This window comes from Octopus bimaculoides, chromosome 10 (assembly GCF_046866305.1).
Source record: "Octopus bimaculoides isolate indiv1 chromosome 10, ASM4686630v1, whole genome shotgun sequence".
Lineage (NCBI taxonomy): Eukaryota > Metazoa > Mollusca > Cephalopoda > Octopoda > Octopodidae > Octopus > Octopus bimaculoides.
The window spans coordinates 85,934,905-86,079,083 of record NC_142937.1 but is presented as its reverse complement, the minus strand read 5'-3'; the positions used below and the strand labels follow the sequence as shown (position 1 = coordinate 86,079,083).

Here is a 144,179-nt window from a genome sequence, read left to right as displayed (position 1 = left end):
CACACACACACACACACACACACACACACACACACACACACACACACACACACACACACACACACACACACACACACACACACACACACACACACACACACACACACACACACACACACACACACACACACACACACACACACACACACACACACACACACACACACACACACACACTTCCCTTTTACATACATACACATATACTCACACAGAATTAAAACGCTCCCACTACCACTTTGCCATCACCCTGTGGGTGGGAGCATATTTTTGGTCTAAATTATCTCCTACATTTCAACTACTTTTAGAATTCTGTTTTCACTTCTACCAAATTGAAAGAAACATTTACACCACAAAAGTTTCTACTTTTACTCATATACTTTGGACAATAACTCTGTAGAAATGTGTCACAATGCTTTTTAATATTGTGAACAAGGCAACACATGTCCAAGTGTAATGGATGAGTCTCTTTATGATAGACATCAGCTGATAAGATTTTTTTGTATGCATATATATTTATATATGTGGTGTGGGTGCAGGTGTGGCTGTGTGGTTAGAAGTTTGTTTCACAATTACATGATTCCAGGTTCAGTTCTACTACGTGGCACCTTGAGCAAGTGTCTTCCATTATAGCCCCAGGCCAATCAATGCCTTGTGAGTGAATTTGGTACACAGAAGCTGCAAGAAGCCTGTCATATGTGTGTGTGTGTGTGTGTGTGTGTATATCACCATCATCATCATCATTATATATATATATATATATATATATGGCCCTCGTGCCGGTGGCACGTAAAAGCACCCACTATACTCTCAGAGTGGTTAGCGTTAGGAAGGACATCCAGCTATAGAAACTCTGCTGGATCAGATTGGAGCCTGGTGCAGCCTTCTGGCTTGCCAGTCCTCAGTCAAATCGCCCAACCCATACCAGCATGGAAAGCGGACGTTAAACGACGATAATGATGATGATATATATATAAGGCAAATAAAAAAATGGAGAGGATATAAAATTGATAAACATCAACCCGTAAACATAAATAGATATAATGGAATGTTTAGGGGCTGATGTTTGTCGATTTTATATCATCTCCATTTTCTTATTTGCCTTTATAAATCCGGGGTCAATTTCCAATTTACCCCCACCCATACCTGCTCTGTTTTATTTGATAGCTTGGCTTATCTGTGTCTTTGGCTACAGCTATAGACACAGCTATGAGTACAGCCACCTTGTACAACCCTAGGTACTGCCTTATCCACTGCCAGGCTATCGGTGCTAGTGCTTTCTCTAGGCCAAACTATTAAAAAAAATACTGTACAAATAGTTATTCTAAAACCAGTATTAAGCATTCATGCCAGAGATTTCATTAAAAGAATATTATAAATATATTTAACATTGCTTCTGGGCAATTTGAAAGCTCATATTTTCATTTTAAAATTGGAGTAAAAAAAAAACTGCAAAACAAAGAAGTCAGAAATACTGATTTAAGTTTAATTATGGACATTTAATTACCAAACTCTGCATAATATTAGTTTTTGATTATTTATTTCGGTTGTAGGTGTTGTTTTTATCAGGAAGTGATAATATTAAATTAAACATGGCCTGAACTTATCTAAGCCCTAAGATCTATCTAATTAGTCGGAACTTATCTAGTCGTTAAGATTTTGTATGTGTATTGTTGGCCTAATGAACTTTCATCTAGAATTTCAAATCCAGTTTTTTATTCTATTTATTAGAACAATATTTGAATTATTTATTTATTTTTTTTTTTTTTGATATGTGAATTTTCAAATTCAAAAAGAAAAATTTTTAATTTCCTCAAAAGATCAAAAGAAACTACCTCAGAGGTTTTATTATTATTATTATTATTATTATTATTATTATTATTATTATTTTATTTTTTTTTTTTTTTTTTTTTTTTTTTTTTTTTCAGTGAAAAATAAAAAATTTGAATTTGATTTCAGAAAGAAGTTTTGATGTTCCACCATCACAACCACATCTGTTTTATAAATTTGAAATTTCATTATCCAGCCCTCCACCAGAAAAAGAAACAAACTTAAATTATAATTCCTTTATATTTCCTCCTTCTATGATATTTATTATATATTTTATATATTCTAATTACTTTTTCTCATTTGTGTGTCTTTGCAGAACATAAAATTGTAGCAAGCAATGAATTTAATAATAAACTGAGTGGCAAAGCTTGGGGTCGAATAAAGGTGAGTTCACATGTAATTTGTTCATATTTGTGGGTGTTTTGGGGGGATAAGTAAGAGAGGTGGTTATCATTGTAGGAAGTTTGGTGCTTTGCTCTCAGGACTCAGACTCTCCATCTTTCTTGTCTACACTAGACCCAAGGAAAGGGTCAGCTTGGTGATATTAAAGAGCCTGATATTCAGTTTGGCTTGTTGAAAATCAGTGTTTAACTGATGGGGACATGACTGAGGAGACAATTTCTAGAGGATGCAGTATTCATCATCATCATCATTTAACGTCTGCTTTCCATGCTAGCATGGGTTGGACGATTTGACTGGGGACTGGCGAACCAGAAGGCTGCACCAGGCTCCAATCTGATCTGGCAGAGTTTCTACAGCCGGATGCCCTTCCTAACGCCAACCACTCCAAGAGTGTAGTGGGTTCTATTCTGGAACTAGATATTTGCCTCAATTTTCTGGGTAAAAAGGATTACCGTACATACTCATGGATAAGTCGCATTTTTCCTTCTGAAAATTCCGATAAAAATCAGGGATGCGACCTATTCACTCAACATCACAGAATGTAGCGGCAGACGAAATACCGCTAAGCACTTCACCCGGCACGCTAACGTTTCTGCCAGCTCACCTCTGGCTATTCTTGATATATGATATCTGTTATTTTTAACTTGTTCAACTATTTTGTTAGTGAAAGGACATAATCTGTTGAATTGAACCAGTATATTACTGGTACCTATTTATATATGATAGATGTAAAGTAAAGTTAGCCCCAAACAAAATTTGATCTTAAAATTCTAATTTTCGTTTTAACTAAGTACAAAAGCCCTATATTTTAAGAGAGGAGGGAAATGGGATGTTGTGATGTTCAGGCCTTATCCATTGAAGATTAACAGCAGTAATTAAGAAAATTAGCTCCAAAATGGAACTGAAAGAGCCTCTTATGCTCATTGTTGTATTCACCACCTCAATGTATTTAAATCATCATTTCATAACTTGTCTTCATATTATTTTCAGAAAATTATTACAATGAAAACTAGATTCCCTTCGAGTATTTACTATATAATTGGAAATGAATGCTGTGAAAGATTCTCGTTTTATGGGATGAAAGGTAGGAAACATTACATATAAAAATGTACAAAGTTTTTATACATTATAAACAGTTTTGTAATTTATCAAAAATTTATTTGTCAACTGTTTTGTGATTTATAAATGGTTTTTGTTGTATATAAACGAATTTTGTAGTTTATAAATTGTTGATAAGCCTTGGCTTTGGAGTTTGCCAACAGTTTTGAGGTTTACCGTGGAGGCGCAATGGCCCAGTGGTTAGGGCAGCGGACTCGCGGTCATAGGATCGCAGTTTCGATTCCCAGACCGGGCGTTGTGAGTGTTTATTGAGCGAAAACACCTAAAAGCTCCACGAGGCTCCGGCAGGGGATGGTGGCGAACCCTGCTGTACTCTTCCACCACAACTTTCTCTCACTCTTACTTCCTGTTTCTGTTGTGCTTGTAATTCAAAGGGTCAGCCTTGTCACACTCTGTGTCACCCTGAATATCCCCGAGAACTACGTTAAGGGTACACGTGTCTGTGGAGTGCTCAGCCACCTGCACGTTAATTTCACAAGCAGGCTGTTCCGTTGATCGGATCAACTGGAACCCTTGTCGTCGTAAGCGACAGAGTGCCAACATGTGGTTTACCAACATTTTTGTGGTATATAAACAGTTTTGCCATTTATCAACTGTTAATAAACTTCACTTGTGGAATTTATCAACAGTCCTGTGGATTATAAACAGTTTATAAGTTATTATAGTGAAGGAGACCTCGTTGGCATTATGTTGTTATATATTTTTTTTCGCTGATTTTGTGTTTAATCTTTGTACTGTTTCCAATGACTTGTGCCCTTGTGACCAATAAAAACCATCAATATTGTTATTGTTGATTTCAGCTATCCTGATATTGTACCTCACAAAATATCTTCTGATGAAACCAAACACAGCTACATCTATTTTTCATGTCTTTAATATGCTCTGTTATTTCACACCGTTGATCGGTGCATTGATAGCTGACAGTTTTCTGGGTAAATACAAGTAAGTATAACAAATGAATACTTTTGTGTGTATATGTATATGTCTTATGTTTCTGTATGTGTGTGTGATTGTGTATAAGTATATCATCAGCTACACTTTTGCCTGTTTTTCCAGGTCTTCAACACAACTTTCAATCACTTGCTATATTTCTGTGTCATATATCTATATATTTATATATTCTGAGGTGGGTTTTCTCAAGAACCATGTATTGCCAGTGATTTCAGGCCTTTGTCACCTCTTCTGTAAGATTCAAGGCCCTGAGATTAGCCTTCTTGCAAGTCAGTCCCCTCCATCAAAGGTACTGAAGTTAACTTAACACTTCTGCTGTGGAGCATAGGTCTTTTCAAGTATAGCAAGGCACCAGGTATCCACACATATTTCTGTGTGTGCAAATGCATAACAAAAGCATGTTGGAATTGTGAAACAAAGCAGGAAAGATTTAAGCTAAAATTGGAAAATGAGCAAAAATTGTTTGAATTCTGTGGTGAGAAAAAAAATCCAAGAAAATTGGTGAAATATTCAAAAGATGGTAAAAAGTGTTCAGAAAAATGACACAGAATCAAAAAAAGGAAATAACTTATATTTAACATAGGTGGAAATTTAGATATTGTTACACACATGGTGCAGAGAAGAAAGAAAATGGTAAATGGCAGCGAGAGAGGAAAAAATGTTTTTTTGCATCCATCCTAAAAGACCCAAAAATGGTTTTTAATATTGAATGCAAGAGGAAGCAAGTAGTTGGAAAAGTAGTGGTCGTGGGTGTTGTCAGACTGAAAAGTGAAAATAGAAGTCAAGCATAACTGACAAGTAGAAGGGAATAAAGAATTGGGTGATTCAAAGATGCCAGCCAGAACAAGAAATGCTGAAGTGTAGAGGAATATAGGAAGGTGTGTGTGTGTGTGTGAAGAGCAGGTGGGTGTCAGTAATTGTGTGTCAAAGAGACATTATGGGATGTGTGTGTAAGTATATGTGTGTATATATATATATATATATATATATATATATATATATATATATATATAGACATGCTAAAATTGGTTTTGTATAACATTTAAAAATTAACATTTTTTTCTTTTTTTTTTTAGAACCATTCTTTATGTTTCTATCCTCTATGCATTGGGAAATATAGTTATGTCTCTTACTGCCATTCCGCCACCAGAAATGTAAGTATTTTTGTTGTTTTCTCATTTGTTTTTTTTTTAAATTTTTTTTTTGTTTTTTTAACATTTGATTATTTTACATGTTTAGGTTGTTTTTTTTTTGTTTTTTTTGGTGTGGGTGGCACATGAAATGCACCATTTTGAGCGTGGCCGTTGCCAGTACTGCCTGACTGACCTTCGTGCGGGTGACACGTAAAAGCACCCACTACACTCTCTGAGTGGTTGGCGTTAGGAAGGGCATCCAGCTGTAGAAACTCTGCCAAATCAGATTGGAGCCTGGTGTAGCCATCTGGTTTCACCAGTCCTCAGTCAAATCGTCCAACCCATGCTAGCATGGAAAGCGGACGTTAAACGACGACGACAACAACGACTGGTTACAGTCATTAGACTGTGAGCATGTTGGGCCATTGCCTTAAAGAATATAAACCAGTATACTGAGAGACCTCCCCAACTCTGTAACTGTAAGCAGGTACTTATTTTAAACACTTGGATTGAGTGGAGAATTAGACAATTTGACCTGGGTAAAATTTTAGTACAGGACTGTAAGCAAATATAAAGGCACATGGCCTAGCAGTTAAAATGTTGCAATTGCAATTGTGAGATCATAGTTTCGATTCCTGGAGTGGGTGATGGGTTCTGTTCTTGAGCAAAACACTTCATTTCATGTTGCTCTGCAATTCCTTTGACACCGACCACTCTACAGAGGATACTGGGTGCATGTTTTCATGACATATAGAAGTTACCTTACCCTCAGTACTTCATTTGAGTTGCCAAACATTTACAGAACAGACTGAGAGGTTTTTTATTATCTTTTTTTTTTTTATTCAAGGCACCAGCACAATATAGAAAAAATATTTTTACTCTCTCAACATTTTGAAGATAAAAATAATGAAAGAATCATTATTTCCAATGAAAAACTGTCATTCCATCTTGTTTAAGATTAATTTTATATACATACTTTTTTTTTCTTTCCAGTGCTGGTCCAATGATAGGATTATTGTTAATATCCACTGGTACTGGTGGTATAAAGCCATGTGTTGCAGCCTTTGGAGGAGACCAATTTAGCAAAGGAGAAGTATGTATTCATTATTATTTGTATTTGCTATCTTTGTTATTTTAAATACGGAATTGATTAGGAATAGAATTAACCCAGATAAGATGTAGTTTCTAAATGAGACAGATGTAGAAATGTTTAGCTAAGAGTAAACCTATATACTTAGCATTCGTCAATTTAGAGAAGGTATTTGACTGAGTTCCATGCTCTGTAATCTACTGGTCACTAAGGTAACTAGGGATATGAGTGGCTTGTGATACTCATTTGCAATGACTCCCTCATCGGCTACTTATATATAAAAGGAGGTAATACTTTGAAAAAAAGCCACTGGGTTTGTATATACATTACAACATTACATAACACTGTATATGAAATAATCTATTGTGTGTGTAAGCAAAATTGATCTGATTGTAAAGAGTGGATTAAAACTTAGCTCAAATTGAACCAGTTATCAAGAACTGAGCTGTTGTAGTTTCAATTCTACTCAGAATATCTTTTGACACTCACAGAAAAAATGGCATAAATGTCACACAATCTCATTTTCTTCTGTAAATGTGTGTGACCTTGTACCTTAGTCAGAAATCAAGATGTATATATGATAGCAATATAATATTTTAAAGTGTTTCTCTTTCAGAGAAAATGTTATTTGACTAACTAGAAGTTCAACTTTCACTTTCCTCCGCTACCCTTTTTTTTCTGTTTTAGGAAAAGTTAGTACAAAGTTTTTTCTCTGTCTTCTATTTTGCTGTCAATGCTGGAAGTCTTCTTTCTACTTTGCTAACTCCAGTCCTTAGAGGTAAGCTATGCTATATCATTTATTCTATTTAATTTCTAAGATTAACTTACCAAAAAAAATCATCTCAAATTGCTGTGCAGTTAACACGTTTGCTTTTCAATCATATGGTTTATTTTCATCTACTTTCAATCCTACCAATGGAATTTGGGGTAAGGGTTTTCTACAGGTGTGCCCATTTGGTTAAGAAACTTGCTTTACAACCATGTGGCCATGGGTTCAGTCCCACTGCATGGCACCTTGGGCGACTGTCTTTTACTATAGGCTTGGGTCATCCAAAACCTTGTGAGTGGATTTGATAGATAGAAACTGAAAGAAGCTCATCTCTCTCTCTCTCTCTCTCTCTCTCTCTCTCTCTCTCTCTCTCACACACACACATGTATATGTATGTATGTTTGTGCTTGTATGTATCTCTGTCTAGATATGACATAATGGTTGTAAATGAGCATCATTGTCATACAAGTGAGGTTGCTTGATTCCTGTCTTCCATGAAAAACATGTCAAGCTATGGGAAAGTATTAGCTTGCCTGGAAACAGGTAAGGGTTGATGACAGGAAAGGCACCCAGTTGTAAGAAAGTCTGCCTCATCAAATTCCGTCTGATCCATACAAGCGTGGAAGAGTGGACATGAAATGTTGATGCTGATAATGTTAGATCAAAAAATCCTTTGTGAGTGAAATTTAAAAAAAGCAATTACTTCATAGCACTTTTGGGACCAACCCTGGAGGAAGAAAATCTAGATTGTAAAACTGAACTCTTGTAGCTTTGATCTATCTGGGTCTCTTTTACATTTTGTCCAGTTTGAAACTACACATTCTCTTTCAGTGAAATTTTGACATAATTGACACTAAATTGACATAACTGACACTAAATTGACATAATTGACACTAAATTGATTTTTGTCTTTTTTTATCCTTTTACAGCTGATGTCAAATGTTTTGGTGGTGATTGTTACATGTTGGCTTTTGGTGTTCCTGCCATCTTAATGATTATAGCTCTGTGTAAGTATTTGTCTTGTCGTTGTTGTTAAGTAGCCTCGGTCAGCCCTCTTTGAACAGATTTATGGCACATTCATAGTTGATGAAACATGTAGGTGCAAATCATTACAAGCCTGCCAAATGTAAGACTCCAACATGCAGAGGTTTATCATGTAAAGTGCAGTGTAGCAGTCTGAAAATATTGATTTCTCTTCTTTCCAATCTATTCTTGTATGCCTGCAGGCCTTGATGGGTTGTTGCAGCCGTTGCTGTTTTTTTAACTCCAGACCAGCCTAGGTTGAGTAAACCTATGATCAGATATAATTATTCCATCTTTGTTTCAGTTGTAAAGTATCTAGGACTACATTATCCAACATGTCTATTTAAAAAAAAGGAAAAGCAACTCTTAAAAAAAGAACAACCTTCATTCTTAAAAGGTTGTTTTTTTTAAGAGTTACTTTTCCTCGCATTCGGTAAAAATGTGTTTATTATGGAAGTCTAGTGTGTGGCATTATTCTGTAGTAATGCCCTTATATAAATATAAATAAATAAATATATTCTTGGGAATAAAAAATGATGGATTTTTTTCCCTTTTGAGTTTTTTCACGCTAGCTTCTTGATAAAATTCTTGTAAAAGATTTTCTCCTATTATTGAATTAATTGAATATATATATATATATATATATATATATATATATATATATATATATATATATATATATATATATATATATATAGAGAGAGAGAGAGAGAGAGAGAGAGAGAGAGAGAGAGAGAGAGAGAGAGACTAAGACATATATACATATGTACTGACCATAGTTTCTTGCCATTTCAGTGTTTTTCATTGCTGGTAACAAGAAATATAAAAAGGTTGCTCCAACTGGACATTTATTGAGTAGAGTATGCAATTGTGTGTTTGTAAGTATAAATAGATATTTATTTATTTATTTATTTATTTATTTATTTATTTCACCGTAGACTTATAGTGCTGTTACACTAACTAAGATTTTTTTTTTTGTATTGGAAACATTGGAAATTAGCATTTTCTTTTAGATATTCCTGAAATGGTTGGTTATGTTAGTTCAGTCAAAAACTAACCTTCTGTTCAGAACATCTGTAATGTCTTTTCTATAATTTTTGCTCAAATTTGGAAGATCAAGAAAACCAGTGTTTACTTCCTTATCCCATAGCACTAAATAATAAAAGAAATTCTTCACTCCTTGGATAAGATGTTAGTTTCGTTATATATATATATATATATATATATATATATATATATATATATATACGACGGGCTTCTTTCAGTTTCCATCTACCAAATCCACTCACAAGGCTTTGGTTGGCCTGAGGCTATAGAAGAGGACACTTGCCCGAGGTGCCAGCGGGTGGGACTGAACCCGGAACCATGTGGTTGGTACGCAAGTTACTTACCACACACCCATTGCTATGCCTGTGTAGGAGTTGCTATGTTCTGAGTTTAAATTCTGAGGTCGACTTTTCATCCTTTTTGGGGGTCGATATAATCAACTCATCCCCTCCCCCAAAATGGCTGCCCTTGTGCCAAAATTTGAAACCATTGTTATTATTATTATTATTATTATCATTATTATTATTATTATTATTATTAATAATAATAATTAATAATAATAATAATCATCATCATTTTAGTTATTAGTGGTAGCTAGTACAACTATTGGAGTATCAGGCAATATTTAATTCAGTGCTTTTATTTTCTACTGAAATTAACTTTGCTTTTCATCTCTCCAGATGAAACTGAAAATCAGTTTAATCCAACTACTTCTGCTTTACATATTTTGGGGTTTTATATCAATGTTTATCAATCATTATTTTTTTGTTTTTGTCTCAGTATTCAATAAGACAATACTGGGTTCTGCGTCGCAGTAACACACCAACTCACCCTCATTGGCTTGATGCAGGTTTGGATAAATATGATGTAAGTATTTCTGCATAAGAATTGTTATCCATTCTTCTCTTAAGCTGTTGATTAGGCACACCAAAATCTCTATATATTCCAACCAAATTACCAACAGGAATGAAGACAAAATTATTTTAAAATATATAAAAATTATAAAATTATAAACAAAATGAAAAAAATCAATACACTTTTAATACATTAAACACAATACACATAACTAAAAGTGAGTTTTTTTTTAAATTGTCCAATTTCACTGAAATAGATAGTTAATTCTGGGACAATCTCTGTGTGTGTGTCTATGTTTAGATTTATTGTATACATTTGTGTTCTTTGAACAATTGTATCTTGAAAATAAAAGTAACTACTTGACCTAATTCGTTCTTGTATGTATATAAAATGATGTGTACATTTATTTTTAACACATTTCTGCACACTTGAACATGAATACAAAGAGAAATTATTCTCAAAGGCAAAATCATACAATGAATGGCCTTCACATTTAAGTTTGCGGGAATGTCTTAAAAATTAATGTACACATCATTTTAATCCTCACTGTTTATATATTCATACTGACTTATATACATGTATATATATATATATATATATATATATATATATATATATGCACACATATCCTTTATATTTCTAGGCTGTCTTTGTGGAAGATATAAAATGCCTTTTGCGTCTTCTCGTCATGTTTTTACCAGTTCCACTATTTTGGGCACTCTTTGATCAACAGGTATGATTCTCCTCTCCAGCTATTAACTTTTTTCCTCCAATAATGCCTATTATTTGAAACAAGTAGAACTGTAAAAATGGTATCACTTTATTAAATTAGTTAGTACTTGACCTTCTTCTTTTAAAGATGGCAAGCTATGATTTGAGCGAGATTTGTCTGCTATTTCTAACGTAGAGATAAACAACAGTACAGAGTTAAAAAATATTGCCTTGGGTAGACATACAGAAAAAGTCATGGGTAATATATGTTGTAGTTTAACCTCAAGTCAACCCTAGTCAAGGAGATAACTGATCAAGGGCATTCCAGCCATGACCATCTCTTCTTTTCAGTGATATGAAGGACATGTTATCTAATGTGTCCTTTCCTTAAGATAGTATGATGTGATTTAAGGGAGGGGTTTGGTTACTATTTCTAGCAGTGTCATAAACTCTACAGATTCTCTTTTGCTTAGTATGTATAATATACAGGGTGTCCACAAAGTCTGGGTACATGGGGATTACCACATACTTTAAGAAATTATTATTTCTTATATTTAATTGTTTATGTTATGATTTTATTTACTCCATGTACCCACATGGGCATTAATACATACTTTAAGAAATTATTTCTTATATTTAATTGTTTATGTTATGATTTTATTTACTCCATGTACCCACATGGGGATTAACATAGTCTTTAAGAAATTATTATTTCTTTTATTTGTTTATGTTATGATTTTATTTACTCCATGTACCCACATGGGGATTAACACATACTTTAAGAAATTGTTATTTCTTATATTTAATTGTTTATGTTATGATTTTATTTACTCCATGTACCCAGACCTTGTGGACACCCTGTAGATATTATATGTAATGTGTTGTTCATAAAATGTTATGAACAAATGTTACATATATTAATTACATTATATTAATTATTATTAACTGCTTGCTATAATGCACTGAGGAAACATTTCATAGAATTGATTTCCTTCTAGCTGATCTAAAAATGGCAAATAAAAAGACACTGAAAAAATTTTCAGTGCACAGATCTATGTGGGTGGATCATCAAATGTGACTCTTGGAATATCAACAAAGTGAAATGTTGCCTTTGAGTAAGTAAATTAACATCCCAGTGCTGCAGCATGTGTTGTGTAGTTATTATCTTTCAAACACTTGAAACAGTCCAATATATGTAAATAAATAACATATGATGGATGATGCAACAGAAGTAATGATACCCAGAACAGACAGTAAAAGAAATAACACATTATATGTTTGCTTAATCACTTGTTGAGCAGAGTGGTGCATTGGAAGCGTGCTGGGCCCATAACCCAGAGCGCCATAGATGGAAATCATGCGCTGCTAGGAAATAGATATTAGTTTTGGTATTTAAACATCATAACTGAATCTTCTACAAATATACCTACAGGAGTAGATACAAATTATATTATGCTATAGAAATTTATACAAGATAAAGGGGTCACCAAGTGATTAGGGTACACCAAAACCCAAGGAGCATAGTAGACAGAGAGGACAACAATAACAGGACTTTTCTCTTAGTATACAGAATATTTGTTTATATTTATTTTAATTATTTTTGTAAAAAACAACCTTTAACTTTTTTTTATTCATTATTTTAATAGGGTTCTAGGTGGACACTACAAGCAGAAATGATGGATGGGAGTTTGGTAAGTATTGTTATCTCACTATATTGTCCCAGGTTCCTGAAAAGCAATAAGGAAGCTGTTCTAGGACTTAATCTTAGATTCTGAGTTGTCAAGGGTCTTAGTCGATTCTTATTCTGGTGTTGACTGCAAAACTACATCAGCTGATCAGTGTACAAACTCTTATTTAACTGTATCATCTTATCTAACTATGAGTACTCTACTCTTTTTAAATTTATGTTCTACCATATTATTAAGCTTTCAACTCACAACTTATACATGATTCTACCACGGGTGGATATTTAAATTAAAAACAAATAGAGGGTTAATACTTATGTGTCACATGTTTCATATTTCATAAACAGAATCAATTACTTGACCCTTCATAATCACAGTTATACTTCATTGGGGAATCTGTCTTTCGGTGTGTCTGAAATTATAAATGTTAAGAATATGTGAAAAAGCTCAACCAGAAATAAAACAAGAATTTGAGAAATAGCTTGTTTGAAGGCTCTCGTCTACAACACTCACCTGTAGCTATTTTATATAATTAAGTCTACTCCATTGTCGTGTATAATGAAGAATATTCTTCCACCTTATATAGCTATGAGTACTTAGCTATCTTAATGAACTGTGAGTACTCCACTATCTTCTATAACTATGTATACCCATATATAACTATGACCAATTCACTATCTTACTTAGTTACGTATATTCTATTTATTTAACTTTGTGTATCCATTGTTATTCAGCTGTGAGTACTTTGTTCTTCTGTATAATTTACCATCTTATTTAGCTATGAGTACTCCACACTTATTTGACTGTCTACTCCACTAAGTTACTTAACTTTAAGTACTCCACTCTTATTTAATTGTATTCTCTACAATCTTGTTAAACTCATTAGCACCCTACCATAATCATGCTATTTCATTTTCATGTTTATTTTATTATTTTCCTCAGTAAATAATGATTCTCTTCTCATCTGTTGCAGGGTCACTTAGGTACACTGAAACCTGATCAAATGCAGGTAATTTCACTTTAGACTTGATATTTTTCATTGTATTTTGAAAGAGTCATCTTTGTTAATACTAAAGACACGTACCGATTGTAATTATTGTTCACAGCAATATTATTATTTTTGTTGTCTAGCTCCAGATTTATCCTGATCTAGAGGTCCTTCGGTCAAACATGTGTCAGGTGTTGGCCATCTCATCTTGATATCAAACATAGTAGATTTTTGAATTGCATTATCCAATATAGCCCTCTTTCTTTAAGATGATAGGGTGTGATTAAGTTCTGGAGTTGTGTGTGTGTGTGTGTACATACACATAATGTCTGCAAAAAATGGATAGGATGTTCATGTTGATGATTTTCATGGCTGTTGTGTTGATGTGAGAAATCACTCTTTCTGAGAATTTGTTCCATTATAAGGTTTATCACTTTTATCTATCTATCTTTCATTATTTCAGGCTATAAATCCTATCCTGATTATTTTATTGATTCCTCTTTTTGAAACCGTAATTTACCCATTGTTGGATCGATGTCATATCCCTAACAGGTAGTTTGTTATTTAATTTTGTTTGTTGTTATTGCTGTCATTTTTGTTGTTGTTTCTTTATTCTTTACACATGCCAGTAAATTGATTAATGAATAAACTATTGAAGTAAAATATTTAATTCAATTCTCTTTCAACAACTCAAATCTTTGGTTTATGTATAGTACACACCTCAATTATGTAGTTCATTGTATGTTCTACACACCTCAGTGCACTGTGTATTCTGCACACTTCAGTACATCATATATTTTACACACTTTGTTATGTATTAAACACACTTCAGTTTATTGTCTATTCTACATATCTAGATTAACCTGTCTACCAGAATCACTTTGAATTGACTAATATTTCATCTCAGTGGGGATATAAATAAATAATAATGTGCTTAGTGTCATGCGCTAAGGAGTCCACAAAGTGCCTGGTAGCAGGGCATAAAGTAACAATCCATGAATTTCTAGTCAAATACCTGATTAAATGCACTTTGGATTGTTACTTGTAATTTAAAAACCCTACCTTGCCACACACTGATTCTCCCTGAAAATTATGTTAAGACTGCATGTGTCTGTGGAATATTCAGACACCATAATTCAAAGAATAGTTAGTTCTGTTCAATGAGCAACTAGAGATCTCACTGTAAAGCCAGGGTGAGATTTATTCACTAAGTTAATTTCACTTCTAATTATTGCTTGATTTTAGAATGATTTCTAGAAACCATAACAGCAACTATAACTGGAAGGTCTTTGAAGTTTTGTAATTACTCACCAAAAGCAGTCTCTCAATATCCTGTTGGTTATGTATTTAGTTGAATGTTGATTTTGAGTTGTACCTAAAGAATATACCTCCGAATAAGTATTTTACTAAAGTGGTTTATGTGATTTTAAGCTGATAAATCTTAATAGAGCTGATCAAACATGTTGCATTCTTATTAACTTTAGATAATCCATTTAGATAATAATATTGGTTTCTTTGGACAAAGTGCAATGCTTTATATTTTAAATCAGGGAAAATAGATAACAATATTCTCCATCATAAATTTAGTAAAGTATTTATTAATCTTATGTTTAGTTTCCTTCTTTGCTTTGTTTTTGTGCTTTAATCTATGAATTTATGGCTTTGGGCGGAAATAAAATAAAAATATTGGAAAAAACAGAGCGCCATGTTAAGTTTTTACTATATTCATCTTTTCAGATTTTAGATTTAAATCACATCAGTCAACTTTGTTTTTCATTCCTCCAGGGTCACTAAAATAGGTATCAGTTATATGTTGGTGTCAATTTGACTAAACATGGTGGTTCTCTATTCAAAATGTTATGTGTACCTAAGTAATAAATAAATAAATAAATAAATACCAACAGTAACATAACTTGGCTTAGTAGAATATTTTTCTGTACACCTGGCACCAATTTCATGATACCAATAGCCATATTTCATACACCCCCATTAGCATTGTATACAATAAATAATAACCTTATTTTTCAACCGAAATAGCTGAGATATAGTTTAACCACATCTAATGGATACACTTACACTGTTAAGAAACAGATGTTACATTCAAATAAGACTAGGTACATGTTTTACTTCTTTTTTTTTTTTCCCCTTCCTGCTATTAATTTTCTTGCTCTTGTATTATTTTCTAGACCTCTACAAAGGATGGTGACTGGAATGACCTTTGCAACCTCAGCTTTCCTAATGGCTGGCTTTGTCCAGCTTCATCTCAATGTAAGTTCACCACAATGACATAGCAATAACACTCTTTTACTCTCTTTTACTTGTTTCAGTCTTTTGACTGTGGCCATGCTGGAGCACCGCCTTTAGTCGAGTGAATCGATCCCAGGACTTATTCTTTGGAAGCCTAGTATTTATTCTATCGGTCTCTTTTGCCGAACCGCTAAGTTACGGGGATGTAAACACATCAGCATCGGTTGTCAAGCGATGTTGGGGGGACAAACACAAACACACAAACATACATATATATATACATATATACGACGGGCTTCTTTCAGTTTCCGTCTACCAAATCCACTCACAAGGCTTTGGTCGGCCCGAGGCTATAGTAGAAGACACTTGCCCAAGATGCCACGCAGTGGGACTGAACTCGGAACCATGTGTTTGGTAAGCAAGCTACTTACCACACAGCCACTCCTACGCCTAATCAGAATAAATTTCTCTTAAAGCATAGTTGTTTTTATGGTGACTTAGGCAAAAGGCTTTTTTCAAATATTCAATTCAGATTTTTTTTTTCTACACTACTAAATGCAAGTGTTCTTTTGTGTGTGTGAAGTAGTGGGCTGAGAGTCCTGTGGGAACAATCACTTAACATTTGTATTGGGAATGGGTTTGAAATGAAGAAATTGAACATGTTTTTAAAATGAAATTGAACATGTGGACAATAAGCCTCTGATTTTTTTTTTAAGATGACAGATGTTTCTACTCTAAATGGATCGATGTGAAGTTGTTAAGGGTTATGACTTTGCATGAAGTGGATATTAAACGGATGGCCTCAATACCAAATGAAAGATGTACCAAAAAATTAAGTGCACATATCAAAAGATAAGCTAAGAAACTTTTAGCAAACATAAAACCAACGCATGAATTTTATAGAAATACTTGTTTTTTTATGCTTTTTGTGTCTAAGCAAACTAAATTAGATCTGCTTGGATAAACCTCTGCTCTAGACACAGTTGATGGAATGAAATTATTGACCAGTGATCCTACTTGTGTGTTTGTGTGTATCTATATATATAAAAATGAGAATGTGTGTCTGTCTGTCTGTCTGTCTGTCTGTCTGTGTGAATCCCTAAAACTCGAGAACTACGCAACCAATTGCATTCAAATTTTATACATGCCTTACTTAGGGTTCCAGTTGTGTTTTAGTCAAAAAAAATTATTAACTTCTTGCAGAGTTCGAGCACACGGCAACATAATATCTCCTCCACTATTTAAGTATTACGTGTCAAAAGTGAAACAAAAACACTCATGTCAAATACTTTCACTTTAAAAATGAAACTATTCCACTAACTGAAACAATCACATTTCGATACTGTAGTGACAGATACTTTCACAGACAGAGAAAGAGAAAGAGAGAGACAGAAAGAGAGAGAGAGAGAGATGTATATGTATACATATACATGTATATGTACACCATTTCGATACTGTGATGACAGATACTTTCAGAGAGAGAGAGAGAGAAAGAGAGAAAGAGAGAGAGATGTATATGTATACATATAGATGTACACGTATATGTATATATATATATATATATAGATCTATACATACATGTATATGTATACATATGTGTAGATGTATATATATATATATAGATGTACATGTAATATGTACACATATATACATATATACATGCATACAGATATCTATACATATATACACCCATCACACACACATACACATGCACACAAACACACACATTAGTCATTTGTTTTCTTATCCAAAACTACGTCAAAAGTACTGAATGGATCTTTATGAAATTTGGAAATTATATTCTTTGCATAACGGCCATAACTCCCATGAAAATTCATATATTTTTGATGTTGATGAAATTTTAACCCGAACATAACAGATGAGCATTATTTAGAAAATGATGTCACACGTTATCGAGGCTACCATTCTTTCTGGATGTGCAAAAGGGGATGACGTCTTTATTCCAAGAATTCCTCTTACTCCATCAGGAGCAGACATTCCTTTTACATTCAGAAGACTACAATTCCCCCTTCGTGTGACTTTTGCCATGTCCATAAACAAATATCAGGGTCAAACACTGTCTGTAGCTGGTCTTCTCTTGGAAGAGCCCTGCTTCTCACATGGACAACTGTATGTTGGCTGCTCAAGAGTGGGCAGCAACAAAAAACCTATTTGTATATGCTCCACAAGGGAAAACAAGGAACATAGTTTACAATGAGGTGTTATAATCACAACAGCAAGAAAGTATGTACATGATCACCTTCTTTTACGAAACTTCATTGACTTTCATATATTTATATTGATATACATATATATACGTGTGTTTGGGTGCGTGTGTGTATATACATCTCTATATATAAAGATGATGCGTAGTCTAGACGGCGTTTTTAGATTTCATTATTCTCTTTAACCCGGGCAACGCCGGGTATTTCTGCTAGTATCTATATAGGCGTAGGAGTGGCTGTGTGGTAAGTAGCTTGCTTACCAACCACATGGTTCCGGGTTCAGTCCCACTGCGTGGCACTTTAGGCAAGTGTCTTCTACTATAGCCTCGGGCCGACCAAAGCCTTGTGAGTGGATTTGGTAGATGGAAACTGAAAGAAGCCTGTTGTATATATGTATATGTATATGTGTATGTGTGTGTGTATATGTTTGTGTGTCTGTGTTTGTCCACTCAACATCGCTTGACAACCGATGCCGGTGTATTTATGTCCCCGTAACTTAGCAGTTCGGCAAAAGAGACCGATAGAATAAGTACTTGGCTTACAAAGAATAAGTCCTGGAGTCAATTTTCTCGACTAAAGGCGGTGCTCCAGCATGGCCACAGTCAAATGACTGAAACAAGTAAAAACGTAAAGAGTATATATCTTTATTTTAAGATGTATTTGTATGTATGTATGTATATATATATATATCTTATGACATATGTCTTTATTATAAGATATGATGTCCTACTTAAGATTTGACATTTGAAATACCGAAGCCTGATTATCAAAAACTATTTTAGGGTGACTCTTAAGCAGGTCTGGTGACTAAATATAAGCTCCTTCTCTGGCACAAATGTTGGTCAGAATTTGGCCGTTATGTGAGCAGTCTGAGTCACAATATTATTATTTTGGTAATTATAATTTTTGGTAAAATTTTAATATATTTTTGGAGCTTAAACTATAGTTCTTTTATTTTTTATTCATGTTTACTTATTTGTTTATTTATCTTGTAATTTCTAAAGCGTATAGCTGAGCCTCAGATTTCTCCTGACCAAAGTGGACTGTCAATTGTAAATGTAGCCTCATGTGAAGTGTCAGTAGAGTCCATTTATTTTACTGGAGACCTCCAATATCTTCAGGTAAGTTCATGACTCTTGATGTTGGTTTCTTAAAAGTTATATTATGTCGTTGTTGTTGGCACTCCGTCGCTTACGACGTCAAGGGTTCCAGTTGATCCGATCAACGGAACAGCCTGCTCGTGAAATTAACGTGCAAGTGGCTGAGCACTCCACATGTACCCTTAACGTAGTTCTCGGGGATATTCAGCGTGACACAGTGTGACAAGGCTGACCCTTTGAATTACAGGTACAGCAGAAACAGGAAGTAAGAGTGAGAGAAAGTTGTGGTGAAAGAATACAGCAGAGTTCGCCACCATCCCCTGCTGGAGCCTCGTGGAGCTTTAGGCGTTTTTGCTCAATAAACACTCACAACGCCCGGTCTGGGAATCGAAACGGCGATCCTATGACTGCGAGTCCGCTGCCCTAACCACTGGGCCATTGCGCCTCCACTATATTAAATATATGTAGTTTTGATTACAAGGGGTCCATAAAAGATTGAGGCAAAACTAGATAACCTATTCATCTGTTTTTATTATGTTTATGTAAATATATATATATATATATGTATATATATATATGTCTTTGTATCGAGTCTGATAAGCTGTCCACAAACCTGCAGCTTTTGTAGATGTGCAACCATTGGTCACTCTTTATTATATCATGTCTTTACTATTTTTAGGGGAACAAGATATGGAATTTTGTAACCAATATAAAAAGAAATATTTTGTCTGTGACAAATGGGTTTTAACCCTTTCAGCATTTAAATTAATCTGTCACATGTAATGCTTATCTATTCACATTGTCTCGAATTAACCATGTAGTATCTATCTTGTAGCTTGTAGATTTTCATGATGTGATTGCTTAGATTTTAGAATGATATTGTAGGGTAGGTGTGAGAGACCAGACCTAGCTGGTTCGAATATAACATAGGTAGAATGCTTGGGCCAGATATAGCTGGTTTAAATGATAAAGGGTTAAATGTGTGTTTTTATAGACTTTCTCTAAGATTTAACCATTTGTTTAAAGATAGATTTTAGTGTTTGACCTACTTTTATGAATTCTTTGTTAAAGCACCAAAAAAAAGCCACAACCCTATTACAGCAACTGTATTTAGTTCCTGGGCCAAACCCATAATTCTGTTTAACTCAGTCTGCTTGTCTGACAATAGCTTCCGCTTCTACTTCATGATTGAGTTGTTAGGATAAATGACTAAATTTCCGAAAATTATCTCATAAATGTAAGCCTTGCAAAATAGCTGCCAGACAGTCTTGAGCAAAATAGTTGTTTTGTAGAAAATGTTTGTTTAACTTTCTAGTTATAACTTTTTATATTTTCTGTTTTAAACAGTCATCAAACTTGACCAAAAATAATCCTGGTAACTTCTCAGTCAACTATTCTGAATCATGTACATCTGACAATATGACCAAAATTGATATTCAGCTTAACAAAGGCCAAGCATCTCGATTACTTTTCTACGAACAAGACACTAAAATCCATGCAGTTCAGGTATATATATATATATATATATATATGTATATGTATGAAAACTACTTTATTTTCGACATATATCACTGATTTTTATCTATTTAAAAAAAATATATTTGATTGTAATTTAACAAATTTTAGTGGAAAATATGTGTGTATATATTTATTTTATGTCATTTTTTAAATTTTACTAGTAACATAAACTGATTTATCCTGTACTTGTAAATACACACACACATGCACTCGCACATACACACACATATATAATATGTTAATATTTTTCATTGTAGGCCTTGGAACAATCAGAGAAGCCTCCAAAATATATGACCTCTGTCAGGTAAGTTTGAACTTTTCTTCATCAGAAGAAAGAGCTCTAAAATATGACTTAATCTCTTAAAATGAAAGCTAATGACTAAGATGGAGGAGGACATTAGAGCTATTTTCTGAATGTCACTGGTACCTTCTCAAATCACAGGTGCACATCCTTTCTGCAAAATAACATTGGGACAAACTTGACTTTACTAACAACTGAACATGGAGCTGAACATTTCTATCATTGGCACAAAACCACTGATTTTGACAGGAAATATTAGAGTGGGTATATTGGTAGACAGGAATATTAACAAAAAAAAAAACATTGAGATTTCAACTATAGCAGGACATATAGGTGTGTGCATGTCTAATCTTCAAGTCCAAGGTTAAAGCAAGGTGCTGAGAATACAAGGGTCGCATTGCCAGTGACATTGACCTTCAGTTCATTATAACTGTTGTGACAAAATATGAGAAGCTAGTACGTACTGAACTAACTAAAACTTATGTGATCATCAGAGATCTGTACAGGCATACAAGTTCTCGTGATACTCCTCTCATTGATACCATAGGGCTATTCCTGAGCTGTATCCTGTTGTGAGTAAAAAGAAACAAAAGCTATGAGTGTGGTGATGCTAGGTAGAAAGGGCTAGTTGCTACCTGTAATACACTATGGGACAGCTGGGAGTTTTCTGCTTAAAGAAGCTGGAAAACAGACTGATGTAGGAGTAGCTACAAAGCAGCTGGAACCAGAATTGACCATTTCTAGAGCACCGTCAGTCATCATCATCATCATCATCGTTTAATGTCCACTTTCCATGCTAGCATGGGTTGGACGATTTGACTGAGGACTGGTGAACCAGATGGCTACACCAGGCTCCAATCTGATTTGGCAGAGTTTCTACAGCTGAATGCTCTTCATGGTCAGAAATCATTACTGAAAATTAAGTTCTGAGATTTGCTATATTTTTGTTTTGTATTATTTTGGGGTATTTTCTTTCTATATTTCATATCCTTTTTTATTAATTTTTACTTTCTTATTTTTGTTAAATTTTTCATTATATTATTTCCAACTTTCCATTACAGCTTCTTCAGTATGCTTCCAAATTCCTACAGCTCTCGCATTAAATTGAAGTCTGAGGATTCTGAATTCATTTTAAACAATACACAAATGTTTGTGACTCCTTTTATGAATATCGATCCAGGAGAGTAAGTAAATCAACAAAAGAGAAATATTATTTTATATTGAAATTTTGTAAAAAAAATATTTCTAACTATCTAGAAAAGAAAAAAAGGCATGTAAAGTATTGTTGAGTTGAAAATTTGTGTTGTGTATATGTGTGCATTTTCCTAGAGGGGTTTGTATGTATATGATGTGTTTGTGCATGTGAAAGTGTATGTATACACACACATCATCATCGTCATCTTCATCAATATCCTCCCTCTTGACTCTGTTCTGTACACTCTCATCCAGTACCCTGCATTGCTGACTTGTGGCTTGCTACTTAACTATTTATTAATGTGAGAAATGATATTGGTGTAACTGGTGCCTGCATGTCTAATGTTACCATTTCTGTTTCAGGTATACAATATATAACCAAGGTAAAAACAAAAGTGAGTGGGTAAAAACACAACACATATTAGAATTATTAACAGGTGCTACATACACAGTTGTCATTGTACCCCATGGACGTAAACATAAGGTAAAGTATTAATTTAGTATGTAGTTGTCATTTGACCCCCGGTCGACAGACTTATTCCCAGCTGTGACCTTCCCATCTCTTAATTGGTGTATCCAGGACTACATTATGCAATCTGTCTTTAAGATGTTATTGTGAGTTGAGGGATACTACTACTACTACTACTATTGTTAGGGTGGTGGATTGTTCGAATCATTACAGTGCCAAACCATGTGGTAACTGGTTGCAATCCTACTATTGTAAACTTTGCCATACATTCTTCTGGAGTCAATAAAGTAAAATACCACCCATATACTGGGGAGTGGAGGTCAGAGCAATGCAGTTACTTTATTGTCTCCTCTCTAAAATTGCTGACTATCCACTTAAATTATAGCAGTTACTACTATTGTTTTTATTAATGGTGGTCATTTGGCAGAAGCGTTAGACCACCAAACAAAATGCCTTGTGATATTTCTTCCAGTTCATTACATTCCAAGTTCAAACCACACCAAATTTAATGAGGCCAATAAAATAAAGTACTTGCCAAGTTCTTTTCTTTTTTTTTTTCTTGTGACCCAGGACTTATAAGGCCAGTTACCTGGTGTCCATGATGTGTAAGTGATTGGGATTGCAACATTCTCCCTCAACAGGACACCAGTCTGTTGTAGTGTTCAAGACTAGTAGTTTTGAGGGAAAAGGACAAGTCAATTACACCTATTCCCATACTCGACTGGTACATTACTTGATTGACCAGAAAAGGATGAGAGACAAAGTTGACCTTAGTGGGATTTGAACTCAGAACATAAAGAGCCAGAAGAAATACTGTTAAGCATTTTGTCCATTGTGCTAACAATTCTGCTAGCCTGCCACCTTCTGTCAAGCACTGGGGTTGATGTAATTGACTAACTCAATTCTTCAGAATTGCTAACCTTGTCAGTAAATAAGAAACTCTTATTATTATTAGTAAAAGCAGTATTGTGATACAAAGCATGATTAATGTCATAAATCCTGGCTTTAATGTGTTTCTAATAATACAGAACAAGTTTAACTTTTATGAATGAAATAAAATAATTTCATATTCTAACATTTTTTCATATGCACATTTCCACTTTCTTTTATTCCAGTTTGATATAAAGATATTTCATGGATTAATAGAACACACTGTATCAATGTTACTCCAAATACCACAGTATCTTCTAATTACTATTGGTGAGGTTATGTTCTCAGTGACTGGCCTCACATTTGCTTATTCTGAAGTAAGTTTTTTTTATTTTAAAATTTTATTCTTATACAAATATTTGTTTCTTAGTCACCTTTTAATATTTACTAATAAACAACAATGTAGACCCAATGCACGTGAGGTTAATATGTTCAACTACTCACTTTGTGGTTATTAGTTCCAACTTGCTACTACAATCATTGTAAGATCATATTCTTTCAGACTATTATCATCATCTTTAGAGATGAATTTTTAAAAAATGTTATTTACATTTACATTGTTTTGATCAGTTTGGTGTCTGATTGTCATCAGGTGTCTTATTCCTTGATATGTACATCATCTAAACTGAATTCAAGCTATGGGCATTTATTTCTAAATTAACATTGTTCTTATTCACAAGATGGTTAGTCAAATTGTAGTTTTCATGTAGAAACATATAAAGCATTCAGTCCACACTGTAAAGTGGTTGACGCTTGCAAGGGCATCAAACCATGTAAAAACTGACTTTGCTTGTGCTGGTGCCATGTAAAAAGCACTCAGTCCACTCTGCAGGGTGGTTGGTGTTAGAAAGGGCATCCAGCCATTAAAAAAAAAAAACCTGGCCAAAAGAGACACTGAAACATAATGCATGCAGTCTTCTGCCTAGCCAGCGCCTGTCAAACCGTCCAACTCATGCCAGCATGGAAAGCGGACGTTAAATGATGATGACCATGAGGTTAATAGCTCTCCCCCAGTTGTGATCTTAATAAAAACTCGACAAACTTTTAAACTTTTTGTATTTTTTTTTTTAATTCTGCAAGTAAGGTACATAACTCTGCTTGCTTCTTTTATATATGAGTGACTGATACAATGTTGTGATCACAGTTTCATAAGCTGAGCGCTTTGCAGTAAGAAGGGTATTTAACTCTTACAATAAAAATTACTCAATAAAATCAATCCCACCCATACACGTTTTAACAAATGGAGCTAAAATGGTCTATAAAATAACCTTTGTTTTTTTATGGAAGACTTGGAGATGTTTTAAACATGCTATCTTTAAATGTATTTTGATTTATATTCTGCACACACACATACACTGACACGCATTTTTTATCCAATTTTACTGCATATTCTAATATCTTGTTGTCAATAACTCTGTTCTTGGTTTACCACCCTGTCTCTTGTAAATACTAAATATTCAAGCACTGGTGATGATACCACATAAAAATCACCCATTACACTCTGTATAGTGGCTGGCATTAAGAAGGGTATCCATCTGTAGAAACCAAGCCAAAATAGACTACAGAATGTGGTGTGGTCCCTGGCCTTACCAGCTCCTGTCAAGCCATCCAACCCATGCCAGCATGGAAAACAGACGTTAAATGATGATGATGATCCTTATCATCATACACCAACCAAGTATATGATTCTGAGCTCTGCTGCAACTTGTAACTGTGTTTATTGTGCATAAACAAGATGATTGCAGAATACATGCAGCATACTCAACTGCCACAATCTTGACATATCCATTCATTGCAAGAAAAAGAAAGCAACTTAGTCTTGGAGCAGAAGAAAGTAGGACCTATCCAATGGTTTGTAGTGCATCTGAGCATTGTATACAATAAGTTTCTTATCCACATTGTAAGGAATATGGATTGATCATGTCATAGGTCTACTCAAGCAGAGTTGATTGATGCATCAGTACAATGCCTTATTCTTCAAATAAAGTAATTTCTGTTATCAGAATGGGCTTTTCCTTGACTACGATGTGGAATGTGTCTGTTTTTGTGGTGGGTGTACTGTCTGAATATGTGAGCAATAATCTTTGTGTAGAACATGTTTGAAACTTGTAATAAGTGAGCAACTGTTTTGCAACTAAAGCTTATTTGTACCCTAAAGAGATGGTTTTAGCAAGTAAGTGCGTGGGCCCTCAGTAACAGGTTATTACAGTCTGTTAGACTTCTCTTGCTTTTCAATTAGTTTATGAATGTCTTTGTTTGTTTCACAGGCTCCTGTGTCAATGAAATCAGTTGTTCAAGCAGCTTGGTTGTTGACAGTCGCAGTAGGAAATCTTATTGTTGTGTTCGTAGCTCAAACATCACTTATTGAAAATCAGGTAAGGCTATATTTAACTTTTGTAATCTTAATGACAGGTGTTGTGACCAACTAGTTAAGTTTTGGGGATCTTGAACCATTGATGTAGTGTTCTAATCTGTATCATTCCGCCGAGGTCAACTTTGCCTTTCATCCTTTTGGGGTCAATAAATTAAGTTCCAGTTGCATATTGGTGTCGATCTAATTGACTGGGCCCCCTCCTCCAAAATTTCAGGCCTTGTGCCTAGTGTAGAAAAGATTCCAATCTGTATCTCTAATACAATCATCTCTCCCATGGATCTTGCTTCCACTTATCAAATCAAATAAAAGATAATAATAATAATAATAATAATTCTTTCTGCTATAAGCACAAGGCCTGAGGTGACTAGTCGATTACTTGATCCCCAGTACTCAACTGGTACTTAATTTATCGATCCCAAAAGGATGAAAGGTAAAGTTGTCCTCAGTGGAATTTGAACTCAGAATGTAGCAACAGACAAAATGCTACTAAGCATTTTTCACAGTGTACTAACAATTCTGCCATAATAATGATAATAGCAAAGATGATGATTTTGGCACAAGACCAGCAGTTTTTGAAGAGAGGGAAAAGTCAGTTACCATCAACCCCAATACTTAGTTAGTACTTACTTTAATGATCCCCAAAAAATGCAAGTTAAAGTCGACCCTGGCAGAATTTCCCAGACTAGGAAAGAAACATGATAATGACAACAATTTAGCCCATACAGGTGGCAATTTGGCAGAATCATTAGCACATCAGACAAGCTGCTCAGTGCCATTTCTTCTGATTCTTTACATTATTTTTTAGTACTGATAATTTAGCCTTCATAAAACATAATGTTAAATATACCAATATATTTCTAAAGAGTAATGTGCCTTGTTTAAGGTTTAAACATTCATAATTTTAACAATGCTGGATATGTTGATGTATTTACATAGAATACTGTCTATTGCAGACATATTTAGTCTGTCACAGTTTATAAAATGATTTAAAAGAAAACGTAATGTTAGAGGTAAATATTTAAAATATTTTTTAGGGACCATAGCCAAAATGCTATAATTTTCTATTTTAAATGTTTTTCAATTTCTTCCAGGCTTCAGAGTTTTTCCTGTTTTCTGCCCTCATGGCTGCGGATGTGATTTTATATAGCATCATTTCAATGTTTTACCGATATAACAACAACTTGCCAAGCCCATATATCAGTGGTGTGGATGACAAATTGACATTAGTTCAGACACCAATTGATGATAGCATTGGGGAATAAAATACTTAAACACATGCATGCACACACACACACACACAACATACACACACACACACATGCAAACATGTATATATGTCAGCATATCTCAACTCTGTATAAATACATTTCGTATCATTTCTGTTGATTATTTAAAGACAATTTCCATGCTAAAACACTTCTTTGTCTTTTTTAGTGATTTTTTTTTTTTTTCTGATTATCAGGAGACAGATTGATGATTATAATTGTTTCAGCTAACCATGAATGTTCATTTCTGTCTGTTCCTATCTCTCTCTATCAATATATATCTCTCCTTCTCTCCTCCCTACTTAACATCTTCAGTTGCAATATTTGCCCCGCACATTTTCTTATATACAGAATTAAAGCAGGTCATGTATCCCCAAACAACAAAATTTAGGGTTGCACATTTAACGACCACATGTAGTTACAGTACAAATGCATGATCCACAACTATGACATGCTACATGACCACATGTCAACAGTGATCCAAGCGCGAAAAGTCTGTAAAAGATTGAGGAAGATGTGGGGAAAAAGTGATGAAAGTTAATCTCAGAATCCTAGACCTCACAGAAAGAGATGACAAAATGACCACAACAAAAGTGTTGAGATGTACTGGAGCAGACCCAAACAAGCATGGAAAAACAGATGTAAAATGATGATGATGATGATGATAATGATGATGTGATGATGTTTCATGAGGTTTGGGAAAAATTTACATCTTTTATTCTTTTTTTTTTTCTTTCTTTTAGGTTCAATATCTCATAATTTGAGAGGGAATGTTGTTTCTGATAGTTTTGAAATGTTTCAGTACAGACAGTATGTCAACAAGATTTATATCACACTAATTTCAATAAGTCTAAATCCTAACCTTAACTTCAAACACCATAAATAACTTAGATTGGCCATGCCTCTTAAACCTGGGAATGACTATCAGTTGAAGATCTTAGGATGTCATAAAATCCATAATTTAAACTTTGGATTTCAGTTGCAGTTGAGAGCAGAAATCCAGAATAGCAGTAAAGGGAACCCTTCATTTGGAATAAATGAGTGTGTGCATAATATAATGAAATATATGTTTGTGTATTAAAGAGTATTAAATAGATGTGCTTGTGTAATACTCATATGTATATGCACACACACACACACACACGCAACTTTAATTAAAAGGGCTGATGCACATTCAAATATTTCAAGGCTCACAGTGAAACTTTGTAATATTCAACTTAATTTCATTTTTTAAAAGATATTCAAAGAAAAAATTCCTTGGACTAAAACTCTATCATTATATTATCATTACACACTTCATCTTTAATATAATAGGGCGATATTATTATCATCATCATTATTAGCACTACCATACTACCAAAGACTGATTCTTTGGATTTACTCCTGTCAATTTCCTGGCACTAACATTTCCTACCAGAACTGAAACAAAAAAAAGACCATCAAACATCCACGAAGTGTGAAAATAAAATCTAAATGCTTTTTTCTTTTTCTTTTTTGTTACAAATCCAACACCAATGTTTTTATTTTTAATAACTTTTTTTCAATTTTAACTCCAAAGTCAGAAGTGCAGCATCTTTATGATTGATAGGAGGAAGGGAAGAAGTTTTCCACAAACCAGAGACCTGTCCTGAATATTTATAACAGAAAGGTCTCTGCTAAAGACACTCAATGGTCATGTGATTATGGTTTAGTGGTGGTGGTGGTAAACTGGGCAATGAATTAAGTTTACCTCTCAAGAACAAGAAAAGTTTGTCTCTCTCTTTCTCTCTCTGATTTGCTTCCATGCAGTTTCCATCTACCAAATTTCACTTACAAAGCTTTGGTCAATCTGCGGCTATGATAGAAGACATTCTCTCAAAGTACTTTGCAGTGGAATTTGACTGGAAATCACATAGTTGGGAAGCAAACTACATAACTAGTTAGCCATTCCTATATCTAAAATAGAGAAACATTCTTTGAAATAGAAGAACTTTGGAAAATAAATGAATTCTTTTGGTCCTTGGTATAAATTCAAGAACAGAAGTGTCATTTTCTTTCTCTACATCAGTTAGAATCTTGAAATCTGGGAAATGCTCCAACAGATTGTAACTTATTCTGCTAAGGAAGCCTTTCAGTATTGTATTAACTGTGATAATTAAAACAAACTAAGGAACTTAGAACCAACTATGGAGGATAATAAGAAAATAAAGATTTCATTTACTTTATTTTGTTTTTAACAGCCTATGGCATTATAAATTGTGAATACTGTTGTTTGCAGGTTATATTGACTATTTATAAGGTTGACAGTCATGTTTATATGTTGGTGTTTGTTAAATTTCTGTTCTTCAACTTTTTATTGATCTGGTATTATTTGATATTGTTGTGGGAATGACAGAAAACCAGAGTACATGCATATCAATGTTTAATTCCCACCCTTTACATTCTGAGTTCAAATGCCATTGGAATCAAATTCTACGTTCTGTTGTTTCAACATTAATAAAATAAAATACTAGGGCTACTTCAGTCAATTATCTATACCCCCTCCGGCTAAATACATATGTGGCCTTGGAATAGATCTGCCTCCTAAGCAAGGAAGAGATCTGTCATTCAGCAGACTAATACTATAAAAATGGAACTAAGTGCCAGCCCCTTAAAAAAACCTTTGGTGCTTTGGAGGCATATATTTTTACCTTGTTCTCATAAATATACTGCTCTTTGATTCAGGACTTAAATGTGTAGTGTGTGCTTTAATCCTTTTAATACCAACTTGCCTGATACTAGGCATAGTAACTTATTTAACTCACATTATATCAAAATTTTGTTACAATAAGATCTTGAGTTAAAATCTCATGATAACATGAATGATAATGAGAATTTCCAGTCGATCAACACCAACGTAATATATACCAATATGTAATAAAATTACAGATATTTTATTAATCCCTCTCAAATTTTGATTATATGAAAATTAGTTTCTAAAACACAGTAAGCAATCTACTTGAAAGTAATATAGTAACAAAAAAGATAAAGACAATAGAGTATTTCTTAAGCTAAATTTAGTTTCTCCATTGAACAGTAGATCAAGTGATTATGTAGACATACATATTGTTTTGTCTTGACTGATATATTGTTTAGTAGTGATATCCCTGTTAGGAATGAAACTGGTTATGATGAACTTTATAAAATATAGACAATAAGTTTAAATAAATTTCATGGTATAACAGATATAGAAAACATGAAATAGATAGAAATAGTGTAGAAGTGTTAGAAAACATTGTAAATAATAATACCTTTGTGTGTGTCGAATTTTATAAAATTGATTTAGCTGGTGATAACATGTGAGGTGGAGCTTGAGTACTGCAAAAAAAACAAACTGATTAGGTTTGGAAGTTTAGTACTCACTATGAAGCTTCTCATGTGGTAAAAATCTTTGTAAAAAAAAAATATTAAAAAATGTATTTGGTATTCCTGATTCCACACCTGTATGTATGAAAATGTCTACATTCCCTCTGAATGCACTGTGAAACATTTTATTTTCAATTCAAGTGAGATTAAATTTTTTGAAACAAAAATATGATCCTTGTTATTATTAGAGTGGAAGATGGCAGAATTGGTAGAGCATCAGATAAAATTATTTTTACTTTTTAGTTATGTCTTTTTACATTCTGACCTGAAATTGAATTTGCCTTTCATTCTTCTAAGTTTGTAGAAATAGTACCAGTCTGAGTTGCTACCAGGGTGGAATGAGTCAACTATACCTCTTCCCAATTATTACCATTATTATTATTAAGGTAGCGAGCTGACAGAAGCACTGGAGCATCAGACAAAATGCTCAGCAGTTTTTCATTTGGCTCTTTACATTCAGAGTTCAAATTTCATCAAGATCAACTTTTCCTTTCACCCTTTCAGGGTCAATAAAATAAATTACTATCAAGTACTGGGGTCAGTGTAATTGATTAGCCCTTGCCCCTCAAAAACTGCTGGACTTGTGCCTAAATTTGAAACATTATTATTATTGTTATTATTAAGGAAGCAAGCTGGCAGAATTGTTAGAACACTGGACGAAATGCTTAGCGGTATTTTACCCGTTGCCATGTTCTGAGTTCAAATTCTGCCGAGGTCAACTTTGCCTTTCATCCTTTCAGGATTGATAAATTAAGTACCAGTTACATACTGGAGTCATTGAAATCGACTCATCTCCTCCCCCAAAATTGCTGCCTTTGTGGAAAAATTTGAAAACATCATTATTATTATTATTATTATTATTATTATTATTATTAAGGTGGAAAGCAAGGAGAATCTTTGGCACACCGGGCAAAATACTTAGCATCATTTTGTTGATCTTTATGTTCTAAGTTCAAATTCCACCGAGGTTGACTTTACCTGTCATCCTTTCAGGGTCAGTGAATTAAGTACCAGTCAAGTACTGGGGTTGATGTGATCAACTGTCTCCCTCCCCACAAATTCCAGACCTTGTACCTATAGTAGAAAGGATTATTATCATTATTATTATTATTGTTATTGTTGTTGTTGTTATTGTTTGGTAGATTGGAAGAATTGCTAAAGCATAGGAGAAAAATGTCTTGTATTTTTTTCTAGCTCCTTATATTCTGAATCCAAATCTTACCCTGGTTAACCATGCTTTTCATCTTTTCAGGGGTCAGCAAAGTAAAGTACCAGAATTTATGTAGTCGACTAACCCTTCCCCCTAAAAATTGATGACTTTATTCCTAAATCAGAAATCATTATTATTTTATTGATCTCAACCCTTTACTTGATGTGAATCCTCTCCATTTCTTGCTACTTTCTTTTGTATTTCACCTTTAAATCACCAACATCATCATCATTATTGTTATTATTATTGTTTTGTTGATGTAATCCTTTTACTTGATGTAAATCCTCAATTGTTTCTACTTTGTTTTCTTTTGCATTTTTTCATTGTGCTCTTCCCAACATTTTGGGCTCTTGTGGCCAATAAAAATTTTTGTACTATTATCAGCACAGCTGGTTTCAGATTTTGTAAAAAAAACCTGAAAAATGTAGCCTCATGCCATGTTAAAAAATTTTTTCTATGTTTTTTTGTTTTTTTTTTCAGATTTACATATTTTTGATATCAGAGATTACAATTTAGCCAAAAAAAAAAAAATTTTAATTTCAATTGTACATAATTCTATGAACTGTACATGCACCTTTGATGAGATGTAGTGTACCTGAGCACTATACACAATAATTTCATTATTATTATTATTATTTTTGTCAACTAAACAAAGCAAATAAATTGGTAGGGAATTTAAATTTGCTAAATGATAATTTCTAATATAGAAAACATGAATCTGAAAAAAATTTTTTTTAGATTACTGGTTCAAAAGTTATAGGGTGGAGGGAGAATTCTGAAGAAGAGCCAGCTTTTGAATTTGATACAGTAAGTTCCAGTACAGCACTGGGGCAAGGTCGATAGAATTTACTGTATCTTTCTGTCTATGTTATAAATCATTATTCTAATTGTTATAAGGGCACCAAAACAGCTACAGAATTGTAAGTGCATCGGATAAAATGCCTTGTGGTATTTCTTCCAGTTCTTTATATTCTGAGGATATCAACTTTGCCTTTCATCATTCTGGGCTTGATAAAATAAAATAGGATACAAGTCTAGTACTTAGATCAATGGCATCAACTAACCCCTTCCCTCAAAACTGCTCGCCTTGTGCCTAAATTAGAAACAATAATTATAGGGGTAACAGAATGGTGGAATCAGTACAGCATCAGACAAGATTCCTTGTGTTTAGTTATGTCTTTCTTTTTTTTTTTGTTCCAAATTCAGATCTTGATGGGTTTCTCTTTTGTCTTTCAGTCATCCATTGATAAAGTATCTACCAGTCATGTACAGAGGCCTATCTAATCAGCTATAACCCTCCCTTAAAATAGAAATGAACAGTTTTCCGTAAAGGAAACAGTTTCATACAAACTGAAATTCCAAGAAAAATTTGTTAATTATAAAGTATAATGCAGTAATTCCAAGAATGGAGGTGTTGATATGTAAATCCAACGTGTCCATTCTTTGATTTACAATATATAAGACTGACTTGTTAAATGTATCCTTCCTTATTTAAGACAGTGGGATGATATTTGAGCGTGATTTGGCTGCTATTTCTTGCAGGTCAAGCAACCATGCAGTGGCTCCTAGGATTGACAAAATAATCATCAGATATCTATAGGGTTGATGATTAAATCCACTCTGTCCCACTCCGCTACTAAAAATGTATGGCCTCTGTCAGTGTTAAGAGTTACTATTATAAAAGTTGTGGATTTTATAAGAAACCTTGTTGGACTAAAAAAATATCCTTTGTAATGTTTTGGTTGCATGGGTTTGAGAAAGGGGTATTTTAATAAACTGAGTACCTGTGATATGCTGGAGTTGATTGACATATGTCCCCTTATGAAATTGGCCCAATACCTAAAAACATTAAAAGTTGATAATTTGTTTTATTAAAATTCCTTTTTTTAAATTCATTTACTCTCTCTCTCTTTATGCCATCCTACACATACAATAATATCCATATATGTATATATCTGTTGAATTATTTAATGTGATATGTATACATTATTTTGTTTATATTTTTTGATTTTGAAGTAATTTGATTTTTTTTTTTTCCAAAGTTATTGCTTGTTGAAAATTATTTAATATTTAAGTTGAAATATTGCTTCCCCCACCCTTTTTTTTGTTGTTCTCTTGTGAATTTTTTATTATCAATAAATAAATAAAACAAAAGACATTTTGCAATGGTAAAAGATAAGGCAGAACAAATATGGAGTAAAATCCTGATTCTGAGGAAACCGATGAGTTGACAACATTAGCAGCAACTGATCTGTTGGAGAGGACATAGAAGAGTTTGGTGTTATGTTCATTGGTTGTGAGAAGTGAAGAATCTGTTTTGGTTCTTTACTTCTTGTCTCAGGGCAGTTGAAGGGTATCAGACTCCACTTAGAACTCTCCAATGGAGTTTAAGTAGTCTCGGAAGTAAACTGACAGTGTTGCTAAATTGACAGATGAATTCAGTTCAGACCAAGATCAACTTAGCTTTTAATCGTTCCAGGAAGGATAAATAAAATGCCAGTCTCGGGATTTACACTGGCAGAATCATTAGGGTGTCAGACAGGATGTGTTGCTGTAATTTTACTGCTCTTTGCATTCTGAGTTCAAATCTTGTTATGGCCTACTTGGATGGTAGATTTAATCCAGTGCACAGATTAATACCACTACCTGGTCCACTGGTGCCTTTAGCAGAGTCCACTCTGTTACAAGCATCAGGGCAAGATTTCCAGTTTAAAGATACCTTCCTCTCTCCTTAACTTGTGAGGGATCTTAAGCACTGTTTTTTCTCTTGACTTAAGGATAAGTGAAAAATGTTGTTAAGTCATAACTAGTGAAGTCAAGGGTGTGTTAAGCTAGCAGCCAAAGTGCTCAACAGTTTGTATAATTCCACCAGAACAGCATTGTGAATGAGATCATGACAATTCTATTCTTGAATTGTCCAGTTCACCTAGCTATAAATAAGTACCATGTATGGTAAAGTATACTGTTGTAAGCAGTAAGATGACAAAGTAATTTTGAAGTGTTTTGTTAGCTTACAGTATTAAGTTTAACTCCTATGATCATAGTTTAACAAGAGATACCCTACTTGTGCTACTACTACTTACATAAAGACAGTTTTCAAACTATGCATTTATGAGCACAATGGGTTATGGTATTCACTCTTACATTAATAGAATTGCCTCAATATCTATGTGTGTGTGGATGTATATGTTTGTATTCATGTATGAGTGAGTAGTGAATGCAATTCCATTTATTTTGCCATTGGCTATTGATGAATGTTTTGGATTGAAGAAAAAAAATAAGTAAAGGTTTACAAATATGTAACTGAAGTCTTCCTGATACAAAAAAAAAAGGAAAGTACAATTTAAACTAATTCAGTTATATTCAGGAACAATAAAGGAACAAGTAAATAAACTTTTGTTTTTCATATTTTTTGTTAATCTTTTATCTTTTTATTTTGTTGAATTATATTTCTTTTTGTTTAAAATCATAATTTGTTTCTGTTGTTATTTTATTTTCTAATTTTCTTGAATTTGACAATTTTCCACGGAAATATTAATTTTATTTTGTTGTTGCTTCTCTAGTAGTAATATATAGTAGTATATTACTCTTTTACTTGTTTCAGTCATTTGACTGTGTTGCCTTGATGCAGAGGAGGTACAAGGTTACCCTGCCAGAGAGAGAGAGAGAGAGAGAGAGAGATCAGAGATGAGTACAGAAACAGGTGTGCTGCCATAAAGGAGATGAATGGTTACCCAACCTGGGGGAAGAACAGGAGGAGAGAGAGAGTGGGAGACAACAAGATAGAGGTGGTGGCAGAGTGCCAGGCATACTCACAAGGGACGGGAATCAGAATATAAATGGAATGGTCAAGTAAAGGAAGAGAGAGAGATATAGATAGATGGTGGCAAGTGCCAGGGCGAACTCTTGAGGTTTGAATGTCATGTTGTAAGTGGCAGGACATTGCCAAAGAAGTGTGATTAGAGGGTGGGGAGGGGAATGCAGTGAGTGGTGAAAACCTGGGTATATAGAGTTAGGGGTGATGGGCTACTGGATAGCAATGATACAGAGAAACGGCCATGAGGACAGGAGCGAGAGGTAAGCATAGAGCATATGTGAGAAGGAGAAGAGATGTAGATTGGTTTGTTGGGGTAGGGTGTGTGAAAAGTTTTCTTGTTATGTGTGGGTATATATATATATAGAAAGAGAGGGGGGAGGGATATGTCTATAAAATAAATATATGTATATATAAAGAGAGAAGGGGAGAGATGTCTATAAAATAAATGCATATATATATATATATGTATCTAACCTCATCATCATCATCATCATCGTTTAACGTCCGCTTTCCATGCTAGCATGGGTTGGACGATTTGACTGAGGACTGGTGAAACCGGATGGCAACACCAGGCTCCAGTCTGATTTGGCAGAGTTTCTACAGCTGGATGCCCTTCCTAACGCCAACCACTCAGAGAGTGTAGTGGGTGCTTTTACGTGTCACCCGCACGAAAACGGCCACGCTCGAAATGGTGTCTTTTATGTGCCACCCGCACAAGCCAGTCCAGGGGCACTGGCAACGATCTCGCTCGAAAATCCTACAGGAGCCAGTCAGGCGGTACTGGCAACGGCCACGCTCAAAATGATGCATCTCATGTGCCAACCGCACAAGAACCAGTCCAGGGGCACTGGCAACGATCTTACTTGGCTTGCCGGGTCTTCTCACGCACAGCCCATTTCCAAAGGTCTCGGTCCGTAGTCATCGCCTCGGTGAGGCCCAATGTACGAAGGTCTTGCCTCACCACCTCAGCCCAGGTCTTCCTGGGCCTACCTCTTCCACGGGTTCCCTCAACTGTTAGGGTTAGGGTTAGGGTTGCGTATTTATATCTACATAATCTTCTACTATATCAGGGCTGACCAAAGCCTTGTGAGTAGATTTGGTAGATGGAAACTAAGAGAACACCTTCATATGTATATATATACATGTGTGCATTTACATATATATGTATATGTACATGTTTGTGTGTATATACACATACATAAATTATGTGGGTGATATTTTCAACCGAGACGTTACAATTGTATCTGATTCTTCAAGTGCTTCAGTTCTGTGTATGGACATATATCTCCTAGATTACTGACATTTATTAGTGGTTTTCCCCATTGTGTTGATGTGCCAGTTTCTATTCTTAATAAAACTCAGCATTTTTGACAACACTGGTATACTAGTTAAATGGATAACTTTTGTAGTATGATTGCAACTTCAGCCAATCAGGATATTGAGAGGAAAAATCCACAACACAAAAGTCTCTTGATGATGGAGATGGCAAAAATGGTTAACTCAACAGGAAAAATATTTTTATTATTAAGTTATTGTTTAATTTTTATAATTAACTTTTGTAGTATGATTGCAACTTCAGCCAATCAGGATATTGAGAGGAAAATCTACAACACAAAAGTCTTTTGATGATGGAGATGGCAAAAATGGTTAACTCAGCAGGAAAAAATATTTTTATAATTAAGTTATTTAATGTGGTGATTGTTAAAATGTTGAGAGAGAATTATACAGTGAGGATAATAATTTCTAATTAACTGTTTGTTTTCTACATTAAATATTTTAATACTAACTTTTAACAATTGTTTTTATGCAGATGGTGTCTCTGAATTATTTATTCTCTAAATTAGTGATTTGTACGTCTCTCATAGTCATAATCAACAAAGTGCCACTTAGTTTTATATATATATAAAGAAAAAGTGTAAATTATGAAAATAGTGAATACTATATTTTAATAAATTAATTTTTATTAAATGTTATTTGCAGAACCCGTTATTTTGATTGGACCCACTTTGAGAATCACTACTCTAAACAATATATATTTTTATGTTAGATTTTAGTAAAATTATACAGGTCAAATATTTCTGGGTAATTATTTCACTTTTTTCCTTGATTATTTAAAACAAAATGTTTAATACTCTTTTACTTGTTTCATTCATTTGACTGCGGCCATGCTGGAACACCACATTTAGTCGAGCAAATCGACCCCAGGACTTATTCTTTGTAAGCTTAGTACTTATTCTATCAGTCTCTTTTGCTGAACCGCTAAGCTACGGGGACGTAAACACACCAACATTGGTTGTCAAGCGGTGTTGTGGGGGGGAGGGGTCAAACACAAACACACATATATACATATACATATATACGACGGGCTTCTTTCAGTTTCCGTCTACCAAATCCACTCACAAGGCTTTGATCGGCCCGAGGCTATAGTAGAAGACACTTGCCCAAGGTTCCACACAGTGGGACTGAACCTGGAACCATGTGGTTTGTAAGCAAGCTACTTACCACACAGCCTCAAAAATAAAGAAATCGTAGGGAATCAAAAGGGCATCATTGTTGAGAAACGAAGTGTTGAGTACCAGAAAAATTTCTATAAATAAATAAGGAGGAAATAATGAAGGTAAAAGAGAACAATAGAAACGATCCTCAGAGGAGGCCAGATTAGAAGCACAAAATAGACAAGGCTAGCGACAAATTGTTGAGGCCCTTTGTATCAAGTGGTGTTCGTGGCAGTAATAATAACAGTTGAAACGATTGTTTCAACTAACCGAACATTCCAGCCAGGCAGCCAAACTATATATAAAAAAATCTGGTTCTAATTCGGGGAGGTAACTCTCATTAGAAAAAAAAAATCTGTAATTATTTAAAGATAGTTTTACTTCTCATAGCACCTACATACAACCAAAGTAAGTTTTTGAAGTTATTTAAGTCACTGCAAGTCATTGAAACACATCAGTCTTACAATGCTGTTACTTCACTCTCTGTGATCCTTGTTTGAAAGTTAGGTGAACGCACTAGAAAGAAAGAGAGAGATAGAGAGTCTAGTGTCTGAATCATATATATATATATAATGCCGTCTTAGCAGCATTATAGGGTACTGGGCAAATGAATAAAACGAACCCTAAGGTATACATTTATTGGCAGCAAGCCACAGCATCGGTCCCCTAGACCTGTGTGCCTGTGCCTTCACACGGCGCTACATATACACTTACACACATATATATGGTTAATTAACCTATATTATATATACAGACATACATAAATATACATGCAGTGCCGTCTCTGATGGAATCTCCCGTCGAAGACAACGTACCAGAGAACAAAAAAAGCAAAAAATATCCAACCAAGAACCACGAAATAAGAGCAGAGAGAAAAAGAGACAAACAAGCTGGTCCTACCAGAAAACAATACATACACATATATCTCTATATACTCATCATGCTCATTAATTTAATTAATCCAATGTTGCTAACCGGTATAAAGACCGCTGCAATCAACAACTTCGAAATCAGTCAGTGAACGAAGCTTTCTGATTGGTCTCCTCTTCATTTACCATTGAAAATTCAATGTAGTAACTTCCGGATGATTTTTATAAAGTGCTTTCTGAATGGTCGAAACCTAACAACGCCGTTTGGCCGAAAGCTTACACCACGTGAATTTTCGCTCTCTTCGTTTGTTTAGCGGGAAATAGTCTTTGCACCGGTAGTAATAGTGGTAGAGAGTTTTATTTATTCCTTGAACTTACCAACGTTGTTTGTGTCATGTCTTGTTAATTTACCTTGTTTTGTATGGTAAGTAATATAATTATTTTTATAACCTAATCTATTTTCTGAATTTGATTTTTTTTTTCATCCTTTTTTGATTTTGTGTTTAATATATAATTAATTTACTGTGGAATATTTCTTGTTATAAAGTTATATAAACAACAGGTGTCTTATCTCTTTATAACCAGTATTGATTACTTGAGATATTTTGCTCGATTGGATACCTTATGGAAGAGTGTTTAGTCGAAGTGTATAGCCGGGACATATTTATAGCTCCTTACTTTATCAGTTTGGTTGACACTTTTCACTCGCAATTTCTTCATATTTTGGCTTCAAATAATTTTTAAAAAATCAATATTGAAAGAAAAAAAAAAGTTTTAAGTTAAATGAGAGCATGTGGAGAATGAATAGGTGTTTATTGACACGAATGAACTCAAGCACTTAGTCTTCGGTGACTCAACAATGCTAAATAATGATTTATCACAGATTTTATCAACCTTAGTCGACCTTCGTCAGTAACTGTGAATTGTAAAAGATGAAACTAAATACTGAACTGAACTTATACTCTCTCCCGCGCTCATTTTATATATATATATATATATATATATATATATATATATATATATTGTGTGTGTGTGTATGTTTATGGCGATGGAGTTGAAGCAAAAAGGATGTCTTGAAATGAATTATGGTATTTGGTTTCGGCATTCTGTGTTCAACTCTCACTGAGGTCAGTTTAGTCTTTTGTGTCTTCGATATCCCTTAATATAAATAGGTCGATTTTATCGACTTAATCCGAACTGTGTATAAAATAGAAAAAAAACACTATATTATGGCGCTTCTTTCAAGATTTATTGGCATAACTACAGGGTAAATACTATATGCATAGAAAATTTCATTAAAAAATATTCATTTTTCTGAAAGTTATGACCTCCCAAAGTCTGGGGGGTAAAACCCTGTAGTTATGCCATTTGGCATAACTTCAGGGTTTTTACCCACCCCCCCAGACTGTCAGACTTTTCATTTAAAGTTGCACAAGAATTACTTCCTTCTCAGTTGTTGGTGTTTTCGTTTTCATTTTTCCTTCTTGTTCTAACAACTTTCTTTTAAATATAAAAGAATTTTACCTACTTCAGAATTTATTTCGAAATCTGTTAAATACTAGTTTATATATGTATATATATATATATATTATATACACACAATTTAATGCCGGTAAACTTCAGGTACTCAGTCAATAACGTTACGATGCGTAATGAATGAATACAGGGTTTTTGATTTATTAAATTTCTAGGGAATAAGTATATTTATTTTTCATGGAAGATAAAATATTTTATGTATTGATATTTTAGTGCCGATGGGTTTTTTTTCTTTTATTGATTATATTCTATCGTTTGTTTCGTCTATTCTTGACTAACTTTTTCATCGCTAAAATTTCGAAGTTGGAGCCAATTATATCGTTATTAAATCTTTGCTGTATTGTTTATTAATATATATAGTACTCGACATATATATTTTAAGTAACACGTTATCTTTCACATTTTTCTTTTGTATTTATTAATTATAAAAATGTTTATTTCTACAGTCACATTTTAAAATTTATAACATTCTAAATTTTATAACATTTAAATATAAAAACTTTTATCTTTTTTTTTTTCTCTATTTAATATCGTGTCAAAGAACCGATCTGGCGCTCACATATCTTAGTATTGGTGAGAATGTCTTTGAGCAATCAGATCATAATGTAGTCATTGTTATTCAGTAATTAAGTAAAAATCTAATTACATGACAATAAACGATGTAATATTTCATTTCGCCTCTACGTTTTATGCAAATCTCTGGCGGGTCGATACAAAAATCAAAATAATGTTAACTAATTGTTCATCCTCTTGTTTCCAGTTGTGACTATTTCATCTTTTTACGGGTGTCAAAAGATTCAACGTGTTCTTTCTGTTTCAAAGCAGTAGGATAAGGTTTGAGAAAATTTTGCTGCTATTTCTAGAAGTTTAAGCGACTGCTTAGAAGACCTGTTGGCTCGTAGGTGCCAGTAGATAAATATACTAGTGTACATTCAATCGACTATATCCACCACTTAGGTAAATTAAATTGGCTTTGTATTGTAAGAAGAAATATATTCTTAGAAATGATGGTGATTTCAGTAATGATAACTTTCACCGTTACTCCAGTAACTGTTAATAATAAACGATAAGTTGCGTAGTGAGAGAATTTTAGATAAGTGCCTTTCTGAAAAGCATTAGCAGCGTAAGCGGGAAGCGAAATATGCTCCTGGCTCGCTATGAATTTGCTTAAGCAATGTTATAAATGTTTTAGTATATCCCATTCAAAACTTTAACATAGACGAAGAAAGTGAGATGTGGTGGCTTTTATGCTCTCTCCATGAATATCACAACCTCAGAGAAGTGTCTGCAGGCACTTCACGGTTTTCTTTTGGTTTGGTGATTTTAGAGGTTGTGACTTTCATGTTTTTCTCAAGCGTCATTAGTGAAATTGAATAATGAAGCGGGCATTTGTTTTAATAAATTATTTTGCCTCTTCTGAAGCCAGTCAGTTTGTTTTGTCCTGATGGCAAAACTACAGATAGAATAGGCTCGTGTCCTTGGAGTAAGGGGTATTGTCTGCTCTGGGATAGCGTTAGGTGGATTTTTTTTTTGTTGCACGCCATGTCCCTTAATTGTGCTGTTCTTTGGTGTATGTGTGGGGGGGGGGGGGCTCTGCCGATAGAACGGCAGAACAAAGATTTGTCAATATTCAATGCTATTTTTTAACTATGGCTTTTGAAACCAATGCTATTTGCGATCCTTCCGCAGAATCATTCTAGTCTGGGGAACGGTTTCATGGTACATGGCTCTGTGAAAATATCGCATTAGCCATTCTGCTAGGCGTCCTCTTGCTTTTCTGCTAATCTTTTTTCTAGCGAATATATAGTTTATAAAACTGTCAATATGTAATCACTAACAGGATGTAAAGCTTTGTGAGTAATACAAACCAAATTTTAATGTAATCCTCGGTTTTGTTCTAACATTAAGTTATGATAAAGGTTTGGTTAATAATAGTGATATAAACTATTTGAAGAGGATATTGAAAACCGCGTGGGAGTCTCAGCCTTTTTCGGGAATTCTGTTTTGTGGTAAGCACTAGAACAGGAGGTAATATCCCAAGGAATGTGGTTTCGATTCTCAGTTGGGAGCCATTTCATTTCTCTTATGCTACTTGCGCTCTTAGAAAAACCAAAGGTTCTGTTTCGATACCACGGTACATCACATTGGCCTTTTATCATATGCTCAAATCGATTAGAACTTGTTTTAATATACAGAAACTGAGGGCGGGGAGCTAGCACAAACGTTAGCACTCCGGGCGAAATGCGTAGCGGTATTTCGTTTGTCTTTACATTCTGAGTTCAAATTTTGCCGAGGTCGACTTTGCCTTTCATCCTTTCGGGGTCGATAAATTAAGTACCAGTTGCGTACTGGGGTCGATCTAATCGACTGGCTCCCTCCCTAAAAATTTCGGGCCTTGTGTCTAGAGTAGAAAAGAATATACAGAAACTGATTCGAAACCCGCCAGAGGGGACGTTTCTGTTCTTCGCGCGTATGCTTAATCCATCGCCTAGTTTAAAACCACCATTTGGCTTTTTTTTTTTTTTTGTTTAGTTCTCTTTAGCGGAGTCCATTTTGTTGTGAACATACTGGTCAAGTCTCAGATCTAAGGATAACTTGATCACTTTCTGTCACATTGTTTTGAAGGCACTTAGAGAGTCGTTGGTACTTCCCTTCGTTAAGACAGACCGAAACCCTGTGTCGCACAAGGCAACGGGTTGGTATCTTTCTGACACCAACCCGTTGCTTCGAAATATCCCGTCTAGCCCATAACATGGAAAGTGAATGTAAACATGATACTGTTGATCATGACTAATTTGTTGAAATGTACAGAAGGTAGTCATGGTTATTACAAAAGCATTCCCGATTTCATATGAAGCTTTTCAGTAGGTCATTTTCTAACGCTATATCAGACTTGGTTGAGCAAACTGTTCTAGCTGTCTTTTATTCAGAAAAAAGGTTTTCGTTGAGAACTTTGTTTTCATTTGTGAATATAAGTCTCTCTCTCTCTCATTCAGTACTGTAGCTATCGAGAAACTGATCACGTTTACAACTAGGTGGACTGTCATTTTATGTTTTCAGAGTCCATAGTCAGAAGTTTAGTCTTGACTACGGACACTTACTGGAAACGATCTGTTGAACCCAGCTGTCCGACCTACCCTGCTTTTTGCTCTGTCGTATTACACTCCACACACATACTATGTAACAATGTTTTATCTTGGCAACAGTAACTGCCCACGTGTTAACATGATATTCACTGTAAAATGCTCGGTCATTTAACTTTGCTTTTGTAAATTAATTAAACGAGGTCAATTTTTTGATTACACATACTACGATAATTACTACTTCTCATTTCACAAATTATAAAATATCAAAATATTTACATCCGCTTTCACAATCTATTCTGGACTATTCGACCTGAAATTCTGTAGTTTTTCTTTCAACATTTATAATTTCGTTAATAATAAAACATTGGGTATGTGTGTATCTTAGCTGTAGTCTTTAAAATGTAATGTAATCTTAGCTACACTCTCAATAGATGGGATAGTCATATCTGGAAAGATGTTGATTGCTAGGCTAACCTAGAGTTCAAGAAAAAATCCCCTAAGGGTTTAAAAGGTTATTTAGATTATTTACAATTTCATTGATTGATCTTTTAAATTATTAAAAACACTTATTTCGATAGAGAATCCTAAGAACATTGGTCAATCATAATTTTGAGGAAGTGAAAATTTAAATTGAAACTAATTTTCATTCAGCTACTTAGTACTTTCGATTTTTCATGTTTAACTATGGGCGATTGTGAATATTTTGATTATATATTTAGAACGAGAAATAGATTTTACGAAAGACACTTCAAAAAATGGCTAATCGTTTGTTCTTAGTTGTGTGTAATATTTTCTATTTAACATGTAAATAAAAGTACCTGCTGTTTGTCAACAACTTGATCAGGGATCCACGAAACTGAATCGCATCGTATTTAGTAGTTGATGGGAAAGCCATGTGGTGTGGCGAAGAAATGGTTCTGTGCTCGACCTTAGTCGAGTTTACTAATTGCATTGTTTTATGTTCGTCAGTTATGTCCCTCTATACTCTGAAGTCAAACTCTGCGTTGAGTCGACTCCTAGCTTTCACTCTTCCAAAAAATATTAAATACGTATGTCGGAATATCTCTGGGTTAATTCATTATGCTATAATTTTCTAGTTTGACAAATGCCTTTGTACCCAGGTGACAAATATCAAGACAAGCAGTCGTTGACGAATAATTTTAATGATAATAGTGATGATAGCTCTGAACTATATTTTCTATAGAATTTAGCTTAGTTCACTCCATTCTGAAGTAAAAACTAGTTGGTAGATCTGGGGTCAGTTACAATTATTTCGATCTTCTGTAACCTTTATAGATTTCATTACTTTGTCAAGTCAGCAATATTTTGTCTTGAAATCACACTATCATATTCAATAGAAAATGTTAGCTAATGTATTCTTAGCTACACTCTCAAAAGATGGGATGGCCATATCTGGAAAGATGTTGATTGCTAGGCTGACCTGGAGTTCAACTAAATCCCCTAAGAGTTTATAGGTCATTTAGATTTACAATTTCATTGTCTGTTTGTGATCTTTTACATATCTTTTTATAAAACACTTCTCTTGTGTTCTCATACTAGTGGTTATTTTACATCTAAGCATCCTAGTAGCCATGGCAACAACTGGACAATTTTATACAAAGATATATGAGATTTGAAAAACGCACATTGCTCTCATTTATCTGAGCATTAACATTTATAAGACAACTGAATTGATTTATAAACTCACCTTGCTTGACTGAAGGCTGTTGATTTCACAGTAACTGGAAGAAGTCCATCGTGTGTTTATATACTTGTCATGTCATTGTGGACTAATTGTAGATAAATTTCACTGTCATACAATTGGTAGTGGTCATTTGTAATCTTTCATGAAAAACAGGTTAAATTGGAAATATTAAGACTGAGAAGAGCAAGCGATTAGCTATTTTTGTGATTAGTGAACTCCAAAGAAATACATCTCTGCTGGAAAACAATTGAGAATTTTCAACAAGATGAGCAGTCGACCATAGAAAGTCTGTTTCAATGAATTTTGTCTGACCCATTCAAGCATAGAAAAGTAGACAATAAAAATGATGGTGCTATTGTTTTTGGATTTGTTTTGCATTAAATTCTGATTTGAAACTGATATTCTACTTTGGATGAGTCATATTGCCAATGAACACAAACTCTGGTTGTAGTTCTCTCCAGTTAGCCTTAAATTATATATGTTTATATAAAGGCAAAGGTATGGCTGCTTGATTTAAGAAGTTCACTTAAAACCATGTAGTTTTGGGTTCTTTCCCTCTTGAGCAGGCATATTCTATTGGGTCATCCCATAAATAATGTTTTTATTTTTATACTTCTTTTATTTTTCAAAATCAAGATAAACAAAGTTCTTTTTTAATCTAAATTATACTCTCCTTCAATTTCTACAATGCTCTTCCAACTATCTGGTAGACTTGCAAATCCCCTCTTCCAAAATTCACTTGTCCATGAAGAAAAATATTCCTCCAGTATTGCTCTTACCTTATCTACAGAATTCATATTTTTTCCATCCAAATGATTTTGAAGAATGTGAAATGAATGATAATCAGATGAGGCAATGTCCAACAAATATGGTGGGTGGAGCATTGTTTCCCATTCATACTACTCTAATCTTTGGAATATCATCCTCGTATGTAGCCAAGCATTATCCTGATGGAAGAATTCCTTTCATCTTGAAAACAAAGATGGTTGCTTTTCTTCTAGCACTGACTTAAGCCACTCAAGCTGCTCACTGTAGATCTTTTTCATTTGGTTTGAGTTTAAAAGTTCAAAGTGGACTAAATCTTTCATATCCCACCAAACAGATAACAACACCATACGTGGGTGAAGACCTTCTTTAGCCTGGGGTGCCAGTGTTTCTCCTTTCCCTACCCTGTCTTTGGCACTTGATATTTTTATTGAGAACCCATTTCTTGTTACCAGTCACTATTCGGTTCAAAAGAGGTTCATTTGTGAGGTGTGACAGCAAAGAAGAGCACACATTCACTCTCTGCTTGCAATTAGGCTTGGAAAGTTTGTGAGGAAGCCATTGACCCAATTTGTTGACTTTTCCGATGGCACACAGATGTCAATGAATGGTTGAATGACCAAATCCAAGCTTCTCTGCTAGTTCCTCAACAGTTACGATGGGATTTTCTTCCACCAGGGTTTGCAGGACGTCCTCGTCGAGCTCTACAGATCTTCCAGGTTGAGTCTCGTCTTCTAGGTTGTGGTTTCCAATTTGGAGGTATTTTCGCATTTGCATGGTTTGCAGTGATGAGTTTAGTTGCATCTACAGGAGAAAACTCACAGCAAAAGACTGGTATTATATTAGTTGTGTATGCCAACGTCGTCTCCTTCATTGGACACTAAACTCGGCTTGTGAAGACCTATTGGGGCAAGCAAAATCATAGTGGCACCTGTGCCTAGCGTAGCCTTCCTGGCACGTGTAAAGACATTTGAGCGAGGTCATTGCCAGTGCCGCTGGACTGGCTCCTGTGCAGGTACCACATAAAATACACCATTTTGAGCGTGGCCGTTGCCAGTACCACCTGACTGGCCTTCGTGCCGGTGGCACGTAAAAGCACCCACTGCACTCTCTGAGTGGTTGGCGTTAGGAATGGCATCCAGCTGTAGAAACTCTGCCAAATCAGATTGGAGCCTGGAGTAGCCATCTGGTTCACCAGTCCTCAGTCAAATCGTCCAACCCATGCTAGCACAGAAAGCGGACGTTAAACGATGATGATGAGGGCATTATTACTATATAAATCTGAATTAATTATCAATTCTTGTGGTTCAGAGAAGATTAAGTGGTTTTCTAAGTTTTTTACTCTTTCTCTAAGTTTTGGCGAAATATATAACAAAGTGCTTAAGCACAATACAATGTTTAACATCTTAGGCTGTGGTTTTATTTTCTACAAGATAGATGTTGAGTCAAGTGTTTCCTTCCTCTCTCTTACTCCCTTTATATATAGAGCCGACGGAAACTGAATGCTTATCTCACAACTTGAGTTTCACACCTCTGCCGGTCTTCAGCTCTTGCTTGAACTTTAATGGTGGCATATAACATGAGTTACAGGATGAACACTCAGTCTCAATCAACCATCTGCTCTACAACTTGTACAATGCACCCCACTCTCATTGGTTTAACATAATTCAACATCTGTGTATCTGTGTATACAGATACACAAAATTTGAATTCTGCTCATTCATGCATTCAAATGTTGCAGTTTCTAAATGAAAGAGGAAGAGAGTACTCAGTATATAGTGTAGAGAGTATTGGTTATTTAAATGGAACTCTGACTCATGCTAGCGTAGAAAGATGGTTGTTAAAATGATGACAAATTTGTTTTATAAAGTTGAACTGTGTTTGCTGTCTTTTCTGCAATTCTATTGATGTATATCAAGATCAACATAGAATCTATATATTTCTAATAACATACATATGTGTGCAATATTAACTTGGACGATCAGCTAAAACTGATATACTTCTTCCTGTTTGTAAAATGCTATTTGCATTAAAAACCATGTTTTGATTGGATACATTACATTGATCTAAACCACTTCAGTGTAATGATATTGGTCTGAGAAACCTTTTTGTAAATCTAATAAAGAGTGGTGGTCAGTAGTAGTAGAAGTGGTGGTGGTGGTAATTGACATGGTGATAGAGTTGAGGGCAGTTAATAGTTGTAGTCATGATGGAAAGAGGAATGACAACTGTAATGTTTATAAATCAAACTACTTAAACTTGTATTAATTGTACATTATCTTACTTCACACCCAGAGATCAAACAAATCAATGGTCAGATTGCATGTTTGTGTTTGTGCACACACAAGTTATTTAAGGAGTCTAGCCATTGTGTCAACAGAGGTTGTTGTTAGTTTACTCCAGGACATTCTTGACTCTGCGGGTTTATGGTCAACGTGTTCCAATCATGACCATTTTAAAACTCTGCCAGATCAGATTGGAGCCTGGTGTAGCCACCTGGTTCGCCAGTCCTCAGTCAAATCGTCCAACCCATGCTAGCATGGAAAGTAGACATTAAACAATGATGATGTATTTGTGCTTTTACACCATTTAAAGCATCAAAGGTTTGAACGAAATCAATTCCAAAAGAAATTATATATTTCATAGTTCTCTATAAACTTTTGATCATTTTATAGTTCTCGAAATAATCAAGTAATTTCTACAAGTCCTGCTTGTAAACATGTTATTTTTATAGGCACTTTTTTGTTTCAGAATTGCAGCTCATTCACCTGGCACCATCAGTATGAAGCTTCCAGATACCCTTGAATGGTCTGGTTCCATTAAATATTATACACAAAAGACTGGCAATATTGGTTGGAAGTCTGGGACCCTTAATCTAAAGAACACCAACAATGTTTGGTGCTGTAATGTGATGTTCAGTACCAATAAGGTTTACCCAGCTTTGATATTTAAGGTAAGTATTTATTCTTCAAGTTATTTGGACAGATTGAATGAATGCCACCATTCAAAGCTTTCAGGATCTCATTAACACCCCTTTGTTACTAACCTGTCTGAAACCACTATCCCTGATTCTATGACCCTAATTTCCTTGTTTTGAAGTGATCTAACTTAAAACCTTCCATCAAAATTTCATGACATTAATAACCAGTGGATTTTGTTGGTGATACAGTTAGCCATCCTGCTTAACACCAGCACTATTAGACTGTTCTATTAGCAAGATTTCTACCAGTTAGACAGCCTATATGTGGTTACTTGAGTGCTTAGAAGTAGCAGCCAAATATCCAAAAATCCTATCTTACTGTCAAAATCTGCTATAGCCTTAGGCCAACCAAAGCTTTGTGAGTGGATTCGGTAGACGGAAACTGAAAGAAGCCTGTCGTATATATGTATAGTGTGTGTTTGTGTGCCTGTATTTGTCCCCCCCCCCACATCGCTTGACAACCAATGGTGGTGTGTTTATGTTCCCGTAACTTAGCGGTTCAGCAAAAGAGACCGATAGAATAAGTACTTGGCTTACAAAGAGTTAGTCCTGGGGTCGATTTTCTCGACTAAATGACTGAAACAAGTAAAAGAGAGTAGTGTTTGTTTTGTTACATTTAGCAAAAATTTATTTTCAGTACATTTGATTTTTAGCATTTATCACTCAATTCAAAGTGAAATCTATAATCCAAATAGACAAGACATAAAAAGAAAATATATGTATAAAAAAAGTTTCCATTTACACTGACAAACTTTTGGGTGATTAATTTTGGGTTGTATGTAGAAAAACAAAATGTTTCAAAATTCCATGAATCATTGAAGATAGTAGGGTATGAGGAGGAATTTTGTCTTTTTTCCAAAGATCTTTGTCTGTCTATATTCAATGTTCTACTAATGTAAACAGAATAAGAGAGAGTTTGTGCATTATATCTTTGAGGTGGAGTGAGATAGAAAGTGATAAAAAAAAAAGTGAAAAAGGGGGAGGTGGGTATAATATGCAAAAATGGGGTTTAATAAAGCAACAGAAAGATACATGCTGTAAGTTCACCTTTGATTTAAAAATTATAAATGCTTACATACGTACATGCACATAAAATCTGTACATACATTAGTACACACATGTACAGATGTAAATACATAAATTATGTACTTAGACATACACACATGAAAATGTATGTATACAGGGTGTCCACAAAGTCTGGGTGCATGGGGATTAACACATACTTTAAGAAATTATTATTTCTTATATTTAATTGTTTGTTATGATTTTATTTACTCCATGTACCCACATGGGGATTAACACATACTTTAAGAAATTATTTCTTATATTTAACTGTTTATGTTATGATTTTATTTACTCCATGTACCCAGACCTTGTGGACACCCTGTATAAATCATTGAAGTTCCATTAATATCATATTCTGTTAAGGTGTGAAATGAATTTTTGTTCATAATTAAATTCCTCTACCTGCAAGAAGGGAATTAGGCTGGTCTGTGTGTATATTTATCCATGTTTGAACTCTGCATTTTAGCCTATCCTCAGATGCAGTGACTGGATTTATTAATGCAATAAAATATTAAGAGTTTAGTGTAGCACTGATAGCTGAGCCCAAAACTTATTGGTAATGTGTTATGTCTGAATATTATATTGACTTGAATGAATGGAAGTGATTCATACAATGAAGCAGATCAAGGCTAAAATAATCCACTATCCTTAGGTTTTTAGTTTGTCACTAGTGTAAATTTTACATTTCCACCTTACTAGGTTCAATACAGTGAGCACCACAAATACCTTACCGTTTCTTCCAAATTTGACATAATGCTTAAAGAAAACACTATTTTACATAACTCTTTGATTTGTCTTCTAATGAACTTTTTTCTATTTTTTAAAATTAATTTCTTAACTTTTTCTGTTAATGTTTCTAGTTGATTCGGACTAACATCAGACGATTCATTTTTAAGAAACGGCTTCTACTGGAATTTGTTGATGGGCTTTTAGTGCATTTTAATCCTGATGATCATTTAATACCAAAAATCACTGATTTCTTTGAAGAATATAACAAAAATAGCAATGCCAGGAAAAGTAAGCTTTTTTCTGTCTTTTAAATTGTATTTGGCATTTCAGTCAGTTGAGAGATGACACTTCTTGCTTGCAATGTCTCCTTCATATTGTTTTTACAGTTAATTTTATCTTTTTACCTTTTTTGAAACAAAGTTTCCATATTTCAATAGGAATATGGTAATGAATTGCTTAATGAAACAAATGTTTTCAGTTAATTTTCCATGAGATTTCCATCTGAAATATAACCAACATAAGTGTTTATGCAATTATATAGACAATTAATGGTATTTCTATACATTTCAGCGCCAATCAACCGAGCAGAAGTTAGTGCTACTACTCCTTTATTAAACAAGACATTTAATGTCTCTGCTGAAAGGATAACTCTCCAAGCTTACCGGTAAATCTCTTTTATCTGCCCCTCTTGAAATGTATATCATCACTTTCACAGCCCTTTTCTATGTTTGCATGCATGTAGTTTCCGGCTTGGAATTTCTGGAACCACTGTTGACACTGGCTTATGCTTATTTTCCGATCCCCATATACTGCATTAATATTCTTCACACTTTCTGTTACATCGTTATCTTTATTGAACTCATAAAGCAAAATATGCTGAATATGCTCCTTTGCCACTTCCATTATAGCTTTGAAAAAATAACTATTAAATCGAACTGCACTTTTCAAAATTTACACTAGTAATAAGTACTAGGTAAAATTACTACTTGCTTTTATAGCAAGTTGATGCAGGTGGTTTATCCCTTCCCCCTCCGACTTTTAGTTCATGCAATTGAAAAAAATCCCATTATTTATGGGATGACCCAATACATAATCAATGTAGATACAAATTGGGATGACCCAATACATAATCAATGTAGATACAAAATGGGATGACCCAATACATAATCAATGTAGATACAAAATGGGATGACCCAATACATAATCAATATAGATACAAGCAATAAACTTTTTTAATTTTCACCTCTAAAAACGAGTTGTTCTTAAATTTTGAAATATGGATAAAACTTGAAGTAACCACAGACATAAATATATTTATTTGATATTATTTGTTTGCAGTGGTAAAGAAAACTCAAAACTTGATAATACATTGAAATCCAAAATGGTACGGAAGAAAGAAGTTAAGCAGTTTGATGAGGGAGCCAAAGAATCGCCCATGTGTCTTTCAAAGTAAATGAATTTGTGGTTATACTTTGCATGAAATTGTTTGATTAAGAGATGTTTTAATTTTTTTTTTAAATAAATAATTGTTATTATTAGGAATAACTTGTTTTTTTGCTAATTTCCTTTATTTTGGTTGGGAAAAAAAAGCATATTCATGAGGTGTTAAAGGAAATGCAATTTTGAGAAATTTAAAAAATGAAAATCTGGAAAAGAAATCAATCTTGGAACCTATTTAGACAAACTTGTATGTGACCCAATTAAAAACATTGACCACATGAAGCTATCTTGTCTAGGTATCATGTAGACATGAGCACAAGAACCCTGTTATGAATACCCTCTCGTTATTATTATTATGGATTAGTGAACATCAGCATTATTGGACATTTGATCTGAAAGAAAGATTTCACGCGTCACTGAATGGTTCATTGTGATAAGTATTAACTATGAAATTAATGGATTAGAGTTAATAGATTCCTTGTTAGTTTTGATGATGAGTGTTTCAGTTATTCGGTTTATAGAACTACTTTACTCATTGTATTGTGGAGGCGCAATGGCCCAGTGATTAGGGCAGCGGACTCGCAGTCATTGGATCGCGGTTTCGATTCCCAGACCGGGTGTTGTGAGTGTTTATTGAGCAAAAACACCTCAAGCTCCACGAGGCTCTGGCAGGGGATGGTGCGAACCCTGCTGTACTCTTCCACCACAACTTTCTCTCACTCTTACTTCCTGTTTCTGTTGTGCATGTAATTCAAAGGGCCAGCCTTGTCACACTGTATCATGCTGAATATCCCCGAGAACTACATTAAGGATACACGTGTCTGTGAAGTGCTCAACCACTTGCACATTAATTTCGCAAGCAGGCTGTTCTGTTGATCGGATCAACTGGAACCCTCGACGTCGTAAGCGGCAGAGTGCCAACAACAACAATAACATACTGGGGTTGATTCCATAAGGAATGTGTCTTTTTTGTGATGATAGTTTCTAAATATTCTTTAAAAAGAATGGAATGGGTGAGGATGTCAGTTTTTATGTAAAGATGAAAAATAGGTTATTAATGATTCTTTTACTTTTTTTCCAGATCCCCAACTTCACCAACATCCAATGGGGATAACTTCCTTGCATGTGCAAATGAGAAGATGCAAAATATTTTATCTCTTGGAAAAAACAATTTCTATAGCAAGAATAAATCTTCATGTGGAGCTAGTGTAAAACAAATGCTGGGGTAACTGTTGTTTTCTTTTTCTTTATTTGGTTCATTGGAAGTGTTCAGTTTGAGATATTATGACCATGAGTTCAAGTCTTATTACTACCATTGTGTTATGTGTCTGAGAAAGACACCCGATTCTACTGACCCTCAGTAGAGTCCAGTCTGTTGCAAATATTCAGTCTCCTCTGAGGATACCTTCCTAACCTCCGACAAGTTTTGGAAATCTGAAAAGTGTGCTGAGCACTACCCTTCCCTCTTAATTAAACATCCATGATCTTTGTCAGGGATTTGGATAGATTGGAAGAAGGGAAGAGACCAGCCTCAGATGTTGACATGGCCTGGATGCTTGCATATTACCCTATTCAGTGTGTCATTCTTTTTTAAGATGGTTGAGTGTAATTTGAAGGTGACTTAGCTGTTTATTTCTCACAAGTTGAATGACCATGTAGAAATTATCTTGTTGACTTTTCAGTGCAGTGTTTGCTTGAGGGTTTTATGACTTGATGTCACCCAAGAATTCAATTTCAACTGAGGCTGGCTTTGCCTCTCATTCTTAGGAGGTTAATAAAATAAGTACCAGTTGAACTCTGGACTGATGTAATCAACTAGCACCCCTTCAAAATTTCTGGCCTTGTCCCTATAGTAGAAAGGATTATTATTGTTGTCCTCAACTGCTGGAATGATAGAAGCTATATTTGTTTACTTTAGATAACAGTGTAGGACTTTCTTTACAGCCACAGTAGCTTGAATCTTTTTTTAATTAAAACAAGCATTAATCAAGTATGTTTCTCATGAATACCAATCAAAACTGGAGAAATTTTCTACCTGTTAAAATTCACAAGATGTTGGTTTAAAAAAATTGTTTGCCTGCCTATTTTGTTTCTTTAATTAATCCAACAATTTTTTTTCATATATTCAAGAGGTTTAATTAGATATTAACCAAAGATAAGAAAGTGTTTTTAATGGTATTACGTTATATTATTGACTGACCATTCTTTTTCTCTGTAGGATGAAAAGATGTGAAACGAGACCTGTTAAACGAGCACGGTTTTTGGTGGACTCGTCAACAAATTCTCAACCGCAGAAGGTAGAAAGTCCTCCGGTACCAGCCATTTACCCCTTGCCAAAACTTGCTTTAAGAGGGTAATTGAAGTTTTACTCTTCAACTGTGTGTGAGTGTATGTGTGCGTGTGTGTGAATATGCATACATTTTTGTGATGACTGACACCACAGAACTTGACACTAAAACTGGATGCTTCCATTATGTTGCTTAGGAATCTTGACCCATCTCACCTGTGTAATGGAACTCGCTTAATTGTTACTTCCATGAAGCTTCATGTCTTACGAGCAACAATCATAACAGGTAGTCACAAAGAAGAAAATGTCTTTATTCCAAAAATTCCTCTCATACCTACAGATGTTCTATTTGAATTTAAGACACTTTAGTTTCCAGTCAAACTAAGTTTTGATATTTCAATTAAGAAATCTCAGGGCCAATATCCCTCAAGGTAGTTGGACTTGATCTCTCTACTACATGCTTCTCCCACGGCCAACTCTATGTTGCTTGTTTGTGACTTGGAAGCAGCAACAGTTTATTCATTTCAACACCAACGAAAAATTTCTCAATGAATATTGTTTACCCTGAGGTACTTCAACATCGACAGATTTTCAGTTTGAAATTCTATTATCATTACAATTCGGATATTTTGAAATAATTATGAGAATATATCTTTATATTTATTTACTAATCTGAATAAGAACAGCAGTAACCTTGGCAGTGCCGGGTCATTCAACTGGTATGTCTGTCTGTCTGTATTTCTGTGTATGTCTGTATGTATGTATGGGAAATAACCCAAATGTACCATTGGCATGAATTTAGATAAGCCAATTTACTGATAAATTTATTTACCCTTTGTTCCACCTTTCAAATTATTTTGATTTATCCCTTGCCTTTGTAAATGTTTACATGTTCTCATGCATTCATTTCTTTTTTTTTCTTTCTCTTATTCCCCCCCAGACTCACCAATATGGGCAATACCTGTTATTTAAATGCAATCCTGCAGTCTCTTTTTAGTCTCGAGACTTTTGCCACTGAGTTGTTGTTAATTAACTGTAAAGTATCAAAAGTAAACCCCAGTTCTTTACACAGGTAAACTACTTTTTCTGCATCTACCTTTTATTTGTAATAAGAAAGAATATTGTCTGTGAACCTGTGGTCACACATGGCCAGCTTCTGTCAAGCCATCCAATCCATGCCAGCATGGAAAATGGACGTTAAATGATGATGATGATAGTTCTTAATCTTTTTTTCTTTTTTTTTTTTTTTTTTTTTTTTTGTAGTACCCACTTCTAAGTAGTTATGCTTAGCACCCACCTAAGTTGCAAGTGAGATATCACAGCTAATCTAATACAAATGATAATCTTTAAATTTTTACTCTAAAATTGGATTGTATAAGTTTTTAACAGTGCAATGATATAAAAATCAGAAAAGACAAAAGTTGAAATTTATTTTATACATTGCAAGATAATAACTTCCTTGTGCCTGATGAGATTTCATTTCATTTTGATAACTGTTACTGGTTTTATCGTGTATAATATAATTACTACTATAGGTAAAATTTAGTATGTTAATTACTTCACTACCCCCTTCAACATGCCCAATGTCTCTTTGGGTATAGTACCACTTACATTGAGAACCTCTGGTATATGATACATTTTACCCCCCAGATAAAATCTCAAAAAAAATCATCCTAGGTCCTGTATGTGAAGTTTGACCTCCCATAAGCTAATTTTGACCCTGGTGCTCACTAAAAGTACTTTCCTGTTATAGATTGGTATCTTTTGCAAGCAAAGATTTGACTACTATTCTCTCAATTCCTTGGAACAGAATGAATAGTAGACAATTTTATCTCTCAGCACGTTTTAGAAAGTGTATCATCCTGACCCCTCTATTTCATATATTATATATCTGTCCACGAGTAACGATATTCAGTTTTCATTGTATAATGTTTTGAAAAAAAAAAATTTCCTTTTTGGTTTTACATGGATTTAAATTTTAAATTCCTGTTGCAGTACCATGGCCAATTTGTTAATCTCACAGACCAAAAGTGAATCTGATGTTAGTAAAGTGACCTTATTAGGTAATGTGAGAGAAGCTATATCAACTGTTGGTACACATTTCTTAAGTAATGACATGCAGGTACGTCCATATTTTTTTTCTACTTTGTTTCTTTCAGTTGTGTAGTGATGTATTTCAACACTGAAGCAAGACAATATTTTCAACCCAGTTTCTCAGTTAGTTCACCTGTTTTACATAGTTGCTAAGTTCTATTCAACCTCTTACTTTCTTTTAACATAGTGGTTCAAATATAGCCATGTAATTAGGAAATTCACTTCACATTCATGTGGTTGTTGGTTCAACAACACACACCTATAACTATTAACTGCATTTGTTTTTTTTTTAAGAAAGTCAAAATTGTTTAAAGGAACATTTTCTCATTCTAAATATTGTAGGATGCTCATGAATGTTTGAACCAAGTCCTTGACTGTCTGAAAGAAGAAGGGGTCAAGTTGGCCGCAAGTATTCCTACATTTAATAATTCCAGTTCCGATGATGACCCTAACTGCAGAGATGCTTTCATTAACCCCACAGTTCAGAACTTCGAATTTGATATCAATCGCTCTATTACTTGTAAACGGTAAAAAGATAAATCCTTAATTTTCACTGATGCATTTGAAACTGTTTTTCCCCTCTCTCTCTCTCTCTCTCTCTCTACCCCCTCTTCCTTTCCATTTGCCTTCCTCACTTTCCCTGTCTATTATCTCTTCCTCTGTCTATTATCTCTTCCTCTGTCTATTATCTCTTCCTCTGTCTATTATCTCTTCCTTTCTCTCTCTCTCTCTCTCTTTCTCTCTCTCTCTTTCTTTCTCTCTCTCTCTCTCTCTCTTCACACACAGTTGTATGTCATTTCAGTTTCATGAATCTGTGGTCAAAAAAGACCCTTGACATGGCTATGAGGTAATAAGGAAACTTCTCTATGGTCATTCAACTTCTAGGGGAAGCAGCTAAGTCTCTCACAAATCCCTCTTGTTTTTTTTTTTGTTTTGTTTTTCCTCTCTCTCTACTTACTGGATAGTGTAATCTGAGAACATTCTGGGTAAAAGACAATGTGGTCATGGCTGGAATGTCCTTGAGTTAAACAAACTATATTACAGCTGCAACCAGTATGCTGTATTAGTGTTGTTAATGCTGTTGTCTTGTGCATGTCTCTTGTAGGTTCTTTCAACATCTTTCATTGTTGAATGCTTACGTATTGTTTCTGTTTATTCGCATCCCCTTTGTGTAGATGATGCTAAAGTAAGTTCATGGGAGGATATTTAATAAGGGTTCCAATATTTCGTCTTCTCATGAGACAGAGAGATCGGAACTCTTAGCACAACGCAGCAATATGAAGTTGCTAGAAATAGCAGCCAAATCTCATTCGGATCACTGATGAATATGATCTGAGATATAATCTATCTCTCCCATCAAACAATGCATGAGTGTCCAGTGAGAAGAAAAGAAAAGAAACCCAACCAAATAGACAATCAACAAGACAAATTACTATTGCTACCATTCACTTATATAAGGTGTAATCATGGTCGGAACACGTTTTGATCATAGGCTTTGGTTGATGAGTGAAGACCTGGGGCTAAACTACTACTAATGTTGATTATAATGTACAACTGTCCAACATTTAACCATTTACTAATAGGAATTACTAATTTCATTTTGTTGTTTTTAGATGTGGTGTTGTTGTCTCTAAAGTTGAACAGTGTATAGATTTATCATTGGACATACCAAAGGGATGGTGAGCCTAACTTTTGTAATTTTTTCTCTCTCTCTCATATTTCTAAATACAAGGCTAATAGCAAAAGCAGTCTGACACACCATAGTTCCATCATTCTTTTGGCTTCTGATTCTCTCCTCTCACTCTACTCTCTTTCATCAGCTTTCATTCTCTAATTTCAGCAATCCAAGTATTCAGGATGCTCTCGACTTATTCTTTGTCAAAGAAAATGTGGAATACCGATGTGCTAAATGTAATCACGATAAATCAGAAGTTTCCAAATGCATCAGTAGATTACCGAGGTAAGATAAATTGCTTTTAACCTGTTTAATCTTTTAGCATGCTTCACACACACATAATTATATACTTATTACTTAACAATCTGGATTTCTCAGATGCAGTTTAAATTTTCCTTCCTTCAGTTAATTACTTATGCCTTCTTTCTTCTATAAGAGATCTGGTTCAAATATTTTCAGGCAGTGTAGTTTTTGTGACACCTCTTTCCTATTTTATGGACTTTGTCCATTGGAATCTTTGTGTCTATTACAGTAGATAACATTATCTTTATATCTGGTGCTATGATAAATAACTAAATTTTTGTTCCTCGTGTCACAATATAAGTTTGCTTGTATAGGCTTGCTGCCACAGTGTCACAAAGCACAGTAAACTTGTTCTGATACCGGATTTTATAAGTCTACTGTGAGTTTTGATAATTGAGGTATCTTGGTGTCTATGACAATAATGATAATGTTGATTATTTTCATTCCAGAGTATTAATCCTCCATTTGAAACGCTACACATACAGTGTCACAGCTTCATGTAACAGAAAAGTTATTCAGCATATTTCTATTCCTAAATATCTGACGCTGTCATCACATTGTTCAGAGACCATTATTCCAGCACCTTCTATTAACAGCCTTTTCACTAGGTAAGATAATTGCAGTCACTTATTTTGTGTACACACACCTTTTCGTCTCGCATGTCCATGCATACAAGGCAATACTTTATCATAAAGGATCGACTCCCTATGTCAGAGAATCATCTACATCAGTGGCTGACAAGTATAAAAGACATGGAATATTGCAATTATAATTAAGAATTGAAGAAAACTGGTGAGTGTGGAGTGCTTATCCAGTACACACAATATATTCCTGATATATCTATGTAGTCATAAGTATAATTGTGAAAAGATTCATTTTGTAACCATATAGTTTTGAACCTGTTTCTGCTGCATAGTATAATGGGCAAGTGGTAGTGTTACTATAAATGCACTCTATCTACACTGTAAGACCTATACAATAATGAAGTTGGATTGTTTACACAAGTCTTCTCTTGCCATTATAAATGCTCATTGGTTCATTGAAAACCTGAAGTTAATGGTGCTTCTGTTCACAAAATGTAATATCAAATGAGTATATTGTATTGGCAATGAATTGGACCACACTGCTAGTGTGTTTGTTGTTGGTAACAATCAGAACCAACCATCTGTAATTTCAGTAGTCAACCCCATCACAGAGTGAGTAATATTATGTGAACGTTGTTTTGTTTCTTTCTTTTCCTTCCATTTCAAAGGAGCATCAAGTGATATTTCCCAGATTAGTATTGGTATTCCTTTCTATATCATGGAGTGCACGATAGCTGTGAGGTCAAAGTTCAGAAGTACTTATCTCATTGAGTAAGATGGAATCTAAAGAAACTAGATTTAAAACATTCTGACCAACATCCAATTGACATCTGCAGCCTGTCCTACTCCACTGCATTCTCTCTCTCTCACTGTCTTTCTTTGACTCTTTTCTCTTGCTCCATACCCCACACTTCCCTTCATTGCATCTTTCTTCAGTCATTTGTGTCTTCCTTGTTTACTCCGTCTTTATTTTCTGAACACTGGGAGACCAAAATGTCACTTTCTGCCCCTGGTGGTAAACAGGTGTACTCAGACAAATGGCAGTTGTTAAAGCATCAAACAAAATACTTTGTAGTATTTATTCTGGCTTTTTGCCAGAATATAACAAATTTTGAACTGCTGGAGTCCTCTTTGTCTTTAATCTTTCCAGGGATGTTAAAATAAAGGGCCAGTCAAGGGCAATGGATTAGCAGAATTTATAGAGCCTTAGATGGAATATTTTGAAGTATTTATTCTAGCTCTTAATATTCTGAGTCAAATCTTGCTGTAGCCTACATGGTAGACATGATCCATTTTAATACCACCACCTGGCATCTTGGGTACCTTTTAGTGGAGTCTGATGATGACTCTGTTGTAAGCACTTGGACCAGGTATCCAGTTTGAGGATTCCTTCTTCTCTTTTCACTAGTCTTGGAAGCCAGGGCAACATGGTGATCTGAGATGTCTTAACATAAAGCTGTCACCAGGGGTGAGAGTGAGTGCAGGGACATTCAATAAAGACAGCACAATGGCCATGGAGTTTAAGGTGAATTAAAAATTTATTGCTACAATTGTTATGCTCTTGGCTGGGCTTAAAATTTGGTTTGCTTTATTTGACTGAAACTGTCTGTTTCTCCTGTCCCTGTTAATGGCCTACTGAAATAACATTTGTAACATTTGCAGCTCACCGGTAGCCCGAACAGAAATGGAGAAAGATTCATCACTTTGTAGAAGACTTGAGTACACAGATTCTGTGTAAGTTGAAGCAGTTGATTTTCTTTTTTCTGTTATCTTTTACGTGTTCGGTCATTAGACTATGGTCATGCTAGGGATTCACTCATTGAGTGAGAGTATATGCATGTGTATATGTGTTTGTGTTCTGGCATCATCTACATGTTGCTTAAAAGAAAACATAATGTCAACCATAAAGACACGTCTGGCTGTTGAGCTGTTTGGTGCTCGACAGATCAAGAGAATAAGTACCTCTGTTGGAAGTAAATAAGGATTATCACCAGGAAAAACATTGCCTCCATAAGATCCATCTTCCCCATGTCAGTATAGAATGAACATAAAAAAAAAGAAAACAGATGTGGTGATGTTGATAATGTCTTCAGACATTTCCTAAAACTAGAAATGTGTATCTTGTCTTTAAGAATTTATTATAGCATCAAAGAGGATGTTTTTCTTGAAAATCTGTTTTCAATTCTTGTTTCACTGTTTTTTTTATTTGTTTTTATGTGAATAATGATTTGCAAACTTTAACAATTACTAAAATCATAAATTTTTGTGTTTCATTTTTCAGTAGTTCTTTATTTGAATCTGCGGAAAACTCTGATGATTTAGGTGTTGTCCCAATTTCAACATTGGCACAAGAATTCTCAAATAATATACATGAGAACCCATCCAATCACACTGACAACAAAGTAACTAACTTTTTACTTTTAGTTTCTTTTTATATCAATTCTTTTATTGTTTACATACACACTAGACTACAACCAACTTGAAACATCACCTAAAAAAGTGAAGTGGATTATATGACCACTAGTCATTTTGTTCAGTAATTTTTCTTGACCTCAGATGGAGAAGAAATAGTTGACCTGGGTTGGATCTGAACTTAAGATATAAAGGGTTATAATCAAAACGGTATAAATGTATATATATTTGTTTTGCAAGATTCTTGATGTGAAATCATGTGTTGAAATATGAAAGAAGAAAGCAAAGGACCACTGATGAGGTCACAGAAGTGTGATGAAAGAACTCTGGCCGAAATACGATTAATGTAATATAAATCTGAAGCAAATTAACACCAAATATATAGTGCGTGTGTTTTTATTGGCTAAACTGGCAACATGACCATCCCCAAATACAACAGTATAAATGTATTTTATCCCAAATTCCTCTGGTTCTGCAAATCTACATCAGTATGATTAGTGGAAAAAAGGAGGCTCAGATGTTATATCAAATAGCCAATTGCTTGAAGTATGGCATATTACTGTTGTTTCATTTCCAAATCAGTCCTAACTGAGCTGACCTCTGATCAAAGCTGCTCTTCCAGCCACGGTCACCAGGTCTTTCACTTGGACACCAAATATCAAGAATGGCATTCCCCTGTCTCCTCTTTTGAGCTAATAAGCATGTAATGTTTTGGAAGACCTGACTGCTATTTCTTACAAGTTAAGCAATCAAGCACAAACTTTCTTTGTTGATTTGATGTGTGGGTTATCTGCTATGCTGGTTATATTGATTTAAGAGGTTTTAAATATATAAGAAAATCAAAAGATTCTTCACAAGAAGAAAATCCAGAAACTTTGGGTGTGAGAAGTTGTAGCATATTTCTGGTCATACTTAAAAGCATTGATAACATTAATGAAGTAAATAGCTTCAGCTAAGAATATTTAAACCACAGCTCCACAACTAAAAGTTAAAGATGGATTGCTGTGGTAATATGAGAATTAATTGCAGTTTTAATCAGCGCTTACATGCATTGCATGTCTATAGCTTAACTGAAGATGTTAATTTTGAAATTATCTGTTTCTAGGAATCAACTAAAAGTCAAGATCTTTCTTTCTTCAATGATTTGGAATTTGGGCAAAATTCCAAATTGGTAAGTAGTTTATATACTTGAAGTATGTGGTGACTATTTTAACTATATAATGCCTAAATTATCAATATGCATAAAAACATTTATTGACCATTTTTTCGGTGTGTTTGAGTTGGAATATGAAATTTTCTTACTCACAATCACACAGGCAAGTGATTTGATCTCGGATTGTGTGTTGAAGCTGAAGCAATTACAGAATGGAAGGCTTAAGTTAGCCATTCAAAAACACACAGTCTGTTAACTTCGTGCAGCTCCTCTGCAATGAAAATGTATCAGTGACCAGGTCACGGTTGGTGCAACAGAAATTTTGACACCAAATAATGAATGAAATTAAAGTGAAACTAACAGTTTTTGTGTATTTTTGAATGGCTAATAAGTCTTCTCTGTATTTAGTGTAACATATAAGGCACTCTGACGGTTATAAGTGTTCCACTTGATCCGATCAATGGATCAGCCTACTTGTGAAATCAGTGTGCAAGTGACTGAGCACTCCACAGACGCATGTTCCCTTAACGTAGTTCTGAGGGAGATTCAGCACGACACAGGCTGGCCTTTCAAAATACAGGTATATGTATATATATATTCAACTGTCAATAATTATCCTGAGTTCAGATCTTTCTGGAGTCAACTTTGCATTGTTGATCAGGAGTTATGGTATGTTAAGGAGAACAATACCATTAGTGGGGATCCTGCCAATTACTTCTTCAGGTTCTTATACTACTGGCCACTGTTTGGACCATGTTATTGTCAGACTAGTTAAGCCAGGATAAAGAGAGTTCATAAGTCTTAAACTTTCAGTGAAATTCTCTCAGAGCTTGTCACACTACACATGTGGAAATTGGATTTCCAGTGAACTGTGTGGAGGAAACCCAACCATCAGCGACCATAATTCAGACAAACATGTAAAATACTCCACTAATGTGTATTGAACACCTTAATATTTATGCATGTAAACCACATTACAAAATATCCTTATCGATATAATATTTCTAATTTGATTTCAGTTAGCAGTTTACTGCAGTACACCTAAAGATAATTCTTCGGAGACAAAACCCATGGAAAACGGTAAGTCTGGAAAATGGAGACAACTATTAATTATTAAGCTTGATGATGAAACATTTGGTGAATGTGCTTTCTGGTTACAAAAGTCAGTACCATGATAGAAACAAACAACACTAGTGTTTTATATGTATTGGTTCTTGTTTTTGTCTGCCAATCTGTATGGATTTTTGTAAAAATAGCTCCAAAACACTTCCAGAGCAGAATTAAAGTGCTGAAGAAAATTATTCTACATAATGAATATATGTAGGTATGGCTGTGTGGTTAAGGGCTTGCTTTCCAACCATGTGGTCTTGTCAGTCCCACTGCATGACACCTTGGGCAAGTATCTTGTGAGTGGATTTGTCAGTCAGAAATTGAAAGAAGCCCAGTGTATGTGCATGTTTTTGTTTACTTTTGTCTTGACACCATTTGATGATTTTAAATTGGACATCACTGTCATACAAGCAATGTTATTAATTTCCTGTCTTTCATGGTGAAATATTACCTAGTATTAGGAAAGATACATGCCTCTACATGTCATAAACAACTAAAAGGGTTGGATGACATGAAGGATATCTAGCTGCAAAATGATGATGTTGATATCTCTGAATTATTTACTTCACTTATGAGCTGATGGAGTCAGAATAATACCAGAACATGTCAAGAGATGTCTTGTATTTGCAGGAAAGATTAAAACAATCATTGATTAATATTTTTATCCCCTCCCAATGCATTAAATATGTGACCAAATAACTACCAGTCAAAACATTCAATTAACCTCCCAATTTGTTTATTTTCAGGGGTGAAGTATTTAAGTAATGATGATCTGTTTAGCTTGAGTGAAGAAGAACGGATGAAGTTAGCAATAGAAAACAGCTTACAGTTGAAGACTGAAACTGAAGACCACAACTCTTCAGCTATGCAATGGCAGCCAGAACAACAGCAGTCAATGTTTAACGCAGAGTTTGTAAATAGAGAGAACTCCCTATTACCAGAGAATGAAAATAATTCTTTGACTTGTAAGTTGTTTGCGCAGTCACTATCAGAACTAGAGGAGAGGTTTAAGGTGTGGAAGCAAGGACTAGAATCGAAGGGTCTTAGAGTCAACCTAGCAAAACTCAAAATACTAATAAGTAGGAAGGTAGATAAAACACAAACCCCTTCAGGTAGATGGCCCTGCTCAGTATGCAGTAAAGGAATAGGTAGTAACTCTATAAGATGTACCCAGTGCAAGCTATGGACACATAAGAGGTGCAGCAATATCAAAGGCAGATTAGCTACAAAGTTAGTCTTTGTATGTGGCAGATGTTCACTGTGAACAAACAGGAAACAACTTCTATCTCATTCCAGGGAGAAAAACTAGAGGTAGTTGATAGCTTCCGCTATCTGGGTGACCAAGTTAGTAGTGGGGGTGGGTGCGCTGAAAGTGTAACTGCTAGAATAAGAATAGCCTGGGCCAAGTTTAGAGAGCTCTTACCTCTGCTGGCGACAAAGGGACTCTCACTCAGGGTAAAAGGCAAACTATATGACGCATGTGTACGAACAGCCATACTACATGGCAGTCAAACATGGGCTGTGACTGCTGAGGACATGCGTAAGCTCGCAAGGAATGAAGCCAGTATGCTCCGCTGGATGTGTAATGTAAATGTGCATACCCATCAGTGTATCTTGAGAGAAGCTGAACATAAGAAGCGTCAGTAGTGGTGTGCAAGAGAGACGATTGCACTGGTTTGGACATGTGGTGAGAATGAATGAGGATAGCTGCGTGAAAAAGTGCCACTCCCTAACAGTTGAGGGAACCCGTGGAAGAGGTAGGCCCAGGAAGACCTGGGCTCAGTTGGTGAGGTAAGACCTTCAAACATTGGGCCTCACCGAGGCGATGACTACTGACCGAGACCTTTGGAAATGTGCTGTCCGTGAGAAGACCCGGCAAGCCAAGTTAGATCGTTGCCAGTCCCCCTGGACTGGCTCTTGTGCGGGTGGCACATAAAAGACACCATTTCGAGCGTGGCCGTTTTCGTGCGGGTGACACGTAAAAGCGCCCACTACACTCTCTGAGTGGTTGGCGTTAGGAAGGGCATCCAGCTGTAGAAACTCTGCCAAATTAGATTGGAGCCTGGTGTAGCCATCCGGTTGCACCAGTCCTCAGTCAAATCGTCCAACCCATGCTAGCATGGAAAGCGGACGTTAAATGATGATGATGAAAGGTGGTGGGTTTGTAGAATCATGAAGTGCAACAGAAAAATTCCTTATGTTATTTCTTCTAGCATTTTACATGCTGAGTTCAAATCCTGTTCCTTCTAATTTTGCCTTTCATCTCTCTGGTAGTGATGAAAACAAAGTTCTGGTGTTTCAGGTATCAACTAATCCCTTCTCCTCAAATTACTGGCTACAACTGATGAAGGGTCATTCTTTGTATTACTTGTCCTTTCTCTCTCATTATTTGTGTATTTAACTAATTTGTTTTCGTATTTCATGATTACTGTTGGCCACGTCCTATACCCACATATGCACATATATATATATATATATATGGAATAAAATCCAAACTTACAGGGGGAAAAAAATTCAATTTAGCAAAACTAAATCAAATTTAGAAATATAAAATATATGTATATAATTTAGAGAAAAACCACTATTAAATAATTCAGTAATGAAGAATATATATATGGAGGGTATGAATTATATTCTTCATTATTGAATTATTTGATAGTGGTTTTTCTCTAAATTATATATATATATATATATATATATACACAAGCGTGAGTATATTATCCTCATTACAAAATACTTATGAATTTCCACCTCCATTGTTTTCTTACAAATTTCTTATTTTTATTTAATTAAAGGTTATGATGTAGAAAACAAAGAGAATCAACAACCTACACAAAACGGCAAGACAAAACCAAGTTTGATCCCGGTTCTAGTAAACAATCCTCATGAAAATGGTGAAGTTAATGGCAAAACCAACAGCAATAACATACCTGTTGTGGATCTTGAGGTAGATTGCTTAACTTTCTTTGTAATTCTTTATTGTTGTCAGCTGGGTTGGTGCAAAATGTGGAAAGTTAACAAATGTTCATATATGTATCAGCAGTAGACTAGCACCCTCTCCAGAAGATTTAACTCGCGTCTGTTTAACCTGCTTTAGCAATTTGTTCAACAAATTTTCTGTAGTTACAGGTTACCATATATGATGCTATATGTAATTAATTATATTTAAGCGAAAATATCTATACAAATCTCATTAAGAAGTTGATAACATAATTTCACAAGATAAATACTTGTACATGATCCTATTATAGAGCATATGCAATCTGTTCTTCAACCCCCAATATCTTTTCTGTGGTTATGAAATTTCCTTTTGTAATTCTGTAGTCTTGACTTCAGTCCCACTGAGTAGCACTTCTGGCAAGTATCTTCCACTATAGCTCTAGGCCAACTAAAGCATTGTGAGTGGATGTGGTAAATGGAAAGTGAGAGAAGCCTAAAGTGTGTGTGTGTGTATGAGAGAGAGAGAGAGAGAGAGTCTCCTTGTCTTGATGCCATGGGATTGTAATACAAGCAGTGTCCTTCATTTTCAATCTTCTGTGAAAACATGTCCAGCTATGGGAAAATATTATTTTGCTTGGCAACAGTAAGGGCATCCAGCTATAGAATATCTGAAAAGTAGAAGTTTACATGATATATATATATATATATATATATATATATATATATAATCATAAAGCACCCAGCACACTGTTAAGTGGTTGGCATTAGGAAGTGCATCCAGCTGTAGAAACCTTGTCGGGACAGCTCACAGCTGACCAGCTCCATGTCAAACCGTCCAACTTGTGTCAGCATGAAAAGCAGATGTTAAATGATGATATATACATGAGACTAATGTACTTTTCTATCCATCAATATGCTTTCTTGTTATAACAAAAAAGAAAATATTTGTTCACTTTAGGTTGGCGTTAACCAAGAAGAGGAAGATCTGAAGAAAGCAAAAGCTATGAGTCTTTATGGTGAGTAAAGTTTGTATTGATCTATTTGCTGAGATTTTGACTTCAATTTCTATGGATTTCACTCTTCTCACCATCACTGACAATTTTTTTGTAAAAGATATAAAACACACACACATACATACATGCATGTTTGTACTTTGTGATATTGTTACACTCTTTTACTTTTTTTTTTTTGATTCAGAACCTTAAGTTCTGCCTTTTGTCTCCAGATTTGATAAAAAATAATTACCAGTCAAAGAGAGGAGATAGGCAGAGGGTCGTTCAGTAACAAATCTTTACTTAAAATTTGTCTTTTGTGTTTATAATATGCAAAAAAAAAAAAGAAAAAAAACTTAAGATCATTATTCTTGTTCCTAGATTTAAATAATGATGATGAACTTCAGCCCTCTCCTGCAGAATTTGGCGTTTCTGTTGAAACGTTGAAACGGTCAAAAGAAGAAATTGAAATACTAAAAACTAATTCTGTGGTAATTCTTTTTTTCCTTTTTTTTTTCTGTTCTAACAACATTAATTACAACTATTATTATATTCAAAGCATTACTACTTCTTTCTCAAACTAAAACTTAGTTTTGAAAGAAACTTTTATGGTCAGCTCCTTGAAACTTATATTTAATTAGTTTAACTCACCTTATTTGTTATATTACAGAGGGGTGAATTAATGTTTCTCTCTCGTGTCTTACTACTTACTGTGATCTGCAGACAAAACTTGTTAGTCCATTGTTGTGGCTAGATGCTCTTACTCACATAATTCATTTCACAGAATGAACTGGTTGCATTTTATCTTCCCACTGGCTTCCTATATGGGTTGTCTTCATTATTGTGTTACATGTAATCTAGTACAACTTGTTAGATGGTTGAAATGTCAGCAATTAAACTGGCACACTTAGTAAATGTGATTCAGGGAAACCCAGCAGGATAAATGTATTACCAATTAAAAAGGTGGACAAACGTCAACAAATATTTAGTAATTAAAATAAGGATTCATAAATTCCATGTTGTCTGTCTGGTTGGGTGAGACATTAAGTCTAATGCAGTTTTTGTTTGTTTTTTCCAGGAAGGTAATTTACCTCAGTCCTACCAACTTGTCAGTGTTGTTGCACATATTGGAAATACATCTGTTTCTGGTAAGTTGTAGTAACTCTTCCTTCATTTTGTTTCTGCTTTCTCAAATCTCTTTTTTGATTTCTCCTCCCTACACACCAGTTCGATCATAATGCTTGTTATGTCATGTAAGATACCTGCTCCATTTAAAATGAGAGAATAAAGCAATTGGTTGTTTAACTGGAGAGTTTAAGAATGCTGTGTTCTGATGGCCAACTTGGCTACTATTTAATTTTTTTGACTCAATCTTTGATTTAAAATGTAAAATTGGATCAAATAAATAACATATTGGACTTAAAACTCATAGGTCTTTTTCAAATCCACTGCAAGTCATTTCATTGTGTATTTGGTGTGCCATGCCATTAACTGCTAAGCAATCCATAGGAGGGTGAGCCATATCTCCTATGAAAACTATTGTCAAGACTCGGAAAGAAGACAGTGGTACTGCAAATGTTGCTGATGGAATGAGATATGTGGCAGACCTGTCTTCAGCAAGATGACAGACATGAGTGTAAGTCATCAATAATGTGTACAGTTAATCTCAAATACCTCATTTCACCATGGCCAGGTTGAAATAGTTGGGCTGACACTTTTCATTTGGGACATCTTCCCTCACATTCTGGCAGAAAACGCATTAGTTTTTATAGCAATTCAAGCTTAGAGCATCTTTGATATACTCTCTGATCTTTCAGCATTATGTGGAAATAAAATGTGTGACTCACTTGGTCAGTAGACTGGCAGCACTAAGTGTCGGGGTCATGGATTGGCCTAACCATTAGTGTTGAACAAAATGCTTTGTGGGTCTTTACATTCTAGGTTCAAACTCACTTCCCCTCTTTCTCCTTGTTAATTTTGCTTTCATCCTTTCAGGGTCAGTAAAATAAACTACCAGTTAAGTTCTGAGATTGATGTAATAGACTCTTCTCACCCCTCAGAAATTTTAGGCCTTGTGCCTCTGCTGTTAGAAACTTTATTATATTCTAATATCTAAAAGAAATTACATATCTGTGTACCCGTGAGTAAGAGTATGTATTTCTATTGTACTCAGCCCAGTGTATGTAATGAATATCTAAGTAACTGGTTTAAGAAATCAATTTCTAAAAATTAATAACTGTTTTGATGTCTGAGAAACCTATAAAGTTGGTTGAGGAACATCAAAGAATGGACAGTGAGAAAGATGGTGAAGAATGAGGTGTTGGGCTCAGAAGGGGTTCTTTTCTGTGCCGATGGCCTCCCAAGGTTACATATTTTTTGACTCGTTGATGAACAATGTGGACTGCTTTACTTCAACATCAGAGACTGAAGTTATGAAGCAAACAGGATAATTGATGAAATGTGTAACATCTACTTGTTATGATATTTGGGAGAAGTCTTTAGTCACATCTCTTAACAGTCTGAGTTCAAATTCTTCCAGGTCAGCTTTGCTTTTTATACTTCACTGGCCGATAAAATTAAACTGCAAGACATGTCAGAGTTGTATATACTTTTCTTTTCTCTTTTAAATGTCTAAATGTTTTTTTCCTTTATTTCACATCAGGACACTATTTAAGTGAAGTTTTAGATTTACAGACCAATAAATGGTATTCCTTTGACGACAAAGAAGTACAGTTAACTAACGAAACTGAAGTACAAAACACTCGTCAGGATTCTGGCTATATATTTTTTTATTTATCAAAGTAAGTTTACTTTTATTATTATTACTATTTTTATTAAATATAGTGAATGGGGACTATAGTGTCAGACAAAATGTCTACCAGATTTAACTTTGGTGTTCCATCAATCTGGGGCCAATAAAGTAATCATGTCATGTACTAACATCATTTTTATTGACTATACATTTCAACCAAAATATGCATCTCTCTGTCTATGTTGTTGGATATTTAGTTATGCTATTCTACATTAAGACTAAATCCTGTTGGGGGTCAACTTTGCCCTTCATCCCTCTTGGGTCAGTAAAAGAGTACCTTTTTAAACTAAGACTAATTTTTTGATCCACTATCATTTGGCCTACTGGAGATGGACATTATTGCATTCATTTCAGAAATAAAGGTGCCTAGTGTGAAAATTCAGTCAGTAGGTATGTACATATCTAGAAATATGCTGATTGGAGATTGAAGCATAAATGTACTCTGAAGTTAAGGTTAATTCTAGAAAATTACAATCTTCTCTTAGTATTCCATATCCGTCAACTCAAACAATTTTTTGAAGTTTCTATATTGGTTTCATTAATATTTCCTGTTTACTGAATGGGTTGATATTCTTGGGAGTTCAAAATGTTGGTTTGTAAAGTATTCATGTTTGTGTGCATATATGTATATTCTTTAAATTTTTCTGTTGCAGAGAAATTGCAAATAGTTTACGTTCTCTCTCTTCAAATAAAGACAGTTTTGTAAATGGAAACTAGGGCCATTAAGATGCCACAAGCATTACATCAAAAGGTGAAGAGAACTTGACAGAGCAAAGGAAGAGAAGAAAAAGACCATACAGAACAAATACATCATCCCCGCCTCCCAAAACATGGCTATAAAAGGACATAGAGGATAAATGTAGCTAAAAAGTTGGGGTGTGATGATGTCCTTCATTAATTTCCCTATCAAACTCTTAAACGATTGAATGAGAAACTAGTCACTTTCTCTTTTTAAGATCCAAGTAAGTGAATGGATGAACTGAAATTTCTGTTTTGCCATTGTTGGAGCCATTATTCTCATGTTAAACTAAAAGGGATATGATGCACACACACATGTATGTGTGTGTGTGTATATATATATATACACACAGCCATTCACACATATACATGATCTATAGACACACATATATATACATGATCAAGTGGTTTGAAGAATCTTTATTTGAATGATGCAAAAGAAGAATCAATCTTATATTTAAAACATTTGTTGAATGCAAAAAAAAAACTAAGCAAGTTGTCAGTTTGTCCATTAACCATATCTGTGAAGATTTTTCGCAGGTTGTTAAAACTAATTTTGTTTTAGTTTATTTTTTGTAATAAAGCATATAACAGGTCTCATAATAATTCATCATCATCATCATCATCATCATCGTTTAACGTCCGCCTTCCATGCTAGCATGGGTTGGACAATTTGACTGAGGACTGGTGAAACCGGATGGCAACACCAGGCTCCAATCTAATTTTGCAGAGTTTCTACAGCTGGATGCCCTTCCTAACGCCAACCACTCGGAGTGTAGTGGGTGCTTTTACGTGTCACCCGCACGAAAACGGCCACGCTCGAAATGGTGTCTTTTATGTGCCACTCGCACATGTCCATAGATTATTGAGAAATGTTCAGTGACATTCTTTATCAAAGACAATCTATAAATTCAGGTTGTATTATGTTATGTGAGAAAGATATCTACAAAGGATGTATGTTAATTATATTTTAGAGTTGCATTTGAAGATATATTCTTTTCATTATTTAAAACAAAAACAAAAAAAAAAAAAAGTGGAGCGAAGCGAGCAGTATTAAGTTTGCCAGTATTTTTTTCTTCATTGAAATTGTAACAATGTATAGGGCAGTACAAAGTACCATTAATATGCTGTAGGCCAATTCAATTGACTAAATTTCCCCACCTACGAGACAAAAGTAAGCCTTTTGCCAGTAGAAAAATTAGCCCACAGCAAACCAAGAATACAGTTTGATTTTTGTCAGTAGAAACCAGTTTGCTTTTGCTGCTAATGACATTTGGACCAACATGAACACACAAGTTATTGTTCTCTGGTTTTGTGCCTAAATACACTCATTTTACACATATCTTGTGGATCTCAATAATTGTATGTGCTACTTCAACAGTTGCCTTAAAAACAAGTCTTTATGACTGAGTGTGGCCTTATAGGGTCTTTCCCTACCAGCACTAAATCTTAACTCATACATCCAAAGTCTTGGATACTGATGCCTTATTTTGGGGGGATGCATTAAGTGCAGCATTTCTTAACATTTATCATCACAAAACAATTGTGCTACTATTTCTTCAAAAATATTTTCTCTCCCTCCTAATTTATACTGCATCAAAATGTGAAAAGGTATTTGGTTACAAGTTCATTTGTTCTGTTCTTTCATACCGTCTTTCTTTTATTTGGACAGGACAGTTAATTCTCCATTGTCTTTGTTCACTTAGCTGTCTGTGTTTGTAGAGATAAATACATTTCATTTTTTTTCTCTCAGCCTGTCCATATGTGGTGTTTAACCTGAATTAAATATTTAGCATTTTCAAACCTTCAGAATTGGTAAGTCATTGGAAATGTGTGAAATGATAGGGAATAAGTTGTCTTAAATAATGGCAGGAATAAAAATGGCAAATATTTGACTGCTCCAATAGTTGGTAATGCTTAGTCTCACTATTCCAGATACTCTGTTGTCCAGTATTAAAAAAAATTGACCATTTTATTTCTCATGTATTTAAGATTTATCATTAAATATCTACAAATTTGGCTTGTTACCAAAACTTTGTCACAAGCTACACTTCAGGCTCTCTTAAAAATTCATTTTGGTCAAGCAATATAATTTCCAGTAGATTTATATAAAGTTTAATTAAAATATTTTTGTTATATATACATTTATATGACTTAACATATTTTATTTATAATTATATGAATTGCCTTTTCAAAATGACCCTCCTTATTTGTGTTGATTGGGGAATTGGGTAAATTTGTTTCCTTTTTAGTAAGCTTAAGCAATTTTGTTTGGTAATAAAGAAATAAAGACACAAACACCATCATATAGATATATTTGTTATTTAACTGTTTTGTTTATTAGGTGAGTGGGAGAGAAACAAATGACTGCCTTGAATGGATTGTTCTAATTATTGCCTTACTAGAAAAACTTCAATTTTCTGAAGAAAAATACAAAGTTCGAAATTTTATCCAGAATTTAATAAATATTAAAAACAAGGTAAAACGTGTTGCTTTTTTTTGTTCTTTAATTACTCATAATTCCTTAAGCACTTGCTGATTGCAAACGTTCTGCCATACCAATGCAATGAAACCTCACGGCATATTTACTGTATGGTAGTAGACAAGAAAAAAAAATCTAGCGTCATTGACATTTAATGCAGTCAGTTACACATGTCTATCACAAGACCAAGTTACATTACATGAACCATGTCTAGAAGCGGCACTGCTCAGTTTGGTAACAACACCAAACATATGGTGGTTTGATTCATATTTAGTCATTAATAAGTACCCTAGTAAAAAAAAAAAAATGCAGCCATGTATAAAGGATCTGCCCTCTTTTGTACACAGAGCTGGGAGGCATCTCCAGGATGGAATACCAGTCTACTTTCCAGGTAACTTTTATGAAAGGAATTGAATTCAACACTACAAACCAATAAATTCCTCTTTAATTTTATAGTGTTCCCACTCCTTACAGTAACAAGATTAAATTCCATAAGTTCAATCTTGTTCATAAATTGAACACACTGACAGTACATAATCTGTTGTCAACAATCTCTTGGTTGATAAGGCACTCTACTAAATTGGGTATCTACAATAATGGAAGGAATTGGAGGTGGGGCTTGTATAATTGAGAAATGTTTGTGCTGAATTCAAACAATTTTCATTATTTCAGTTTTTTTTTTTAACCTTAAAAGTGCTCCAGCTATGACCTCATTTCCACCCTCCACAAAACTATGTTATCCTTCCTTTCTTTCAAGATGGTATGAGGGAGATATGGCAGCTATATCTATCTGGTCAGTGACTATGTAGAGGCTTCTTTATTGATTCCTGAAGTCTCTTGTATTGTTATTTGAGGCACATTCCAACATTAGTCACTACCATTGGTTAAGCAGAAGATTCAGGCACTTAATCCTGTTCATGGTTGAATGCTGACAACCTGTTGGACTTAAGCCATTTTACAGTTGAATGGTTATTCTTCTGCCACTTTGGATTTGAAAGAAATGGACAGGTGATAGACACTTTTTTTTTTCCCCCCCTCATTTCAAACATATCCATTATTAATTTAATGATTATCTTTGTTCTACAAATCCAAGACTTCCCCATTGTAGCAAGTGTATTCATAGTACTTACCTACCTAAATGTCTCTTTTTCACTAACGCCATAGCCTGATACATATTGTGTTAATCCAAGATCCTGGTCATATTCATTCATTTGTTGGTTTAACATCTTTTTCCATGCCAGCATGGGTTAGATGATGAAGAAAAGGATAGGATTTTTATGGCTAGATGTTCTTGTTGCTAACCCTTGTCTGTCTTTCAAGTAAAACTTGCAGACAGTTTGTTGGCTGGAAAATGCCAACAAATGTCACCATTTGCAGAAGTGGGTATGGAGGAAGCAGCTTCATCCAATCTTAGGCTTTCTCTTAAATATCTTCAGCATTTGAATGGTATGATTTCCTGGGAGGCCCGAATTGGCAATGTCTGGACCATCAGCTTGGAATTCAGCCAGAGATACTTGACAACAATTCAGATTCCAGTGTTTTAGTAGAGGTTCTATAGATTGGTCTGAGCTGAAAATTAAAATGCAGAGCAGTTATTGAAAAAGTAACCAGTCACTTTGATAGTACAGCAAGTTATCATTCTTCAAGGTTGCCACAGAAGTATTAACAGCTGCTAGAAGTAAAAAAAAAAGCAAGTCTCTAGAATCAGTTTCCTTTCTATCTGCTCTGGTAGGGATACCAAATGTCATCACTACCTAAGCAATATCATTGTGTAGACAGGTAAAGCATTTTCTTCTTTTTGCTTTGCTTTCCTCTCTCTCTCTCTATGTATATATATTTTACATACACACACACACACTGAGGACAATTGCATAAAGAAGAGCCAATCACTGAAAGTGGATGGTGCCCATGGAAGAAGAACTAGGAAGGACCAATCTCCGGATGTTGGGCTTCACTGAGGAAATGGCAATGGATCGCGGTGTCTGGTGATATGAGGTTCTCGAGAAGACCTGCCCACAACAACAAAACTGAATTCTAGAAGTGCTGTGGGTTCCATCTACATGCAACAAGAAAACTTTTCACACTCTCTACCCCAACAACCCAAATTACATCTCTTCTTTTCCTCACATTTCCTCCATCATGCACTATGCTTACCTCCCACTCCTATCCTCACAGCCCTGTTTCTCAATATCACTGCTATCCGGTAGCCCCTACCACCCTATATACCCAGGTTTTCACCACTCACTGCATCCCCCTCCCCACCCTCTAATCCTGCTTCTTTGGCAATGTCCTGCCACTTCTAACATGACATTCAAACATCAAGGGTAAGCCCTGGCACTTGCCCCCTTCCCTCTTGTCTTGCAAGTTACTTGGTGACCCTGTCAGTGCAGGTGCCACTTAAAAAGCATCTTGTCCACACTGTAACCTTGCCTGTGCTTGTGCCACATAAAAAGCACTCAGTCCACTGCGCTGGGTAGTTGGTGTTAGGAATGGCATCCAGCTGTAAAAATCCTGCGAAAACAGACACAGAGGTCTGGTGCAGGCTTCTACCTGGCTGGCTCCTGTCAAACTGTCCTACACAGGCCAGCATGGAAGGCAGACATTAAGCAATGACAATGATGATTTAGAAACCTTGTTAGCGCCAATAGCATGAAAAACATCCCATTATACTCTGTAAAGTGGTTGGCATTAAAAAGGGCATCCAGATATAGAAACCATATCAAAGCTGGCATTGGAGCCTGACATGGCCTTATGACTTGCCAAGTCATCCAACCTATGCCAGCTTAGAAAGCTCATGTTAAATTATGTGTGTGTATTCTTTTATTCTTTTGCTTGTCTCAGTCATTTGACTGTGGCCATCCTGGAGCACTGCCATAAAGGGTTTTTTAGTCAAAGAAATTGAACCCAGGACTTCTTTGTAAGCCTAGTACTTATTCTATCAGTGTCTTTTGCTGAACCACTAAGTTACAGGGATGTGAACACACCAACATCAAGTGTCAAGCAAGTACCCCCAGCATAGCCGCAGTACAATGACCAAATAACCATTTTAAAAATATCATGTGAACCTACCTTCTTTCTTGATAAGTGCACCAAAACTGGCATTCAATGTTCTTCTCCAAAATAAATGATACAGTTACTATAATGTCTTCAAAGTCTGGAATTAACAATGAATTTTTGATTGGAATTCTGGAGATAATGTTAACCAAAGCAAAATATATATACATACTATTATTTATTAGTGGGTTGGCAGAATCATTAGAATGCTAGATAAAATGCCTTGTGGTGTTTATTCCAACTCTTTATGTGCTAATGATTCTGCCAGCTCGCTGCCTTAAACAACAACAATAATAATAATAATAATAAAAAAATAATAAATGAGGAGTTACCTTTCAGGTTATAAAAACAGTCAGAACCAAGAATGATATCAACTGGTGCAAGATTTATTAAGTCAGGTGAAAAAAGCCCCCATGTAATACCAATAACAGGTAAATCTGGCAGCTCATTGGCAGCACAGCAATTCTTACAATGTCGCAGACTGTCAGGTAATAAAAAACTATCACTGAGAACCACGGATTCTGCCTTGCATTTGGCTGCAACAATTCCTGGCAAAGCAGTCCCAGCACTCAACTGAAATATAATAACAGTGAAATTAATCAATTAACTATGAGCAACAGAAGCAATATTAATACCAAAAAACAATCTTTATATCCATCTTAACATGGATGTTTTGTTACAATACTGAATACTGTGGTATTTACCTTGGGATATACACACAGGGTGAGGTGAATATACTGTCATCTAAATTACACAAAAATGAAAATAACACTGACATCTCATTTTAACAGATATATTTACCAAAATTACATAAAAATATCTTGAAATACTAAAGAGTAAATTTATTCAATAAAATCGTCCATTGGTTTCAACCACGAATCTCTTGCAACTCTTCTGGATGGTCTCCTTGTTTAAGTTGGTGAATGCTGCCATAATCCTTGCCTTCAGTTCATCTTTGGTGTTACAAGGAGTTTTGTTGGTCTCTTAACTGCGCCCTACACATAATAATCATGGGGGTTGCAGTCTGGGGAGTTAGGGGTGATACGGTCATAGAAATTGTTATACAGCCATGACTGGGTTCTCCTGCTTGTGTAGCATGGTGCAGAATGTTGTTGCCAGACAGGGTCTTCCAGTAGCCACCCTCTTGACCCAGAGCAGCACTGCCCCTCCAGCCACTTGATGTGGGCCCCCGTGTCAAGTCTGAGGCCATGTGGGAAGATGAGTGGAGGCATAATGTCACCTTCACTAGTGATCAGTCCAAACACCAACATGTTGACTGGATGTTTGATTTTTATCACTCTCAGATGTTTTGGGGACACAGCAAGCCAACGATTGTTCTGTGCGTTCTCTATCTGACCCTGGCAGAAATTTTTCTCATCTGAGAAAAACCAAAGCATGTTCAGTTGGAGTGGATGCTTGAGTTTATTCATCACCACTGCTTATTGGTTTACTTTATTGTTGTTGTTGACATTTTTGTTTAGTACCATTTCTTTTCATTCTCAATTATCTCTTCCAATATTTTCTGACAAGCTTCAGTATATAAACATTTGAGTTTTTTTTTAATTTGTTATTGTTCTTTGTTCTTGTTTTGAGAAGAAAATTGAAAATTTGAAAGATATGACTTCAAGAAATGTAGTTCAGGATGTTTTCTTTTTGCACAAGCACTTTTGTGTAAATCTGAGGATGCACCACTGACAAGTGGGGCAGTCGTATGGGGTGGGAACACAGAGCCATCCAGTGCCCTTCTTTGGTCCCACTACCACCCCTGTGGTATTGAGAACCACTGATTTACAACTATCATACAATGGAATGGTCCATAGTTGAAATGCTTTTGAACATAGATCTGCTTAATCTGGGCAGACAATGCTAAACATTCAAGTGTTAAGTGTCTTGTGTCACAGGTACAATTCAGTGACAGGACAAAAACTAACTTCTTAACCTCAAAGAATTTTCTATAGTAACAAAGAGAGATATCTTACCTCCAATATCCTTCTGCCTTCAACCTGATCTTGGAAATACCAGATATACTGTGCTAGTACAACTGCACAAGGCCACACATAGAAACCATAATTTGGATCCATCAACTGAAAAGGGATTCATAAGTAGCCATCAGAGTAGAAATAGCTAGCAGTGATTACAGCTTGGAAATGAAAGTACAACTGTATCAGACATCTGTTTTAGATTCAATTATAGAGAAAATATAGAAAAGACATAAGTAGTGCTGGAATCTAATGAGGGTTGCTTCTGACAGGATCCTATGGAGGAGATGCCTAAAGACTCTACCCCCATGACCTCCCCTCCCAGCAATAGTGGGCAGAGATGATGGATGGATAGAAGTGATTGTTAAAAGTAAAGCAACAGGAACCAGAGTATGAGATGGGAAGTGAGGAGAAACACACACATATATCATCATCGTTTAACGTCCACCTTCCATGCTGGCATGGGTGGGACGGTTTCACTAGAGCCAGCCAGGTAGAGACCGATAGAATAAGCACTAGGCTTTAAAAAAAAAGTTTAGTATTGATTTGTTCGACTAAAACTCTTCGAAATGGTCCCCAACATGGCTGCAGTTGACACACTGAAACGTTATCTATATATATAAAAATGAGAATGTGTGTCTGTCTGTCTGTGTCAATCCCTAAAACTCGAGAACTACGCAACCAATTTCATTCAAATTTTACACATGCCTTACTTAGGGTTCCAGTTGTGTTTTAGTAAAAAAAAATTTTAACTTCTTGCAGAGTTCGAGCCCACGGCAACATAATATCTCCTCCACTATTTAAGTATTACGTGTCAAAAGTGAAACAAAAACACTCATGTCAAATACTTTCACTTTAAAAAATGAAACTATTCTAACTGAAACAATCACATTTCGATACTGTAATGACAGATACTTTCAGAGAGAGAGAGAAAGAGATGTATATGTATACATATACATGTATATGTACACGTATATGCATAGATATATATATATAGATATAGATCTATATGCATACATGTATATGTATACACGTGTAGATGTATATATATATATATATATAGATGTACATGTAATATGTACACATATATACATGCATACAGATATCTATACATATATACACCCATCACACACAATAGTCATTTGTTTTCTTATCCAAAACTACGTCAAAAGTACTGAACGGATCTTTATAAAATTTGGAAATTATATTCTATGTATAACGGCCATAACTCCCATGAAAATACATATATTTTTGATGTTGATGAAATTTTAACCCGAACATAACAGATGAGCATTATTTGTAATTCAACGGTACAACAGTGTAAGACTACCCTTTCAGATATACTTACATTGTGATTTCTGCAATGTGGTGCATAAATTGTCAAGTAAATGAGACGCATCTTTGCCTCCACTGATTCACTTGCAAAGTGTTGAGTATAATTATTTCGTTGCAGACCTCCTTTGGGTCTTTTTATTATCACTACGACACACATAGTCCCCAGTTGGTAACATTGATTTCAAGGCCCTCCTAGATGAGAGACTGGCATTCCACTTAATGTCTATGTTCCATGCTGGCATGGATTGGAGAGTTATTAATGTAGAAATATGGTATCGTAGCTACTAACAGTTGAGGGTTGCGTAGTCTAGACGACGTTTTTAGATTTCATTATTCTCTTTAACCCGGGCAAAGCCGGGTATTTCTGCTAGTATATATATATATATATGTGTAGTGAAACTACCTATCCCCATTAGATACAAAACTACTATCGCCATTCTTCTCATTTAAATATAAACAAACGCGAACGTAGCGGAAAACATCAACCTTGTCATCACGTGACTGATCATTATTTGAAGCGGCAACTTCTTCGAACCGTTCCCGCCAGAACGCAAACTGACCAATCACAGCCCTTAATAAGGTCACGTGATAGAGTATATATCTGATGCCTGGTGAGCCGATAATACGCTATAAATAGATCAACTCATACCCACCAAATTTGTCTCGGTCCAGTTTCTCTATAGAGACTGTTCCGTGTACCACACGACAGTAGCAGCAACAATTAACCAGCGACCACTTCAACAGCTTCGTCCAGCCAACGATGACCACCGCCGTTGCCACATCAGCAACAACGTCATGACCAACACGATTACTACCAAGCAGCCTCTACACCACCAGCGTCAACACGACTTACTATGTACACCAAACCACCGCGGCACCTCTCTCTCTTCTGTTAGGTGACTTAGCTTCACCACAATAATAAACAGACAAGAGATTTCAGCCTGCGATAAACGTCTGTCCTCAAGGCCCTGGCATCGAAGCCAAAACACAACTAGTGATAAGCTCTGCCAAACGACGAACATCTGTATAACAAGAATCACGGCCCGGCATCGATGCCACGACATCACAAGTAGTGATCAGCTCTGCCAAACTAAGCCTCCTCACTTTCACATACAGAACTTTTCCTATAGTGTACTAAAGAACTGGTATAATTGCTCACGTGTTATTGACTCTCTTTCTATCTGCTGTAATAACCTTCATACACACACATGTATCACTCACATACTTTTCTTTGTACGACGGCCTGTCTTTGATATTGTTCTTATATGTCGCATTCACACTCTCACACAGACATACATCTTTAACGCTACAATAAATATCTCTGTTATTCATTTTATACGGTTGTGGTCTTTCATTACTGGTCATCTATGTTATCGTCGCATAGCATATCATGTATATCATCATTTGATATATTTTTGTGTTCGACCGTGTGACACGTTTAAATAAAAGGAGTCCTCTGTTTTTCCATTCGTCACCATTTCTCCTTTTGAGTTCGCACGGTCGTTCCTTACATATATATATATACCTTCCGGTATCCACCTCCCCAAGGAGGGTGATGTACTGCGTACAGCATATGCAATGAAAATTTTATTAGAAGAATATTCATTTTTGAGAGAGTTACGAGGAAATAAAGTCGAAATGTGTGAATTATCCGAAACTCCTCATTCACCCCTCCGGAAAAGAATTTTTATAACAAACTCCGATAGAACCGTAAACTACACCAACTGAAACGTATCTCTGGAAAATTTCATAAAAATACATGCGTTTTTCAGAAATGAACAAAAAAGTCGGTGGGGGTGGGCACATACCTGTAGGTATAGAGAAAAATAATTATCTCCAAAAAGTTTAATAGTACGAAAAATTATAACTGTATTAACAATATATCACCTCTAGTATTTAGTTAGACATTATGTAATTAAAATATAAGTTGTTTTTTTTTACCAAGATAAATTAAAGAATACGAGTGTACTGGAACGATGTCATGACTATATCTTATGTAAAGCTTTATTTCGGATGTAGTTTTGTATGCTCAACAGATACAACATTACTAAGCAAACTGTGTAAATGACTCAATACATAAAACAATGTGCGTCTTTTTATTTTATTTATTCATTTACTGAGTTCCTGCTTTTCGTTCCTTTTAGTTTACTTCATAAACTGTGTTCTGTATTTTTCTTACTGAATTTTAATTGTAATATTCTCAAAAGAAATAAATTACAAATTGTCAAATATGAAGTTCAGTGCGAATAAGGGATAAAGACAATTCTATTTAATTTCAAAGAAATAATAATAAGAGAATAATAATTATAAAACTAGAGATATACCTCTGGAATAACAATGCTCAAAGTTTCTTTCGGTTCATCATTTATAAACTGGAACTTTTTGGAGAATATCTTTACAGCAGACATTGGATACTTTTGAAGTTGAAGGAAGAATTCAAAGACTTTTGGGAACTATTGTCGCTTAGTACAACACGAACATAAACAACAATGAAAAATCACTTTTATATATACGTATTTTAATATAGTTTTTCTTCTTCTAAAGATATTTTGTGTGAAGAAAAAGAAAAGTAATGATTAAATAAGAATATATTTATAATTACATTATTGTATGGAGTAACGTTTTGATACAAGCAAAAACATAAAAGAAAACCTGTTTTGTGATGTTCTTAAGCGGCCAAACAAGCAAGGATGGCGTCGACAGAGTATCAAAATTTAGATCCTCTGACGTTCTCTCGGCGTCAGAAACGGAAATCGGATTCCCTCGATCAAATGATAATGCTGCAGGAATCACGAAAGAGAGTATTTCAGGTAAAAATCAAAAAAATATTCTTCACTGAACACTTTTCATTTGACTTAATAATGTATAATTATGAAGTAGTGTGATTGCATTTACAAAGTGAAATCAACTTTGTTGTTTTTATTTCTACATATAGATCACCTCGAAGTAGTCTCTGTTTAATGTTTGCTTTGAAATATTTATTCTCTAAAAAGTCCTGTAGTGAAAAATCTATTCTATGTACAGTACTATAAAAGAGACGTATAATAAATAGCTCTTAGTAAATTGATAAATAATTATTCATTGTATAATTGTTAACCATCCTCAGTTTGCGTTGTGGACAGGATGATATAGTACCAGTAATATACTGAGAATCGATTCACTCAGATAACCGTCTCTGCTTGAGTATCTAACGTTCATAAGTTTGAAATGAACACGTATGTGTGTGTGACTGCTCTTACACGTGTTAAATGCCATGCCGTATTCTGATGGGTTCAGAAACCTGATCTTGATGAAAGTAATTACCTTAAAGGTATACAAAGACACTCCCACTCCAAAAATTGGCCTTGAGGTTAATTCCAAGAAATTTGTGTTTAATTATTTTTCTTGGGTAATTATAATAATGATATCTATCATAAACACTTGACCACATGTTTTAGGGAATGGACGCGGCCAATTACATCGATCCAAGCACTTAACAATAGTTAATTATTAGCCCTGGAAGGACGAAATATAAAATCGACTTCAGCGAAATTTGAACGCAGACGTGAAAGTACGTGGCCATATACAAATGCAGTTAGTCTGTCGCTTTACTGATTCTGCAATCCATCGTCATAGTTAATAATATATAATAACTAGGAATTTTTAATGACATCCTCAGGGTTCCCAAATTTAAATATAGCCATCTCTTCCCTCCCCCCAATAAAGTTGATCTTTTCTTATTTCATACAAGTCCGTTGTGGTGATGCTTATTGAGTTCTCTAATAGTCAAATTTGTTATGAATAGGGAACTAGACTCTCACAAATAACTCTTCCCTTCCTCTTAAATGACGGCTGGGATGCGAGAACCGCATTCTTCATTTGGTCATTCATTCAACCTGCAACAATCAAATCTCCATCGAATTACATTCTACTATCGGTAGAGATGGACTATATGTAATCTGAACCTTTCCCCCCCCTTATTAATTAATTTTTTTTTACGGAATCCCACGTTTTAGGTTATGAAGATTCCGATTCTGAAGAAAAATTTCAATCCCCCCCCCCCCAAGCAGGCTATTTACATGCTAGAAATAACAGCCAAATCTCACAAAACTAGTGTTAGGGTTTGAGCTAGGGTTAGGTTTACCCTGTGGATCTATATAAAAACCGGGGGTGGGGGGATCGAAATTTTGAAATTGAGATTTTTGAAATTTTTTTTTCAGAATCGGATTATCCATGGTCTGAAACATAGGATTCCGTAAAAAAAACAAAATTTAAAAGGGGGGTGTATACCCAGATTACATATACTCCATCTCCACCCTACTATCTTAAAAAAAAAAAAAAAAAAGACGGAATGATTACGGCTAGAACGCATTTGATTATTTATAGATATTTAGATTGTATACCTGACTTTCTACTATAAAATAAGAATACAACAGAACGCTGAACTCCAGACTAAACAACTCAAACAACATTTATTTAGGTGGTAAACATACATATCTTTAGTTATACATCTTTAGAGGTGAGAATAACGAGCTGTCGAGTATAAGACCGAAAGATGTAGAGACAGCTTTAAACACACGTCCATGCTCAATCGCTGGCCAACGAGAAAGAGAATGAATTGAGCGGGAAACGCTTGCTTGTTTAATACTACGCATGCACAGGCGTTACTACAGATCTGTCTGTTTGCTCAGAGTTACCTTGTAGTTAGACAGCCGAAGGTCCAACAATAATTGTTTATTTTGTGAAGAACTGTCAATAGAACAAGGGGAAGTAACTTCTATTTATATCTCCTTTTATTCATAAATGTAACACTGAGAATATGTCTCTCTGTCTATGTGTGTCTGTATTGTGTACATCCCTATCACTCTAGAACTACCCAACCGATATCATTCAAATTTTACACATGGACTACTTAGGGTCAACTGAGTTTCATGAACCCAAAAAATTTTCAACGCCTTGCCTAATGCGAGCTCGGAGCAATCCCTTAGATGGTTGCGGTATTACGTGTCAAAAGTGAAACTATAACATGTCGTTGTTATGTAAACATAATAGTTTCACTATTAAAAGTATAACTATTGTTTCATTACATACATACAAGCATATATATATATGTAACGGACTAGTATCGAAAGATCGCCATATATATACGACAAAAGACGACATCAACTCAATGTAAGGGAGCCAATGTAGACAAACCTTTTTTTGTTCAATGTACCAGTTTTTCAATACCCAATGTTAGTTCAATTATGCAAATACATATACATGCAGCCAGAAAGAAGTCCTGATATATACATATACCAGAAATGCTACCTGTCTTTCACTAAGTCATGTAAAAAAAAGAAAAAGGATTAAAAAAAGTACAGTTTTTCCTATGCATGAAGGATTAAGAATCTATAGAATTTGTTCATTTGTACAATGCATTATTAATACATTGCTTTCTTTTTTTTTTTTTCAAAGATCAACAAAATCTTAAAGAAGCCTGAACAAGAAAGAAGTGCTGAGGAGTCTGTAATTCTTGAAACAAATCCGGATCTGGTTAAAAAAGCTGTAGAAAGAGCAAAAATTCGATGTAAATTAAAAAGACGAGCAATGGAGGTAACAAACAAATAATTTAATCCCTAGCAATATCTGTTTTATCATAAAGCTTGTAACTTTTTATTTTAAAAACAGGTGATACATGCATAACTTTGGGTGGTCAGAGCTATGTACATCACAGATCGATCAGCTCTTAAGCATTCCAGTTGCAAGCTTTGGTTTAATAGGTGTTAGGTGGAGGATAGATATGCCTCTCCCTGGATAGGATACCAGTCAATCACAAGTACCGTTCCCAAATGATCTGGTGGTACTCATTTGTTCCCTGCAACTACTAAGGCAATGTAGAATACATTTTTGTACTTGGAAACACAAAATGACATACTGTGGTGGATTTGAACTGACTACCTATGTGTATGTTGATCAATACCTTGTTGTTTTTTAGCCATAGATCAGGCTTAAGGAGAGAAATTTCTGATCAAAGACATTTCAGTCAACTTTTGTTCAGACAATTTATCTTGGACTACATTATCCAATGTACCTGTCTGCTTTTGAAGTAGTAAAAGTGTGATTGAAAGGAGATTTAGCTACTGTTTCTAGTAGACCAAGCAACCCTGGAGAGGTTTCCTCATGTTTATCAAACTGGAATGACCAGAATTATTTGCTAATAATCTGGACCCTTTGCTAAAGTAATTTTTCTCGTAACAATTCAATAGTTTACTTTAACAGGATTTAATGTTCATTGATTTTTAATTGTGACAACTAATGTGTAAGTATATCTATGTGATAATTGGTTAACTAACTTATTGAATTAGTTTCCTAGTATTCTAGATTTTATTTAACTTATTTGTTAACCCTTTTGTGACCATGTTTCTTATGAAATACACCTTACATATATTAATTTTGAAAATGATGATTGCAAATTTTGGCATAAGGCCATCAAGATTGGGAAAGAGATAAGTTAATTAATGGGGTCAACCCCAGTACTCAACTGGTACTTATTTTATTGACCCCAGGAGGATGAAAGGTAAAGTTGACCTCGGCGGAATTTGAACTCAAGCTGTAAAGATAGCTGAAATGCCGCAAAACATTTTGCCCGGTGTGCTAACAATTTTGCCAGTTTGCCACCTTAATTTTGAAAGTAATGATGAATAACTAAATTATTCATTAAACTGATGATTGGAACATAAATTGACATGAATTCTTGGTGCAAGGTTTTTTAAATTTAAATACAAATGCTTTAAAATGAAAGTTTTATTTTCAACACTGCTGAGATTATCTGTCAAGGATGGTCTCAGACATGTTGGCACCAAAAGTGTTGACTATTGTTTATTCTGAATCGTTTGTTTCAGATTGAAGATTCTGCTGAAGTACTCAAACAGAAATGTGATCAACTTGCTGAAGCTATTAAGAAGTCAAAAGGTATTTGTGTCTATACTGGAGCAGGAATCAGTACAGTGAGTAGAGATTTTGTTATAGTTTATTTTTGTATTTTTAATCATATGCTTTACAATTTGTCTTTCGTGCACCAGCAATTACGTAGCTTCCATTACTGTCTCTCCTCCATTACTCCCTCAGCATTGTCACTCTTCCATCAATACAACCACATGTGCCACTGCATACCCTCCGTACTTTCATCCTCTCTCTTCTACTCATTTCTGCTTGGTCCTAGTGTCTTGAATGTATGGAGACACTACAGAGTTGAGAACCTCTTTAGTCTTCTCATGGACATGTCAACCTCTCTCGTGCTTGTGGTTTCCTACTGTGAAGTACCTTCAGCAATTTTCGTCTCTAAACGAAATTTGATAGGCAGGAACTGAAAGATGTTCATTGTGTATGTGTGTGTGTGTTAGTATTATATATATATATATATATATATATATATATATATATATATATAGATGATGATGATGATATATATTATATATATAACATCCATTTACATCTGCCATTGACCGCCTCCCTTTTATCCTCTACTCACTGTAGCCATCACTATGTACATCTGACCTCCATCTCTGTCCTTGTACATCTCTCCCTCCTGCTCTTTCTCACTGCTCATTAATTCCCTATTTTCTGATTTATCTGCAGGTTTATCATACTGTTACTCTCAACCTATCCTGTACTGCCACTTAGCAAGATATATATATATATATATCTTTATACGAGGCAGTACATATATCAAAATATATATTTTTGTTTTAGTTTGACCTTGAATTACAAATGAATCTTTAAATACATTTTGAATTTTTCTTTTCACTAGGCTGCTTCTATTCCTGACTATAGAGGACCAAATGGTGTATGGACACTTCTCCAAAAGGGACAAGAATTAAAGTAAGCTAATTTGTATCTTCATGGATATTGGTTATTTGATGCTTCTGCAAGTCCTGAGTACTTTTCTCTCTTCCACCAATTACAAAAACAAATATATGTTTGAAAAATTCTTTAAAATAATAGTTTCAAATTTTGGCACAATGCCAGCAATTTTAGGAGAGAGACTAGTTGATTACATTGCTCCCAGTGATCAACTGATACTTAATTACTGACCCTGAAATGATGAAAGGCAAAGTTGACTTCAGTAAGATTTGAACTCAGAATGTAAAGAGCACGAAAAAATGTTGCTAAGCATTTTGTCCAATGTACTAACGATTCTGCCAGCTCACCAATCCACAAAATAATTATATTTTTAACAATTTCAAATGATGATTAAAAATATCATCATTGTCACAAAATTGACCTTAAAAGTCATCCAAGATATTTGTTGTCAACTCACATGTGGGCCTGACTATGTGGTTAAAAAATTTGTTTCACAACTATATGGTTCTGGGTTCGATCCCATTGCATGGCACTTTGGTCAAGTTTTTCCATCAAAACTTCAATCTGATCAATATGTAACGATTGGGATTTGTGGAAACTATGTGAAAGCCTTTGTGTGTATGTATCTGTGTGTGGAGTGCAGGTGTGGTGAAATTTGAATATTATCAATTCAATTTATTTTCTACATTGAAGAATGTTTCGCCTTAAATCAACAGGCCTTAACTGGGTTGTAATAGTGTTGACTGAAATATTTCAAAATGTTTAATTTTTAATGCTATAAATTATCATTGGAACTGATTTGAGATAGGAATGATCAACAAGACCACCGACAGGACTTGGTTTGTAGGTGACCATGTTACAGACTGCAATACAGTGTCTGTCATTTTCTTTTCTTCTCTATAATAATGTAAATGTTTAATTTTTTATTTTTGTAGGCCTCAACAATTTACTGATGCAGAACCAACCAAAACTCATATGGGTCTGCTAACTCTTTACAAGCATGGCAAGGTAAGTTCTTTATGGAGACTCTTAATCTAACTTGGTGATCTGGAAGATTTGTGAGGTAAACACTTGGTACTACTGGAGTTTAATATTTATACAAAGGAAGAAAGCCAGTTGTACAAGTTAACATGGCCTGGGTTAAATGATTTTACACTTCACTGTATTTACCTGTAATTAATGTAGTTTCAAAGCAAAAATTCCATCATAGAAGAATCTTTTGTTATGTTCCAAATATAAATGAAGAAGTTATACTTGTTTTGATAAAACTAGTCTAAGTTCTTAAAACATTTTAACATATAATTAAAACATGTGGTAATATAGATTTGTCATGTAGTAATGCAGGGGTTGATGGAAACTTGCTTGCAATCTTTTCTATCATTCACATACCAGAACTACTACTATTACTACTACTACTACTACTACTACTACTACTACTACTACTACTCCATGACCACCACCTGCATAACTATACCAGCTATTATTACTTGTAATTTATGTTTATTTAGTTAAAATGGAAAATTTCTGTTTTCTGTAAAACAAACGTTTTTTTTTTCTTTTTCAATTCTATTTTTCTTTCTTTTTCTTTTGCTTCTTGTGAACTGCAGTTAAAACATGTTGTATCCCAGAATTGTGATGGACTTCATCTCAGAAGTGGTCTCTCGAAAAGAATCTTATCTGAGGTTCATGGCAATATGTACTTAGAGGTGAGATACTGCAAGTTTTTTTTCAAGCTTTATTTTATCATTATTTTATATCATCATAAGGCAGCACATAAAAAGCACCATTCAAACATGATCGTTACCAGCGTCGCCTTACTGGCACTTGTGCCGATGGCATGTGAAGAAACATTTGAGCGAGGTCATTGCCAGTGCCGCTGGACTGGCTCCTGTGCAGGTGGCACGTAAAAAACACCACTGGAGCGTGGCTGTTGCCAGTACCGCCTGACTGGCCCTCATGCCAGTGGCATGTAAAAGCACCCACTACACTCTCAGGAGTTGTTGGCGTTAGGAAGGGCATCCAGCCGTAGAAACTCTGCCAAATCAGATTGGAGCCTGGTGCAACCATCTGGTTCACCAGTCCTCAGTCAAATCGTCCAACCCATGCCAGCATGGAAAGCTGATGTTAAACAATGGTGATGATGATGATGATATATTATGTATATTATATTTATATATAAATATATTACATCATATAGATATATTTATTGTTTTCTCTCTTTTCATTTTTTTATTTTCCCATTTTCTTTTTTCAGATGTGTTACAAATGTAAACCTTTTAAAGAATACCTGCGCCTGTTTGATGTCACCGAGAAGACAGGTGTACGCAGGCATCATACATCCCGACGCTGTCACTACTGTAAAAACCTTCTTAGTGACACTATTGTCCATTTTGGTGAGAAAGGGCGCCTGTGTTCTCCGTACCGGTGGAAAGAGGCTGCAGCAGCAGCGGAAAACTGTGATGTTATTTTGTGCCTTGGAACCAGTTTGAAGGTTGTTGTAACTTATTTTTTGTTTTTGTTGTCTAAGGATATGCTCTGTTTCAATGCTTACCATTTTTATAACAATAATAGTAATAATAATAATAATAAGGCAGAGAGCTGGCAGAATCGTTAGCACGCCGGGCGAAATGCTTTGTGGTATTTCATCTGCCTTTATGTTCTGAGTTCAAATTCTGCCCAGGTCGACTTTGTCTTTCATCCTTTTGGGGTCAATAAATTAAGTACCAGTTGTGTACTGCAGTTGATCTAATCGATTGGTCCCCTCACCCAAAATTTCGGGCCTTATGCCTACAGTAGAAAAGAATAATAGTAATAATAATGATAACAACAAAAAAAAAATTACCTACTAAACATTTATTTGAACAGCTACCACAAATGTTTAATCAGCAAAACCCTTCTTAGACATTTTTACTTCTAAAGACAAATGTAAAACTGCAAAAAAAAAAAATATTGTTTTCAAGTTCAGTAAACACCATTATTAGAATATTTTCTATTTAACTATTAAATAGTTTAAAAAGAAGAAGAAAAAAATATTAAAACTAATAAATGTAAAATTTTACAGTTTTTTTGCTTTTCCTAAATGTTCTTCTTAGGTACTAAAGAAATACACCTGTCTGTGGTGTATGGACAGAAAACCTTCAAAACGACCCAAACTTTTTATTGTAAATTTACAATGGACACCAAAAGATGTTTGTGCAACTTTAAAGATCAATGGTGAGACATATTTCAACATTCTATGCTTTCTTTCAGAATAGAATTAGATAAACACAGCTGTCACTTATTTGTTGCTATCTTGTTCATAGTTGCTATCTCATTCAAACTGATTCTCCTTTAACATATTTCTTGAATTTTTGGCAATGGCTCTCCAACAAAGAGGTTTGTTACTTATTATGTAAATACTGTGTTTTTGTATTTATTGCATGAACTCTTTAGTTAAAAGAATGTGGATGATAGTCCGGAGTGTATTTGACAATTACTTAATGGCATGGAGTTGATCCTGTCCCTGGCACTATATTATAGATGGGCACTCCATCGGTTATGAGGTTGAGGGTTCCAGTTGATCTGATCAATGGAACAGTCTGCTCGGGAAATTAACATGCAAGTGACTGAACACTCCACAAACACCCTTAACATAGTTCTCGGGGAGATTTAGCGATACGGAATGTGACAAGGCTGGCCCCTATGAAATACAGGTACGACTCATTTTTGCAGGCTGAGTGGACTGGAGCAATGTGAAATATAAAGTGTCTTGCTCAAGGACACACTGCATCACCGGGAATTGAACTCATGACCTTAAGATTATGAGCTGAATAACCTAACCACTAAACTATATGCTTTCACTACAATATTATATCCTGGGGGTCAAGGTGTTTAACTGTCAACACTTGTGTCTTTATAGTTCCAAATGTATGCTGTGGAGTAGTGTATAAATTCAGCATTGGCAAGCACTAATGCAACAAGGGTTTCATTGAATTTTAAGTACCAAGTTTAATTTGAGCCATTGGAGAAGTTTCCTGCCAGTGAATTCCAGAATCTACAAATTGGTAGAAAAATATTAGCTATAGTTATAGATGTTAATGTTACAGTGTCACTGTTTAACTTATATCAAAGATAGACAGGTATTAGCTATAGTTATAGATATTGATGTTACAGTGTTACTGTTTAACTTATATGTCACCCTGCAGCACACACCTGTAGTTAGCTAGTCTTAAGTGTTGAGAGCTCAGTATCTTGTCCATGGGGTACAACATAGTTCTTGTGGCAGGATGTGAACTGGCTACTACTTGACATGTGTCTAAAACTCTCTTGAGTCTACTATCCACACTCTCTGTAGCTAATAAGGTCACATGGTTGGCAAAAGTGTTGTGGCTTGATGGTAGGAGCACACTACCATCAACACCACCACAAAAAGTAGAAGTAGGCCAAAAAGAGTTTACATTTTGGCTGCAAATATTTTCCCTTCAAATAATAACCTTATAATATAAAATGTGTATCAGTTATTTATGCAATATCAAAAAAAAATGTTGAAACTAAACAGCTTATCCACCTACCTACCTACCCACCCACCAGTTCTTTCACGTCATCAATGTCTACATGATGCATACATGAATATAGTTTCAGTTCACCTCCTCTCCCTGTAAATCATGTGGCTGAGGTTATGTAGCAATTTACATCGTATAAATAGTTTATGTTCATTGATATTTTATTTATTGTATTTTTGTAACTTATTGTTTTTTTTCTTCTTTTTCTTAAAAGGAAGATGTGATGATGTCATGGATCAAATAATGAAAAAATTAGGGTGGAAAATTACTGAATATTTAAGGTAATGTGTTTTATCATATTTCATTAGTTACATTTGCATATATATATATGCACACACACACATGCACACACACACACACACACACACAAACACACACACATGTGTGTGTGTATCATCATCATCATTTAACATCTGTTTTCCATGCTGGCATGAGTTGGATGGTTTGACTGAAAACTGGTAAGCCAGGGAGCTGCACCAGGTTCTGATCTGATTATGCAAGGTTTCTACAGCTAGATGCCCTTCCTAACACCAACCACTCCGAGGTGCCATTGACTTGACACCTGCATCGGACACGACTACGGTCTCACTTGGCTTGACAGGTCTACACAAGCACGGTACACATACACTCACACACACATATATGCACACACTCACACACACACTCTTTGTCTCTCTCTCTTTCACTCTCTCTCTCTCTATCTCTCTCTCACACACAAACACAAGTGATTTCAGTAATTTAACTGTCACTTCACTGAAGCACTGCCTTCAAGCATTTCAATTGATCAGGTCAATTCCATTGTTCATTCCAGACTGAATAATGCAACACAATGTTTTACACAGGTAAAGCAACACCTTGACATTAAGCAAAACAGTGTTTTACACAGGTAAACATAAACACGCAGACATGCAGATAAAAGTTAACAAGAAGACCATTCAGTTGTAAGACAATGCCTCGATAACATATTCATCTAATCTATGCAAGCCTGGAAAATTGGATGCAAAACAAATGAATAAATGTAAATATGAGTTCATGTATGTGTGTATGTGTGTTTATGGTATATTTATATATACATATGTGTTTTCAATTATATTTTGTAACAGGGAAAAGGATCCTATGTTCCGTTTTGCTGTCCCTTTATGTGCCCATGAATACAAGAGTACCACTGCTAAACAACTTAAAGTGCCTGACTCCATGAAGGAAAAATTTTGTATAAAGTCCAAGAAATCGAATTCTGAATCTATGCAGAATAAGGAAACTGAACAATCATCTCCTGCCATGATATCTTCCATTAAAACAGAAATCCAAAGCCAACATTCTTGCCAAGCACTATCATCTTTGCAAAGTTCGTCTGGAAAGAGTTTTCCACATGACAAACACCACCTACCCAATGCCTTAGACTCCAGTTATGAGAACACGAATTTAAAATTAACTTTGAAAAGCAATATGTGTAGTTGTAGGTTTGTTGACAGCAGCGAATGTACGCTATGTTTTCTTAAGAACTCTTGTGATAAAGACCATTCCTATTGCCGCCGGCGGCCAAGGAATTTTCCACGTTCCTTAAACACCATGCAAAAAAAGTCCCTCCCTTTACCTTGGTGCTCAGTTGCAACTATCTTGATGGAACATGATTATCTTGCTTGGAATCAGTTTCACACTCTTGTCGAAGCTGCTGGTTTCGTCGTCAGTCGACCACCGGCATTGGCTGATTGCAAAGTTACCATGTGCCAAGACGAACAATTAGCCAACAGTAAATGTAACTTGGACTCTCGTCCTAATTTTGAATCTTTGCATGGCTGTAAGTCATTTCCAAAGTTTTGTAACACTAGTAGTAGTAGTATTTGTAGCAGTAGTGGTAGTAGTGAGAGTAAAACCAGTAACCAAACGAATGAATCTCAAAGAAATATGACTTCCAAACCTACTACTACTACTACTACTACTCCTCGTTATTGTGTTAGTTGTTTTTATAACAAAGTGAAGTTCTCTAAGTTGTTAGCTCTGCAAGGTGATGATGATGATGATGATGATGATGATGGAGTGGGTCATTCCAATTTGAATAATACAGAGTCTGGTGACCGAGTTTCAGTAGCCAATAGTGTTCATATCAAAACAGAATCTGCTCAACCGGTTGCAGACCACTGCAAAGAAGAGGGGGAAGGTGAAGAAGTAGACGCTAGTTTTAAGTCTTCTTCACAAGGTAAATTATACAGTCAGTCTCGATCTCGTTCAATTCCAGGATGGTTTGGTAAAGGTCTCAGCATCCGTAAGAAAAGAAGACGATTTTGACAAACTTTTAAATGATTAGGGAGAAAGCTCTTCTTATTTATAATAATAATAATAATAATAATAATAATGAATAATAATGGTTTCAGATTTTGGCACAAGGCCAGCAATTTTAGAGGAGGTATTAAGTCGATTATGCTGACCTTAGTGTTCAACTTTATTTTATTTACCCGCAAAATGATAAAAGGTAAAGCTGGCCCCTGCAGAGTTTGAACTCAGAATGTAAAGACTGACAAAATACCGCTGGGCCCTTTTTTCAGTGTACTAGCAATTCTGCCAGCTTGTTGCTTTAGTAATAATAATAATATGGTGTTGATTCCTTTACTTTTCTTTCATGAGTTAGTCAGAGAAAGGGGAATCGTCTCCATCACCTCTACAGGTTCTCCTGCCTGATGAAATTAGCATAAAACATCATGAGTCTGTGAAGAACAAATACTGTTGATTCAGTCAATCCGGGTATATAACTGGTTCTTTTTTCATTGAATTCTTCTCTACTGATTGATATTAAAAATATTGAGGATATTTGATGGTTTCTCACTATGGTACAAATGTTGTTAATTTATTTGTCTCTGGTATCTGACTAAGATACTCTCTTTAACTGTTACAAGGACAGACCAAAAAAAAAAAACCCCAAAAACAAAGCACAAGATATTACAATACAGTGCAAAATAATATGATACAAACTTGAACAAGAAGTGAAGGGGTATTACATAGAAGGGTGTGCATTTATACAATCATATTTATATACACTTGTATGAATGAGTGTGTATGCTCGTGTATTTATGTAGATAAAGCTATAAATAACAGTGTGTAGAGTATTAGTTTAAAAAACTGTTTGGATGAAAAACAGTTGAAGGCTGCCTGTAGAACTTAAACCCACATTTGCAAACACGACAGATTTGCTAGCAGGTCTGTCATCTTTATGTATGTATATATTTTATATAGTGGAAACAGTTCTTGAAAAATACGAAACCTCTGATGTAGAAGAAGAGTAACTGAGAGAAAATCAAGAACAATAAAACCACTCCTTTCTCTACCGTCTCACTACACCAGCTTCCAGCTGAAACGGGAGTCTCAAACTTTTCACTTCCTTAACCTTTTAACATTTAAACCGGCCTTATCCGGCCAAAATGTTATCTTTGTTTTATGATCAAACTGGCCCAATCTGGCCTCTTACACCTACCATACAATGTCATTCTAAAAAATAAACACTCACATCATCGAAATCTCCAAGTTATAAGCTAATGCATGATTTTTTTTAAATCAATGTGAATAAATAAGCATTACATTTGACAAAGTAAACTGAACACTAAAGGGTTAAAATATAAAGTATTAATCCACTTTTGGAACATTGCTGCTACTACACATACATTCGCACACATCTCCCCAAATCCCTTCTTAACCAACTGATTGATACATGAAGTCATTCAGTGACACACCTCAACGTCTTGCTCACAGACTCACTGTTCCCTCACTCCATTTCTTCTACCATTACTGGGGTTGATGTACGGTTATTATTATTATTATTATACACTGGGCAAAATGGTTAGCAGCATTTCTTCCGACTTTACATTCTGAGTTTGAATGCTGGTGGTGTTGACTTTGCCTTCCATCCTCTCAGGGTCGATAAAATAAGTACCAGTTGGACACTGGGGTCGATATAATCAACTTATCCCCTCCCTCGAAATTGCTGGCATTGTGCCAAAATTTGAAATCATCATCATTATTATTATTATTATTATTATTATTATTATTAAGGTGGTCAACTAGCTGAATTGTTAGCATGCTGGACAAAATGCTTAGTGACATTTCATCTGTCTTTACTATCTGAGTTCAAATTTTGCCGAGGTCAACTAAGTACCAGTTGAGCAATGGGACCAATGTAATTAGCTGTCACCTCCCCCCTAATATTGCTGGTCTTGAGCCAAAATTTGAAACCCTTATAATTTTCATCATTGTCATTATTATTATTATTGTTATTATTATTATTATTGTTATTATTATTATTATTATTATTACTATTATTATTTTCATTATTATTATTATTATTTAAATCCCACTGAAGTCAATTCTACTTTTGAAGATGATAAAATAGTGCTAGACAAGTGCTAGATAGATCTGATGGGTTTTTTTTTTTCTTTTCTTTTCCCTTTTTTTTTTATACTCTACCATGCAATATTACACTTTGCATACAAGTATCATAGAATCTGCTCTCCATTCGTATAGAGAATGCCTTTGTTGTTGTGCAGCCCTTGGTCATCCCTGGTCAAGCAGTCATATGACATGCAGGTAGATGACTAAATAATGACACAAAAATTACAGATCTGTTTTCCTTAGTTATATCATGTCTCCTCTTCGTTGAGGACCATACTGCATACTCCAACATGCAATGATGAACTGCATAAGGTGCAGTGTGACAGACTGGACTCATTGCACTCTTCCGATTGTCTAAGCTATTCTTGTATGGCCATAGATTTTGATGCTTGCCGCAACAGATGTAAGGAAGATAGACTCAGTTAGAATGTGGCTGTTGTTCCACTACAGTTATAGTTGGTGGTATGCATCTCAACTGAGTATTTTGGGCAGTGAAGCCTATTTATATTGCTGCTATCTGTGTGTGTATGTATGTTTTTCATGTTTGTCTGAGCTGAACGAGAGGGCCAATGTTTTAGGATGTTGCAGTCGTGTTCCAGCTCAGTATGTTCTGAGTTCAAAATATTGTCTAGGACAACTTTGTTTTCATCATTTGTGCCAATAAATTAAAGTATCAGTCAATTACTAGGGTCAATGGCATTGTCTTACCTTTCCCCTCAAAATTACTGCTCTTGTGCCAAAATTATTATTATTATTATTATTATTATTATTATGTTTTTTTTTCTTCCTTCTTCAAATTTTCTTCCATTTCTCGCCGAGTGTTTTCCGTACACTTAGGGCAGAGAAACTCGTTGTATGCATTATTATTATTATTATTATTATTACTACACAACATAAATGTACCTCTGAGTAATAATATGTTTTTCAATTCAAAAACTATTTGGGGTTCCTGCAATGCTAAAAATAGCAACCAATTCTGCTTTAAATTGCACCCTAACAATGTAAATAAAGGATATGTTGAATAATAATGTGTAATAGGAAAGAGATTATATAGTCATAGTTGAAATTCCTTTGATCACAGGATTAACCAAAGGCTAAATAATAACGTCTTCAGTGGGATTGCTTTAATTTACACTTTACTACATCAATCCTGATTAGACCTATTTATATTTCATTTACTATATTTAGTTAACACTCTAATTTTAATTATTTCATTAGCTACCACGCATATATTTAATTATATAGTTAACTATCATACCTATTTTTTATTATTTAGTTGGCTACTACATCTATTTTTATTTATTTGATATTCTACTATTTTCTTTTTTTACTTCTTTATTTTATTTACAAAGATTTTTTTTTTTTAAATAATAAAAATACATTTTTAACAAGCCCCCTAAAATATTGCTCTTTTTTTTTTTATACATAATTTCTATTTATTAACATTTCAACAAAATATCATTCTTCTGTTTGATATTAACGAAAAATATAATCCTTTTTTTTTCTTTCCCTATTTTAACTTGATTATTTTTCCTATTTTTTTTCCTAATTGAGCTGTCATAATTTTATCCTATTTAAGATAATTTTAACTTGGTATGTGTGTGTGTGATTTTTTAAAAATAAATTTAAAACAAGCAAACAATTGATTCTGTTGCTTATAAAATGTCTAAATTCTTTTGTTTTATATATTTCAGCTTTCTGTCTGCTTGTACATGCACCCACATGCATTTGTGTGTGTGTGTGTATGTATGTTTAGCCATGCATATAATTCTTTGTTATTCCTAATCCTTTATCAGAGACAAGTTCTCAGTGATTCACTTCATAACCTTTTGGGTTATAAAGTGAACCTTTTAAACCATATGTCTACACCTGTACCAGTAATGTCACATCTGGAACTGCTTTAAGCTCTCTCTGGTGCAAGTTGGTCATAGTCATGAAGAAAGTTGTACAGAACACAATGGTACCTAAACCTGAGATTAACACTACTGTGTAGATATGCAATATTACTCTAAGTTGAAGTTAGAAATGTCCTCTCTTTAATTATGCATTTGTATGTATGTGTGAGAGAGAGGCAGGCAAGACTAGTTAAGAAGCTACCTTTGAAATCATGTGATCTGTGTTGCATGTTTGGTAAGCTTGTGAGATATATCATCATCATTATCATTTTTATGTCTACAGCCTGGTGTTGCCATCCGGTTTCACCAGTCCTCAGTCAAATCGTCCAACCCATGCTAGCATGGAAAGCGGACGTTAAACGATGATGATGATGATGATGATGTTTAATGGTAGCATAAGTTGGACAGTGATGCCCTTCTCGGAGCCAATCTTTTCAATTGCTTCTCATGACTTGCAGGGATATGATATACCTATTCTAAAAACTGGGATACTCATGAACAGATACCAAAATCAACATTGCTTTTCTTTTTTCCAGAGTGGATAAAGTATCAATCAAGAATTGGGATCATTTCTTCTGTCTGTTTGTCTCTCTATGAATTAGCTGTGCTGTGCCTTAAGAAACATTTCACTGGACAACACATAACATCCCTTTCTCCAGAAATCGAAAAGGGTTGAATGAGGGGTTGGTAAGCTCTATAGAAAACCTGATATGTTACAGTATCCACCCCATACAGTATGGAATGAAAATAAAGAAGAAAAAGATGTATGCCATGGAGCCTCCCCAAACTAGAAACCATTATCTAAGTGTTATCCAAGCCTTATAAGATTATCTATGAAGTAAAGCAATTACTATCTGTTTAAGTAACCATCATAAACCATGAATCCAAAAACACTTTATTATTTCAAAGGATAACTTGGAATAATGAGACCCCGAAATATGAAAAAATTCACAAACAAGCACATCAAATATACATTACTATCATCAGTTGCTAATGAATATCACTATGGTTTTGGCACTTGGGTAGTACCATTTGACCCAGTGAAGTCAACAGCATTAGAAGCATAAATGCTGCCTGAGCATCAACAGAAATCGGAAGTGGTGAAACATTAGCATAATATATCTATTATACCAACACTTGCTTATTTCTACAAGCAATATCAAATTAAAGAAATTGATATTAAATTATAGTACAACGAGGAAAACCTATTCAATCACTGATACATAACATGATAAAACTAACACAGGGAACAACAAACCTAAAACTTAAAACATATAGACTAATTAATGAACATAGTCTATTAGATATGTTGTTTCTCAATCTACATCATATCACAAACATGAAACTACATCAAAAACAAATTCCTGATTGATTAAAATGTTTTTCTTAGTTGGAGAAAGGAAACAAACAAAACAAAAAAAATTAACAGTCATTACAATTTTATTTCACTAAAAGTATTACAGTAATACCTCGTAATATCACGGTTTATTAGTTAAGCTTATATCGGTTCCTCGGTGGTGTTGTTTTCCATTTATACCAGCGTTGCCTTACTGGCACTTGTGCCGGTGGCACGTGAAAAAACATTCGAGCAAGGTAGTTGCCAGTGTCGCTGGACTGGTTCCTGTGCAGGTGGCACGTAAAAAACACCATTTTGAGCGTAGCCGTTACCAGTACCGCGTGACTGGCCCTCGTGCCAGTGGCACGTAAAAGCTCCCACTACACTCTCGGAGTGGTTGGCATTAGGAAGGGCATCCAGCTGTAGAAACTCTGCCAAATCAGATTGAAGCCTGGTGTAGCCATCTGGTTTGCCAGTCCTCAGTCAAATCGTCCAACCCATGCTAGCATGGAAAGCGGACGTTAAATGATGATGATGATATAAATTATAAAAATAATATAAAAAAATACACAGTACAGTACTGTTTCTACTTCGCGGATTTTCACCTATCGTGGTGGGTGGTGGAACTAATACCAGCGATAGTCGAGGGATTACTATACTATATTATGCTAATTGGAGAAATCTAATCTTTGTTAGGAGGCTTAGTGACTGATAAGGACATGATTCTGAATTATTTGGGCTTCCTCGAAGAAACATAATCAAATTCAAACCTGCTCAATCAGAAAAAAAAAAGTTATAAAGAGATTAAATCACCTCCCATTTTATCTTATTTCATATTCATTTTATTTCATTGTTGGTCCTCCATAGTTAAGTATCAGCTGGTTTGAGAAAACCGGAAATGTACAAGAACACTATATAAAATCAACCAATCAGTGAGCTGCTACACCGGACCTGTCAGAGTTGCGTGGAAAATTCAAGCATTCGATTTGTTTTGACGACACTTTCGATACGGACTTAACGTGCTAAAAGCTAGATTTTGGTACAGTTGATGCTAATACTATTCTAAGTGAATTTCAATAACATTCTTGTTTTATTACTGACTTCATATCCAACATATGAAGTTTAGCTAACATAAGCAAGCCCATTCATTAAAACAAACAAACAAAATTCCTTCAAGAGCAGTCGACGACAACATGTTGGATCTTGTTTCAAGTTGTTTTGGTCAACGTATTAAACACGAAGGTAAATTATTCTCCTTCAACTCTGACATCACTTATAGCCATTAATAGCTTTTTTTGTGAAGGTGATGGCATAAACTTCACTTCATATAAGTTAGAAACTTTGTGATAGACTTATGACCATTTCCGAGTTCAAATCCCGCCGGTATGCCTTTCATCCTATCAGGGTCGATAAAATAAAGTACCGAGGTCGAAATTCCAGGCCTTGTACCTTTATTAATAATAATAATAATTATTATTATAATAAACAATCCTTAATGGTTTTAAGTTTTGGCACAAGGCCAGCAGTTTTTGAGGGGAAGCGAAAGTCGATTATGTTGACTGCAGTACTTGACTAGTACTTATTTTATCGATCTCGAAAAGATGAAAGGCAGAGTGGACCTTGGTGGAATTTGAACTCGGAGTGTGAAGACGGACGAGATGCTGCTAAGCATTTTGTCCGGTGTTTTTTTGGCAAGAAGGGTATACAGAAGGCGTGATATTGATGCTTGTCCAAAACTTTTTTTTTGAAAGGCTTTACTATAATATTGATACTTATTTACTTCTACTGTAATTATTTATTTATTTACCTTAATGCATCTTGTCTAGCGCTATGTTGTTTGTGTCAATTTTTTACAAACCGACGAGGGAGTATGTGGCGCTTCATTCACTAGAAACAGCAGCCAATCTTCCAAACCATGCCCTACCGCCTTAAAAGAGGGCTACACTGGATAATGTAGTCCAGGGTTTACTATAAACTAAAAAAGAAGGGGTGGAGGAATTATAGTGGATGGAATGTGCCAGCCAAACCCAACTTAAGTTAAATGACAAATATCTTTTTAAACTCGGCACAATATTTAGTATTTGCAATGGAAAGAACGCAAATGATGTTATGACGTTTATGTATTTCTCGTGAACATTAAGCTGTATAAATGAATTAAGTAATTTCATTTCAACTTTATCTTCGCATAAGTGTAATGCCATTGTGTTCAAGTCACAATGTTTCTTTATAATGTCGTTAAAATATTGTTTAATTACACTAATATAGTATTTAAATGAAATGGGACATTTTTTTTTTCCTGGCTAAAATTGACATTTCTGCGTAATGCTAATTTTTATTGTTGGTAGAAGGCCAGATATATTGGGGAGAGAGAGTGGGGTACAGTAAATTAATTCAACATCAGTGCTTGACTGTTAATCTCACTTGTATTTGAACTCAGCAACTATAATTCTGATTTTTTAAGTGTTTTCCCCTTTCTAATTAGACACAGTGATGATATCTTTTAAAAGAACCTAAATGAAAATCCTATTAGTGTCAAATCAAAATCCAATTATAGACATATCTGAAGATGAATACATCAGAAATTTATAATATTTTCTTAATATGAATCAACAAGGAAGCTTCTAAACAGTTGCACGACTTGCTAGAAATTGCAACAAATCTCACTCAACCTATACCCTGTCGTTTCAGAAAAAAAAAAAAATAATAATAATAATGTAATCCAGAGAATATAACATCAAGTAAAAAATACATGATTGTTGGTAAGGTAATTCCTATTGCTAAAGTTGAATTGAAGATATCGATGGGAAGATTAAATGAAGACATTTTTGGTATTTGTTGCTTCTTTCATTGTATTTAGATTCTTATCAGCACATGTCAAGTTACTTCCCTAACTAAACAATGTGTGAAATTACTCTGGATTTGAAACATCGCAGAATTATCTACAGCACAAATTGGTTTCGCTATTATACAATGTCACCAGTCATTCAGCAAGGTATTCGTCGACAAACAGGGAAACAACTAAATGTAAATGTTTCTTTTCTCAACTTATACAACCTATTTCATTGAAATAATATAGTTTACAAAAATTTTTAAGATTTGGTATCATCATCATTATATTTGCTTTTCATGCTTGCATGCATGCTGTGGTTGAGTTTTCTCCAACACAACATCTTACCATTTGTTGGGTTTTTCATCTCCTTTGTGAAATTAAGATCAGCTTTAACTACCTTGGTCCATGTCTTCTTTGATCTTCAACAGTTTCATTCCATTTGGATCTCTGTTGCATGCTACATTTGATTCTGCTTACATTCAATTTTTATCTTAGTCCATTGTACTGCATTACCTATGCACACTAACACATCCAGTAGAACCTGCTTCCTTCATTTTTCTCCACCCTTTGCACATACTCTGCATTTAATACTCATACCTCCACTACTGTGCAGCATTGCATTTTGTACGCAACTGTTAGTTATTTTATGTGGTAAGGAGCTTGCTTACCAACTACATGGTTGCAGGTTCAGTCCCACTCTGTGGCACCTTGGGCAAGTGTCTTCTACTATAGCCTCGGGCTGACCAAAGCCTTGTGAGTGGATTTGCTAGACAAAAACTGAAAGAAGCTTGTGTGTGTGTGTATATATATATATATATATATATATGTGTGTGTGTGTGTGTGTGTGTGTGTGTGTGTGTGTGTGTGTCCCACCCCAACACCTCTTTACAATCGGTGCTGGTGCATTTACGTCCCCATAACTTAGCAGTTCTGCAAAAAGAGACCAATAGAATAAGTACTAGGCTTACAAAGAAAAAGCCCTGGGATCGATTTGCTCGAGTAAAGTCGGTGCTCCAGCATGGCCACAATCAAAATGACTGAAACAAGTAAAAGAATATACAAAAAGAAGACGTGTGGGGCAAGTTTTAATAAATGTATTAGTTTCATGCTTACAACCAAAGGGGAGAATTTTGTTTTGAATGCTAGTCCTTCATCATAAAAATAAAGAATGACAAAAGTGTGTGTGTACGTGTCATAAATTCCCCATAAGATAACAACTAGCTAATATCTAACATAAAAATCCTATAAACCACTAAATTTCTGATGGACTAATACTACTAATAAACTAAAATCTTGATATAGATACATTTAAATATAAGACCCATATAAATCTTAACATAAAAATGTCAGAAACAAATAAGCTAGACCTGATCCTGTAGTAGACAATGGAGGAATATTTAAGAATTAGTACTACAGTATAATTCTCAAATAAAGATCAAGAAGACCACTGCTCAATAAAAGACATTTTTCTGTTTTAGACATATGACTTCCAGGAACATGCATATTGTTTCAATGTACATCATAAATATTTTTATAAAGCAATATGTATAAACTGCTGGCCTACCAATTACTCATTCAGGCTCATATCTCCATATTTAGAGATATTATGAAAAACCTTTGTGTTAAAAATAAAAAAAAATTGCTCCACACTAAACTCTCTTCAGCTTTGCTTTACCATCGCTTTGCTTTTCTGCTTTTCCTCTTTCTTGCATTTCTGTGTATTATTTCTTTCGAAACTCACCTTCGTGTTCCCCCACTTCTATTCTTTTCAACTCTCTCTATTGATAATGTATAACCTGTTTTCAATCGTTCTTCCTCAATTTTCAACAGATTTTTTTTTTCTTTTCCAGCATCGTCAATGTTAATTCTTGAGACAATCAAAGAGAAATAACTCACAATGACTATCTAAAAGAGTTATTCGCCTTAACAGAAGTGGAAACGTTTATAAATGTATTTTCCCAAAATATTTTTCATAACTCTAAACATGTGGAGATACGGGGCCTGAATGAGTTGCTTGGCACGAAACATTTGGTAGCCTGATATTTTACTTCTATTGCTTTATAAATATATAAATACATTACTCGACATATTGAGTACTATATTATTTGATAATATTTATATCAGGTCATCCCATAAGTTCTGTATGATTTTACCTCTTTTAAAATTCAACGAAATTTAATAGTATTATAGAATGTCTAATGGAATTAAAAATTATTTTTATGCATTTGTGTACATTTAAATTAATTAAATATTATTTTACAGAATAATAGAATTAAAATTTCTTTGGTTAAAACTCTTTCTAACATGGAAATATCCAAAGAGCATTTAAGGCACGTAATGCTTTATGAGTACAAAAAAGGAAACTCTGTAGCTGAAGCGACTTGAAACATACACTCAATTTGGAAGCTATATAATTAATTTCATATCTTAATTATATTTATTGGTCATTGTTGTTGGCACTCCGTCGCTTACGACGTCAAGGGTTCCAGTTGATCCGATCAACGGAACAGCCTGCTCATGAAATTAACATGTAAGTGGCTGAGCACTCCACAGACACGTGTACCCTTAACGTAGTTCTCGGGGATATTCAGCGTGACACAGTGTGACAAGGCTGACCCTTTGAATTACAGGCACAACAGAAACAGGAAGTAAGAGTGAGAGGAAGCTGTGGTGAAAGAGTACAGCAGGGTTCGCCACCATCCCCTGCCGGAGCCTCGTGGAGCTTTAGGTGTTTTCGCTCAAACACTCACAACGCCCGGTCTGGGAATCGAAACTACGATCCTATGACCACGAGTCCGCTGCCCTAACCACTGGGCCATTACGCCTCCTTATTGGTCATTAACCAAGGATTAAACAGCAAAACATTTATTCTTTTATTAGAAATTATTATCACCCACTTGCAACTTTCTTTGTGGATTACCATGATAATCTAATTGCTAGAAAACATCCAAGCATTATAAAAGTTCTTGTCCGTCAAAGAATATCTTAAAAATAGAGTCAGTGGAAATGAAAAATAGTATTTGTAGAATTTACATTGTTTTAATTTAAAATTTTTTAATTTTCATTTTTTTATTTTGTGTTATCTTTTATTTAAAATTTTTATATTTTTCATAACAAAGTTGTTTTAATGTTACTTTCTTGATTTTATTATTATTTATTTATTCTTTTGTTTATAAAGCCAACCACTGGAGTCAGCAGAAGGTAAGCCATAGGAACCACTTCAGGTTTAAGTTTCTTATCTTTAATGTTTGTCAACTTGTGTTGGAAGCCTCTTTCAAAGGACTATTAGGTTTGAACCCCCTTTATTTAAACATGTATTCAAATTAGCCAACAAGGGAGCCTTTAGGTAGTTGATACACCTGTTACAAATAACAAACAAATTTCCTTCACATCACAAGCCAACAAAAGTGCTTCTACTCCAACAGTCCTCAACCTATGGGCCTTGTATAATTCTGAAAGGGTCTCAGTGACCTTTTTATTTTTACTTCTAAAATATTTGATAAACTGTAAAAAGTCCGTGTGTATGTCATGCAATAAGCTATGAGACGTGTAAAAGCTACTACAACTTTACTGTTAACAAAATTAGGAATATTCCTCCAGGAAAGATATCAAATGTTAAGTGACTCCATCCCTTCCTCCCATCAGTCTTGGAGGCCTTGTAACAGGTCTTGAGTGTTGCCTTCTCTCCCGACTAAAAGATAAAAATAAGCTTGCCCATTCTTGTGTATACAGGTACAGATATATGGTCAACCCTGACTGATGAAGGACCGAGATTCATATATGTGTATATCTAGGGTGCAGTCTGAAGAGGAATTTTCATCCCTTCTGTACAACATGCTACTATTGTATAATGTGTGTGTACATATATGTACACTCATCTTTGAACATACACGTAAATACAGTTATTATTGAGAGTTGATGGATAGCAGAATTAATAGAAAATACCTTGTGTTATATGACTTAGCTTTGCATTCTGAATTCAAATCTCACTATTCAGGTCAACCAAAGCCTTGTGAATAGATTTGGTAGACAGAAACTGAAAGACGTCCATCATATGTGTGTGTGTGTATCTGTGTTTGTCTCCCATCACTGCTTGATAACCAGTGTTGCTGTGTTTACATTCCTATAACTTAGTGATTTGTCAAAAGAGAACCGATAGAGTAATTACCAGGCTTTAAAAAAATAAAAGAAAGTACTAGGCTCAATTCATTCAACTAAAAATTTGTCAAGGCAGTGCCCCAGCATGGTCACAGTCTAATGAGTAAAAGATAAAAGATACACTCATACTGAGGAATATTATGTATTTTTTTTATGTCCCATGAATAGCATTCTCTTGATGTTATGATTTTGAACAGTGGCTGTGTGGTAAGTAGCTTGCTTACCAACCTCATGGTTCCGGGTTCAGTCCCACTGCATGGCAACTTGGGCAAGTGTCTTCTACTATAGCCTCGGGCCGACCAAAGCCTTGTGAGTGGATTTGGTAGACGGAAACTGAAAGAAGCCCATCGCAAATATGTATATGTTTGTGTGTCTGTGTTTGTCCCGCCAACATCGCTTGACAACCGATGCTGGTGTGTTTACGTCCCCGTAACTTAGCGGTTCGACAAAAGAGTCCGATAGAATAAGTACTAGGCTTACAAAGAATAAGTCCTGGGGTCGATTTGCTTGACTAAAGGCGGTGCTCCAGCATGGCCGCAGTCAAATGACTGAAACAAGTAAAAGAGTAAAAGAGACTGTAGAATGTTACATTTGAAGTTAATATTCCACGTTTAAGTTCCATGTTTCAATAGCTTTTCTATTTATGTTCTTTGTTATAGTCATGGTGTCAACCAGAAAAATAAAGAAATGACTTCAAAACCTAAAAGAAAAGTTATGCAAGCTGGAAAACAAAGTAGGCAAATATTTTATCCTTTTTTTAGTGTTGTGTTGATTTTTATAATACTAAAACACAAAGTCTGTTTGTCTGTTCCATGATTTTATTAAAAACACACACACAATATACACTTGCTCACAAACAAACATGATAAAGAAAGAAAGGGAGGAATCATGCTATTTTGACCTGTACCTACTACACTCTTGGAGTGGTTGGCGTTAGGAAGGGCATCCATCAGTAGAAACACTGCCAGATCAGGTTGGAGCCTGGTGCAGCCTCCTGGCTTCCCAGACCCCAGTCAACCTGTCCAACCCATGCCAGCATGGAAAATGGACGTTAAACGATGATGATGATGATATCATCATCATCATTTATCGTCCGTTGTCCATGCTGGCATATATATATATGTATGGGAAGTGCCACTGCATGAAACTCTCTGCCTTTGAGTTACTCTGTAAGTTCTGCCAGTAATTAATATATATATATATATATATATAGCATAAGTATGCACAGCCATTTGCATATTATTGCATCAAACTGACTGAATGTTTGGAACAACTGTAAAATAATATCTAGGAATTTAGTTTTGCTTTGCTAATTATATTTTTTTCATGTTTTATATATAACATATTTTGTAAATGATATAAATAATATGATGCCATATATATATATATGCGTGTGTGTTTGACCAGCTTGTATCTTATTAAATACTTGTGCTAGGCAGTTCTTAGAACCAACTTTTGTTCTGCAGAATTATTTTTATCTTGATTCGGAAGTTGGGTTTTAAGAATCTGGGAACTTCTGAGCATTAATCTATTTATCTATTGTATGCTAATAATAGTGTCTTCTCAACCATTGTGTGTGTGTGTGTGTGTGTGTGTGTGTGTGTCTCCATGCAGGATACTCTGTAAAGTTGCAGGTGAGCAAGCAGAACTGTGGGATTGAGAAGGTCTTGTTAAGGTTATGACAAACTCACCAGTGCTGGTGCCATGATAAAATGTACCTGGTGCACTCTGTCAGGTAGTTGATGTGAGGACAGTCATCCTACAATGGAATCCAACCCAAAACTGAAATATTTAGGAGAGCAATAACTCTGAGAACTCATCCAACCCATTTTACATCCAACCATAGAAAGTGGATGTAAAATGGTGATGATGATGATACGTACATACTCATATATGAAGGTATTCTGCTCAGTTTCTGTCCGTCAAATTTACTCACAAGGCATTTGTCAACCGAAGGTTGTGGTAGCAGAGACTAGTCCAAGGTGCTGTTCAGTCATATTGAACCAGGAACCATGTAGTTATGAAGTAGGAAGATCTGTACAGTGTCAGTATAGAAAAATACATGTTAAATGACAATGATGGCCTTTTAAGAAGGTTTTTTTCTTTATTTAATTGCTCTTACATAATTATTATTGTTCTGCTCTTTCTTTCTCTCCTTTCATTTAGAGCTGATTGGTTCTACCACTGATTCCTCTGGGACCACTGAACAAACATACCGTTCTGCTTCTCCAAGACTAATAAACCGAATTGAGACACAAAAGCCAACATCAAAAGGTTTACATTCACCTTAGTATCAATGTATAATATTGATTTCTAACATTGGCATAAGGTCACAAATTATGGGGTTGGATACAGTTGCTTAAATTGACTCCAGTACTTGATCGATGCTTTATACAGGGCCTGGAAAGCTGAAAAATAAAGGTGTTCATTGTAGGATTTGAACTCAGAACATAAAGGACTATAACTATATACCATAAAGCATTTTATTACTGCATTAATGATGCCCCAATTCCATATATATAATATTTACTTGATCATTATTTTACTTTCGATTTAATTAATGAATTATGTAGAATAAAAACAAATATGATGGCTCTATGAATCATAGGACCAAGTAAAGCCAAATAAGGATTCGTTTCCCCTTGGAATTGCATCTTTCTAGTAAAAGCTCTTTGCCAATGATTCCCTCCTTTCAACAATAACATATTAAAGTGCATGCTAAATGTCAAATGAATTAGCCTTACCAAGCTCTCCTTAGTTTAGTATGGACTAAAGGGTTATGGGTTCTTTCCATCCTTGGACTCATTACAAAATATGAAATATATTTAAAAAGGGATAATTTACTGTTTAAATGGATTATCACAAGAAAAGCACTGATAGTATGGCAGAATCAGAAGTTCATATGATATTTCAGGGTGGGTTCTCTCTTTTAAAGAAATGAAAAGTGTGCTGGAAGAGTGAATGAAGTTCAGGGCTTTCCAACTCACCTTTTTTCTTCAAAGAAGTCTTCTACCTGAAATATCAGAGTGCAACCTCCTCACAGATCACCAACATCACTAGTTTCCATGGGTTTTGACTTTTCTTTCTTCACTGGACTAAAAACACTGTTTAGTTTCAATTTTCTACATTCTGAGTTCAGTTTTTGCTAGGTTTGATTTTTGCCGTTCATCATCCTGGAGCTAGTTAGATAACTATTGGTGATGTAGCAGTTTGATTCAGTCAGCCATATCTAATCATCTACAAGTTTGCGAACATGTGTCATGATAAATCATGAGTTAGGCTGCTTTTGTTGATGTTGCATTAGGAAGGGCATCCAACCATAAAAACCATGCCAAAGCAGACAATGGAACCAGTGCAGCTCTCAGGTTTGCCAGATCCAGTCAAACCATCCAATCTATGCCAGCATGGAAAATAGATGTTAAATAATGATAATGATGATGATGAATTAGAGTGGACATATATCTTGTTCTTATTCATTTGATTATTATTTTGGTTTCTGTTTCCTAACTTGTGATTATTTTATTGTTAACAACAAATGAAAGAAAGAATAATCTGATTTTTCACAGAATTTGAAATTTGATGTATAAGGCTGGTTTCCTCTACAACATGACCTTCTATGAACCTCTGTGGGCTATTACTTTTATTCAGCTTCCATGATGTTAAGGATATGAGAAGTACACCCCCATAGTTGGAGCATAAATCTATTAGTGCTGGTGTCTTTTCTCTTGGGTGAAATTGAATCCAACAACGAAAAACACTGCCATACTCTTCATTTTACAGTACTGTCACTGCTTACATCAGGGACTTGTTTGTCCTGTTTACATCCAGACAGACATTTAAAAATGATGTTAATGAGATGGAATTAGTTCAAAGATTGTATGGAAAGAAATGTTTAAGTCGATCGTTGTGTGGTTAAATGTTCTATTCTAAATCCATTTATATATTCCAATATGACAAAATGTATGCAATTTTCATGATGTTCATAATTAGACTTTTCTTTGATTAAATCTATTGATCTTATCTTTTTATTGTTTCACAGCTGAGCCACTTCGTTATGTTGGTCACCCAATTAAAACTAGTGTGCCGTTCAATAGAATGTTGTCTACCTCAACACCTGATCCTGAAAAATTTTTAACAACTGTCAACTGGACTGACTGTGATACAATTAATGATGGACTTGCTTCTAATACTCAAAGCAAGCAATTGCTACCTGAGAGACAGAAATCAAAGAAACTGATGCAAACTAAGAAAGCACATGCGATGCCTGTAACTTCCAAGCAATGCAAAACTGACCAGATCCTTAGAAAACAAAAATCTCCTACAAACATCACAAATAATGCAGTTCAACAAAAGAAAAAAACACATTCTGAAGTAGAAAATCCCAAAACATCTTTGGGAATTGGAGTTTCTTCTTCCAGTCCATCTTATGGAAATGCTTACAGTTTCTCTGTTCACCAAGTTAATAAAATGTCGCCCAAGCTGGATACTGTAAACAACCAATCTGCATTTGACCCTGTTGTACCATCATCTAAACACGAGTGGAAAACCACTGCAAACGCTTCTTCAAATGCCACGAAGCTTTCATATTCTCTAAGTCAATGCATTACATCTTCAAATGCTCAGAAACCTGTTTTAGAAAGTATTCCTGTAGTTGTCCCATTAATTTCAACAGAATCAGATGCACCAAATTTGGATTCAAGACAAGTTCCTTCATGTACTAAAGAACAATCAACATATTACCCACCTGATTTGCTCAACTATAAACTTCCAGATTATCCTGCTAAATCTACAAATACTGCTGAAACACAACACCAAATTCCAATTCAAGAACCCCTTCAGCTGATTCCAGAACGTCCCATATTTTTAGATAAAACTGTTCAAACAAGCCAGCCAAAAGAACAATTTTTTACAGGTATAGACACAATAAACACCAAACTACAACCATCAGCTCCTGTTTCAATATCAAATCATCAAATCATATCACCAGTTTCTAATCATTTTTTCACTCCTATAAACCCATCTCAGGGAAGTATGGCAAATGTAGGAGTAACTTTTGAAGAGCCTGTTCGTGATAACAATGTACCTGGCTATTCTTCACAACTTAATCAACCCAAAACTGTTCCTTCTAATAACTTAATTTCCGGTAATTCAAATCCTGCTGGAAAATCTTTGAAAGGATCTCAGGGAAATGTTAGGAATGGTTTTAATGATAATGCAAGTCCACCAGAATATACCTTAGGTAAAACCACAAAAAACCATCAGACTATGCCAGGAATAAACTGTAAAGAGAATCCTAATACTTATGGATGTTCTAGTAATGGCTATGATATTCATCTCCAGTGGCAAAGTGTAGAAGCCTTAGCTGGAGCCAAAACTCTTAAGTTTATAATCAATGAATTAAAAGAAACCTGTAAATCTACAAGTATGTATTTTTTTTACTTCTGTGAAATTTTACTTCTAAAATCGTGATTATCCCAGGTCAGCTCTGATTGAGTATATTATATGATTGAAGGCATTTCATTAGTAATTACTCCCATCCATTGCATATCTAGGATTACATTGTCCAGTGTGTCCTTAGTGGCATTTGAGCTTAGAGCATAATGATATGTAATTAAAATATGTAAATCATAGTACAGCATTCTATTGCTCACTATGCAAAACATTATGAAATAATTGTTTATATTTATTTATCACTAGCAGAAATACCCGGCGTTGCCCGGGTTAAAGAGAATAATGAAATCTAAAAACGCCGTCTAGACTACGCATCATCTTTATATATAGAGATGTATATACACACACGCACCCAAACACACGTATATATATGTATATCAATATAAATATATGAAAGTCAATGAAGTTTCGTAAAAGAAGGTGATCATGTACATACTTTCTTGCTGTTGTGATTATAACACCTCATTGTAAACTATGTTCCTTGTTTTCCCTTGTGGAGCATATACAAATAGGTTTTTTGTTGCTGCCCACTCTTGAGCAGCCAACATACAGTTGTCCATGTGAGAAGCAGGGCTCTTCCAAGAGAAGACCAGCTACAGACAGTGTTTGACCCTGATATTTGTTTATGGACATGGCAAAAGTCACACAAAGGGGGAATTGTAGTCTTCTGAATGTAAAAGGAATGTCTGCTCCTGATGGAGTAAGAGGAATTCTTGGAATAAAGATGTCATCCCCTTTTGCACATCCAGAAAGAATGGTAGCCTTGATAACGTGTGGCATCATTTTCTAAATAATTCTCATCTGTTATGTTCGGGTTAAAATTTCATCAACATCAAAAATATATGAATTTTCATGGGAGTTATGGCCGTTATGCAAAGAATATAATTTCCAAATTTCATAAAGATTCATTCAGTACTTTTGACGTAGTTTTGGATAAGAAAACAAATGACTAATGTGTGTGTTTGTGTGCATGTGTATGTGTGTGTGATGGGTGTATATATGTATAGATATCTGTATGCATGTATATATGTATATATGTGTACATATTACATGTACATCTATATATATATATACATCTACACATATACGTGTACATCTATATGTATACATATACATCTCTCTCTCTTTCTCTCTTTCTCTCTCTCTCTTTCTCTCTTTCTTTCTCTCTCTCTCTCTCTCTCTGAAAGTATCTGTCATTACAGTATCGAAATGGTGTACATATACATGTATATGTATACATATACATCTCTCTCTTTCTGTCTCTCTCTTTCTCTCTCTGTGAAAGTATCTGTCACTACAGTATCGAAATGTGATTGTTTCAGTTAGTGGAATAGTTTCATTTTTAAAGTGAAAGTATTTGACATAAGTGTTTTTGTTTCACTTTTGACACGTAATACTTAAATAGTGGAGGAGATATTATGTTGCCGTGTGCTCGAACTCTGCAAGAAGTTAATAATTTTTTTTGACTAAAACACAACTGGAACCCTAAGTAAGGCATGTGTAAAGTTTGAATGAAATTGGTTGCGTAGTTCTCGAGTTTTAGGGATTCACACAGACAGACAGACACACATTCTCATTTTTATATATATAGATAAAGCACTAAGTTACTACACAAGCCAACAAAAGAACCGCTATGTAGTTACCCAGCCTGCTTTAAATAATAATAACCATCTTAAAGAATGGACATTGTTGTGTTAGGTACATTGAGTATAAAACATGATGGCTATGGCTGGAATGATTTTGATTCTGGGTGTTTTGGGTCAGGACTGATCTGGGCTAAATCTCACTGTCTTAAGCCAATGAGTGATGAGAGTGTCATAAAAAAAAAAACCGCAAGTTATTTCACAGTTTAATGCTATTTAAACTTTACTTTTTATCCTTATGGGCATTGATAAACTAAGAACCAGTAATATACTGGGGTCTATTCAATTGACTTTACCACTCTCTTTTACAAGTTGACTTTGAGCTTAAGGAAAACTGCATGTGCATGCATACACACACAGGTGGACTGAAAAGTTCATTGGCTAAGTGATGCTAGAGCTGTGAATTCTTGCATGCATTAATTTCAATTCTTATTTATTAACAATTGCATTGTTTCTTTCCAGGTAAACTGACATCAGACTGTTCAAAGAAGACATCAAATGTAACTAGTAGCAACTTCTCTTGAAAATGGACAAAATTTTATCTATATATATATATATATATATATATATATATTTAATATTTGATATTTTAATGGTTCCTTATTGGACTGTGGCTGTGATGGGTTTTAAGTCAATTGTATCACTACTTGTTTGGTACTTATATTATTGATTTTGGAAGTGGGAAAACCAAAGATGAACTTGGTGGGATTTGAACTCTATTTTAATGTTTAATTATAATTCTTTTTTTTTTTATTAAAATGTTTAGATCACCGTGAAATTATTCGAATGGTGAATCAGTTAGAAGACCTTGTAAATACATTGCCTCAGCTTCAAGATACCTTTGACCTTCAGACTGAATTTTGTTTAGCTTTACAACCATTACGAACAGAAAATAACCGATTGCACAAGTAAGTTTAATTTATAATTTCTGTATGCACCCTCTTCATGCTTCACACTTGTCCAACCATTTAAAAACTTTTTGATCCACTCATACACACTTCTGGAAGGTGGCCGTTAAACAATGATGATGATAAATAATGTGTTTGCGTTTGCTTACATCTGTGATTACTTATACAAAAGAGCAGCAAATGATGGTGTTGTCAGTCCTGTCAACAAATCATCTGGTCTCCTCATGGCTTTGAAGCCATGATGAGTAAGTTGTCCCTTACTTGAAAAACAGATGAGGGTTGGTGTAAGGAAGGGCATCCAACTGTAAAACGATGTATCAAAATAACATTTGTCCAGCCCATGATAGTCACATTGGAAACCTTTGATCATCGTTCTACTGACTCAGAATTGAGCTAAGACTAAACATCCATCACAAAGTAACTGTCCTTACTGAGTGAATTGTACATCACCATGGCATCTATTTAAAACTATAACAACTGAGCCATCAGTTTTCTAAGAGTCTTTGATAAATTTTCTCAGTACTGCACCTTTGATAAAATGCAAACCGTTCACTTATTAATTAGTAGACCAATGCCTCATCTACTTGGTCAACTACAATGTTTAGAAATAAATAACTTGGTAATATTCAAATGTATTTGTCTTGCTATGAAATTGGGTCCCATGTGGGTGTTTATTGGGGACTTCGATGAGGATTAAGTTACTGGTCTCATTGTTACTTAACAAGTCATTAAGATTCATTTACTTCTCCAAATCAAGATGCCAAGCATAAATAGCAGAGACGACTCATTAAAATGTAAATACATGCTTAGGTACAACTCATTTACATAATTGCATGAATAGTTTTTTGCTTTCCCTGTCAAGCATCCTGATTTCTACAGCGAACAGCATGGTTTTAATTCCAATTCAAATTTAGTTCACCTCATTTTTTAATTTTTTTTATTGTTCTTAAGTTGTATTAATTGGTTGGAAGTGGAGTGTCAGTGCTTCTGACTTTTGTACGTCCTCCCAAATTAGTGAGAATTATCTAGTTGATGTTCAGCTTGAACTTTGTAAGTTGGTTCCTGCATGGAAGTAATTCCAGAGGTGGGTTTCAGCTTAGGGAAGAAGGATTCAGTAAAGTGCTGAATGGCTTGTAGGATCTGAGTTTGGCGAATGTAGTTTGGTGGTGGTGGTGGTGGTGGTGGTGGTGGTGGTGGTGGTGGTGGTGGTGGTGAATGCATTAAAAAGGATGAGAGCTGGTGCAACAGGAGGGCTGAGTCGGAGAGCAGCATATATCATGTTAGTCTAAGGGAGCAGTAGCTATTGCAGTAAAAACAGAAGTCAGTGTCGTTGATTGGCCCCCTGTAATCCCTGATTGAGTTGACTGACGTGATCAGTGACATACCAGTTGTGACTTCCTTGCTTTTTCAGGGTTACGTAGGATTACCTTATTTAATGTGTCCTTTCCTTTTTAAGGTGGTGTGATTTGAGGGAGATTTGACTGCTGTTTCTAGCAGTTCGATTGACTTTGTAGAGACTTCCTTGTGTGTTAATGAATGAGTAGGTCTATGCTAATCAACCAAATGGTCTTCGTTTGGAAGTGATCTGGGATGTGTGTGTATGCAAACACTGTCTTAGATATTGGAGCTATACTCCAGTGTAAATGTAATGCTAGTAACAGCTAAGAAGTGAAGTCTTTCTGGCCCTTGTGAAGAGGAAGACTCCTCTTCATAACACTTTGGCAGTGCTATAAAAATGTGAGGCCAGATTTGAAGAACCATATAAACATCATTTTCAATTTTCTTAAAATATTTTGTCAAAATAAAACCAAAAGCTATTCAATATTGAGGTATTGATATCCAGAGAGAAATTCTCTATGGTTGATTGAGATGCTGGAAATAGCAGCTAAATCTCATGCATATCATATCCTCCATTTTATAAACTAAAAACTACACTGTTAAAAAGCAAGGCATGCTCATGGCTGGGATGCCTTTAATTATATATCTGCTAAATTTATCTTCGGGAGTAATTAACAACAATCATCACCAGTATCTTATTTACTACACATTTATATTCATAGTTATACTTGATGTAAGGTTTTGTTCACTTTGCCTTGTAATATAGGTTATGAGTTATTATTTTGTTTGTGATTGCAGGAGTTTGAGGATGCTTGCTGAAGAGAAGGCTCAAGTGGAAAAGAAGATGGAGGAAGACCATAGACGTGAAAGTTAATATTTTCTGAGATTAATTATATAAGTGCAGGCATAGAAACTGTGTAGTTAAGAAGTTAGCTTTACTGTCACAAAATTTATATGACCTTTTGGGAAAAAGTCTTTAACTATATAGTCTTAAGATGACCAATGCTTTGTACATGGGATTTGGTAACTAGAAACTGTGTTGAAATATATTTTGTGTGTGTATTTGTGAATGTCTGCCTGTGTAGACAGGTGTAAAATAATATTAAAATGTAAAATAATAATAATAAATAGGTTACTTTAATTATTTGGTAAATCAATCAATAAAGTATGTATCAGATTCAAATGAGTACTGGGGTGGTGCAATCAACTAAAATCTTTGAAAACGGTATTTCAGCATGCTGCAATCTAATAGCTGAAATTGGTAAAAGAATATAAGTGCTGCAGATGGTTGAGTCTTTTAGTTACCAGACAAGTAACCCAAACATTGAAGTTCATATTATGAAAATACAGAGCATACACAACCAAGACACTTTACTCTCAACATTGCCCAGTCTCCTTCATTGTCTGGCACTTTGTACTGCACAGTGGAAAAAGCTAGAAGACTATGCCACAGGGTGGTACAGTGTGTTTTACAATCAAAGAGTAACAGTCTATATTTTGTGATTGGCATTGGACTTCATCCATAGCCATAACACTGAACTCTAAGTCTATCTAGCTGTAAGCAAACACTACCTTGGTATTAAGATCTCTGCTGTAAGTAGAAGCAGCAGCCTTTTGTAAAATTAATCAGTTATTGATTTTGCAGTCTGAAGAGAAATTGGGGATAAATACTGGTCCTGTAAATTGTTATAATTCAGAAAATCCTTAACTAATCTTGTGCTGTATTTCTTGTAGTTAACATGTATAATGCTCCCTGCATCAAATGTGTTAACATTAACTTAACATATTTAATGATCTTGAAAGAGTAATTTATTCTCTAAATATTTCTATTTATTTCCACCTTCAACTGTACATTTTTATTATTTCTTTAGTAATTCTCTCCTTACTTCTTTGGTCGTGATGGTGAAGTTTATGCTTTGCTGATGGGGGACTAGAACTGGGACATATCCAGATTTGTTTCCTATGCTTTTATGATAGTATCAAAGACAATATTGGTCAGTGATTAATAAGAACATTGATATTGGTTTTTAAACATCAATTTGCAACAGTCTTGGAACTTCAGCTTCAGCTTTTAACTTTGGAGAAACATGTCGATGAAGAGAAATTACAGAACCAGTTGCAGTTGCATCACCACGAACATGTAATTAAGGATCTGAAGAATGAACAAGAATACCTGGTGAAGGACCTTGGTAAAAGGGTAAGTTAGTTAATGACTCCTTCTTCTATTGTTGGCAAGGATGATGGTGGTGGTGGTGGTGGTGGTGGTGGGTGTATAGTGATAGTCATGGTGTGGTGATGGTTTGATGATGATGATGGTGATATGGTATGGAAGTGGTGTCAATTGATAATGGGGGTGATATAGTGTTGTTAGTGATGCATGGTGGTGGCAGTCTAGGTGATATGGTACGTAATGAGTTGATGATGATTGCTTTTTGTTTAGCTTCAGGTTAACTCTGATTAAGCAAACCTCTAATTGAAGACATAGCATTCCAATCATGACTGTCTCATTTTTTTGTCCTTTAAGTATTCCCCCACCCTTACATTATCCTATGTGTCTTTTTACTTTTTTAAGGTAGCAGAAATAATGTAGTCCTAGATCTGAAAACCTAACTAGATGCTAATGGCTGGAACACCTTTCGTTGTTGGTCTGCTTTATCAGGAGGCTGATTTAGAGCCAAACAACCACCACTACGCACATACACACACACACACAATTACAAAATGTTCAGGACTTTAGCAGGCCATGGTACACCCAGTTTGCATTGGTAAGTCTGTAGGCGTTGCTGACGTTTGGATAAAGGAGAGAAAAGTGAACTTCTTTAGTTCACATAAGGCTAAAGTCTGTTCATTTCATAGAAGCCTCAATTCTTCAGTCATTATTGATTAATTTCAAGTCAAACACAGCTGTCCTCATCCATTTGAAAAACATGACTGTACCCGCGCACTCGTCTCTCTTGCACACCACATCTGATGCTTCTTAAGTCCAACTTTTCTCTCAGGGTACTTACACTCTGTCCTGTATACACACTGACATTACACATCCAACGGAGCATACTCGCTTCATTCCTTGCAAGCTTACGCATGTCCTCAGCATGTTTCACTGCCATGTATTATGGCAGTTCGCACACATGCATCATATACTGTTAAAATAATATAGAAATACGTGCTTTGAATATCAGATTGTACAGATACGGAAATCAAAAAAGTAGATGGATTAGCAAAAAATATATATATAAGAGAAAAAAAATAGTTCAAAAGAAATAAGTCATATATTATATTCCATCATCATGATGGTCATTGTCATTTAATGTCAACTTTTCCATGCTTGCAAGGATCAGATACAATTTATTGAGGTAGATTTTCTATGGCTAGATGCTCCTCCTGTTGCCAACCCTCGCTGTTTTGCTAGCAAGGCTATATTTCCTCTTAACTAGACATATTTCTCAAAGAACACTGGAAATGAACAACAATGCTTGTATGATGATGGTGATGTTAATCTACAGCACTCAACCATATGGCCTTGAGTTCAGTCTCACTGTATGTTACCTTGGGCGAGTGTCTTCTACTATAACCCCAGGCTCACCAAAAGCCTTGTGAGTGAATTGGTAGATAGAAACTGAAAGAAGCCTGTTGTGTATGTGTGCTTGACTTGGCATCATGTGATGGTTGTAAATGAGCATCACTGCCATACAGATGAAACTGTTTCTTTCCAGTCTTCCATGAAAATCATATCTGGCCGTGGGGAAATATCACCTTGCTTGGAAATAGGTGAGGGTGAGTGACAGGAAGGGTATCCGGCTACAGAAGATCTACCTCAACGAACTCCGTCTGATCCATGCAAGCATAGAAAAGTGGATATTAACCAATAATTATTTCTACTCCAGGCACAAGGCCTTGAAAATTTTTTTGGTGGGGAAGGGGGCTAGTTGATTACATCGATCCCAGTGTGTAATTAATACTTATTTCATCAACCCTGAAAGGGTGAAAGGCAAAGTCAACCTTGGTGGAATTTGAACTCAGAACGTAGCAGCAGACAAAATACTGCTAAGCAGGAGTGGCTGTGTGGTAAGTAGCTTGCTTACCAACCACATGGTTCCAGGTTCATTCCCACTGCGTGGCACCTTGGGCAAATGTCTTCTACTATAGCCTCGGACCGACCAAAGCCTTATGAATGGATTTGGTAGACGGAAACTGAAAGAACCCCGTCGTATATATGTATATGTATATATATATATGTATATGTGTGTATAAGTTTGTGTGTCTGTGTTTGTCCCCCCCAGCATCACTTGACAACCGATGGTGGTGTGTTTACGTCCCCGTAACTTAGCGGTTCAGCAAAAGAGACCGATAAAATAAGTACTAGGCTTCCAAAGAATAAGTCCTGGGGTCGATTTGCTCGACTAAAAGGTGGTACTCCAGCATGGCCACAGTCAAATGACTGAAACAAGTAAAAGAGTAAAAAAAAAAAGTAAGCATTTCGCCCAGATGGCTAACAATTCTGCTATCTCTGCCGCCTTGATATTAACCTATAATAACATCTTTCTATTAATGTAATAAATTTCCTTTAGAATCTGGCCTATCATTTAATCCTTGTCTTATTATTTGTCATTTGTATATTCCATTGAATGGATCTGGAGATGCTAGTGGTTGCTGGAAAGTGATGACGGCTTCCTTTGTTTGTTTTTGAAGTATTGAGATTTGGTTTGGCATCTGTATGCTCTATATCTATGTCTGTGTGTCTGTCTGTCTATCTATCTCTCTATCTATCTACTCTTTATCTATTTATCTCTCTATCTATCTATCTATCTCTCTATCTATCTATCTCTCTATCTATCTATCTACTCTTTATCTATTTATCTATCTATCTATCTATCTATCTATCTATCTATCTATCTATCTATCTATCTATCTATCTGTCTGTCTGTCTGTCTGTCTATATATGTGTGTGTGTGCGTGTGTATATATATATATCTATATATACACACACACATATATGTTGATGGACTATGTATAATTGTATGTGTCTATGTATGTGTGAATGGCTATTTGTAGTATGTATATATTTGTCCATAATATTTTGAAGGGATTGCTTGTTTATCAGAATACAAAAGGGTATACTACTTATTGCTTTATTCTTTTATTGCTCTAATTACTGGTATACGAAGATTAATCAAGTTCCATATTGATTAATGAGCCTTGAGTATTCTAAGACTGGACATTAACTACAAATACATCCTTCAATCAGATGGCACTGTTATCCTTTAACAATAACTGAAGGATTATTTTCAATTTTTGTGTGTGTATATGTTGGGTATTTGTGCATGAGCGTGCTCGTGTGTATGTATATGTGTGAATATTTGTGTTACATAAATACTCTCAGATAAGTGAGTGTATTTATGTGTCTCTCACAGAAGTATACTTGTCTCCACGAGAGTAAATGTCCAGTGAGTACACATGCTCCCTCACAGTTTTGCCAGTCTTACAAACCTATATTTCGATAATGAATGTCTATAATAGAGAAACTTTGTGTGTTAAATGTGATGTTTGCTTCCCATCCTCTCTTCTCAGTGAATTACAATTAAGTTTGATTACTTTTTCTCTCTCTCCCCTTCTGTCTCTTCCCTCCCCCCTTACCACCAGTGCAAAACTATAAAACTATTACAGCTGGTGATAATAGTAATATTAGTCGGTCAGTTGACAAGTTGTGCTCTTCTTTATCTTTTTATCTCAAATCAGTGTCTACGTACATATATATTTCATATTGCTATAGAAGCCTGTCATATAAATAATATATAATTATATGCATATATCCATACATATATGTACATACCGACATCTATATGTATACATTACAAGCATATATAGGTACAGGACATCACAAAAAACGTTAAACACAATGAGAAACGAAAACATAAAGACGAAGACAGAAAACGAACTTGTTTTTCAAACAACAAAGAAGACAAACAGAGAAACTAGACATGCAACATAAAGAATATTTCCCTTCTTCAGTTGTCCCTGCTCCATCTATTCCGTGTTTCGAAAACAAGGACGATACGCAACTTCGTTGGAGCAGTCCTTCCCGCAAGCAAATTAATTAAAATTTGGAAATTTTATATATATATATATATATATATATATATATATATATATATATATATATATATATATATCGGTGGCACGTAAAACACCCAGAGTGGTTGGCATTAGGAAGGGCATCCAGCTGTAGAAACTCTGCCAAATCAGATTGGATCCTGGTGTCGCCTCCCGGTCCACCAGTCCTCAGTCAAATCGTCCGACCCATGCTAGCACGGAAAGCGGACGTTAAACAATGATGATGATGATGATGATGATGATATATATATATATATATATATATATATATATATATATACATATATATATATAAAAATATTTAGCAGAAGTAACAGAGTGATTCTAAGTCTGATAGATTTGTTCATTCAGTGCATGTAGCTCTTGGACCTTGAGTCACTCTGTTACTTCTGCTAAATATTGATAAAGGCATGTAAAAAGCACCATTCGAGCATGGCCAATACCAGTGCTGCCTGACTGTCTCCTGTGCCGGTGACACATAAAGACTTTGCTGTTGGTTTCTCTTTATTTTTGATATTGTTGCAAATACTCTAGAATAAATAAAATATGAAACAACAGACTCATAATAGCCAGCCAGCTTTTAATAACCATCCAGTTCTTAATAGCCAACAGGATTTGAACTTAGAACATAAAGGAACGTATGCTAATCCCAGAAGGTATTTAGTCTGATATTCCACCATGTTTGCCCTAATGATATTTTCTTTAGTAATTAACATAGTTATTAACAGGCAAGCTAAATTCAGACTTAATGGCATTTTAAGGAACAATTTTCCAGACTGCCATACGGTATTGATTAAATACTATTTGTATTTATTTTGATCTCACTGTAAATATTCAAGGAAGAATTAAGTAATTGCCTGTTAGATTGTTATATTTGAACATACTTTAACATTTTTGACGACTTCCCTGTAAGTTTCCCTCTAGTGACAAACAAGCACGCACACAACATAGATTAAGCGTTAAGTTCCGAGTGAACAGAATGCTGGCTCGGTTTTTGGTGAAGCCAATTGGCTTCATTTACTCTGTTGATTTTTAGAAGAAGCATGAATATTACAACATGATGTTTTCTATTTCTTGGAAATATAAAGATTAACTGGATCTCCATTGATTTCATCAATGAGTATTGTAGTTGTTTGAATTGTGGTATAAGTGGTTGAGTATTCCAAAAACCTTTGTACTCTTAAAGTATTCCTCAGGCAGATCAACATGATACAGTGAGGGACAAGGTTGACCCTTTCAATTACAGGTACAGTCAATGCAATGGACTTCCACATAGTTCCTATTGATTCAGTTTCTCTCACAAGGAATGGGTTAATCCAAGGCCTTGGTAAAAGATACTTGCTCAAGATGACACGTAGTGCAATTGCAAAGCAAACTTAAATGAATAGCTATCCCTTTGTCAGAAAATATGGAGCTTTTCTATCCTATGATAATAATAATATATGATAATGTACTTATATTTAAACTAGGTACACTGCTTAGATATTTTTGAAAATATGTTTGAGATATGTATTGAGGTTAGAATGAGCTGGACATAGTGTTGTCAGAGAGCAGAAACATGACTGATGATGTACCAAGGTATTGATGAAATAAATACCAATGTATTGGGGATTCAGTACTGTCCTAGGCTTAAACTATAATGGTGACCACAAACCATATAAAGTTTCAAACAAAAAAAAGTTTTCTTGCATTCAACTGAATATATTTATTAAAAAAAAAAATACACATTGGGTGTAGTCTGTTTGCAAGTGGTCATTCAGTTAAAAGTGAAAAGTGGGGTGTATTTGGTTAAGGCTGTGCATGTCATTCTCCAGCACAACACCCTGCCTGAAATATTAAATAACCTTGTGTATTAAGCTTCATTGTCAGGTGTGGTTAAAGCCCAAAGCAAATAACGTCTCTTATACTTTGTGTATTTTCTTCCTCAACAGGATAATTCTCAACTGAACATGAGGCTAAAAAACTGGGAAGAGAATCAGGTGTTGTCAAAAACAATCCAGGAAGTTAAAGACCAACTAGCACAGAATGTTCATAATCTGGACGTTTCTGAGAAGAAGAATCACATTTTGCAGCTCACAGTTGAACAGAGAGACAGAGAGATATCCAACTTGCATGGTGTTCTACAGTGAGTCATCATGAAAAATGTGAAAATAAAAAATGGCCGATATGATTGTGTGCATGTGCATGTGTGTGTGTGTGTTTGCACTGTCTGAAAGTACACCAGGAGTATTGACTGATGCTGGTTGAACCAGAGATTAGCAACAAGGTTTGAGGCATATCTGGAGTGTGTGTATGATGGCATTAATGAAAATATTTAATCTCTTAATTTTATTTTCCTATGCAAATATACAATTTTGTATGCAGTGATTATTTGATCTGTACTTTGACAAGTATGATGCAGGCTATGCTTTGCTGAGCCTGCATCAAAAGAATACCAAGATTTGTCCAGTGTTGTTCTCTTTACTTGCTAGAAAAATTTAAATAGTTGCCATTCACTAATACAACTTTTTTTTTATTACATATTAGTTTCTATTATAGTCCTGTTTCTTATGTGTCAGTTTTAACTATTGAAGAGTTGAGACAACTATGCTACATTTATATGAAAGGGATAAAATCTATATCTACTGCTTTTTAAAACCATTATTATTACAATTACAGCTCAGTGATTAGAGTGTCAGGCTCACAATCCTGCGTTAGTGTGTTTGATTCCCAGACCAGGGTATGTGTTGTCCTCTTGAGCAAGACACTTTATTTCTCATTGCTCCAGTCCACTCAGCCATAGAAATGAGTCATGACATCACTAGTACCAAGGTGTATCGGCCTTTGCCTTCTCCTTGGATAACATTGGTGGCATGGATCGGGGAGGCTGGTATGCATGGGCAACTGCTGGTCTTCCATAAACAACCTTGCTTGGACGTGTGCCTCAGAGGGTAACTTTCTAGATGCAATCCTATGATAATTCATGACCAAAGAGGATCTTTACCCTTTTAATTTTTATTATCATGGTGAGTTGGCAGAATTGTTAGCACACCAGACAAAATGCTTAACAGCATCTCGTCAGTCTGAGGTCAACTTAGCCTTTCGTCTTTTTGGGGATTGATAAAATAATTACCAGTTGAAAACTGGGGTCGATGTAATTGACTTTCCCCTCCTCAGAAACTGCTGACTTTGTGTTGAAATTTTAAACATTATTATTATTATCATTAGTAAGGTGAGCTGGCAGAATCATAAGCACACTGGGTAAAATGTTTAGCAGGTATTTCTTCTGGTTTTACAGTCTGAGTTCAAATTCCACCAAGGTCAACTTTACCTTTCAATGTTTTGGGCTCAATGAAATAAGAACAAGTCAAGTACTGGTATTGATGTAATCAATTATTCTCCTCCCCCCAAATTTCAGGCCTTGTGCCGATAGTAGAAATGATTATTATTATTATTAAAAATCATTAGCAGCCAGACAAAATACCTAACAGCCTTTCTTTCAGTTCTTTACATTCTGAGTTCAAATCCTACTGAAGTTAACTTCAGTTTTTATCCTTTCAGGATTGATAAAGTATCAATCAAATACTGGGGTCAATGTTATCAGCTTATCCCTCCCCTCAAATTGGTAGCCTAGTGCCAAAATTAGTGTTAGTATTATGAGTGCTGGTGAGATAGAATTACGTTTAAAGACATTTGTCTGCTAAGTAAATCCCAACCATTTCAGAACATCATGGTGCCATATCAGTCTTGCCTGGCATGTCACATTTTGTACCAGCCAGTCACTCAGCATGCAAAGACTGCAATAACATGGATATTGGAAGAAGAAAATGAAAAAAGGCACTACCTAAGAACACCTGGTGTTGGCTATTTTAGGAAGACTTCAAATGTGTGAAGACCATTTGGATAGGAGAGGAAAGAACTGGCAGATAGACTATCCTAGAGGAAGCTTGCTGCCTTAATTATCTCACAGCACAGAAGATCTAAGTATAGAATTAAGCTACCATTTTAGCAAAAGTCGTGTTTAAGGTTGAATCAGCTATTTGGTCAATAGAATTCAAATAGAATTTTTGCCAAATAGTTGCTTCACAAACATATTTTGTCAGTGAGATTTTGTTAAATAGATTAGTTTGCAATCATTTTATCTTTTCATTTATATTTCATTCCAGTTCTGTCCGAAAAGCTATGCAAGGTGTATTGGAGAATATTGACCCTTTAAGTGGAAACACTTCTGGCACAGATACATTGGGAAGATTTTTTAAACTTTTCTGTCATGAAACTGATCCTGAATGTTCAAGGTGAGTTATGTTAATGTCATTTCATTCTTCTTTCTTTTTTTTTTGTATTTTTAATGTTAGCATTCAAAGGAATTTCATCCCTCATTGTTTTACTGACTGTTTGTCCATATTGGATATATATTTGCTGGTTGACACCTCACTACTCCTCTTGATTCTCTAATGTAAAGCTCCAACTCCATGAGAGCTAAACTTCATCACTTGTTTCTACATTATCCTTCCTCTTTCTCAGGCTTACTGCTCTGGTACACCACTTCCTCGTTCTCCTAGCAAGTGTCATTAATTTACATTACACGTCTACAACCAGTGCAGCCATTCCTCATGTACACATTGGCCAGTCTTTGTTCAACTACTTTTCTAGCTCACCTGTATACATTTCTCAGTTCACTGAACTTTCCTGTAGATAAATGTTACTCATCTAGAATAAATGGCATGATTTATGAAATGTCAGACCTAGAAGCACATGTATGGCTTACAATGGCTGCTGTTAGAAAACATGATTGATAGCATTTTAATTAGCTCTGCTTGAACAAGTGTTCAACTGACAATATACTGTTTACATAGTGTAAGTGCAGGCCTCTGGTCAAGAAGTTTGCTTCATAACTACATGGTTTCAGTCCTATGTGGCATCTTGAGCAACTGTCTTCTACTATAGCCTTGACCTGACTAATAGCTTGTGCTTGTAATTAGTTAGTGGAAACTGTTTGTGTGTGTGTGCATTTGTGACTGTGGGTTGGGGGTGTTATTGTCTCCTTGCCTTGACTGTGATAATTAGAAAGAAATGTCTGTCATGCAAGCAGTGTCCTTCATTCCCCAGTCTTCTTCAAAAAAACATGTCTGATTCTGGGGAAATATTTCCATCCCTGGAAACATGTGAGATTTGGTGATGGGAAGGGAATCTGGCTGTAGAAATTACACCTCCTCAAAATTCTATCCAGCACATGTAAGAGCATACAAAAGTGGACATTAAAACAATGGAATATATACTGTAATTATGGTAACTTGTAATTTTAAGCCTGGTTTGAATAAGAAAACAATTCTGTCCCTTTAAAATTTTATTTAGCATTATTTTGGCCTATTTATGTTCACAGAGGTCATTTTTGTAGGTTAGCTTGGTATTATTCATCAGAAAGGATAAATTCGATTTTGTTTAGTGTTATTTTGTTGTGAAATTTAACAAAGTTAGTTGCTACTGTCTTAAGTTTATTGACCAGTGGTTTCAACCAGGGTTTTATTACAAACTTTTTAGGTTAACATTTCTTACATCTATCTCTAATCTGAAAGGCAATCACTATGAGTGTTGTTATATTTTAAGATTAACACCAAAATATGCTAATTAGATGTCAGCTTAAAAAAAAAGTTTTGAAAAATTTGTCATTTTGGTTATTGTAGAGGTTTGTTTGATATCAAAATGTATTCAGAACTAATTTTGTGGTTCATATCTTTTATATCTATATATATAAAAATGAGAATGTGTGTCTGTCTGTCTGTCTGTCTGTGTGAATCCCTAAAACTCGAGAACTACGCAACCAATTTCATTCAAATTTTACACATGCCTTACTTAGGGTTCCAGTTGTGTTTTAGTCAAAAAAAATTATTAACTTCTTGCAGAGTTCGAGCACACGGCAACATAATATCTCCTCCACTATTTAAGTATTACGTGTCAAAAGTGAAACAAAAACACTCATGTCAAATACTTTCACTTTAAAAATGAAACTATTCCACTAACTGAAACAATCACATTTCGATACTGTAGTGACAGATACTTTCACAGAGAGAGAAAGAGAGAGACAGAAAGAGAGAGAGAGAGAGAGAGATGTATATGTATACATATACATGTATATGTACACCATTTCGATACTGTAATGACAGATACTTTCAGAGAGAGAGAGAGAGAAAGAGAGAGAGAAAGAGAGAGATGTATATGTATACATATAGATGTACACGTATATGTATATATAGATCTATACATACATGTATATGTATACATATGTGTAGATGTATATATATATATATAGATGTACATGTAATATGTACACATATATACATATATACATGCATACAGATATCTATACATATATACACCCATCACACACACATACACATGCACACAAACACACACATTAGTCATTTGTTTTCTTATCCAAAACTACGTCAAAAGTACTGAATGGATCTTTATGAAATTTGGAAATTATATTCTTTGCATAACGGCCATAACTCCCATGAAAATTCATATATTTTTGATGTTGATGAAATTTTAACCCGAACATAACAGATGAGCATTATTTAGAAAATGATGTCACACGGTTATCGAGGCTACCATTCTTTCTGGATGTGCAAAAGGGGATGACGTCTTTATTCCAAGAATTCCTCTTACTCCATCAGGAGCAGACATTCCTTTTACATTCAGAAGACTACAATTCCCCCTTCGTGTGACTTTTGCCATGTCCATAAACAAATATCAGGGTCAAACACTGTCTGTAGCTGGTCTTCTCTTGGAAGAGCCCTGCTTCTCACATGGACAACTGTATGTTGGCTGCTCAAGAGTGGGCAGCAACAAAAAACCTATTTGTATATGCTCCACAAGGGAAAACAAGGAACATAGTTTACAATGAGGTGTTATAATCACAACAGCAAGAAAGTATGTACATGATCACCTTCTTTTACGAAACTTCATTGACTTTCATATATTTATATTGATATACATATATATACGTGTGTTTGGGTGCGTATGTGTATATACATCTCTATATATAAAGATGATGCGTAGTCTAGACGGCGTTTTTAGATTTCATTATTCTCTTTAACCCGGGCAACGCCGGGTATTTCTGTTAGTGTATTATAAAATGTTCCATTTATATTGAGTTAATAATTTCTACTCGCTACCATTCTGTTTTTTTTTTTTATTCAGCTCTATGTTAAGTGCCTGTTCCAATTCAAGAATGATGTTAGCTGAATCACAGAAAGTTTCTTCGAATGTTGACACTGGCAAAGAGAATTCCTCTAATGTTACACCAAAGCGATCTGCTTCTGAACAGTCAGTTGACCAGAGGTTGCAAGCCTTGTGGAAAACAATGACCGGCACCAGCAACTCAGTAATGAATCCTGCTGGAAGTGCAAATGCTTTGGCAAACTCTCCTAAACACAACCAGCCGGGAGATATCAGCGTAAATGGTTTTGAACTTCCACACTGTCCTGTGTTTGAGTCCAGAGAACAAATCGATCAACAGAACCGACTTTACAATTATCAGATGGAAACTAAAGATTCTCTTGCTTTGAAAGATAATGACCAACAGTCCAAGCCTGATAGAGATAATGTTTCCTGTCTCAGTAGTAAATTAGAACATTCCTTTGACTCTCAGAACAAAATGGAAATTAGTAATGATTCAAGAGCCAGCATTACTGATTATTTTCAGAAATATCCCAGGGCAAAAGCATTGAATGGTCTGGTTGGTGCTGATAGCAAATCTATTAGTAATTACGAAGCTGAAAGGGCTCAACCACTCTCTGTTGTTCTAAAGAACATAGTAACTTCTTCACCAGTCAAAGAAATTTGTTGTGATTCTGATGAGAAACATAAGACCAACAATACTAATGATTATCATAATATAGACGATGAGGAGACGGTTTCAAATCTATCTCAGTACACTATCAATACAGACTCTTCATTGAATGCAGATATACTGAACTTCCGAAATGGCTTAGCATCTTTGGATGCTGACATTGCACAGCTAGAACAATCTATTAAGGAGAGTAAATAGCATTTTAAGAAATCATTGCTGCTGTTTGTATTTTTTTTAAATTTAATTTAAAACAATATTTTAACTCGACTGTGAAATAAAGTGAACCTAAAATTTAGCTAATTTTTTCAACTGTCCACCTACTTATCAAGTTTACCCCCACATATGTCATTGCCGCTGGTTTATGGACTTTGTATACACTAAATGAAATATATTTTTTTTAATCTTGTAAAAATAAAAAATTATTATTTTTATTATTATTATTATTATTATTATTATTATTATTACTACTACTACTAGCTGGACCCGTGAAAAATTCAAGGGAAACCTAAAAAAATGTAAGCATCTGTAAATTGTGTGCTGGTGCCATGAGAAATGTTTTTATATTGTGACAGTTGTAGAATATAGAAAGACATGTAAAACCAATAACCATATAATTCAACCAAAATATCTTCGTTATGTAAACAGAGTTACTATTTAGTCTTAAAATACATTGTACATATTCAGAGAACCTACTTGGTTTAGTGGTACGGAACGTCCTGGTATGCTTTTATTCCTTTACTTGTATCAGTCATTTGCCCAAGTTGCCACGCAGTGGGAATGAACCTGGAACCATGTGGTTGGTAAGCAAGCTACTTACCACACAGCCACTCCTGTGCCTATTATAAATTCTATTTAAAATCTTTGTGTGACATTGTCTTAAACACCCACTTTTTTGCAGACAAGTTATTTTACTAAATCTCTGCAAATCTTTTTTTAATTAATTTATTGAAGCACTGTATGTTTCATTACAAATATTTCAATAAAAAGTTTAAAGACTATTTAGATTCTGCTCCCCAAACAACATTGTCACATGCTTTGCTAAGCTTTTATTCTGTATACAGCCTCCCAACTCTCATCCGAATACTTCCAACAATTGTTAGAGGTGGATTCAACAATTTGACATCATTACACGAATTCTATTGAAGGTTAACTGCTCTTTTATTCATTGTGAGCTCAATGAATCAAATAATGCAATGTGTATAACAATGTTATGTGTATGTATGTGTGCATATATATAGTGTGTGTGTTTCTATGTAATGTCAATAATACACTTGTATATAAAAATTACACTGATGACTAATTGTTTTTATTCATTGTGAACTCAATTTACCAGAGACAACTAATTTATGGACATATATAGCGTGTCCGTATCTGTGCATGCACGTGTGTAATATATATTGTAACTGTGTGTGTGCACATGTGTGTATAATAATATATAATGTGAGTGTGTCTCTGTGTGCCTGTTTATATATATCCACATGTGTATATATATCCACATGTGTATATATATATATATATATATATATATATATATATGTGTGTGTGTGTGTGTATATATATATATATATATACATCACGTCCTCGCGTTGTTTTTTTGTCGTTTTCTTTTTGAACTTATATATATATGTGTGTGTGTGTGTATATATTTATATATATATACATGTGCATTATATGTTCCTACGTTGAAAAATCCTTTGAGTGCATGTGTATTTAGTTCAAGGAAATAGTTGCTCCATTTTACCATTAATTGCTGATTGAAAGGTTAAACCCAATTTGCTTTGCCATAAATTTCTAAATGAAATGGAAGCTGAGTTAATGTTTTATTCAACAGGCAATGAAACATCACATCGACGATGAATGCAACTTTTATCAATGTTTATTTGTCATGGTCCTTTATTATCTGACACACAGCAACAAAGAGAACTGACCAGTTTTGTTGTATATGTCATGTTTTTAGTTTACATAGCTGGATGCTTTTCCTATCGCAAAACACTTTACAGCATGAATGAGGTGTATTTTGCGGTGGTCTTCAACAGATTGATTAGATAGAACTCTCTACCCTGTATCTAATCTTCACTCTTCAAGGTTATCGTGTTTTTAGACAGGTTACTTATATGCAGCTGGTGAGATTTTTATTTAATTTATCTTTTTGTTTGGCATGGTCCATTTCACTGCCAACCATTTTACAGCATGGAACAAGGTCATTTTATTATGCTACTGACACTACATGTGTGTGTGTGTGTGTGTGTGTGTGTGTGTGTAAATACACACGTAAGATACTTACACACACACATGTAGATAGACAATCTCTTACTATAGAGCTATAGAATGACAGGATGTTGAATGTGAAGGATGTGTGAAAAAGAGGGGGCTTCTTCCAAGCTGACCCAAAATGGAGATATATGGACTCAGCTGAAGAACCAGTCATTCAAGTTGACAATAGTATGGTTACTGGAATGATTAAATTTATGCAAGCTGGATAAGTAGGTGGTCTATCAACGAAATTTGATAAGATGATTAAAATATATATGGGCCTAGTGCTTGTCAATCAGGAAATGCAGGATAATGTCATGCTCGTTGACTGGTATAATGAGAATATCGTTAACTGTTACAAGACAAAGAAGATGCATAAGAGAGAGAGGAAATTACAGACTCATGAAGTTGATGTATTTTCACTTTAATGGCTCTGTCCATTTCACTGTTCCACCACATGGCACCCTTTGCACCAGCCACATATTTGATCTGTTACCTTCAATAAATTTTCCCCAAGGAACTTCCAAAGCTCCCCTATGTTATACACCTCTCTCTTTGTCAAATATTTCAAATAGTACTGCTCTAAATTTCTGACGATTTACTGAATCTTTAAATTCTCATTATTTCAATATCTTGACTAGTTTTCACTTCTAGGTCTGTTTAGCTCTAAGTCTGAAGTCACTAGCCACAAACCTATGTTGTATAATTTCTCATCCAGGCTGAATTTTGCATTCACAAGTGTCTGTCTATCCCTTTTTCTAGTGTGAGTGTAGATGGTCTGGCTTGTGTGCCCACCAGATTGATCGGTAAATAGGTCACTGACTGGTTTCTCAAAGTTTGAGTTACATCTCATCCAACCATTTGCATCACAGAACTTCAAGAGCCATGTTTTCTACTCAATTCTAGGACCAAAGCTGTAACCTGCATGTACAACTTGGAGTCCATGAGTTCCTGTTCAACACATCCATTGAATTCACCAACCATTTATCATTGAAGTAATCTACAAAAGTACCTCATAAGATCAATCCTTTTGTTCATTTACTAGTCCCATTTGAGGAGAACATGCAGAGATAAATGTTGTTTTCCAAGACTAGTTTAAGCTTTATTACCCTGTCACACACTCTGACCACCTTGATCACCTTATCTACCCATTTTCTGTAAAATGTATGCCTACACCTACCAAACCATCACTATTGCTTACCCAGAAGAATTTATACCTTTGTTCCGTGCCTGTGAGAAGTCTGACTGAGGTGTTCCACCCACATCTTATCCTTTGCCGACTGCACACATCTACACGCTTTCGTTCTTGCATTTCTTCAATTGTTTCATGTGTGAGTGTTTACATAATTTATGATCTTATGTTGATGCGCGCGCGCGCACCCACACGTACTTCCCACCACACACGTACTTCCCCACACACACGTACTCCCCCCCCACACACACGTTGATAACGTAGCAGATAACATTAAAAGATCGTTTTTTGTTTTTTTAAATTATTCTGAGCAATTTTCAACTAATTAGGCCGTTTGCTTGCATGGTTACTTTTGTAGATTATGTTTACTAAGTGACTTTCGACCAATGAGCGGTCGTTGTTTTCACCTAAATGGTTTTGATGTCTAAAACTTTCTCAGAGAAGAAACTAACATTTCGAGCCACCACCATTCTAGAAATAATCATTATAATAGCTAGCATATTTCAGTTTATAGTAACTGAGCACGTGAAGACATTGATCTTTTATATCAGAAATGCAATTTCTCTTCATGTTGAATACGAGCTCACAAAACTATTCACCAAAAATTAACAGAATAAAAGACCAGCTGTTTCCTACCGTTGAATTAAAGAGACTTAAATTATTAGGCTGTTCAGACTTATTTTGTTCCCAAACTACCATTTAACTGTGGCATCGTAAGACAATTTATGGTTTCATTTTTCAGTTCTGATATATCTTCATCGTAACAGCTTTGTATCAGCTGATGTACCTGTACTGACGTACTATAAACCACAAAGCTTGTGTAGTCTGTATTTTTGTGACATATATTAACAAGATATTTTCAATTTCAGTTATAATATATTTTAAACCTTTATGTACTAATAGAAATTACTTCATCATTTTCTGAAGTTCGATTCTATCAGATATCCCTTATATTGAATATTATTAGCTACTGGAATCCACAACTAATAATATTTAATAGAAAGGATGACTAGCTCATAGAATTTCATGTTCAGATATAATTATTGCCATGAATAAAACACGTTTCAATGGAGTTAATATTTGCATTTCTATTGTGCAACCAGTAATGGTAGAATCAGATCTCACTTGGTAGTTTTCTTTTATAAGCACCATTACCACTACTTGCTCTAACCATAAATATTTCATACACGCACACACACATTTGTGCATACATTTAAAGCGAATCGCTTTCTGGATTCTTAGCTAGGATACGAAATCCAGTCTAGATTTTTCTATGAGTCCCTTCTTATTGTTCTCGGTATTAGCATCAAGAGAGTCAACTGTCAGCCTATGACCATCTCGTGTCAGACTTAGTTCAAAATAGACAACAGACGAAAAATCCATTGTTTTAGCCTCACCTAATTTAAGTAGGAAAATAATATAAACTAGCAATGCATCCTGGCGTTGCCCGGATATTTAGCCATATGTATTATTTGTTCTTTTCTTACGGGCAGAATCAGCACAGCTGATATATAGTGAACTGGATTACTGGCGTAATGGAAGTTGTTTGTTTAAAAGTGAAGGGATAAGGGTACAATTTGTATGGGTTTGCATGAAAGTGCTTTCTGTTCTTAAGAAGGATCACAAACCACGTATGGTTTCATCGTATAAAAGGGGTTAATACAATTTTGCCCAGAAATCACGTTTTCAAAATTATAATCCCCCCCCCCCGGTCTTCACCGTATTTTCTTAATTTGTAACATTTTTACGAATTTTTTTTATCCATGTAGAAAAATACAGAGATTATGAATCTGGGAATTTTTTTTTTCAGAGTTTAATTTTTTTTAAAAGAAACACTCAATGCCCCTTCCCCCACCTCGCCAACCCATTACCTACCCGCTTTCAAAACGCTAAAAACATCCAATGTTTCACTTTCGTCTGATGTTTCACGCATGCGTAGAACTGTACTGAAATAGCAGACGTAAAAAATATTAGAGCACCACCAAAAAACCCGACATGCTAGAAACAATAGGTAAACGACATTATTTCCGAAGAAACTTCCGCGCTTTCCCAAAAAATAAAAATGAAACATTGGGAGTTTGTAGCTTTTTGAAAGTGGTGAGGTGTGATGGGTGGGTGTTTGGGAAGGACTTTAAGAAAAGAGAAAGAAGAAAATTCTTAAAGATTCGCACTCTTTGTTTTTTTATCCGTGAATTACCAAGAAAAAAAATTCGAAAAAAGTAGACATGAAGAATTTGGAATGGCGAAGGAGAAAATTAAAATATTGAGAACGTGTTTCTTGGGCGAAATCCTAATCTCTTGTATTGAAAACATAGGAATCGCAAGAAATTTAGGAAAAAAATGATTGAAGGAGAGCGCAAACGGACATGCTAGAAACAACAGGTAGAGGACAGGATTTCTGGGAGAACTTCGTTTTAAATTTATATCGAAAGTCAGGTTTTTAAATACACTCATCACAAACACGTTCTTCCTCCGTCTTCTAGCAGTCAAAAGATGAACACAATTATTAACGAAATGGACAACGGAAATTCAACTAATTTTTGTACGACTCAAAGCAGCTATTTTTTTTTAATATTGTAACGGTAAAATAAAGAACATTTCAACAATTATTATTTTTTCTGTCATTTATTCCATGGATGTCTTCAAATTATAACCATTACACACTTGGTGATACCTGAGAATCGAACGTTAGTCAGTCTATATCTCAAATGAAGCACAGCATATCAATAAACAACCACATATAAACGTGACGCCTTCGTTAGTTTGTATTATGCAATTTAAATTGCGTGACTTATAACTGATATTTACAATTCCATGTGCAGTTTTATACATTGAAAGAGATAACCTGTGAAGAGACTCGTATGTTATTTCCTTTCATTGATCTCCATAGTTAGAAAAATCACAGAGTATATTATTGGAAAAACAAAACTGGAGAGTTGGTTCATAAATTAAATCAACTTTGTTTTCTCTCTCTTTCTCGCTCTCTCTCTGTCTGTTTCTCTATCTCTCTGCACGCACGTGCACACACACACACACACACAGAATATATGTTACTATATTAAGTTCCGCCTATATCACAAATAGCAGTATAAATACAGATTATATTTCTAAATGCTCTCATTATCTGCATTGTAGAAATTAACGAAACAGAAAAGCAAACATAAATATGTCAGAAAAAAAAAACAACAACGCAATAAAGTACAATTTATTTTGATTTAAGAGGTAAGATTTCACATAATTGTAGTAGCTTTGATGTTGGTGGGGGCGTTATTATTATTCATGGTAGAGATAGCGGTGAAGGCAGTGGCGTTGTTGTTCAAAGTAGTGATCCTGGTGGCGGCGGTGGCTCCGGCGGTGTTGTAATTGATTAATGCTGTTATTATTGGTGTTAGTAATAGCGTTGTTATTGGCTAGTGTTGTTGTTGAGAGCCTAGTATCTCATATTTCTACCCAGGAGTTGAATGGGTAAAAGAAATGCATTTAGGATATTGTACAGGCAATATGGTTGAGTGGATACGAATTTAGGTATTTAATAGTGAAGATTTCAACCATATTCTGTGGTGATTCGTTATGTTTGTGAACTGTGCACTCTGCCTCAGTTCAACAAAGTTGACATGAATATGCACTTGTTCCTCTAAGGAATGTTTACGTGTGACTAACGTGCGGTTAGTCCAAGGGGATATTTATTCACTTCATTTCATGAAACTAGTGCGTAACAGAGATCCTTAAATGTCCTATTAAAAACAAAATGTAATGACATGCAAGACTCCACCTCGGAGTAACTAGTAAACATCGAGAAATCAACACCAGGAAGGACAAAATGCTATTTACATATATCTATTCGCTTGTCCGACATGTAGTTGGAGATACAGCAGTAATTGTAGTGGCAGTGGCAAGTTCGCTCGCTGGTTGGTAGTTGATAGTGTAGAAGTGGATATCTGCCAGTAGGGAGGGAAAGAGTAAGGAATGCACGGTGCTAACTAGTAAGGAAAAAAGGATAAAGGTGGCATCGTCTTTCTTGCGGCCGAAAGCTTCTCTTTTGTGTCAGCTATGACCAAGGAGCATGTTGTATTCCTCTCGGGAGACTCGCAGAGAAAAGGCAACGAGTTGTACAATTTAATTATTACATTTATTATTCAATTACATACAAAGAACGCACTCACCGAAAGTTCGATGTTAATAAACAAGAGTCATGTCCGCCATATATATCAATGACATTTTACTACCACAGTCATTCAAAACAACAACAATGAAACAATGAACTCAGACGAACCACATTGACACACGAGACGTCAGACGAACAATATTTCCAACAGTCCATATAACAGAGCAACACTTTCCCTTCGCCCTTCGCTCGACATACGAATAGAACAGAGTGGTGACATTTAGTAGAGATGACCCGGAAATTGTTTCTCTTCGATTACGATCCAAGACAGTAGTAGCTTTCTTCAATTGAATACACGTCGTTGATTGGTTAAAATTACCCACATACGACAACTTTAACACGAAATAACTTTTAAAATACGAAATTTTGTCAAAAATATTGAAAGTAAACTGTGTTGAGAAACCACGCCAGTATACGAAGTATCGAACTGTCTAGTTAAAAAAAATGATTTAAAAAATCTGTGAGCGAAACTGATCCTCCCTCCATTAGAGTCAAGAATAAAATTAGGTCGTCAAGTATGAAGTTTGTAGAAAAGAAAAAAATGTTTGCTAATGTTTTATAAATACAAGGAATAGTTTTATTCATCGAAGTATGCACCCATATTGTCAATATACTTTTACCATTTCAGCAGTAGCTTGTCTAGCCCAGAACTGTAAAAGCCTGGCAATCTAGAGTCAATAAAATCTTGGAAGGCCTGTTTTACAGCATCGTCGGAATTAAGTTTTTTTCCTATCAAAAAGTTATCCTAATTCAGGAAGAAGTGGTAATGAGTGGGGGGGGGGGGCAAGATCAGGTGAGTATGGTGGATGATGGAGAACTTCCAACTCCAACTCCTGTAGTTTCGTCAATGTCATTTTTGCGATGTGTGGTCTGGCCTTGATTGTTTCCCAAGCTGAATGAAAACCTCAGGGGCAGTCGTTTTGAAGATATTGAGAATATGGAGGAAACTGTGATGAGGGCCCAACACACCTTTACTTTGGAGGATCTTCATGGAGTTTTCACGAAGTGGCTTGAGCGCTACAAGTGCACTGAAGTCAGAGGGTCCTACTTTGAAGGATAATAAAATTTTGAAGTTAATAAAAGTCTCGTCTGAAAAAATATCTCAACACAATATATTAATCTATCTTCAGTTCTAATATATCTAAGAAATTTGAATGACGAAATTTGTGTCAGAGAAATGAATGAAAGAACAATATTATTTTGTTTGCTTATCAATACGGTCATTTATTAAGATTGATTATTGTGTTAAGATTGATTATTGTGTTGTTACAATGTTGAAGATGATTTGAGAAAGACAGAGAAAAACAATCAAGACAGAACTATACATTAAGAGGTCATCTTCGCATGCGTTTGTCAGCATACTGACAGGGTTGCTGTCTGTTCAGAGACCATTGGTCAAAAAAAAGAAGAAAGATAGCTATTTGCTTGTGTTTTTATAACTTGTTGAATAAGTAGGTCGAGCTAAAAACAATAGAATTATTTGTCTTTAATCAGGATTGACCGAAGAATACTCTTGGAAAGATCAAAAGATCAGCATATTTCTATTAATCTCTGAGTGCAAAAGGCTGGAACAATAGACCGAGGATTTGTTTGACAATGTGGAAAAATGTGGATTCGGTTTCGAATCTTAGCTTAGTTATGCTGTAGATGTTCGCTACATATGTATGTATGTATGTATGTATGCATGCGTGTATGTGTGTATGTATACTACGTAAATACGTATAATGACGTAAAAGGCTGGCTGTGGATAGGAAATAGTCGAAGGGGTTATTTTGCTCTTCTTTTTTTTCCATATTTAACTAAATGATTACTGGAAGAACTGTGGTTTCTGAATGTTCGACAGTATATAACATGATGTAACTATAAAGGTAGCGGTGGTGGATATGTAACGTTAATAACTTCTTTTAAACATCCGCTGCGTTCACATTGATGATATAACAGAGACAAGGAAAAGGGAAGCTGATCCAATAAGAAGGCCAAGGTAAACACTGAATTTAGGCTGATTATGATATATATATATATTTACACACACACATACATATATACATGAATGTACGTATATACGCTTACAAATACATGCATAGATGCATACATACACAAACACACATACGTGTATGTGTGCGTGTGCATGCGTGCGTAGGTGTGTGTGTGTGTGTGTGTGTGTGTGTGTGTGTGTGTGTGTGTGTGTGTGTGTGTGTGTGTGTGTGTGTGCTTGTTTGTTGCAGAAGTCACGGACTGACATCTTACCAACAGCCGCAACAAGCAGGTCAGTAAGCAACTGTACTTCTGGTAAATATCAAGAGGGCAAATCCTGCCACATCCCGTTGCCATATATTCACACACACCAGCCGTAACTTATCTATTGTTATGTTATGCAGATGATGTTTCTGAATAATTTTTCTCAGTAATTTGATTTATTTTACAAAATGCGTTCCTTGTTCATTAATTCTTGAGTGATTCTTTTAGCATTCTTTCGACAGGTACAATGTCTTTTACTTTTCGCTGAAGCTGTGTAATATGACTGACACCTGTTCAGAGTTGCTTCCCGTAGTTGCTGAATCGATTAAAATAGTATTTATTTCTGACTTAAACACAAGGACGCAAATTTAGCTGGAAGGGAATAGTCGATTACACTGATCCAATATAAGATTGGAATTTTATTTTATCGGCCATAACAGGATTTGAATTCAAAATGAAAGGGTCTAGTCTTTCCCCATTACATAATGTCTTTTAGTTGTTTTTTTTTATGCTTACTGGATTCAGGATCTAAAAATCCCTGAATCAATTCTAGGTCTCGCATCCGACAACTGACTTCAATACTCTGGTCTTGAAGAACGAAGGCCTTAGGAGCACTATTTCTTCCAAATCAAGCCAAGCCGAACCTAAGCAAACTAGAAACAAATGGGAAAAAAAAAATACCACCGAAGGGTCGATGCATACCCTGCGCACGCACAAGGATAAAATCAAATTCAATTTAATAAATATGTAGTGCATCTTGCAGGCATGAAGTGGATTCGATCCACCATAGCCAAATTTAAATTAACAGTTCAACAGAACTTTTCTCACGGTGGAACAATGGTTTTTCTCTAACAGCAGTTTTACATTTGCCAGATTGCCTTTAGCTAGGTCGAAATAATGTCTTCGCCACTTGACCCTTATAACCTCTTCTACTTCACCAAAAGGTAGAATAACGATATCACAGAACCACCAACGAAGCCCATTGTTCTCAACGATATGTCTATCCTTCTGGAGAGTTATAAAAGCAAAAAGATAGCTCAGTCACTTGGTGACGACTCAACTAGTTAGTCACTTCAGTGATAAATCAGTGAGAACGAAGTCTGGCTGACCAGGTAGAACTTTGGTCAGAAGGAGAAATGAAGTTTACTGTCAGAAACTGTGAGACAACGTCCCACAACTCTACAACTCTCACTAGCTCTAATTCTGTTCTCTTACATAATTTTATCTCTCTCTGTAATTACTACTAAACAATGAAGAGAACACAAACACAAACTTTTACTTCGCATGCTTTTGGATTTATCATAACCTGCCCGTCGAGACAAGGTATTGTAAAGTAACGGTAAATAAATATTTCCTTAAAACTTCGTGCATTGTTCATCTTTCACATCCTACAACTTGCCGTTATAACAGTAAATTATCATCGTTACAAATATATTCTCAGACGAATTCATATTTCAACAAAATGACACCGAGAGTTATTTCACCTGCTTATCGTTTATGCATATGTAGCAAAGAAAAAAAAAGCAACATTTTGATTCACCCGTCCAACAGTTTTGAAGATAATCAAACCAAAAATAATGAGTTCGAGCCGCTCATCCAATGAGTATTTCTGCCAATTTTGGTGAAAATCCGTTCTGCCATTTTCCAGTAATTTTGCAAACACACAAATAGACCAAGACGAGCGACTACAATACCCTGCTTTCGCTTATGCGTGCAGGGTAATAAATGCTAGCCCAAACTTAACGGCATTAATACAATCCACCCATGGCTAAACAAACCATAACAATCACGGATGGAAATAGAGGCGATGTGTGCTACTTAGATCTTGATATATACAGAATTTTGATATCCCTTATTTTCCATTTTGTAAACTTTTTATTTCATCTTATGATATTTGATAATCCCTCGGGATCTACCTGATAACTTCATATGCGTCGTATATGTACTCAAAAATTCTATTTCTCACACAAACACTGCAGAGCTCGATAAAGTCACTCTACTTGTACGAATTATAAATGAAACTATGAGCGTTCAGTTGTTCGGTGACAGTTGTTACGTGACAGGTAAAATTTACCTGTGAAGATTTCAATTCGAACTGAAATGTTCGTAGATAAATCTTACCTGTCATCTGTTCAAAATCCTTGGAGAAATAGTCTGGTTATGTAATTCAAAATATGTAATTTCATATCATATAGCACATTATGAATAAATAAATAGACATGCTATGGAAACGTGCATGGTATTATTAGAACAAAAACTATACTCTATTCATAGTCTTTTATTATATTTACACTGCGTTACATGTACAGCAACATGTGCAGCTGTAAATATCAGATTTACGAAGTACTTAATATCATTTACCGAATTAATATTGCTTTGCTTGTTCTATTGACTAGTCGATGGATTGAGAATATCATTGATATTCCTTCCGAGTATCCTATTAGCCAAATAGACGTCGGAGAGCTACTGAATTAATTATCACAAATGTTGAGATCTCCACTACTGAATGTAAGAAAGAGGCAAAGAAAATTTAATTCCGTTGGTTACAGCTATTTCATAATTCGTTTTTCGTTACATTATCGATTATTATTACCATACGCTCCACACTGTGTCTCCTGGGTTTTTAGGTTCGTAATCACATTAAATTACATCCTAAATTTAATCATTGTATTACGTGATACCTAGTTCCCTAGTTGGAGCGCTTGCCATGAGTCTCGTTTGATTCTCCGAATTCTTTTTTCTATTTTATATATTGGGCTCAGATAAATTCGTTCGTTCTTTCCCGTTTATTTTAATCCCTTTTTTTTTTTCATGAACAGATTTAACAAATCAGTCAATAATATATTCTCTTTCATAGTTTACAACCTTTTGCTAACTAGCTTGTCAAAGCCTTGATAGAAGAAATCACCGGGTCTTACTCGAAGAATTCGTCGATCCACATTTACAGTTTCACGTCATTGTGTAACGAAACGCTTTTAGACACTCACTACATCCTCCTACATCTACCTCCCCACTCTCCTTTCAAAATCTTCTGAATTCACCCACCCACCCTCTCCAATCCCCCTTCACCTCACAATATACACCTCTCTGTAACTTGAGTGTATAGCCCCTGCCCCCTCCTCATCACATTTTCACCATCTTTCTCAACTCTCCCCATTTGAGGTAGCCATGTTTCTCTTCTAATGTAAGACACCTTTCCTGTCCCTCAATATTTATTTCTTTATTGCCCACAGGGGGCTAAACATAGAGGGGACAAACAAGGACAGACAAAGGGATTAAGTCGATTACATCGACCCCAGTGCGTAACTGGTACTTATTTAATCGATCCCGAAAGGATGAAAGGCAAAGTCGACCTCGGCAGAATTTGAACGTTAAGACGGACGAAATACCACTAAGCATTTCGCCCGGCGTTTTAACGATTCTGCCAGCTCGCCGCCTTCCTGTCCTTCACTATTACTTCCCCCAGTTGAGGGGTCTTGTTCTGCAAGTTACTTGGTGACCTCATTGGGGTCAGTGCCATGCTAAAAGCACTCAGTGCACTCTAGCCATAGAAAATCACGCTAAAACAGAAAGAAGAGCAGAGTGCAGTCTTCTGACTTGCCAGTTGCTGTCAAGCTGTCCTACCCATGCCAGCATGGGAAACAGATGTTAAATGATGATTATGATGATCATGATGACGACGAGGATGATGACGGTGTATATATGCATGCGTGCGTGGCATGTATGTATACATACATAACTTCATAATGACTGAGTTAATGGGGGCTTTTTATGTTTCATTGTTTTAAGATAAATAAAACGTGATTGTATGTATTTTGGTCCTATACATGT

The 144,179-nt window shown here is 35.1% G+C and overlaps 5 protein-coding genes and 1 long non-coding RNA gene across 12 annotated transcripts in view; 4 read left to right on the top strand and 2 right to left on the bottom strand.

The window, feature by feature from the left end:
• LOC106871318 (solute carrier family 15 member 2) overlaps window positions 1-30,774 on the top strand; it is a 55,684-nt gene extending 24,910 nt beyond the window's left edge. For all 3 annotated transcript variants that reach the window (XM_089358938.1, XM_089358937.1, XM_089358936.1), the window contains exons 2-23: window positions 2,144-2,211; window positions 3,220-3,313; window positions 4,149-4,290; window positions 5,376-5,453; window positions 6,426-6,525; window positions 7,210-7,300; window positions 8,221-8,298; window positions 9,110-9,192; window positions 10,142-10,228; window positions 10,860-10,949; window positions 12,574-12,618; window positions 13,586-13,621; window positions 14,064-14,152; window positions 15,787-15,868; window positions 19,077-19,193; window positions 20,520-20,678; window positions 20,948-20,994; window positions 22,053-22,175; window positions 22,549-22,669; window positions 23,770-23,901; window positions 25,852-25,959; window positions 27,050-30,774. In XM_089358938.1, coding sequence (XP_089215064.1) covers window positions 3,232-3,313; window positions 4,149-4,290; window positions 5,376-5,453; window positions 6,426-6,525; window positions 7,210-7,300; window positions 8,221-8,298; window positions 9,110-9,192; window positions 10,142-10,228; window positions 10,860-10,949; window positions 12,574-12,618; window positions 13,586-13,621; window positions 14,064-14,152; window positions 15,787-15,868; window positions 19,077-19,193; window positions 20,520-20,678; window positions 20,948-20,994; window positions 22,053-22,175; window positions 22,549-22,669; window positions 23,770-23,901; window positions 25,852-25,959; window positions 27,050-27,220 — 2,061 coding nt within the window. In that variant the 5' untranslated portion in view covers window positions 2,144-2,211; window positions 3,220-3,231 and the 3' untranslated portion in view covers window positions 27,221-30,774. The remainder of the gene's footprint in view (window positions 1-2,143; window positions 2,212-3,219; window positions 3,314-4,148; window positions 4,291-5,375; window positions 5,454-6,425; window positions 6,526-7,209; window positions 7,301-8,220; window positions 8,299-9,109; window positions 9,193-10,141; window positions 10,229-10,859; window positions 10,950-12,573; window positions 12,619-13,585; window positions 13,622-14,063; window positions 14,153-15,786; window positions 15,869-19,076; window positions 19,194-20,519; window positions 20,679-20,947; window positions 20,995-22,052; window positions 22,176-22,548; window positions 22,670-23,769; window positions 23,902-25,851; window positions 25,960-27,049) is intronic.
• A 7,715-nt stretch (window positions 30,775-38,489) lies between these two features.
• On the bottom strand, window positions 38,490-44,577 carry LOC128248930 (uncharacterized). The gene is made up of 2 exons (XR_008265088.2): window positions 44,439-44,577; window positions 38,490-38,645 (listed from the first exon to the last, which is right to left on the bottom strand). It is a non-coding gene; the product is annotated as an uncharacterized LOC128248930 (long non-coding RNA).
• Window positions 39,303-72,064, top strand: LOC106871321 (ubiquitin carboxyl-terminal hydrolase 37). 2 transcript variants are annotated; one of them, XM_014917710.3, is made up of 24 exons: window positions 39,303-39,422; window positions 48,842-49,043; window positions 50,996-51,152; window positions 51,435-51,528; window positions 52,203-52,313; window positions 53,386-53,529; window positions 54,523-54,657; window positions 55,532-55,663; window positions 56,587-56,713; window positions 57,028-57,212; window positions 58,299-58,364; window positions 58,526-58,645; window positions 59,113-59,271; window positions 60,910-60,981; window positions 61,529-61,649; window positions 62,765-62,830; window positions 63,832-63,892; window positions 64,669-64,887; window positions 66,718-66,869; window positions 67,821-67,878; window positions 68,236-68,345; window positions 68,933-69,002; window positions 70,517-70,655; window positions 71,320-72,064. In XM_014917710.3, exons 2-24 carry the CDS (start codon window positions 48,873-48,875, stop codon window positions 71,381-71,383), a joined length of 2,733 nt encoding a protein of 910 aa, XP_014773196.2. In that variant the 5' UTR covers window positions 39,303-39,422; window positions 48,842-48,872; the 3' UTR covers window positions 71,384-72,064. The 2 variants fall into 2 exon arrangements, with proteins under 2 accessions (XP_014773196.2, XP_014773198.2); XM_014917712.3 differs by lacking the exon at window positions 64,669-64,887.
• Window positions 72,065-73,710: 1,646 nt separating this feature from the next.
• LOC106871333 (histone-arginine methyltransferase METTL23) lies at window positions 73,711-82,836 on the bottom strand. Of its 2 annotated transcripts, none has more exons than XM_014917733.3 (5): window positions 82,579-82,836; window positions 78,920-79,024; window positions 77,273-77,513; window positions 76,956-77,040; window positions 73,711-75,455 (listed from the first exon to the last, which is right to left on the bottom strand). In XM_014917733.3, the coding sequence occupies exons 1-5, from the start codon at window positions 82,660-82,662 to the stop codon at window positions 75,287-75,289; spliced, it is 684 nt and encodes a 227-aa protein (XP_014773219.1). In that variant the 5' UTR covers window positions 82,663-82,836; the 3' UTR covers window positions 73,711-75,286. The 2 variants fall into 2 exon arrangements, with proteins under 2 accessions (XP_014773219.1, XP_089215065.1); XM_089358939.1 differs by lacking the exon at window positions 82,579-82,836 and adding an exon at window positions 80,268-80,532.
• A 98-nt stretch (window positions 82,837-82,934) lies between these two features.
• On the top strand, window positions 82,935-95,131 carry LOC106871322 (uncharacterized). Its single transcript, XM_052971345.2, has 10 exons — window positions 82,935-83,064; window positions 85,691-85,828; window positions 87,118-87,222; window positions 88,026-88,096; window positions 89,014-89,086; window positions 89,686-89,784; window positions 90,333-90,569; window positions 91,171-91,291; window positions 92,834-92,900; window positions 93,723-95,131. The coding sequence occupies exons 1-10, from the start codon at window positions 82,945-82,947 to the stop codon at window positions 94,903-94,905; spliced, it is 2,214 nt and encodes a 737-aa protein (XP_052827305.2). The 5' UTR covers window positions 82,935-82,944; the 3' UTR covers window positions 94,906-95,131.
• Window positions 95,132-101,161: 6,030 nt separating this feature from the next.
• LOC106871332 (uncharacterized) lies at window positions 101,162-130,931 on the top strand. 3 transcript variants are annotated; one of them, XM_089358930.1, is made up of 13 exons: window positions 101,162-101,469; window positions 103,085-103,251; window positions 104,908-105,088; window positions 106,236-106,258; window positions 107,875-107,948; window positions 109,382-109,489; window positions 111,255-112,637; window positions 115,076-115,217; window positions 117,354-117,424; window positions 118,604-118,752; window positions 124,598-124,791; window positions 126,812-126,940; window positions 129,849-130,931. In XM_089358930.1, exons 5-13 carry the CDS (start codon window positions 107,903-107,905, stop codon window positions 130,696-130,698), a joined length of 3,072 nt encoding a protein of 1,023 aa, XP_089215056.1. In that variant the 5' UTR covers window positions 101,162-101,469; window positions 103,085-103,251; window positions 104,908-105,088; window positions 106,236-106,258; window positions 107,875-107,902; the 3' UTR covers window positions 130,699-130,931. The 3 variants fall into 3 exon arrangements, with proteins under 3 accessions (XP_089215056.1, XP_014773217.1, XP_052827301.1); XM_014917731.3 differs by lacking the exon at window positions 104,908-105,088; XM_052971341.2 differs by lacking the exon at window positions 101,162-101,469 and having other exon boundaries at window positions 103,112-103,251; window positions 104,908-105,007.
• Window positions 130,932-144,179: the final 13,248 nt, after the last annotated feature.

Coding starts and splice junctions, on each gene's coding strand:
- LOC106871321 (XM_014917710.3), top strand. CDS start 48,873: ATGAAGCTTCCAGATACCCTTGAATGGTCTGGTTCCATTAAATATTAT. Junction 51,529..52,202: donor ATAACTCTCCAAGCTTACCG/GTAAATCTCTTT, acceptor ATTTGTTTGCAG/TGGTAAAGAAAACTCAAAAC. Junction 58,646..59,112: donor TGCATCAGTAGATTACCGAG/GTAAGATAAATT, acceptor TTTTCATTCCAG/AGTATTAATCCTCCATTTGA.
- LOC106871322 (XM_052971345.2), top strand. CDS start 82,945: ATGGCGTCGACAGAGTATCAAAATTTAGATCCTCTGACGTTCTCTCGG. Junction 83,065..85,690: donor CACGAAAGAGAGTATTTCAG/GTAAAAATCAAA, acceptor TTTTTTTCAAAG/ATCAACAAAATCTTAAAGAA. Junction 89,785..90,332: donor ATGGCAATATGTACTTAGAG/GTGAGATACTGC, acceptor TTCTTTTTTCAG/ATGTGTTACAAATGTAAACC.
- LOC106871333 (XM_089358939.1), bottom strand. CDS start 80,411: ATGTGTGTCGTAGTGATAATAAAAAGACCCAAAGGAGGTCTGCAACGA. Junction 79,025..80,267: donor CACATTGCAGAAATCACAAT/GTAAGTATATCT, acceptor ATCCCTTTTCAG/TTGATGGATCCAAATTATGG. Junction 77,514..78,919: donor AAGGCAGAAGGATATTGGAG/GTAAGATATCTC, acceptor ATTATATTTCAG/TTGAGTGCTGGGACTGCTTT.
- LOC106871332 (XM_014917731.3), top strand. CDS start 103,126: ATGTGTGAAATTACTCTGGATTTGAAACATCGCAGAATTATCTACAGC. Junction 106,259..107,874: donor ACCACTGGAGTCAGCAGAAG/GTAAGCCATAGG, acceptor TCTTTGTTATAG/TCATGGTGTCAACCAGAAAA. Junction 109,490..111,254: donor ACAAAAGCCAACATCAAAAG/GTTTACATTCAC, acceptor ATTGTTTCACAG/CTGAGCCACTTCGTTATGTT.